At 45.2% G+C, this 121,896-nt stretch overlaps 1 protein-coding gene across 1 annotated transcript; it reads right to left on the bottom strand.

Moving 5' to 3' along the window:
* Positions 1 to 1,081: 1,081 nt before the first annotated feature.
* On the bottom strand, positions 1,082 to 60,504 carry LOC115472136 (trypsin inhibitor-like). Its single transcript, XM_030206260.1, has 4 exons — positions 60,425 to 60,504; positions 29,752 to 29,782; positions 29,050 to 29,221; positions 1,082 to 1,447 (listed from the first exon to the last, which is right to left on the bottom strand). The coding sequence occupies exons 1-3, from the start codon at positions 60,488 to 60,490 to the stop codon at positions 29,052 to 29,054; spliced, it is 267 nt and encodes an 88-aa protein (XP_030062120.1). The 5' UTR covers positions 60,491 to 60,504; the 3' UTR covers positions 1,082 to 1,447; positions 29,050 to 29,051.
* Positions 60,505 to 121,896: the final 61,392 nt, after the last annotated feature.

Here is a 121,896-nt window from a genome sequence, read left to right as displayed (position 1 = left end):
TTAGTTCTTCTACTGCCATGCATTTTGAGGAATGCATAGAAAGATAATCTATTGGTTCAGTTTCATTGGCAAGCTTTGTCATGAGACGCTCATACAAGACATATTGTCCTGCAGGTTCTTTCTTGCTAATAGCAGCTTCGATTGCGTGTTCAACTAATCCTCTAGCACATGGAATAATGCAACATCCTACAAGTACAAAAATGGCAATTACAGCATGTTTTCACACAGGGAGTTTTCAGGCAGTGAATCACATGGAAATCACCTTTACTGAGTTCTCCAAATATATGTAAAATCACATAATTATAGGAATACCATACCACAGCTACACATAGGTGTTTTCTGGGTCTGAGTCTTTAATGCCAAAGCCAATTTGTGGATATAAAAGACTCAAAGCTACTCATGAGAAAGCAATTGGATTACTTGCCAATTCAGATGCAATAGATTGGTTTCTCATGGGAGAGAGCAGCTTGGCTGGTTCAAAGGTACCAGCGGTGGGTGGCTGTCTCTCTCTCTTGAAGCAGGCTCCTGACCAGGAGAGAAACTTTTGAGGAAATGGACATATCCTAGACAATTTAAGGTATTTACTTTGATAATTTACAGAGTACTGCTAATTTCTCTTAATCCTTGCCTGGGTGATTGTTTTGTTTGACAAACACTGTGACTGTACCTCATAGGAGGGTGGGATAGGATCCAGCTCTGTGTAGCAGCTTCTAGCCTTGCTGTTGCGGATTAGCATGGCTAAGGCATTTTAGAAGGGAAATGTGAATCTGTTGATATTTTTATTATGAACCACCTTGATGTTTGTACAGAGTGGTATATCAAGTTTAATAAACTATAAACATTAAAGGTTTTGATAATTTGTGGTGCTTTCATACAGAGAGGAAAGAGAAAGTTTTTAGTTTGAACTATGAGAGGGGTAATCCTAGAAAAGACTGGCTCAACGATTTAAAAAAAAAAAAAAAAGAGGATCCAAAAAGAGCCAAGCATCAAGAAGGGTTCAAAAAAACACTTTAATATCTTAATTCAGCATAAACCCAACGTGGCCATGTTTCAATTGTCTTCAACATGGGTGCAACTGAAATATAAAAGGAGAATACATCCAAATAGTAATAATAATTATTATAACAAAGTTGTAAAAACAATCAGGTTGATACTCAGTGATTTAAAAAGAGAGAAACAGCTCCTGGCTGGTTAAATTTCCTGCTCAAGCTGTGAGGGAGTTAGTGATGTAGTGGTAGGCATTTCTGGAAACACTCCCTCACTGAGGTTACAGTTCAGCCTCCTTACAGCAGGTGGCACTAGTCTGCTGAGACAGAGGCTGTCAGAAGGGCAGGTCTCAGGCCAGGAGGGCATTAAATGCCCTGAGTCAGAGTCAGTGAGAGAGTGGGAGGCCCCAAGTGCAGAGGATCCAAGGGTGGCAAGCAGGGCTGTAGTACCTGGGAAGAAACTGGGGAAGAAAAAAAGGTCTTAGCAGGGAGTGCTACCCTGTAAGTGACAGAGCAGAAGAGGATTGAGATAAGACAGGTTTGTTTTACAATCTGGTAGACAGTGTGACATGGGAAGTCAGTGAAAGTAGAACGGTGGGGATTCCAGGAAGCAACAAGGTAGTTGGATTGCCTAGTGGAGGGGTGACCAAGCATGTGCCTTGAGCCTACAGGAGCAGGCCACTGGAGAGAGAACTTGTGACTATAAGAAGTGACTTTGTATGTTTATTTACCTCTGACCTGCGGAGAGAGCTGGTTACACATTTCTCGGCATGTAAATAAATATTTTCCTTTCACCTTTAACCTCTGACTGGCTGTATATATTGAGGGTACCTTGACTCTCTGTCAGGTCACATTATCATAGGGCTAACTGGTTATTTTCGGCAGTACTTATCCAGTTAAGGTTACTGAAAATGTCTAGTTAGTGCCTATTTCAAAACCGTGTGTTTGGGGGGCGGAGCCAGCACTTGGCAAGTGTTGATACTCAGCACTTAACTGGCCAAAGTAACTGCATAAATAGGAGCACATATCAATCAGTCCTATCTTTATGCGGTGCCCCATAGATGTGACTTGTGCTAAAATAGCATGTTAGTGGTGAAATAACATCTTAATGGTAGCCTACATTGATAAATGCTCTTGAATATATTAAAAAAAAAAAGTCAGAAAACATGCCCTAAAAGGGAACCACATATTCCATATCATCATGCTGATCAATCCATAGACTGGTGGGTTGTGTCCATCTACCAGCAGGTGGAGATAGAGAGCAATCCTTTTGAGGCGTGTTTGTGTGTCTGTGTGAGAGAGTGTGTATATGTGTGTGGGTGCGTGTGTGTGTGAGATACAGACAGTGTAAGTGTGTGTGTGTGTGTGTGTGTGTGTGTGTGTGTGAAAGTGAGTGTGAAAGGGTAGGGTCAAAATGAAGAGCCAGCATTATAACTGTACATAGCACAGCACAAACATTTGAGGCAGTTCTTGCCTTATCTCCCCTGCCGCCCCCTCCATACCCAATGATTCGTTCCTTGTCTTCCATTCCCTCTGTGTGCCGTGTGTATGTGTGTGTGAGAGAGAGAGAGAGAGAGAGGTGCTAGCAGTCCCTGTGATAGTGGCAGGTCAGTTGCTCCTTATAGCCAGTTAAGAGTAAGAGTGTGTGTGTATGTGCTGATTTTTTTCCTTCCCTCATATGCCCTCCGTATCCGTTGTTTGTGTGGAGAGCAGAGATCTATATGGTCCTTTTAGCGTTGCTGTTGATGTCGCGTAGCAACTGTTGCTGCTGGTTTTCATTGTTCTGCGATTTGTCTTATGTCACGTTCCGTCGCTTAGTAACGGGTTCGCGATGCGATTGGTTGAGTGTCATTTGTCCGCCCTCGACGTCATGACGTTTTACGTGGCGGGCGGGGCCAACACTCATGGGTGATCCTGGTTTCACCACCATGCATTTAGAACGTTGGGACTTGTGGAGGCTTCAGAATGTTGGAGGTGCGTTTTATTTAGAGAGATAACTAAAAGGTTGCAAATTAATCCAATTTGATAATTTTTAATTGAAGTATATTTTCATATTCAAAAAATGAAATAGTTTAAAAATTATATCACCATGTACAGTGGGGGAAATAAGTATTTGATCCCTTGCTGATTTTGTAAGTTTGCCCACTGACAAAGACATGAGCAGCCCATAATTGAAGGGTAGGTTATTGGTAACAGTGAGAGATAGCACATCACAAATTAAATCCGGAAAATCACATTGTGGAAAGTATATGAATTTATTTGCATTCTGCAGAGGGAAATAAGTATTTGATCCCTCTGGCAAACAAGACCTAATACTTGGTGGCAAAACTCTTGTTGGCAAGCACAGCGGTCAGACGTCTTCTGTAGTTGATGATGAGGTTTGCACACATGTCAGGAGGAATTTTGGTCCACTCCTCTTTGCAGATCATCTCTAAATCATTAAGAGTTCTGGGCTGTCGCTTGGCAACTCGCAGCTTCAGCTCCCTCCATAAGTTTTCAATGGGATTAAGGTCTGGTGACTGGCTAGGCCACTCCATGACCCTAATGTGCTTCTTCCTGAGCCACTCCTTTGTTGCCTTGGCTGTATGTTTTGGGTCATTGTCGTGCTGGAAGACCCAGCCACGACCCATTTTTAAGGCCCTGGCGGAGGGAAGGAGGTTGTCACTCAGAATTGTACGGTACATGGCCCCATCCATTCTCCCATTGATGCGGTGAAGTAGTCCTGTGCCCTTAGCAGAGAAACACCCCCAAAACATAACATTTCCACCTCCATGCTTGACAGTGGGGACGGTGTTCTTTGGGTCATAGGCAGCATTTCTCTTCCTCCAAACACGGCGAGTTGAGTTCATGCCAAAGAGCTCAATTTTTGTCTCATCTGACCACTGCACCTTCTCCCAATCACTCTCGGCATCATCCAGGTGTTCACTGGCAAACTTCAGACGGGCCGTCACATGTGCCTTCCGGAGCAGGGGGACCTTGCGGGCACTGCAGGATTGCAATCCGTTATGTCGTAATGTGTTACCAATGGTTTTCGTGGTGACAGTGGTCCCAGCTGCCTTGAGATCATTGACAAGTTCCCCCCTTGTAGTTGTAGGCTGATTTCTAACCTTCCTCATGATCAAGGATACCCCACGAGGTGAGATTTTGCGTGGAGCCCCAGATCTTTGTCGATTGACAGTCATTTTGTACTTCTTCCATTTTCTTACTATGGCACCAACAGTTGTCTCCTTCTCGCCCAGCGTCTTACTGATGGTTTTGTAGCCCATTCCAGCCTTGTGCAGGTGTATGATCTTGTCCCTGACATCCTTAGACAGCTCCTTGCTCTTGGCCATTTTGTAGAGGTTAGAGTCTGACTGATTCACTGAGTCTGTGGACAGGTGTCTTTCATACAGGTGACCATTGCCGACAGCTGTCTGTCATGCAGGTAACGAGTTGATTTGGAGCATCTACCTGGTCTGTAGGGGCCAGATCTCTTACTGGTTGGTGGGGGATCAAATACTTATTTCCCTCTGCAGAATGCAAATAAATTCATATACTTTCCACAATGTGATTTTCCGGATTTAATTTGTGATGTGCTATCTCTCACTGTTACCAATAACCTACCCTTCAATTATGGGCTGCTCATGTCTTTGTCAGTGGGCAAACTTACAAAATCAGCAAGGGATCAAATACTTATTTCCCCCACTGTATATATAACTGGATGGCAATATTTCTTCACTTACTTTCCAAAACATTTAGGAGGCCTTTTACTAAAGGGTGGTAGGGTTATTGCGTGGGTAGTCTGTGCTAAAACAGCACTACCACAGGGCATGCTGCGGCATCCCATTCTATTGCTGTCATCAGCGGGCGCTAATTTTTATTTTCTAGCGCAGGGGGAGGAAAGTAGGCGTGTCCTGTGGTAATCAGGCAGGTCAGGCTACTACTACTACTACTACTTATCATTTCTTTAGTGCTACTAGAAGTACGCAACACTGTACACTTGAACATGAAGAGACAGTCCCTGCTCGACAGAGCTTACAATCTAATTAGGACACACAAACAGGACAAATAAGAGATAAGGGAATATTAAAGTGAGGATGATAAAATAAGGGTTCTGAACAAGTGAATAAGGTTTAGGAGGTAAAAGCAGCATCAAAAAGGTGGGCTTTTAGCTTAGATTTGAAGACGGCCAGAGATGGAACTTGAAGTACCGGCTCAGGAAGTCTATTCCAGGCATATGGTGCAGCAAGATAAAAGGAATGGAGTCTGGAGTTAGCAGTGGAGGAGAAGGGTTCAGATAAGAGAGATTTACCCAGTGAACAGAGTTCCTGGGGAGGAATGTAGGGAGAGATGAGAGTGGAGAGGTACTGAGGAGCTGCAGAGTGAACACACTCATAGGTCAATAAGAGGAGTTTGAACTGTATGCGGAAACTGATAGGAAGCCAGTGAAGTGACTTGAGGAGAGGGCTAATATGAGCATAATGACACTGACGGAATATTAGTCGTGCAGCAGAATTTTGAACAGATTGAAGAGGAGAGAGATGGCTAAGTGGGAGACCTGTGAGAAGCAAGTTGCAATAGTCTAAGCAAGAGGTGATAGGAGTGTGGATGAGGGTTCTGGTAGTGTGCTTAGAAAGGAAAGGGTGAATTTTGGTGATATTATAGAGAAAGAAACGACAGGTTTTAGCAGTCTGCTGAATATGTGCAGAGAAGGAGAGGGAGGAGTCTAAGATGACCCCAAGGTTACGAGCTGATGAGACAGGAAGGATGAGAGTGTTATCCACAGAAATAGAGAATGGGAGAGGAGGAGAGGTTGGTTTAGGGGGAAAGATTAGAAGCTCAGTCTTGGTCATGTTTAGTTTCAGATGGCGCTGAGACATCCAGGCAGCAATGTCAGACAGGCAGGCTGATACTTTGGCCTGGATTTCGGCTGAGATTTCTGGTGTGGAGAGGTAGATCTGGGAGATGATACTGAAAACCATGGGATGAGATCAGAGTACCAAGGGAAGTATAGATGGAGAAAAGAAGAAGTCCCAGGACAGATCCCTGAGGTACACCAACTGACAGTGGGATAGAAGTAGAGGAGGATCCACTAGAGTATACACTAAAGGTAAGCTGGGAGAGATAAGAAGAAAACCAGGAAAGAACAGAGCCCTGAAATCCAAGTGAGGGGCAGCGTATCAAGGAGTAGGCTGTGATCAACAGTGTCAAAAGCAGCAAATAGATCGAGAAGGATGAGGATAGAATAGAGACTTTTGGATCTGGCCAGGAACAGATCATTGGAGACTTTAGCAAGCACTGTTTCAGTTGAATGAAGGGGGCAAAAGCCAGATTGAAGTGGATCAAGAATACTTTGAGATGAAAGAAAGTCAAGGCAACGGTGGTGAACAGCACGTTCAAGTATCTTGGATAGGAAAGGGAGGAGGGAGATGGGGCAATAGTTGGAAGGACAGGTAGGGTCCAATGACGGTTTTTTAAGGAGTGGTGTGACTACGGCATGTTTGAAGGCATCAGGAACAGTCGCAGTGGAAAGTGAAAGATTGAGGATATGACAGATAAAAGGGATGACAGTAAGAGAGATAGCGTTAAGTAGATGGGTGGGAATAGGATCAGAGGAACAGGTAGTTAGTTTTGAGGAGGAAAGAAGATATGTAGTTTCCTCTTCAGTGATTTCAGAAAAGGAAGAAAAGGAGGCAGGGGTTGGAGGGTTGAGAGAATGGACTAAGGGAAGGAGAGGTGGAGGTGACCTGGTTGAGAATTCAAGTTTAATCTTGTGAAGAGAGTTCAGTGTGGCAAAGAGACGTTGAGGGTTTGAGCCAAGAGAATTTTTCAACTGGATGTAATAGTCCTGTTTGGCAAGTAAAAAAGCAGACTGGAAGGAGGTCAGCAAGAATTTGAAATGTATGAAGTCAGCATGGGCACGGGATTTCAGCCAAAGGTGTTCAGCAGAGCGGGCACAGGAACTTAACTAGTGGATTCTAGAGATCAGCCAAGGCTGGGGTTTTGTATGTTTTACAGAACGGAGAATGAGAGGAGCGAGAGTATCCAGAGCAGAGGAGAGAATAGTATTATAGGAAGAGACAGCCTCGTTGACAGACTTGGATAGCATAGTGGTAGAGAAGAGATTTGAAACACTGGAGGACAGAGTAGAAGGGTCAATAGCCTGAAGATTCCTAAATGTATTGGTTAAGATTGGACGGGACTGGGGAGGAGGGTAAGTATGAAAGTTAGAGATGATGGTCAGAGAGGGGAAGAGTTGAGGCATAGAAACTGGAGAGTGAGCAGTTTGAGAAGAGGATAAGATCAAGACAGTGGCCATTCTGGTGAGTGGGAGCAGTGGAGCACAGTTGAAGATTGAAAGAGGATGTTAAAGCAAGAAACTGAGAAGCATAATTAGCATGAATGTTAAAATCCCCAAGAATGAAGGAAGGAGATGAAGGTTCAAGAAAGAAGGAAAGCCAGGCATCAAAGTCAGTGAGAAAGGAAGAAAGGGCCATTGCCATACGCTTCTGATTACCACAGGATTAGCGAAAGTCCTTTCCACCAACTAAATAGGTGGTGGTAAGTGCTCCGGCGGGAATGGCTGCTCACCAATTGTGAAATTAGCGCATGGCCATTACTAGGGTTACCATATGGCTCCAGAAAAAGGAGGACGGATTGAGCCAGCCAGGTTTTACTTCCATTGCTTTCAATGGAAGTAATTGAGCCAGCCGGGTTTTACTTCCATTGCTTTCAATGGAAAGCAATGGAAGTAAAACCCGGCTGGCTCAATCCGTCCTCCTTTTTCTGGAGCCATATGGTAACCCTAGCCATTACGGACACAAATTATGATTCCGACATTTTGCTGCCATGCTAGAAAGTGACGGGAGCGCAAGCATGTGACAAACCCACAGGCTAATCGCAGCGCCATCCACTTTCTAACACAGCTTGGTAAAAGGATCCTTTAATCTATTTACAAGGCACTCATTTCCTTGTCATCAAGCAGATGCAGCCATTACAGATGGGTTGTGTCCATCAACCAGCAGAGGGAGATAGAGAGCACACTTTTTTCAGTGCCTCATACCAGCTTGCTCCACTGCCTCTCTTCAGTATTCTCTATCTCCCCTAGCAGAGTGGCTGCAGCTTCTTCGAGCTCCATCTAAAATCTGCCTGGAGGTTGCTCCTGTGCTTTTGCCAGTTGTTAGCAGGGGTGTTGGAGGCTATAGCAGCTTCACTTTAAAAGCACAAAGGTTCGCCCTTTCCCTGCCTTACCCATACCTCTGTGGATGTGGACACATTGCTTAGCTTTCCCTGTCCTTCCCCAACAACAGTGGATGCAGGCACATAGGTTCGCCCTTTTTTTCCTGCCTTTCCCACTCACCTGAGCCTCCGGAGTTCTATTTACCTCTGCTTTTCTCACAGCATTAAAAAAAAAAAAAAAAAGCTTAGACGCTGGAACAGAGGTTTTTCCTTCCCTTTTTCTGTGGGACCGGAGCTGTGATACTCGGTCCAGTGAGGTAAGAGTGTTTTCTGACTCCTCCGGGGTGGGCCCACGATCGGGGCGATTTTGGCGCGAACCGCCATTTTGAATTTTACCATCGTTTTTGGCGATGGCTGCAGAGACAGTAAAGCGCTGTTCCAAGTGTAGTCAAGCTCAGTTCAGCAGCGGGGCTCTGTAAATCGTGCTGTACAGACTTTAGAGCCGGCCCGAGCATGGCGAGCGACGATTCTTCGCGCTCTGAGCTGGCAGCAGGCGCCATTTTGAATTTACCACATGGCGCGACCTCCGCTGAGACGGAGAGTCCTGAGCCCGGGGGGAGGCCTTGGAGTGAGGCTATTAGCCCCGGCAGAGATCCGGGTGCCCAGGGTGAGCTTTTCTCCCCTGATTTTGTCTTATTAATGCATAAAGCATACATGCTTAAAAGAGCTCTCCCACAAAGCCCGGCATGGGCCTCTTCTAATGCCTTCCCGGTGGATTCTAGCCTTGGTATGCCCTCTGAGGCGTTATTCCCTGATAATTGGGAGAATATGAAGCGCAGAAGGGCTCATTCCCCTTCAGAGAGTGCTGCACCTTCATTCCCCCCCCCCCCCCCCCCCCCCCCCGTGGTCGGGCTGCGAGGATTCGGAGGACTCTGGCAGGCCTTCCTGGTCTGAGGAGCCAGAGTCTGGTGCAGAAGTGACTCAGGATCTGGACGATCCCTCCGCGTTGAGGATTTTCCACCGTGATGAGCTGCCAGCGCTTATTTCTGATGCCCTGCAGGCTCTCTCTATTGAGGACTCTGCCAGTGGCACAGCCTCCTCTGTGAATCCTAGGATGGCTAGTACCAAAAAGCCTGCTCGAGCCTTTCCTTTGCATGACTCCATCCAAGAGCTTATTTCGGCTCAATAGGCTGACCCCGAGGGACCTTTGAAAGTTTCGGGCACCACCTCTTTAACATTGCTTTTGACTCGTAACCACTCGCCTCCACCTACCCTCCTCTCTTCCTTCCCGTTCACATTAATTGATTTGATTTGCTTACTTTATTTATTTTTTGTCTATTAGATTGTAAGCTCTTTGAGCAGGGACTGTCTTTCTTCTATGTTTGTGCAGCGCTGCGTACGCCTTGTAGCGCTATAGAAATGCTAAATAGTAGTAGTAGTAGTAGTTTCCAGGGCTATGGGGCAATTATACCCTCTGAGTGAGGAGCATATGGCTCGCTTTGCTATGTCTAAAGTGGATGCCCTAGTCACAGCTGTGACAAAGAGAACTACCCTCCTTGTTGAAGGAGGTGTTGCCCTGAAGGATATTCAAGACCGTAGACTGGAATCAGCACTTAAACGGTCATTTGAAATTGCAGGTCTCACTATTCGGGCGTCTGCATGCAGTTGTTATGCTGCTAGAGCCTGCCTGGCTTGGTTGCAACAGGCAGTGGAACAGCCCTGTGATGGAGCGGAGCCCTTTTCAGATGTGGCTCCGCGGATGGTGTCGGCCTTGTCCTTTCTTGCTGACACCCTTTATGATATTGTCAGAACTTCGGCTAAACACATGGCAGTAGCAGTGGCGGCTCGCCGTCTTCTTTGGCTACGGCATTGGGCGGCGGACATGGCCTCTAAGCAAAGGTTGGTGAAGTTGCCCTTTCAAGGCCTTCTCCTGTTTCGTGAAGAGTTGGAGAAAATTGTGAAGGGCCTGGGTGAGGCTAAACCCCAGCACTTGCCCGAAGATAGGCCTCGGCCTTCCTCTAAGGGTGCGGCGGTCCATTCCTCTTACAGACCTCGCTTCCGTGAAGCTCGAAGGTACCGACCGGGGCGTTCTGCTGGGTTCACTTCTCGTGCCCGTTTTCAGTAGAGGAACTCCTTTCGCTCGGACAAACGTTCCACAGCCACTGGCTCAAGGCCTGGAGTTCAGGGGCGACCCTCTCAATGATGGTGCACCGGCCCTCTCCTCGAGTCCTGTCATCGGAGGACGTCTTTCCCTCTTTGCCAAGGAGTGGGCCAACATTTCCTCAGATCAGTGGGTCTTGGACCTGATCAGAGACGGTTACAGAATAGAATTTGATGCCCCTGTAAGAGACGTGTTTGTGGAGTCCCGATGCGGTTCTGCCACCAAACGGGCGGCGGTAGAGGAGACTTTACAAGGTCTGATTCAGATAGGGGCCGTGTCCCCGGTACCTCCCGCTGAACACAGCTGCGGCCGCTACTCCATCTACTTTGTGGTGCCGCGAAAAGGAGGGTCTTTTCGCCCTATTCTGGACTTAAAAGAATTAAACAAGTCCCTGAGAGTGCGGCATTTTCACATGGTAACCCTGCGCTCCGTCATTGCAGCGGTACAGCCAGGAGAGTTTCTCACGTCTCTGGACCTGAAAGAAGCTTACTTGCACATTCCAATTTGGCCCCCGCACCAGAGGTTTCTGAGGTTTGCGGTGATGAGAAAGCATTTCCAGTTCCGGGCCCTGCCTTTTGGCCTCGCCACAGCTCCCCGCACCTTTTTGAAGGTTATGGTGGTAGTAGCTGCTTTTCTAAGGCGAGAGGGTATTCAGGTTCACCCGTACCTGGACGACTGGCTCATTCGAGCAGACTCTGCTGCAGAGAGTCAGCATGTAACAGCCAGAGTGGTCTCAGTACTTCAATCCCTGGGCTGGGTCGTCAATTTGGCCAAAAGTCACATGACCCCCTCGCAGTCTCTAGAATATTTGGGGGCCAGGTTCGACACAGCCTCGGGGTATGTGTACCTACCCGAGCAAAGGCGGTGCAAGCTTCAGAATCAGGCCCGTCTGCTCCTGAGGATGCCCCGCCCGCGAGCTTGGGACATTGTCCAGCTGCTTGGATCGATGACGGCCACCATGGAACTGGTGCCCTGGGCGAGAGCGCACCTGAGACCTCTACAGTACGCTCTACTCCAAAGATGGTCTCCAGTATCTCAGGATTACCAATGCAGACTCTCTTGGCTTCCTGCGGCCCGACTCAGCATGGAGTGGTGGCTCTCAGACAGCATGCTGCGGCGAGGAATGCCGCTGGCGCTCCCCGATTGGTGCCTAGTGGTGACAGATGCCAGTCTGAAAGGCTGGGGCGCACATTGCAAGGGGAAGCATGCCCAGGGTCTATGGACACCCGAGGAGTCGGAGTGGTCCATCAACCGCCTAGAGTTGAAAGCGGTGTTTCAGGCGCTTCTGGCCTTTCAAGTGACCCTGGAAGGATTGGCTGTCAGAGTGATGTCGGACAACACAACAGCAGTGGCCTACATAAATCGACAAGGCGGCACTCAGTGCAGAGCTCTAGCTGCGCAGGCCGAACAAATTTTGCCACTGGGCCGAGCTGCATCTACAGTTTCTGTCGGCAGCTCACATTGCAGGTCAGAGCAACGTGCAAGCCGATTATCTAAGCAGGCATCAGATCGATCCAGCAGAGTGGGAACTTGCAGACGAAGTGTTCCTGTAGATATGTGCCAAGTGGGGCAAGCCCGTGATGGATCTAATGGCAACAAGCACCAATGCCAAAGTCCCGTGCTTCTTCAGCAGACGGAGAGATCCTCGCGCGGCGGGGTTGGATGCCTTGGCTCAACCCTGGCCTCCGGGCCTACTGTATGTGTTCCCTCTGTGGCCCTTGATAGGGCGAGTGCTTCTGCGGATTCGGCTGCATCCAGGAGAAGTGGTTCTCGTCACCCTGGATTGGCCCAGGAGGCCTTGGTATGCGGACCTCCGACAGATGCTCGTAGAGGATCCCCTTCGGTTACCTCTGGTTCCCAAACTGTTGTCACAGGGTCCGGTGACCATGGAGGATGCTGGCCGATTTGGTCTTATGGCCTGGCGATTGAGAGGGCGCAATTGAGAGGCAGAGGCTATTCCAATAAAGTAATTACCACTCTTCTGCAAGCCCGCAAGCGTTCCACTTCCATGGCTTATGCCAGGATTTGGCGCCAGTTTGAAGTCTGGTGTGCTTCCAGAGAGATCACACCCCTGCGGGCTCCTGTCTCACCGATTCTGGACTTTTTGCAGGATGGTGTACAAAAAGGCTTGGCCTATAATTCCCTGCGGGTGCAAGTGGCAGCGTTGGCCTCCCTGCGTGGCAAGGTTGAAGACGTGTCTTTAGCTGCTCATCCGGATGTGGCACGGTTTCTTAGAGGGGTGCTTCGGCTCCGTCCTCCCGTGCGTGCACCTTGTCCAGCTTGGAACCTGGGGCTAGTGCTGAAGGCCCTTCAGGGTGCTCCCTTTGAACCGCTTCGGCGTGCTTCAGAGAAAGATTTGACACTGAAGGCCGTCTTGTTAGTGGCCATTACTTCGGCGAGATGGGTGTCAGAGCTCCAGGCGCTGTCCTGTAGAGACCCTTCTTGCCTAAGGTGGTTTCAGCGTTTCACCTAAACCAACCTATTTTCTTGCCCTCCTTTGTCGAGGAGGAGTTTCCAGAATCTTTTGGGCAATTGAACCTGTTGGACATGCGCAGGACTCTGCTGCAGTATCTGCGAGTTACTAACTCTTTCAGGACCTCTGATCATCTGTTTGTTTTGCTATCAGGTCCTCGCAGAGGGTCTCCAGCGTCTAAAGCCACTATTGCCCGCTGGCTTAAAGAATCTATCTTTTCAGCTTATTTGCTTGCCGGCCGGCCTCCGCCTGATGCCTTTAAGGCGCATTCCACTAGAGGAATTTCCTCTTCTTGGGCTGAAACTGGAGCACTCTCTCTTCAAGAGATTTGTAGTGCAGCAACATGGGCTTCTAAGCTCTCTTTTGCCTGACATTACAGGCTGGATGTGGCTGCCAGGAGGGACGCACATTTTGGAGCGCAAGTGCTGGCGCATGGTGTGGCTTGTTCCCGCCCTATCTAGGGATTGCTTTGATACATCCCATCTGTAATGGCTGCATCTGCTTGATGACAAGGAAGGGAAAATTAGGTCCTTACCGTGATAATTTTCTTTCCTTTAGTCATAGCAGATGCAGCCATGATCCCTCCCTGTCTGAATGCTATCTGCTGTAAATTTATTTCAGGTTCTGTTCATATTTCCGGGAGATTCCGTCCTTGGGAGAAAGTCTGAAAACAGTCTTCAGGATTCTTGTTCAATTAAAGGAGGATGACTTAATTCCCTCCAGTTTCATGTTTTGGAGGATGAGTTTATTCCCTCTGGGAGGATGAGTTTATTCCCTCCAGTTATGTCTCAGTGGAGGATGAGTTTATGCCCTCCAGGAGGATGTTTCATTCCTTCCATTCTGAGTTAATGCCCTTTGTTGTAGGGCCATCGTTCGCTTTGAGGAAAGCTCATGCTATTCCCATTGCGGTTTGCCATACTGCTTTGGAAGCTTCAAATACTGAAGAGAGGCAGTGGAGCAAGCTGGTATGAGGCACTGAAAAAGTATCTCCCTCTGCTGGTTGATGGACACAACCCATCTGTAATGGCTGCATCTGCTATGACTAAAGGAAAGAAAATTATCTCGGTAAGAACCTAATTTTCCCACATATATATATATATATATATATATATATATATATATATATATATATATATATATATACACCTCTGTGTATAAGAAAGGGGCTGAAATGTAAACCTCTTAATAACTTTATCACACACACATTGTTAATAATGAGGGTTAATTTTCATCATCACTCCTTTCTTTTTTTGTAATAGAGGAGTGTGGTAGCCGTGTTAGTCCACTCTTAAGGTTATCAATAGAAATCAAACAAAATAAAACATGGAAAAGAAAATAAGATGATACCTTTTTTATTGGACATAACTTAATACATTTCTTGATTAGCTTTCGAAGGTTGCCCTTCTTCCTCAGATTGGAAATAAGCAAATGTGTTAGCTGACAGTGTATATAAGTGAAAACATTCAAGCATTACTATGACAGTCTGACAGGGTGGGAGGAGGGGGGTGGGTAGGAAGTATGCATGGGGACATCAAAGCATATCATTGATATTCTAACAGGGTGGGTGTGGATAGGTGAGGGGAGGGTGATCAACAGAGACATACAGCTTTATGGTTTATAATGGGCTAGGAACCCCAGATCCTTGTTAAGTCCTTTCTGTTGGGTGTTAAAATATTCAATCATTCTGACTTCAAAGGTCTTACGTTCTTGTATGGTTTTAAAGTTACCTTTGAGGATTCTCACTGTGAAATCACTGGTACAGTGTCCTGGTCCTGTAAAATGTTGACCAACAGGCGTGGGAACCCTGCTGGCACCAGTATTGTTCATATGATGTCTATGTAAATTGAATCTTGTCTTAAGCATCTGGCCTGTTTCTCCAATATAGCATCCTTCGTTACATTTTTTACACTGAATGATATATACCACATTGGAAGATGAGCAAGTGAAAGATCCCTTTATGTTGAATATCTTTCCTTTGTGGATGACTTTGGGGTCCTGTGAAATATTTTGGCATAGTTTGCAACTGGATAAATTACAGGGAAGTGTGCCCTTCTGTTCCTTTTCAGTCTGTGAAGGAAGTTTACTTCTGATTAGCTTGTGTTTTTAATTGGGTGGCTGTTGGAAGGCCAGTACTGGTGGGGATGGGAATATCTCTTTCAGTAATTCATCCTCCTGGAGTATAGGTTGTAGATCTCTTATGATTTTCCTCAGTTTTTCCAGCTCTGGATTGTATGTCACTACAAGCGGGATTCTGTCTGTGGATTTTTTCTTTTTGTACTGTAGCAGATTCTCCCTGGGTGTTTTGAGGGAGGAGGCAATATTCTTGGAGATTATTTTGGGGTTGTAGCCCTTCTGTTTGAAGGATTCAGTCAGGGTTTTAAGGTGTCTGTCTCTGTCCCCTGGGTCAGAGCAGATACGGTGGTATCTTGTGGCTTGGCTGTAAATGATGGATCTTTTTGTATGTGAAGGATGGAAGCTGGAGTTGTGGAGGTAGCTACATCTGTCTGTGGGTTTCTTGTATATAGATGTTTGTATACAGCCATCACTGATTGAGACCGTGGTGTCCAAAAAATTGACTTTTTCTGGGGAGTAGTGTTTATTTTCTCAGAATCTGCCTTTGCTAATCAAGCAGGATGGTATGTATTGAATGCAGAATAAAATTGTTTCAGAGTTTCTTCACCCTCCGTCCAAATCATAAAAATGTCATCGATGTACCGGTAGTATTTTAGAGGTTTGGTCTGGTGTGTATTCAGAAATGTCTCTTCCAGCTCAGCCATAAAAAGGTTGGCATATTGGGGTGCTGTCCTGGTGCTCATCGCAGTGCCCATTATTTGCAGATAGATATCATTGTTAAAGTGGAAGTAGTTGTGAGTTAAAATGAATTTGATTAATTTTGTAATAGTTTCTGGTGAGTATTGATGGTCCAGTGTGGATTTTTTTAGGAGTCTTCCACATGCAGCTATGCCATCCGCATGTGGAATGTTGCTGTATAGTGATTCTACATCCATCGTGACCAGAAGGGTGTTAGGTGGTAGTTTCTTGATATTTTTCAATTTATTCAGAAAGTCTGTGGTGTCTTGTATGAAGCTGTTAGTTTTGTGTACGAGAGGTTTCAGAATTCCCTCTATGAATCCAGATATTTCTTCCGTGAGTGTGCCAATACCTGATATGATTGGTCTGCCAGGGTTTCCCAGTTTGTGGATCTTGGGTAGCATGTAAAATGTGCCCACGGAAGGTTGATTTGGTATGAGTTTCTTCAGGCGAGGTTGCGCTTGTGTAGGAAATGTTTTGATAAGGTCTTTCAGCTGTTTTGTGTAATCCTGTGTGGGGTCCTCAGTTAGTTTCCTGTAGTATTTATTGTCTGAGAGCTGTCTGTGCCCCTCTTCAATGTATTTTTGTATGTCCATAATTACCACTGCGCCTCCTTTGTCTGCGGGTTTGATGATAATGCGTTCGTTAGTTTGTAGGGTTCTTATGGCCGCTCTTTCTGGTGGGGTAAGATTGTACAGAATTCTTTTTTGTTTGTTGGAGAGTTGTGATTTAACCCTATGTCTGAAACTTTCTATGTAATTATCCAGTTTGTAGTTTTGTCCCTCCTGTAGGGTGAAATAAGTGTTCTTCTGTTTAAGACTGTATTTCGGATCATTTGATGTCTCTCTATTGTGGAAATGTGCTTTAAGACGCATTTTTCTGAAGAATTCTTCTAGGTCTGAATATAGCTGGATTTCATCTAGGTTATTCGATGGGCAGAATGAGAGCCCTTTGGAAAGCATAGAGATCTCATGTTGTGATAATTGATGGTTCGAGAGGTTTATTATCCCCATTTGGTTTGCATCTGTAAAGGTGTGATCAGTATTCCCTGGTTTGTTTGGGCTCTGATTTTCACATGCCTCAGATGTGTATCCAAGTGTCTCCAAAGTGTCTGGAGCTGTTGGTTCTGCAGAGCTGTAGCTATTCAAGGATAAGCAGCTTCTCTCTCTTTGATTTTGAAGAAGAGAATATAGTTTTATTTCCTTTTTGCGGATATCAATGTATTGTTTTTCTCCTTGGATGTTATGTAGGTCCTCTTTAAGTTGGTTCACAAGGTGTGGATGTAATTCCTCCATGTTCCTCATGGTTACATCCCTTTGGGTTTGTATTATTTCTGAATACACACCAGACCAAACCTCTAAAATACTACCGGTACATCGATGACATTTTTATGATTTGGACGGAGGGTGAAGAAACTCTGAAACAATTTTATTCTGCATTCAATACATACCATCCTACAATCAGATTCAAAATTGACTACTCCCCAGAAAAAGTCAATTTTTTGGACACCACGGTCTCAATCAGTGATGGCTGTATACAAACATCTATATACCAGTGGCGTAGCCAGACTGCCAATTTTGGGTGGGCCTGAACCCAAAGTGGGTGGGCACAAAATTTTCTCTCTACCCCCCCCCCCCCCAGCAAAATGTAGTCACACTCAGATGCATTTGTCACACAGGGTAAAGTGCTGCTTTTCAGTGCATCAGATTTCAGACAATTTATTTAATAGCCTTAACACCCTTTTCAGTGAGCTTTCAGAGGCCAAAACCTCCTGCCTCAGGTCAGTATAATGCTGTTACGGTATCCTCTCCTGACCTAAGGAAGGAAGTATTGGTCTCTGAAACTTTATTAACACCATATTACTTTATCCTAAATTAAAAATAAAATTATTTTCTTTACCTTTGTTGTATGGCCATTTACTTTTTCTCATTGTGTTGCTCCCAGTCTCTAGATTCTGCTTTCCTTCGTTTTCGCTTGACTCTTCTGCCAGGGTTTCCTGGCCATTTGTCATTTTTCTCTCCTTTTTCTTTGCTTTCTTCAATATTTTTCTGCCTCTCTCTGTGTCCAGATTTAATTCATTCTTACTATCCATTCTTTAATTTCCTTCATCTACTTATGGCTTTTCATCTTTTTCTCACCCTTGTTCTCCCCATGCCCCTTCCTCTTATTCTCCAATCTTTCACTACTCCCCCTTTCCATGCAGCAGCTCTCCTCTTTCTCTCCCCATCCTTCCAATAGTCTCCCCTCTTTCTTTCTGCATCCTTCCATCCAGTGTCACCTCTTTCTCCCTACCCTTCCATCCGCGTCTTCCCTCTTTCTCTCCCCATCCTTCCACCCATCTACCCTCTCTCCTGATCCTTCCATCTAATGTCTCTCTCCCTCCTTCTAACCAGTGTCTATCTCTCTACCCTTTTCTGTTCAGTGTCCCTTCTCTCTCCACATCCTTCCACTCTCCCCTTTTTCTCTGCATCCTTTCATCCATCTCCCCTTTCTCTGCCATCCTCCCATCTGTTTTCCCTCTTTCTCTCCACATCCTTCCATTTTCCCTCTTTCTCTGCCATCCTCCCATCTGTTTTCCCTCTTTCTCTCCCCATCCTTCCATTTTCCCTCTTTCTCTGCCATCCTCCCATCTGTTTTCCCTCTTTCTCTCCCCATCCTCCGTTTTCCCTCTTTCTCTCCCCATCCTTCCATTTTCCCTCTTTCTCTGCCATCCTCCCATCTGTTTTCCCTCTTTCTCTCCCCATCCTTTCCATTTTTCCTCTTTCTCCCCATCCCTCTCCCATTCAGGCCCACCAGCCCCAGCTCCCATTGCCGGCCACTGCTGCTTTTCCTGATGAGCAGCAGGGCCGGCGCTACAAAAAGAAGAAGCGCTCAGCTGACTGAGATGAGCGCCAACGCGTTGCTAACCCGACGAGAAAAAATGTTTAAAAAAAACCGCGGCACTGCAGGCAGCCTCGAAGCATTGGCTGCTGGCTCTGCAGGCTCCTTCCGTCTCTTACGTCACTGCCCCTGCTTCGCTACAGGGGCAGTGATGTAAGAGACGGGAGGAGCCTGCACAGAGCCAGCAGCCAATGCTTCGAGGCTGCCTGCGGTGCCGCATTTTTAAAAAAAAATTTTTTCTTGTCCTTAGTGACGCGTTGGCGCTCAGCTCAGTCAGCTGAGTGCTTCTTCTTTTTGTAGCTCCGGGCGCCGGCCCTGCTGCTCATCAGGAAAAGCAGCAGTGGCCGGCAATGGGAGCTGGTGCTGGCGCTGGGCGGGCCTGGGCTGGAATTGGGTGGGCCTGGGCCCACCCAGGCCCACCCGTAGCTACGCCCCTGCTATATACAAGAAACTCACAGACAGATGTAGCTACCTCCACAACTCCAGCTTCCATCCTTCACATACAAAAAGATCCATCATTTACAGCCAAGCCACAAGATACCACCGTATCTGCTCTGACCCAGGGGACAGAGACAGACACCTTAAAACCCTGACTGAATCCTTCAAACAGAAGGGCTACAACCCCAAAATAATCTCCAAGAATATTGCCTCCTCCCTCAAAACACCCAGGGAGAATCTGCTACAGTACAAAAAGAAAAAATCCACAGACAGAATCCCGCTTGTAGTGACATACAATCCAGAGCTGGAAAAACTGAGGAAAATCATAAGAGATCTACAACCTATACTCCAGGAGGATGAATTACTGAAAGAGATATTCCCATCCCCACCAGTACTGGCCTCCCGACAGCCACCCAATTAAAAACACAAGCTAATCAGAAGTAAACTTCCTTCACAGACTGAAAAGGAACAGAAGGGCACACTTCCCTGTAATTTATCCAGTTGCAAACTATGCCAAAATATTTCACAGGACCCCAAAGTCATCCACAAAGGAAAGATATTCAACATAAAGGGATCTTTCACTTGCTCATCTTCCAATGTGGTATATCATTCAGTGTAAAAAATGTAACGAAGGATGCTATATTGGAGAAACAGGCCAGATGCTTAAGACAAGATTCAATTTACATAGACATCATATGAACAATACTGGTGCCAGCAGGGTTCCCACGCCTGTTGGTCAACATTTTACAGGACCAGGACACTGTACCAGTGATTTCACAGTGAGAATCCTCAAAGGCAACTTTAAAACCATACAAGAACATAAGACCTTTGAAGTCAGAATGATTGAATATTTTAACACCCAACAGAAAGGACTTAACAAGGATCTGGGGTTCCTAGCCCATTATAAACCATAAAACTGTATGTCTCTGTTGATCACCCTCCCCTCACCTATCCACACCCACCCTGTTAGAATATCAATGATATGCTTTGATGTCCCCATGCATACTTCCTACCCACCCCCCTCCTCCCACCCTGTCAGACTGTCATAGTAATGCTTGAATGTTTTCACTTATATACACTGTCAGCTAACACATTTGCTTATTTCCGATCTGAGGAAGAAGGGCAACCTTCGAAAGCTAATCAAGAAATGTATTAAGTTATGCCCAATAAAAAAGGTATCATCTTATTTTCTTTTCCATGTTTTATTTTGTTTGATTTCTATTGATAACCTTTTTTTGTAATGCAACCAAAAAAACTTTCACCAAATATGTTTGAGTCCCTTTCATGTTGTATATAATAAACAAGCCCAAACAGAAGAAAAACTCCACTGAGGGAAAGCACCGAGCATCAAACAGTAGAGAGAAAAAAGAAGAACCTCTTGCAGATGGTGTCTAGGAGGAATCTTTATTAAACAACAATCTTCAATAAACAAAGGGGACGCGATGCCATGTGTTTCTGCCCTAACGGCCTGCCTTAGGGGTCTAAAAAATTATATAACATAAAAACATAATGAATAAAAATAATAGTATAGAAGCCTAAAAAATAAAATCATAATCAATAAAAGTAATGATAGCGTATCAATAAAATATTAGTACAGAGATATAAAACATAAAAGCATAATCAATAAAAATAATGATAGCGTAGCAATGAAATTAAAAATGTATAAAGAATACATACCTAGGAATTTAACATGTCAAACATATTCCCAGATAAGTAGTGAAACCAAATCTCCTATTAGTAATCTAAATATTATGCACAAAAGATAAATGAATGAAAGAAATGAACTTTGAATCTTAAACAAATAAATAACAAATTAATAGAAGTATAAAATTGTATCAATATGTATGTGTGTATATATATATATATATATTTCTCCGAGGACAAGCAGGCTGCTTGTTCTCACTGATGGGTGACGTCCACGGCAGCCCCTCCAATCGGAAACTTCACTAGCAAAGGCCTTTGCTAGTCCACACGCGCCCATGCGCACTGCGCATGCGCGGCCGTCTTCCCGCCCGAACCGGCTCGTGTTCGTCAGTCTTCTTTTGTCCGCGCTCGGTACGGTCGTGTTTGCGCCGTTCGTGCCCCTTAAGTTGACCCTCGCGCGTCTTTTTGACTTTTCGCTTTTGAAAAAAAAAAAAAGGATTTCGGAAAAGGGCCTTTCGGTCTTTTCCCTTTCCCGTATTTCTAGTTTTTTGGCCCCCGTTAAATTTTCTTTCATTTTCGGGGTAGGCCCTTTTGAGGCCTTGGGTCGAGTTTTTTCTCCCCCTCTTTTTGATGCCTTACCGCAATTATGAGTTTTGATTTCGCTGGCGTGATTTTTCCGCCCATGTCATCGAAGTCTCCCAGCGGCTTCAAGAAGTGCACCCAGTGCGACCGGGTAATCTCGCTCACTGACAGGCACGCGTCGTGTCTTCAGTGTCTGGGGGCTGGGCACCGCCCGCAGGCCTGTAGTCTTTGTGCCCTTTTACAGAAAAGGACTCAGGTAGCGAGATTAGCCCAGTGGAACGTTTTGTTCTCGGGCTCTTCGTCGGCATTGGCACCAGGAGTATGAAGTGCGTCGACGTCGACAGCGTCAAGACCTCCGCCCTCGGCCACGACTGTATCGATTGCATCGAGGCATCGACCCTCTGCATCGTCGGGGCCGAGACATCGGAAGGCTGCGTCGGTGGTACCGGGACCTCCACTAGTGCTGATGTCGTCGGACGGTGGTGCTTCGACTGGAGTGCAGGTGAGGGCTGTCCATTCCCCTGCTGGTGGCGGTGAGCCTTCGGGTGGGTCTCCCCCTACCCTGAGGGCTCCTGTGGTACAGCCCCCCCCGAGACCGACCTTCTTCGGCCTCGGCCCCGAGGAAGCGACGGCTGGATTCTACGTCCTCCTCGTCGGTACCGGGAAGCTCCGGTGACATGCTTCGTTTGAAAAAGTCAAAGAAGCATCGACACCGGTCTCCTTCCCGCGTCGGTACCAAGAGCTCTGGGTCGCCGAGGGAGTCGGCACCCAGTAGGCATCGGCACCAGGAGGACCGCTCACCCTCTGTTCAAGAGGTGTCGATGCACTCCACCTTGGACAGCCCGGAACAGCCTCCACGCCCGGAACAGATTCTGACTTCGACACCTGCATCGGCTTCCATGTCTTTCTCCACAGCCGCTCTGCACGAGAGTCTCCGGGCCATTCTTCCAGAGATCCTGGGAGAGCTGTTGCGCCCTTCCCCTCCGGTACCAGGGGTGCTTGCGCCACCGGTACCGTCGAGTGAGGCGCCGGCTGGCCCCTTGCCCGGGGTGAGGTCTCCGACATCGGTGCCGCTTGCGGTACCGACTGCGGCCGCCTCCCAGGAAGGCTCCCCGACGACGTCGGCGGAGGGAGCTTCGCCGGTGCGGGTGAGGGAGTCTACCTCTCGACGCTCACACCTTGGCCGTGGTTCCACGGAGTCGAGCCGGGCACGGCTTCAGACACAGGTTCGTGAACTTGTGTCTGATACCGATGGTGAAGCCTCGTGGGAGGACGAGGAGCTGATGGCCTTCCTTCTGATCCCACTCCCTCCCCTGAAAGGCAGCTTTCTCGTCCCGAGAGTCTGTCTTTTGCGGCCTTTGTCCGGGAGATGTCTACGGCCATCCCCTTCCCGGTGGTTGTGGAGGACGAGCCCAGGGCTGAAATGTTTGAGCTCCTGGACTATCCTTCTCCACCTAAGGAAGCGTCCACAGTACCCATGCATCATGTCCTAAAAAAGACATTGCTGGCGAACTGGACCAAGCCTTTAAGTAATCCCCACATTCCCAAGAAGATCGAGACCCAGTACCGGATCCATGGGGACCCAGAGCTGATGCGCACTCAGTTGCCTCACAACTCTGGAGTTGTGGATTTGGCCCTAAAGAAGGCTAAGAGTTCTAGGGAGCATGCTTCGGCGCCCCCGGGCAAAGACTCTAGAACCTTAGACTCCTTTGGGAGGAAGGCATACCATTCCTCTATGCTCGTGGCCAAAATTCAGTCTTACCAGCTCTACAGGAGCATACACATGCGGAACAATGTGCGGCAGTTGGCGGGCTTGGTGGACAAGCTCCCTCCTGAGCAAGCCAAGCCATTTCAGGTGGTGGTCAGGCAGCTGAAGGCGTGCAGAAAATTCCTGGCCAGAGGGGTGTATGACACCTTTGATGTTGCGTCCAGGGCCGCTGCTCAAGATGTGGTGATGCGCAGACTCTCATGGCTGCGTGCCTCCGACCTGCAGAATAGGATCCAGCAGCAGATTGCAGACTCGCCTTGTCGTGCGGACAATATTTTTGGAGAGAAGGTCGAACAGGTGGTAGAGCAGCTCCACCAGCGGGATACCGCTTTCGACAAGTTCTCCCGCCGGCAGCCTTCAGCTTCTACCTCCACAGGTAGACGTTTTATGGGGGAAGGAAGACTGTTCCCTACTCTTCTGGTAAGCATAGGTACAATCCTCCTTCTCGACAGCCTGCGGCCCAGGCTAAGCCCCAGCGCGCTCGCTCTCGTCAGCAGCGTGCGCCTCAGCAAGGCCCCTCGGCTCCCCAGCAAAAGCAAGGGGCGAGCTTTTGACTGGCTCCAGCAGAGCATAGCCGACATCAACGTGTCGGAGGGAGGTTGAAAGTTTTTCACCAAAGGTGGTCTCTCATAACCTCCGATCAGTGGGTTCTTCAAATAGTCCAGCAAGGATACACCCTCAATTTGGCCTTCAAACCTCCAAATTGCCCACCGGGAGCTCAGTCCTACAGCTTCCAGCACAAGCAGGTACTTGCAGAGGAACTCTCCGCCCTTCTCAGCACCAATGCAGTCGAGCCCGTGCCATCCGGGCAAGAAGGGCTGGGATTCTATTCCAGGTACTCCCTTGTGGTAAAGAAAACAGGGGGGATGCGTCCCATCCTTGACCTAAGGGCCCTGAACAAATATCTGGTCAAGGAAAAGTTCAGGATGCTTTCCCTGGGCACCCTTCTTCCCATGATTCAGGAAAACGACTGGCTATGCTCTCTGGACTTGAAGGACGCCTACACGCACATCCCGGTACTGCCAGCTCACAGACAGTATCTGCGATTTCAGCTGGGCGCACGTCACTTCCAGTACTGTGTGCTACCCTTTGGGCTTGCCTCTGCGCCCAGAGTGTTCACGAAGTGCTTGGCTGTAGTAGCAGCGGCGCTTCGCAGGCTGGGAGTGCACGTGTTCCCTTACCTCGACGACTGGCTGGTGAAGAACACATCCGAGGCAGGAGCTCTACAGTCCATGCAGATGACTATTCGCCTCCTGGAGCTACTGGGGGTTTGTGATAAATTATCCAGTCCCATCTTCTCCCAGTACAGAGACTCGAATTCATAGGAGCTCTGCTGGATTCTCGGACGGCTCGTGCCTATCTCCCAGAGACGAGAGCCAACAACTTGTTGTCCCTTGTCTCGCAGGTGCGAGCGTCCCGGCAGATCACAGCTCGGCAGATGTTGAGATTGCTGGGCCACATGGCCTCCACAGTTCATGTGACTCCCATGGCCCGCCTTCACATGCGATCTGCTCAATGGACCCTAGCTTCCCAGTGGTTTCAGGCTGCTGGGGATCTAGAAGACATGATCCACCTGTCCACGAGTTTTCTCAAATCCCTGTATTGGTGGACGGTTTGGTCCAATTTGACTCTGGGACGTCCTTTCCAAATTCCTCAGCCACAAAAAGTGCTGACTAAGGATGCGTCTCTCCTGGGGTGGGGAGCTCATGTCGATGGGCTGCACACCCAGGGAAGCTGGTCCCTCCAGGAACGCGATCTGCAGATCAATCTCCTGGAGTTACGAGCGGTCTGGAACGCTCTGAAGGCTTTCAGAGATCGGCTGTCCCACCAAATTATCCAAATTCAGACAGACAACCAGGTTGCCATGTATTACATCAACAAGCAGGGGGGCACCGGATCTCACCCCCTGTGTCAGGAAGCCGTCAGCATGTGGCTCTGGGCTCACCGTCACAGCATGGTGCTCCAAGCCACATACCTGGCAGGTGTAAACAACAGTCTGGCCGACAGACTGAGCAGGATTATGCAACCTCACGAGTGGTCGCTCAACTCCCGAGTAGTGCGGCAGATCTTCCAGGTGTGGGGCACCCCCTTGGTAGATCTCTTTGCATCTCGAGCCAACCACAAAGTCCCTCAGTTCTGTTCCAGGCTTCAGGCCCACGGCAGACTGGCATCGGATGCCTTCCTCCTGGACTGGGGGGAAAGTCTGCTGTATGCTTATCCTCCCATACCTCTGGTGGGGAAGACTTTGTTGAAACTCAAGCAAGACCGAGGCACCATGATTCTGATCGCTCCTTTTTGGCCGCGTCAGATCTGGTTCCCTCTTCTTCTGGAGTTATCCTCCGAAGAACCGTGGAGATTGGAGTGTTTTCCGACCCTCATCACACAGGACGAAGGGGCGCTTCTGCATCCCAACCTCCAGTCTCTGGCTCTCACGGCCTGGATGTTGAGAGCGTAGACTTTGCCTCTTTGGGTCTGTCAGAGGGTGTCTCCCGTATCTTGCTTGCTTCCAGGAAAGATTCCACTAAGAGGAGTTACTTCTTTCTATGGAGGAGGTTTGCCGTCTGGTGTGACAGCAAGGCCCTAGATCCTCGCTCTTGTCCTACACAGACCCTGCTTGAATACCTTCTGCACTTGTCTGAGTCTGGTCTCAAGACCAACTCTGTAAGGGTTCACCTTAGTGCAATCAGTGCATACCATTACCGTGTGGAAGGTAAGCCGATCTCAAGACAGCCTTTAGTTGTTCGCTTCATGAGAGGTTTGCTTTTGTCAAAGCCCCCCGTCAAACCTCCTACAGTGTCATGGGATCTCAATGTCGTTCTCACCCAGCTGATGAAACCTCCTTTTGAGCCACTGAACTCCTGCCATCTGAAGTACTTCCATTTTCTTGGTGGCAGTTACTTCAGCTCGTAGAGTCAGTGAGCTTCAGGCCCTGGTAGCCCAGGCCCCTTACACCAAATTTCATCATAACAGAGTAGTCCTCCGCACGCACCCTAAGTTCTTGCCAAAGGTTGTGTCGGAGTTCCATCTGAACCAGTCAATTGTCTTGCCACCATTCTTTCCCCATCCTCATTCCTGCCCTGCTGAACGTCAGCTGCACACATTGGCCTGCAAAAGAGCATTGGCCTTCTATCTGGAGCGGACACAGCCCAACAGACAGTCCGCCCAATTGTTTGTTTCTTTTGATCCCAACAGGAGGGGAGTGGCTGTGGGGAAACGCACCATATCCAATTGGCTAGCAGATTGCATTTCCTTCACTTACGCCCAGGCTGGGCTGGCTCTTGAGGGTCATGTCACGGCTCATAATGTTAGAGCCATGGCAGCGTCGGTAGCCCACTTGAAGTCAGCCACTATTGAAGAGATTTGCAAAGCTGCGACGTGGTCATCTGTCCACACATTCACATCTCATTACTGCCTGCAGCAGGATACCCGACGCGACAGTCAGTTCGGGCAGTCAGTGCTTCAGAATCTGTTCGGGGTTTAGAATCCAACTCCACCCCCCTAGGCCTATGTTTTATTCTGTTCCAGGCTACACTCTCAGTTAGTTGGATAAATTGTTAGGTCAATCTCAGTTATGTCCTCGCCGTTGCGAGGCCCAATTGACCATGTTTGTTGTTTTGAGTGAGCCTGGGGGCTAGGGATACCCCATCAGTGAGAACAAGCAGCCTGCTTGTCCTCGGAGAAAGCGAATGCTACATACCTGTAGAAGGTATTCTCCGAGGATAGCAGGCTGATTGTTCTCACAAACCCGCCCGCCTCCCCTTTGGAGTTGTGTCTTCCCTTGTCTTTGTCTTGCTACATATGGGACTGACGAACACGAGCCGGTTCGGGCGGGAAGACGGCCGCGCATGTGCGGTGCGCATGGGCGCGCGAGGACTAGCAAAGGCCTTTGCTAGTGAAGTTTCCGATTGGAGGGGCTGCCGTGGACGTCACCCATCAGTGAGAACAATCAGCCTGCTGTCCTCGGAGAATACCTTCTACAGGTATGTAGCATTCGCTATATATATATACACAGAGACATCAAGATATGTGTCGAAAAATATAAATATATAAATACACAAAAGCTATGTATGTATAAAAATTATATAACTTAACAAAGAGGTAAAAATAAGAGATGTGGAGGGGCATAATCGAACGGCGCCGGCCATCTCCATAGCCGGCTCCGCAAGTGGGCGGAGCCAACCATATTTTCGAAATATGGTTGGGGCCGCCCAAATGTCAGAGATGGCCGGGTTTGAGATGGCCGGCATCGGTTTTTGCCCATAATGGAAACCGAAGACGGCGATCTCAAATCCGGCCAAATCCAAGGTATTTGGTCGTGGGAGGGGCCAGGATTCGTAGTGCACTGGTCCCCTTCACATGCCAGGACACCAACCGGGCACCCTAGGGGGCACTGCTAAAAAGTAAAAATAAAAATAGCTCCCAGGGGCATAGCTCCCTTACCTTACCCAACCCCCCCCCCAAAACCCACTACCCACAACTATACACCACTACCTTAGCCCTAAGGGGTGAAGGGGGCACCTACATGTGGTATAGTGGGTTTCGGGTGGATTTTGAGGGGCTCCCATTTTCCACCACAAGTGTAACAGATGGGGTGGGCCTGGGTCCGCCTCCCTGAAGTGCACTGTACCCACCACAACTGCTCCAGGGACCTGTATACTGCTGCGATGGAGTATGACATTTGAGGCTGGCATAGAGGCTGGCAAAAAAAGTTTTTCAAGTTGTATTTTTGAGGGTGGGAGGGGGTTAGTGACCACTGGGAGAGTCAGGGGATGTGATCCCAGATTCCCTCCGGTGGTCATCTGGTCAGTTGGGGCACTTTTTTGAGACTTGGACCTGAAAAAAAGGGTCCAAATAAAGTGGACCAAATTCTCGTCAAGGAGGAGTGGCCTAGTGGTTAGCGTGGTGGACTTTGGTCCTGGGGAACTGGGTTCGATTCCCACTGCAGGCACAGGCAGCTCCTTGTGACTCTGGGCAAGTCACTTAACCCTCCATTGCCCCAGGTACAAATAAGTGCCTGTATATAATATGTAAGCCGCATTGAACCTGCTATGAGTGGGAAAGCGCGGGGTACAAATGTAAGAAAAATAAAAATTATTGGGCGAATCCGGCCATCTCAACGCACGCCCCGTCCCGCCTTCGCTACTGTTCCGACAGGCCCCCTTGAACAGAAAGCAGTTGGAGCCGGCCAAAATTGGCTTTCGATTATACCGATTTGGCCGATTTCAGGAGATCGCTAGCCATAAATACGTAAAAATATAATACAAAAATCAATTAAAATTGCCATTAAATACATAGAAAACCATAAGCATAGATACTGTATATTCTGCAAATATCACTTAAAACATAAAAAACATGGTCTGAGAATATAGATATATGATGCAAACATTAATTCAAGTTACCATAAAAAAATGTGCATGAGATTTGGTTTCACAACTTATCTGAGAATATGTTTGACATGTTAGATTCCTAGATATGTATTTTTTATACATTTTTAATTTCATTGATACTTTATCATTACTTTTATTGATTATGATTTTATTATTAGACCTCTGCACTTTTATTTTTATTCATTGTGTTTTTATGTTATATAATGTTTTAAACCCCTGAAGCAGGCCGTTAGGGCCAAAACATGCGTGTCGGGTCCCCTTTGTTTATTGCAGATTGTTGTTCCTCTTTCTTCTCTACTGTATATAATAAACAGCAATTCAGACTTAACATCCAGTTCAGTGTCTCATAGTGGTATATGACTTCTCTTCAATCTATTATGAATAAGGTCTATTAGTCAGTTGGCATGAGAATCTGAATATTATTATTATTTTTTTTTTGATATGGTAACTTCCGTGGAGAAATGTACTAGTTCTTATCTGCACTTGTTGTTTAGGAGCAATAGAATTTTTTTTGTGGATACAGAGCATGTTTACATTTAACTCCTAAGAACTTATACACTGTGTCAGACCAAAGGTCCTTGAGGGTCATGTATGCAGTATGTCAGGTTTTTGAATATCGTCCATCAGGTGTGTCCTGACTGAAAAAAGATTGAGAACCATTGATCTGGGTTAATTTGTGTAACAGACTCAGCCTACTGTCCCTGAAGCAATTTGCTACCTTTAAACTCAGAGCAAAAGCTTTTTAAAAAGATGACACCTACCATTACGATATTTTGCACAACCCATTACACTCCTCTTCAGTGAGGAAATTGTTTGCATTGCCTCTGCAGCCTCCATAGTTGAAGGGAACACAATGGCCTTGCTCTGAGTCATAGGCCCAGCGTATATACAAAGCCTTACATCCTCCTGGTTCAATGGGCAGGGTGCAAGCTGCTAAAGAAAAAAAAAGATATAAGGTGTGGAGGCTCAGCATAAAAAAAAAACAGGTTTGTACCCATAACTTCAAGAAGCAAAGATATCATTCTGAAGAGGGATTTCTAGCAGTGGGGTGCTCTTGTCATCTCCATATGATGGAAATTTTAATCTGGTGCTAAATAAAAATCTGCGATGAGATGAGAGTTTAAAAAACACCAACTTCAGAATGAAGAGATTTAGGGGTGTAGTTAGCAACGTGGGCTATTGTTAAGACGTTATTTTACTACCAACTCATGCTGTTTGATCACATTCCCATTTTATGCAATGAGACCTACTTACTAATAACTAGGTTTAACAGTAAAATAACACATCTTAAACATAGCCTATATTGTTAACTTAATTAACTAAACCATAAATAATAAAACTAAATAATGAATAAACTAAACCATAGCAAAAATCTGATCGTTCTACCTTTAGATGTGAGCCAAGTTTCACTGTCCCCACCTAAAGCTCTCCTCACCTTTTTGAACAGTTACTACTGTGCATACCTCTGTTGTCTTCTGGAGGCAGAAGTTCATCCTGCAGACATAAATAAATAAATTTTAAGTTTACAGGAGGTATCAGTGAACAATATATAGGATTCCAAATGCCTGTCATTTGGCCTGCTTAGTGATGGGTTTAGTTTCCTGCACTTGGAGGGATTTTCATGCTTACAAGCAGTGAACCTGTGCTCATAGACACAGGAGCCTTGACATCCAAAAAAAGAGGGGCAGCGCAGGACTGACAGTGATTTTTAACTACTAAATCTTTGGCTCCAGCCACCCAAGCCCCTCCTTGCAAGCAGCAGTTTAGTCCACCATAGTGACTCTTTAATGGCTCATCCTCCTCTCTACCCCTCCCCTACCACACATGCACATACCACATAAATGTCTGGGGAAAGTGCCAGAGATTTTTTTCCAGAGGGAATGGACACAGATGTTGTCAGCAAAGCCACATGGGTAAGAAGCACAGAAGCAAGAACCAGAAACAATGTTATATGGAGCAGATCCTTTGCAGGTGATACAGAGCTGGGCCATGATCCCTGTGTGCTTGGGCAGAGTGTGAGCTGTCACGGTTTGGGGGTAGAGGTTGGCAGTACTCCCAAAACAAAGTAGTTGGTGTTAGCTCACATGAGGGACAATACAGTGCAGGTAGAAGTCAAGTCATAGAGAGATGATGCAGGAGACAGAGGCAAAGCAGAGATAAGGAAAGGGTCCAGATGAACTGGAGGAGTCCCACAGCATCAGTGGTTGGAGAAGCGAATGAAAAAGAGTGCAGAGACAATGTAAGAATAGATATATGTTTGAGGTTAGAATAAAAAAGAAGAGATTTAAATAGCAATGCCCTTGTCTCATATATGTGTAGGGCAAAAAGAACTGTTTTGGGATCTTGCTAGGTACTTGTGACCTAGATTGGCCACTGTTGGAAACAGGATACTGTCCCAGTATGGCAACTAATGTACTTATGTAACATAAGAACAGCCATACTGGGCCAGACCAGTCCATCTAACCCATTATCCTGCAGAACAGTAGCCAATCCAGGTCACAAACACCTGGCAGAGACCCAACTAGCATCAATATTCCATGCTACCGATCCCAGGGCAAGCAGTGGCATCTCCCATATCCATCTCAATAACAGACTATGGACTTTTTTTCCAGGAACTTGTCTAAACCCTTTTTAAACCCAGATACGCCAACCACTGGTACTATATCCTCTGGCAGCAAGTTCCAGAGCATAACTATTTTTGGGTGAAAAGACATTTCCTCCTATTTGTTTTAAAAATATTTCTTTGTAATTTAATTGTGTGTCCCCTGGTCTTTGTACTATTTAAAAGAGTGAAGAATTGATTCACTTTTATCCATTCTACACCACTCAGGATTTTATAGACTTCAATCATATCCCCCCCCCCCCCCCCCCCCCCCAGTTATCTGTTTTCCAAACTGAAGAGCCCTAACCTCTTTAGCCTTTCCTCTTATGGGAGGAGTTCCATCCCCTTTATCATGTTGGTCGCTCTTTTTTGAACCATTTCTAAATCTGCTATATCTTTTTTGAGATACGGCGACCAGAACTGAACAAAATACTCAAGGTGAGGTTGTATAATGGAGTGATACAGAGGCATTATAATACTCTTGGTCTTATTTTGCATCTCTTTCCTAATAATTCCTAGCATCCTGTTTGCTTTTTTGGCCACTGCAGACAATTTCAGCGTATTGTCTACAGTGAGACCTAAATCTTTTTCTTGACTGCTGACTCCTAAGGTGGACCTCAGTATCAGGTAACTATCATTTGGATTATTCTTTCCAATGTGCATCACTTTGCATTTGTCCACATTAAATTTCATCTGCCATTTGGATGCCCTGTCTTCCAGTTTCCTAAGGTTTTCCTGCAATTATTCACAATCTGCATGTGTTTTGGCAACTTTAGTTTTGTCTTAAGTGCAAATTTAATCACCTCACTCGTTTTTCTGATTTTCAGATCATTTATAAATATGTTAAATACACCTGTCCCACTACAGATTGCAGCACTCCACTATTCACCCTCCTCCATTGAGAAAAATGGCCATTTAAACCTATCCATAGTGCCTCAACATACATATCTGTCCTCCAAAAGGCAAAACGCATTAACTCCTCATTACGTGAGACTGAATTAGTGTGTTTTGCCTTTGGAGGGCAGATATTCTTCCTCCATGCAGTATTAAATCCAAACATATATTTTGCAATCACAGAAACCCTTGGCCTCTCCCCCAGTAACTGGTGTACAGAAGAGCTAAGAAATTTCCCCATAAAATATGCTGTACCAAAATATTTGTTTCTAATACAGTCTCGAAAACAGCAACAAACTCAGTCAGTACCAGGCATATTGTAAAGTAAAAAAAAACTGTACAAAAATTCACTCAGGACCTAGAGCAAATCTGCCATTTTGCTATAACTTCCAAAACTCATATAACAAGTCCCATACCTAGGGAGAGGCAGCACAGCAAACATGCAGTGGACTCTAGAACATTAGCACAGCTATTGGGAAAACTCCATGATAACAGAATATATGGCCTCCGCTACTCACACAGAACACATAGAGACCCTAACCAAATATAAACTCAGTGATCATAAACTAACAGAAATACGTAGATAAAAATTCAGTTGAAACCCCAAGAAACCAGACTCTTGTATGCAGTACAACACCAAAAAAAAACCCAAATATTCTACTTGGTACTGTAAAAATAAATATAAAGACATAAGATGTCAGGGCCAGTGCTCGGGGGGAGGGGGGGGGAGGGGGGGAAGGGGGTAGTTGCAACTACCTCCCTCCCTGTGTGTAGAATCCTCTCCAACTCCTTTCTTCATGTCTAGCATTCCTTCTCTATATCCTTTTTCTTCCCTCCCCCCAATCTAGCATCTCCTCTTTATTTCTCTACCCTCCTTTGTCCTTATACCCCACTACCTTGGTGCCCTTACATGATCTAGGTCATATTTCCTGTCTGTCCAGCCAACCATTCTCCAACCCTCTCCCCTCCCTCTCTTTAGCTCTCTTATCTTCCTGTTCACTGCAGCAGCTCCTTTCATCTGCAACCATGCTGGTCCTTCATTAGTGCTTGCCTCCGGATCACCCAAAGATATGTGGAGAGATGTCATCCATTCCTCAGACTGCAGTGAAGGACCAGTCGCATGCCTGCTAACAGCTTTGCAGCATCACAACTCATGCCCCTTAGGACACAAACTTCTTGTTTCTGTGTGTCAGAAATAGGAAGTTTGTGTCCTAAAGGGCGGGAGTCAGGATGCTGCAGAGCTGTTAGCAGGCATGCTGCTGGTCCCGTGCTGCAGTCTGAAGAATGGATGACATCTCCCCAGCCCAGCTATAGATCTTCGGAAACTGCAGATTCGTCATCTACTCACACGTGCAGCTGGGAGGGTCCATGCAGCTGCCTTCAAAGGATGACTTTGCTGCTGGAACAAGGGGCTGGCTCGCGTACCAACTCTTGGAGGGAAACTGGTCTGATATAAATACCCAGCCCAGTTTCAAATCATTTGTCTTTGGTTTTTGCCTCCCTGATGATTGTACCAATACTGTAAAGAGAAGATGGTATCTGGCTAACACAGCCACTATTATGTTTGGAGACAGAAGAAGTGAGAGCAGTTAACATATGCTATAAAGGCGCTAAGAAGTGGGAGCAGTTAACAGAGGCTATAAAGCTCCTGTACATACTAAAGGTGATAGGTGGAACAGGAAACCAACCTACCACCACATCCTAACAATAGCACCTAAGTAGATTTCCAAGTTGCTCTGTGTGCTTTATGTTTTTATTTTTTGATTGGGTACTCTTGCTTTGTGTTTTTCTTTAGAACTTTGAGGATGGGAAGCTGGTATCTTTCTCCCTTCTGAAGAAAGATATGGACTGCCATGATCACAGACTCTTCAAATGGTTACCACTATGCCATAGTTTGTGTAGGGCACCCGAGAATCTAGCAGTGAGGGATGACTGCTTGGATTCACAATGCCACTACTTTAATGCAATAATGCTTCTTTTATAACTTCAGTGGTAGGCAGGCAGAGTCCTGTCTATCCAGTGAACATTCTGACCTTTTCCAGAAGGGGCAGGGCCAGATTAAGGCCAACTGGTGTTCTAAGTATAGCCCAACAATGTTGCCCCTTGGCCCAATTGCCTAACTGACAAGACATTAAGACTCATTAAGTGCTGAGAAACAAAATTATTGTATGAAACAAAAAATCAAATCTATATAAAGTAGACGCATGTGTTTGTTTGTTTGTCCGTATCCAAACTCCTCCAGCCCCTGAAGAGCTACGGCCACCAAACCTGGAATGCAGACTCTACATGCCATTGCCAAGGTTGCTGTGTAGATTGAAGCAATTAGATTCAAAGCAGAAGTGTAGCCAGGTTGACGGTGCAGGGGGAGCGAGAGTGGACTTCCACTGGTGCCGATGCACATTTTCAGTGCTACACAACGAAAGAAAATAGGTGCTGGCGCCAGCAGAACTTCATTTGGGGGAGCGGCCGCTCCCCTGGTGCCCCACCTAGCTACACCACTGGTTCAATGGGGCACTCATGGGAGGGGAAGCAATACCTCTATCCATTAAATGAATAGGCTGCAGGTCAAAAAGCTCTTTCTTGCTGTTGATAAGTGACAAACTGCTTGGGACAAGGCGAGAGCTGGGAGACTGATGGGGAGAAACATGGACAGCAGCTGTGCCATTGTCCCTCTCTCATTCTCTAATACCCTCTTCCTTAACAATTTCAGTACAAGGGTGTTTCAGAGACTGGTGGGAACAGGGTAGGGAGAAAGTATTGGGGTCAGACTGGGAAGTGTGTGTGTGCATAAATTCACTATCCTGCCAGAGGAACGCTCCTTTGAAAGGGCGGGAAACAATGTCAGTATGCCCTTGAAAAGAAGGCTGTGTTTTGACAGGAAAATGGCAAAAGCCAAACGCCAAACAGCAGGCACTTGCTAGATTGAAAGAAACAACTAATCAAGAAAATCAACTTTAAAAAAATTGATCGAAATACAAAAAGTGCTAGATAGGGATCCAGACTCCATTTTTTCTGATTTCAGGGAGTATTAAACAATGTCAATGTCACCATTTCTCCCACACCCCAGTCACACTCAACCATTCTCACACCCTCTCCCACTCACACTCACCCATTCTCACACACCCCTCAGCAAAACTACCCCAATCACATGCCCAAGAATAGCATACCCCCACACATACTCACCCTTCAGTGCCACACCCCCACTGACACTCACCCGTTCTCACACACCCCATAGTAGCACACCTCCACGCACATTCACCCCTCAGCAGTACACCCCCAATCACACACCATAGAATAGCACACCCCCACTCACACTCATCCATTCTCACACAGCCCTCCGCAAAACATTAACACTTACCATTCTCAAACACCCCTCAGCAAAACACACTCATGTAGGGTTACCATATGGCTCCAGAAAAAGGAGGACAGATTAAGCCAGTCTGGGTTTTACTTCCATTGCTTTCCTTTTACTGGAGCATTATGGTAACCCTACACTCACGCATTCTCACACAACTTTCAGCAGAAAACCCCCATTCAAACCCTCTTCATCATTACACCCCCATTCATATTCATTCTCACACTCACCCCTCAGCAGTACACTCCCACTCACCCATTCTCACCTCCCCTTAGCAGCACACATTCACACTCATTTTCATACCCCTCTCAGTAGTACACCCCCACTCACAAATTCTCACCCCCTTCAGTACCACACCCCAATTCACACTCACCCATTTTCACACTTCCCTTCAACAGTACAACTCCTCAGTAGCACACCTCACCTTCACTCACACTCACCCATTCTAATATACCCATTCACACTCACTCTCAGCAGTACACCCCCACTCAGCCATTTTCACACACCCCTCAGCATTGCCTCATTGCCTAGCCAAATTATTAGAACAATGTAGTCTCGTTTGGAATGAATGCACCATGACTGATAAGTATGCTCTAGAAGCAGTCAAGAGAAGCCTACAAGACTTGAGAACTAATGAGAATTTGATGGGAGGAATTGTTACAGTCCTTTCTGGTGACTTTCGACAAACATTGCCTGTCATTCAAAAAGGTATGATGTACGATGAACTCAAGCTTGTCTCAAGTCCTCCACTCTTTGGACTTCTGTGCAGCACTTAAAACTGACCAAAAATATGCGAACAAAAACTTTAGGGAACGAATCTATTGAACTATTTTCAAAAAAGCTTCTGGAGTTAGGAGAAGGAAAGATAAAATGTGATGCTGATGGACAAAAAAAAACTTTAACTCCAGATTTATGCAATATCGTAGAAGAAATGAATAGTTTAAAGGAAACAAATATTCCCAAACATTGCAAATCATTATCAAAACCACGAATGGTTATGCGAACGAGCAATTCTAGCTCCAAAAAACTTAAATGTAACTGAAATGAACAACAAAATCCAATAAATGCTACCAGGTAAAACTAAAGAGTATTTGTCCATTGACACAATGCAAGATACTAATGACATTGTAAATTGTCTGGTTGAATTTCTAAATTCACTGCATCCACCAGGAATACCACCACATCAACTACACTTAAAAACTGTTTCACCAATCATACTGCTACGAAAACTAAATGTTCCAAAGCTGTGTAATGGGACACATTTAGCTCTTAAAACTCTAATGCCATGTGTTATTGAAACTACAATCTTGACAGGGTGTGTCAATGGACAGCACGTTTTTATACCTAAAATTCCTGTTATTCCATCTGACTATCAGATACTGTTCAAAAGACTGCAGTGTCCAGTTCAGCTGGTCTTTGCAATGTCGATAAATAAGGCTCAGGTCAAACTTTAAAAGTCACAGGTGTCAACTTACATGGCCAATTATATGTTGCCTGTTCACAAATTGGTTCAAATAAGTCTTAATATATACGCTCCAAATTGAAAAACAAAAAATGTCTATCAAAATGAGCTTGAATAAGAACTTATTGCAAATTATATTAAACATATTTAATATTTATCTACTCATATGTGTTCTATTTCTGTGTACAAATAAAAATATATGTATATACATATATCTATACCTACTCCTTATGCTTCATTTCTTGCATTAAAGACATCAAACAAAATATAACAACCATCATAAATGAGTTAAAAATACATACTTATACAGTGTTATTACACACAAGTAAACCTTGCTTTTCTCAATTACAAAGTACTAACCTATCAATGAGCAATGCCAGTGGGAACAGCTAGTATATTTATAATGATTAGAAGACAGAAATTCATGTTAGATAATGGCTGTGGCAGACGGCAGTGAAAGAGTTAAGGGCATGATAGCTAGGGGGAAAACTCTGCAGGGTCCCCTTCCCTTGGTGCCCTAAGAAATTTTGCTTAATTTATTTATTTATTGCATTTGTATCCCACCTATTTGCAGGCCCAAAGTGGCTTACATAGTATTGTTAACATAGTTATTCCAGTATATCATGTATAGTTAGTATTGTGTAGAGATTAATTAAGGGAAGAAAGAAGAAGGAAGGAATTTATTAGGGTATTTACAGAAGGTGGGCTTTCATAACTGAATGGGTTGGTGAAGTGGATTAGTGGGGCTGTAGGTTCTCATTGTAAGCCTTGTTGAAGAAATATGTCTTCAGAGATTTGCGAAAGGTAGTTATTTTGTCAATTGTTTTCAGATCTGTGGGTAATGCATTCCTTAACTGCTTGCTCATGTAAGAGAAGGTGGTGGCGTGCATCAGCTTGTATTTTAGTCCTTTACAGCTGGGGAAGTGTAATGGTTAATCCAGGACTGAGAAGGGGACAGAAGTTGAGAGAAACTAGGAAAATGTAGGAGTGTCTGTTATAATCAGTGGGAGGTTTTGATGTCAGCAGGACCCCTCCCCCCTCACCTGACTATATAGTGGTAACTCAGTATTGAAACCCTTGTCTTAGGCTTTCCGCATCCTCCCAGGCCATTGATCCTGGTTACTAAAGAAGAACCTTACTGGCAAAGCATTAGCAATATAGGTCCCCGAAGTAAGAGCCTAGATGCTGTATCACCCACACTAGTATATTAAAAACCATAAGAAGCGAGACTGAAGTACAAAGGATATAGAACCACTTAAGTTGCTACTCTGCTAGAGGGTTTAGGTCCCTTTTACATCCCTTCTATTTGCATTCACGAGAAAGAGAGACTGGACAATATTTGTGTGTTCCAGCAAGGTACCTTGCCCATATCTCCTTGGTTCAGGAACATCATAAAGCTGAAGCATAATATCATTTGTGAGGACGGAGATGGGAATGGGATTTGATATACCGAATTTTTGTGGTTACAATCAAAGCGGTTTACATATATTATATACAGGTCATTGTCATGACTCTTGGAGCTTGGTAATTAGAAGCCCCAATATCATGGAGCATAACCCTGGCACAGCAATCACCTGAAGTCTCTATTATTTTATGAAGTCTCTTTTATTGAATAAATCACAGATAATTTACTCACAGATAGATGTTCAGGATACAGAGACTTCTTAATCTGGAGGCTGTGGGAGGTGGAGATCTGAAGAGAGGTAGTTGTATTGCAGGGGGAGGGGAAGGTAGTTGAACAGGTAGAAATAGTCCAAAGCTGGGTGACTGGAATGTGCTATATCTCGTTTGGAAGAAGATATTCACAGGGTAAAAACCAGGTTCTTTACAGGGAGTTCTCAGCAGGACAGAGCTGTTTGGAGCCAGATGGTGTTAGCTCCATGTCCCTGGCTATAATGGAGGAAGAAGCCCCACGTGGCTGAAAGGACAAAGAAGTGGTGGGGCTTCACACAGCGAGGAGCAGATAGAGACCAATGGGGACAGAGCCTGCCATCGGATAGCAAGGGGTAGTCCTAGAGATAAGAGGGAAAGGTCATACCTGACTGACCTCTGAGGACAGATAGTAAGACTGAACAGGAAGATAAAAGAGCCAAGCTTGGCAGAGAGAGAGAGAGAGAAGGTCTAAGCAGCCTCACAACCAGTGATAGCAGTTCTTACACAGCCAAACAACTGTAGTTGCACTGTCTGTGAACTACATTGCCCACAGTGCATTGCTCATGTATTTTCCCAGTGGGAAACTGCAGCAATGATAGTCCTTGGGACTGAGAATAACAGTAAAGGCATTACACACATTTTAGGATCACATTATAAACTAGTGCGAGGCTGTCGGAGGACAGAACAGTCATGTCTGCAGGATTCCTGAGAATGCCAGCCCAGCTGAGAATCTTCTGAACTGTAAGAGGAATCCTAAAAGTGACCGAGTTATCCTCTCTGCCCCTAGCAGCAAGAGAAAACAGATACAGAGAATTGGGTTTAATCCATGCTCCTCTCTACACTGGAACTTGAGAAAGAAAGAGATTGAAGCCCCTATTTATTTATTTGTTACATTTGTAACCCACATTTTCCCACCTATTTGCAGGCTCAATGTGGCTTACATAGTACCGTAATGGCATTCGCCAAGTCCGGTAAAGAAACAAATACAAGGTGATATTGTGGTCGAATAAAGGTACCTGTGTTTCAGGTATAGTGGGGATCGAGGAGAGGAAAGGTTATATAGTATCCATTACAAGCTTTGGTTTTGCTGTGTTGCCCAGTGTAAGTATTTATGTTGGGTCGGTGGGGTATGCCTTTTTGAACAGGTTGGTTTTTAGTGATTTCCGGAAGTTAAGGTGGTCGTAGATTTCACAGCTTTTGGCAATGCATTCCATAGTTTTGTGCTTATATAGGAGAAGCTGGATGCATAGGTTGCTTTGTATTTAAGTCCTTTGCAGTTTAGGTATGTTCGAGATGATCTGGTTATGTTTCTGATTGGTAGGTCTATGAGGTCTGTCATGTATCCTGGGACTTGGCCGTGGATAATTTTGTGGACTAGAGTGCAGATTTTGAAGGTAATATGTTCTTTGATTGGAAGCCAGTGAAGTTTTTCTCGGAGGGGTTTGGCACTTTCGAATCGCGATTTACCAAATATCAGCCTGGCTGCTGTGTTTTGAGTGGTCTGGAGTTTCTTAGTGAGTTGTTCTTTGCATCCCGTTGTAGATTCCGTTGCAGTAGTCTGCATGGCTTAGTACCATTGATTGTATTAGGTTACGAAATATTTCCCTCGGGAAGAAAGGTTTTACGCGTTTAAGTGTCCACATTGCGTGGAACATTTTCTTTGTTGTGGAGTTCACTTGGCTCTCGAGTGTGAGGTTGCGGTCAATTATAACGCCGAGTATTTTCAGGCTGTCTGAGATAGGGAGGGTGTGTTCTGGGGTGATTAAGGTTGTGGGTTTGTACGTATTGTGTTGAGATGAGAGGATGAGGCAGTGTGTTTTTTCAGTGTTCAATTTCAATTGAAAGGAGTTTGCCCGTGAGTCCATGGTGTTCAAGCCGAGTTTGATTTCGTTGTTGATTTCTGTTAGATCGTGTCTGAAGGGAATGTATATTGTGACGTCGTCTGCGTAGATGAACGGGTTGAGGCCTTGCTTTGATAAGGACATGGCCAGTGGGATCATCATTATGTTGAAAAGTGTAGGTGATAGTGGTGATTCTTGAGGTACTCCACAATCTGCTTTCCAGGGTGGTGATAAACTTACACTACCCAAATTGCAAAGGACTGAAATACAAAACAACTTACGCAGCCGGCTTCTCCTACATAAGTGCATAACTATGGAATGGGCTCCCAAAAGCTGTGAAAACAATCCACGACCACTTGAGCTTCAGGAAATCACTAAAAGCCTACCTCTTCAAAAAGGCCTCTTCACCTACCAACACAGCATGACTATGATCGAACAGGACATCACGCAATCTTCATCCATTCCGACCCTCCACTTATACCTCATACGATCACTATACAACTTTGTATTTGTTATCCACCGACTGGGCAAATGCCTTCGACAGTACTATGTAAGCCACATTGAGCCTGCAAATAGGTGGGGAAATGTGGGGTACAAATGCAACAAATAAATAAATAAATATAAGTTTGATTTCACTTGGTATGTTGTGGTGGTTAGAAAACCCTTGATCCAGCTAAGTATTGTTACCACCAATTCCGAAGTAGTCTAAAAGTCTTAGCAGTATATTGTGGTTTACCATGTTGAATGCGCTCGACATATCAAATTGAAGGAGAAGTATGTTTTTACCTTTAGCTATTTCCTGCTTGAATTTGGCCATGAGCGTAACTAGCACTGTTTCGGTACTGTGGAGAGGGCGGAATCCCGATTGTGATTCTTGTAATATTGAGAACTTGTCCATGTAAAGGGAGTGAAGTACCTTAGGGCCCAATATTCAGCCAGCGGCAGGCAGCACTTTTGCTTTCTGCCGTCAGTACTAAACCTAAACATTGAACATGGGGCCTTTTCCGGTGGCAGGCATTGAATATATGGGGGGTTTTTAACTACCAAAAAGACTGCTAAACTTATCTGGTTAGGCTCTATGTGACCACTAAACCTATCCAGGTAGGTGTTATTTGACTGCTAAACTTAATCAGTTATCTCCCACTGAATATTTGTAGTTAGGCACCGATATGTCATTTAACCGGTCAACAGCCCTGTCTGGCCGGTTAACTAGATTTGAATAGCAAGGGGGTTGGAGCTTTTGTAAGGATGAGGAGTAGCCTAGTGGTTATTGCAGTGGGCTGAGAACCAAACTTGGTTCAGTTCCCACTGCAGCTCTTTGTGACTCTGGACAAGTCATTTATCCCTCCATTGCCCCAGGTACAATATCCACTAGGGACAGATGAAAGTACCTGCATTTAATAAATATAAACAGCTTTGGTTGTAACACAGAAAGGCAGTATTATCAAATCCAATTACCCTTACCTCTTACTTGTTTGCTCCTGTTGCCTCTGCCACATTGGATGCCCTGATTACATTAAGTCATTCACATTATCTGAAGTCTGTTGAGTAATAGATTGAGTAGCTTATCTGAAAAGTCTAAGAATTGCTTATTCGGCCTTCTGGTTAGCACTAGTCAAAAACCTAGGCAACACTTAAACTCAAAGTTAAATTTTCTTAAAGTGTGTGAGCACTCTGGAGGGCTGGTGCGAGGGAAAGGGGATAGTGGGTCTTTCAGCCGGCATCATCCCCGTTCATTCAGCCCAGCTAGGAGAACAGGGCGCCCTCTAGGGATCAAACTGCCAGGGAAAGCTGTAATGCAGGAGAAAAACTACACTTCCCAGAAGCCAGTGCAGGGTCAGCTGAACTCCCAGGAGGGGGAGGGTGGAGTGACTGATTGGGAGATGAGGTCTGATCCTGGAGATGGGGAACAGCTGGTGGAGCTTGGGGAGGAGGAGATGGAGTGGAATAAAGAGGAGGTAGAAGGAGAAGGTAAGGAGGAGTGCATGGAGGTTGGAAGGTTTGCGCAAACTTCCTCAGGAAAGGTAAAGGCTTTGGTGGCGGGAGTGTGGCCCAAGCTATGCATACTTGGAGAGGATAAAATAATCCAGTGGGGAAGCCACTGGTGGAAGAAGCTAACCCATAAACTATCTAAGGGTAGAAGATAGTGCTGATGAGGGGAGGCTACAATTGGGACCAAGACAAAGGTTTATATTCTGAGTTACAATTGGGAGCAAGACAAAGGTTTATATTCTGAGTTAAGATTGGACTGTGTTAATAAGCTGAATGTGGAAAAACTGAACTGACTCTTGCATTCTTGAGGAAGTAACTGCTTGAAGATTAAAGCTGTATTAAAAGATGCTGAGAGAATAAAGACCTGTGGTTTTCAAGAACTATAAGACTGCTGGAGTTTGTGTGTCCCAGTTGTGAGCTGATCCTGGGCGCAGGTCAGCTGGGCAGCAGTTAAACTAGGCCAGAAGCAGTGCAGCAAGGCGGTGGTTGCAGCTCGTACCGGGGAAAAGCTAGCCAAGCTAAGCAGGGTCGACCCCGGCTCTCACCTGGAAGAGTGACCTGGTTACAAGTGGTATATATTCCATTTGGAGAGCTCAATGATACTCTGTAATTGAAAGATCTTTGTACCTGGAGAGGAAGTGACGTCACGCTACTGAATGGAGCAGTGAGAACGAAGCTCCCGCTGATCAGCACTAAAAAAAGCATTTAAATAGCGATCCTTACCCCTCCAATCGGCTGAAAAGCATAGCGACTGACTGGTGAATAAGAACGAAATCAAATGATGTCGCAAGCGAAGGCAAAACTGCCGGACCTAGCAGCGTTCTCATATCAGCAACAGAAAGGGAGAACGGAACAAAATGGCGCTCGCAGCACGAGGGAAGAACATGAAAACACAGAGCGAGCACGCGAAGAGCCTTCAAATGAAAGAATGGAGGTAGAACCAGAAATATGGGTGAAGCTCTGCTCATGGTTTCAAGAGATTAAAACGGACCTCAAAGAAGTGCGAAGGGACTTTGCCCAACTGAGCGCGGAGCTGCGAGGGGAAATAACTGAGCTAGGAAATCGAGTCCTGGAGGTAGAGAATGAGCAAGAGGAGCAGGGAGAAGCGATAAAAGCTATGGAGCAACAATTGGAAGAGAGGAAAAATGAAGCTAGATACCTCATAGACAAAGTGGAGGACCTAGAGAATAGAAGCAGACGCTCCAATATAAGAATTCGGGGGGTACCTGAGGTACCTGAATTTAACAATTGTGAAGAGGTGGTGAGATCCATTGCAGCGCAATTATTATCTAATGAATCTGAATGCTATGATAAAACAACCATAAGCATTGAACGTGCCCATAGGGCATTGGGTGTACGAAGACAAAACCAGCCGAAAGATATAGTGGCATGCTTTACAAAATTCACAGTGAAAGAAGCAGTGATGAAGAAGGCAAGAGGGGCGGCCCCTATAACTTGGGAGAGCTACCCGATTGAATTATACCAGGACATATCAGCATTAACCCTTAAACAAAGGGGAGAACTCCGTCCGTTGACTGCACAGCTGAGAGACGAAGGAATATCATATAAATGGCAGTACCCATTTGCCCTAACCTTTTTTCAAGAGGGAAAGCAAAGGAGAGTGGCGTCAATTGAGGAAGCGCAGGAGTATCTGAAACGAAGGGAGACGGCAGAGGATCCTCCACAAGATGGGCAAGGAGCGGTAGTCTGCCCTCCAAAACCTAAATGGCAAAGGGTATCACAAGGCCGAGGGCGCCTCCGACGACAACTATCGGGCAAGCAAGTGCATTCACGAACGGGAAAATGAGATGGACAACAGAATGACTGGATGATCGATCACTGGAACAGGTTGGCAAAGAACTATATCAATAGGAGGGGAAGGAGAAGTCACTAGAGCGAGCTGTGAGACGGGAGATGACGTCACTCCTCTCAGCTAGAGGCATGGGCCCAAAGGAGAATGGGTCATGCCCTTTGTGTGAAAGGGGGGGAAGGGGGGGGAGGGAAGGGGGGGGGGTCTAGAGGGGAGTATCTGGTGGTTGCTGACTAGGCTAGCTTATAGGGGAAAGAAATGTATAACATGTTTCAATGTGTGACATGGAATGTTAAGGGCCTCAATTCGCCCATTAAGCGTAAGCGCATATATACAGAACTGTTAAAAATGAAAGGTGATATAATTATGCTGCAAGAAACGCATGTAAAAAAATGTCATGAGAAAATGTTAGCCTAGAAAAGATATCCAGTAATGTACCACGCTGCGAACAGGCAACATCATAAAAAGGGAGGAGTGTTGGTGGCCTTCTCAGATAAACTGCCATGGCGCATTATTAAAACAGTAGAAGATAAGGGAGGCAGATATCTTATGGTGATAGCCTCACTGTATAATACTCAATATACATTTATGACAGTGTATGCACCCAATGAAGGGCAAGGTAAATTTATAGAAGAACTTGAAACAGTGATACAAGAAAACATGCAAGGCCAATTATTATTGGGTGGGGATTTCAATCTGACCCTGAACCCGATGATGGATAATTCAAAAGGGGAGGCGGGATATGCTAGAAAAGATAGAGAAAAGATCTCCAGTTTTATGCATAGATGGGGTCTAATAGACTTATGGAGGGTGTCACACATGCAGGAAAAAGACTATACATACTATTCAGCACCGCATAATTCATACTCAAGGATTGATCTCTGGCTTGGGGATGGGCTGGTGACCAGAGCTATAAAAAAAATATCAATAGGCATTCGTATATGGTCTGACCATGCTCCAGTCCAGCTGACTATTGGGAGTGGACATTCAGAGAGAGGTAGAAAGTACTGGAGGCTGGATGAAGCTCTATTACATGACCCAGAGACTGTGGGAAAGGTGGAACAATACATAAAAGATTACATTGAGTTTAATGACGTGGCAGAAGTCCGCCCAGAGAGCCTTTGGGAGGGGTTAAAGGTGGTATTGAGAGGGCAGCTGATCTCCCTCAGGGCCCACTTAACTAAACAAAAAGCAGCCAAAGAGAGAGAACTTAGAAAGGGGATAGCCCAGCTAGAGCAGCAACATAAGGCGAAACCTGAAGATATAAATCTCCAGAATGAACTTCATAAATATAAAATGCAGCTTAATGAGCTGCAGTTGGCAGAAATGGCGAGTCAATTGCAACAAGTCCAACAGGAGCAATATGAGCTGGGGGATAAAGCAAGTAGATTGCTAGCAAACAAGCTGAAAAAGCAGATGACACGAAACCATATTCATAGTATTAAAACACAACAAGGCCAGGCAGTCACAGAAACAGGGGATATACAAGAGACATTCCATAATTTTTACACAAGCCTCTATAAATCAGAAGTGGACGCTACAGCTGGGGAGATAACTACATATCTACAGGGGGTAGAGCTACCACAATTGACACAGGGAGAAAGAGAGCGCTTATCGGAGCCAATAGGAATAGAAGAGATAAAGGAAGCAATTAAAAATTTACCACATGCCAAGGCTCCAGGGCCTGATGGGTATCCCGCAAGATTTTATAAGCTATATGCATCCCTGTTGGCCCCACTTTTGTGGAGACTGTTTCTGGCGTATGATCAGACACAAGAGTTGCCCTATACATGGCGGCTGGCGGCAGTCACTCTTCTGCTTAAGCCGGGGAAGGACCCACAAGAATGTGGGTCATATAGACCTATCTCCCTACTAAATGTAGATTATAAAATATTTACAAAAATACTAGCCAGCAGACTACAGGTGATGATGCCCAGACTGGTACATGAGGATCAAGTGGGATTTATTGCAGGGCGTCAGGCATATGACAATACTAGGTGCTTACAACATCTCATTCAGCAGGTCGGGGATGAACAGGTACCGGTAGTTGTTCTCTCGGTGGACGCGGAAAAGGCGTTCGACCGAGTAGAATGGCCTTCTCTCTTTGCGACACTTGAGAAGATTGGAGTGGGGGGGAGGTTTCTAAAATGGCTGCAGATCTTATATCAGGCTCCCCTGGCGATTTTGAAAGTAAATGGGTCTTATTCTGAGCCAATACATCTTAAGAGAGGTACTAGACAAGGATGTGCAGTGTCACCATTGCTGTTCGCACTAACAATGGAGCCATTAGCATGCACTATCAGAAGGGAGGAAGGAGTTAAGGGGATAATGCGTGGGAAAAGGGAACATAAACTAATGTTATTTGCAGACGACATCCTGTTGACGCTGACAAGCCCAGATACTTCCATAAAGCAGGCTATAGAGATAATGAAACAATATGGGGCACAATCGGGCTTTAAGGTAAATATTAATAAAACAGAGATTCTAAATCTCACAGTACCGAAGCAGGAGGTAGTACGGCTTAAAGCTGAGCTCCCCTTTATATGGGCCAATAAGTCTATACGGTATCTCGGAATACAGGTAACTCCTAAGTTGGAGGAATTGTATGAGGCCAATTATCCTCAGAAAGTGAAAGAACTATTTGGTGAACTGGATAGATGGGAAGGTTTAAATATATCCTGGACGGGGCGCATTAATGCGATAAAAATGATTATTCTACCAAAGATCCTATATCTTTTTATGGCATTACCCATCCCTATCCCACAAAGCTTTTTCAAGCACTTAAACAGAAAACTGTTTGCTTTTATATGGCGGAAGAGACCACCGAGGGTGAAACGCAATATTATGTACCAACCAAAAGAGAGAGGAGGGATGGGAGTGCCTAATTTCCTATTATACTATCAGGCTGCCCAATTAAGAATTTTAGCCGATTGGCACCCGGCGGTTACCAAGAAATGGCTGCACTGGGAAAGAGCATGGATGGGAATGAGAGAAATAGGAGACATTCTATGGTCAACGGAAAAGGAGCTTGGGAGTTTTGGTAGAAGGGTACCCATAGGAATTAGGCACATTCTAACCACATGGCATCAAATTAGGAGGAAATGGTTTCCGGAAAGAAAATACTTTCACAAGACAGGAATAGGTAGGGCTCCTGGGTTTCCGCTTGGAGGGTCAGAAATTAGTTATAAACATTGGGCACGTGCAGGGCTCTACACTTTAGGTCAATTATGGGATGAGGACAAAGTGGTAGACTTTCCAATATTGCAGGAGGAATACGGGCTGCAAGCCAGAGATCAAGTCTATTACTGTTGTATCCGTAATTATATCCTTAGCAAGGCACGAGAGGAGTTGGAACTGGGAAAAACATCTTTAGAAAATGCATTAGAGAAGGGCGGGGGCAGAGGGAGCATATCGCGTCTATATCTAGCTTTGTTAAGTCATACTGACCCCCAAACAATATATGTGAATAGATGGGAAACAGCATTGCAAACTACAATAACTAAAGACTGCTGGAAGAGAGGATATAGGTATCTCTTTAAACCATCTTTGGCTCAGAGTGCAATCGAGAATGGATATAAGATATATTACTGGTGGTATTATACGCCAGAAAGATTGCATCGTATATATCCAGAGGTATCGGCAGACTGTTGGCGAAATTGTGGAGAGAAGGGAACATTTATGCACATCTGGTGGGAATGTCCCAGAATAATGGAATACTGGAAGACAGTTATCTCAACAATTTCTAAAGTGATTCAGCAACCCTTCCCATGCAAGCCCGAAAATTGTTTGCTCCATATCAAACCGGGCTCAACGACGGGGGTACAGCATAAGCTGGCGACACAATATCTGGTCGCGGCAAAAATTGCTATAGCAAGAAATTGGAAAAAACAACAGTCGCCGGATATGCAAAAAGTACTGCAGAGAGTGGACTTTCTGTATCAAATGGCCAAACTGACAGCTATCAGAAGAGGAAGAATGGGACCCTTTGGCAAATTATGGCAGTCCTATGAACAATTTAAAGAACAGCAAGAAGCACCACCATGATACGGGAGGGGGGGAGGGTGGAGGGGGAGGGTGGGACGGGAAGGTATAGGGATAGTTTCAGATGTTAGACAAGTAAATCAAGCATGATATGTAATGTTGTTTTATTATCTGTTTTTTTTTTGTAATATAAGATAAATCTATACCAATAAAAAAAAAAAAAAAGAATTTGGAAAAAAAAGAAAGATCTTTGTACCAAAAACAAAAGGTAGGGCAGGCTTATTTTCGAAACAGAAGGGCGCCCATCTTCCGACACAAATCGGGAGATGGGCGACCTTCTCTTAGGGTTGCCCAAATCGGCATAATCGAAAGCCGATTTGGGGCGTCCTCAACTGCTTCCCGTCGCGTGGATGACCAAAGTTCACGGGGGCGTGTCAGCACATTAGCGAATGCGGGACTGGGGCGTGATTAAGAGATGGTCGTCCTTGGCCGATAATGGAAACAAGAAGGGTGTCCCTGACAAGTACTTGGCCGACTTTACTTGGTCCATTTTTTCTTGCGACCAAGCCGTGAAAAGGTGCCCGAACTGACCAGATGACCACCGGAGGGAATCGGGGATGACCTCCCCTTACTCCCCCAGTGGTCACCAACCCCCTCCCACCCTAAACATTTTTTTTGCCAGCCTCTATGCCAGCCTCAGATGTCATACCCAGCTCCATGACAGCAGTATGCAGGTCCCTGGAGCAGTTTTAGTGGGTGCAGTGCACTTCAGGCAGGTGGACCCAGGCCCATCCCCCCTACCTATTACACTTGTGGTGGTAAATGTGAGCCCTCCAAAACCCACCCGAAACCCACTGTACCCACATGTAGGTGCCCCCTTCACCCCTTAGGGCTATGGTAGTGGTGTACAGTTAGGGTAGTGGGTTTTGGGGGGCTCAGCACACAAGGTAAGGGAGCTATGTACCTGAGAGCAATTTCTGAAGTCCACTGCAGTGCCCCCTAGGGTGCCCGGTTGGTGTCCTGGCATGTCAGGGGGACCAGTGCACTATGAATTCTGGCTCCTCCCATGACCAAAGGGCTGGATTTGGTCGTTTTTGAGATGTTTGTCCTCAGTTTCCATTATGGCTGAAAACCGTGGACGACCATCTCTAAGGTCGACCATCTCAACATTTAGGTCAACCATCTCTAAGGGCGTCCCCGACCGTATTATCGAAACGAAAGATGGACACCCATCTTGTTTTGATAATACAGGTTTCCCCGCCCTTTCGCGGGGCCATCCTACGAGGACGCCCTCATGAAAACTTGGACGCCCTGCTCGATTATGCCCCTCCACGCTTTCTTCTGCTACAAGGAATTGAGGGATGAACACTACTCTCCTACTATAGGTTTAGAGAAAATATGGGAACAAAAATTGAGAATAGTTGAAGGTACCATTGAATAGTGGGTGTTTTGGATAGGAGCATTTTTTTAAAATTAGGATTTCTTTACCGCCTTTGTGAAGGAATTCACTTAAGGCGATGTACAGTAAGAATAAATCAAACATGAGCAATAGGCAATTTCAGAAGTAAAAATATTGAAATAACAATACAAAGTATGGCATAGTATACTACTTATAATGTCAAAATAATATGTAATAGAACATTTTAATTGACAGTAAAGGGCATAAGCAAAGATGAAACATATAGATAGGTAAGACAGTAAGAAGAGTTAGCGAATAAGGCAACTAATTTAAAGAAAGTTGCACATGAGGTCAGAAACATGGTTAACATATAGATAGGTGAGAGAGTTAGAGAAGTTAGAAAATAAGGTGACTAATTTAGAGAAAGGTGCACATGAGGTCAAAGAGATGATTAAATATTATATCAGCTAGGGTAGGAGTGGATAACCATGTCCTGCTGCAGTATGTGCAACCCGTGTCACTCCTTATGTGTATGAGTAAAACTAACAAGTTAGTTACTTCTTCTATTAAAGGCCTGGTTGAAGAGCCAAGCTTTCACCTGCTTCTTGAAGTAGAGATAGTCTTGTGTTAAGTGGAGCCTTTCAGGCAGTGCATTCCAGAGTGTGGGAGCTACTCTGGAATATCACATCATGTAATGTCTTTTGGAGAGGGTGTGGTTAGTGATAGTCCTTGAGAGGACCTTGGTGTCCTTGGCAGTGTGTAGAAGGTCATCCTGTTCTTCAAGTACTCAGGGTCATTTTCTTTAAGGGCCTTGAAGATCAGACATAGAGTTTTTAATTTAGCCATGTATTCTACTGGTAGCCAATGAAGTTTTCCTCCCTCTCCACCGCGGCATCCCAGCATCTGCACTCCAGTCTCTGAACCCCTTCCCTCCCCGGTGTTGGTACAGGTGTCCTCGGCACCTGCAGCGATTCATTCTTGCTTCTTGCGCCAGCCCCGCAGGCTTCCATTTGCCACGTTCCACCAGTCAGGAAACAGGCAATGACATCAACGAGGGTGGGACATGGCAGATGGAAGCCTGCGGGGCCGGCGCAGGCAGTGAGAATGAATCGCTGCAGGCGCCGAGGATGCCTGTACTGTCATTGGGGAAGGACAGAGACAGAAGTGCAGATGCTGTGATGCTGCAGAGGAGAGGGAGATGTGGGGTAGGTGAAAAAAAATCTCTCATGTTCTTAAAAAATATCTCCGGGAAGATATTTGTGGTGTATGGTGGGGGGACGGGCAAGTGCGCATGGAAGGGCTCATCCAAGTTACCTCTGGGCCCATCCAAAATACAGAGTCTGGTTACTTCTCTGGTGATGTGGTCATGTCGCTTGCAACCTTCTTCGAGTCTTGCTGCAGCATTCTGAATCAATAGAAGCTGGTGCAGGCCCTTTGTAGTCAGACCATTGTATAGTGCATTGCAGTAATCCAGTCTTGATGTTATCATGGCACTCACAACTGGGATAATATTTACCTTCTCGATATGAGGAGAGAGGCAGCGTTGCTGTCGCAAATAGTAGAAGCAGCTGTTGAAGGTTGGGGAATTTGGGGAATCAGAGTAAGTGTTGACTCTAATTGTGTTCTAAAGTTCATGACTTGTGATTTGAGGGGGAGTTCATACGTCCCAAAAGAGATTGTGATGTTAGGTATGTATCCACTTGTTTTAGGGACCCAGAGAAGCTTGGTTTTACTTGGGATCAGGCAAAGTTTGTTGTGTTTAGCCCATTCTTGAATAGATGTTAGACAAGTAATCAGTTTATTCAAGGCTATAGGTAAGTCAGGTTCAGTGGATATGAGTATCTGCAGATCAATCATGTAGATATAGAACTGAGTGTCCATTGACCGAATCAGCTCAGCTAGTGGCTAGTTGATATTGAACAGAATAGGTGACACTATCGATCCTTGTGGTACCCCACAGGTCAGTGCCCATGGTGGTGATGAGTTGCTGCCAAACATTATGGATTGTTGCCTGTCTGATAGATAGGATCTGAACCAAGCAAGTACTGTTCTATTGAGACCTGTTTCTGTCAGTTGTGTTAGCATGATATCATGATCCACAGTGTCAAAAGCTGCTGAGAAATCTAGCAGAACACCGAAGCGAATCCTCTGTCTCAGTTTCTGTGAAGATCATCTAGTAGGGATACGAGAACTGTTTCTCTTCCATAACTGGGTCTGAATCCAGATTGACATGGATCTAGCCAGTTTCTCTCTTCTAGCTAGTCATTAAGTTGAACACAGACTGTTTGTTCTATAAGTTTCCCTTGAAATGGGATTTTGGATACTGGCTGGTAACTTTCAAGTTTGTCCTGGTCAAGGTTGTTTTTCTTTAGCAAAGGTGAACCACTGCCCTTTTTAATACTTTTGGTAGTTGCTTATTAGAAAAAGAGGAGTTCACAATTTTTGTGGCGCCTTCTATGAGGCCCATACTTGCCTGCTGCACTATCTTTGATGGGCAGGGGTCGAGGAAGCAAGTAGTTGATCGAAGGTCTCTTAGGATTTTGTCAACTCCTGGTTAACTGAATGGAGACTGGGAGGGATTGCCTGTAAATCCTGGCAAAGACTTTTAATTTTGTTGGCAAGGTATGCAGCAAAATCATTGCAGTTCAGTTTAGACTGGGCAGTTTGGTTCTGTTGTGGGGGTTGCAGAAGGCCGTTTACTATACTGAACAATTACTTGATTGAATTAGCACCCAGTGGAATGCAGTGAGAGAAATATTGTTTTTTTTTGGTTGCTGTTAAGGCTTGGTGGTACTTTGTCATATGCTTCCTACAGTTTGGCCTGTCTTCATCCAGGTAGGATTTACGCCATCTCCTTTCCAGTTTCCATCCTTCGCGTTTAAGGATCTGAATTTCTGGATAAAACCAAAGTGAGTGTTTGTGAGTGGGGCATAAGACCATTTTTAGAGGTGGCATTTTTTCTAAGGTCTTGGCTAAGTGTGTATTCCAAATGTCAACCTGTTCTGACACTGTAGTTGTCTTTTCATCCACATGTGGATAATCCAAGGCCTCTAGGAAATTCTCAACGGTCAGCTTTTTTTTTTGTCTCTGATCACTTAGGGAAAATGTAATTAGAAAATGGTCTGACCATGATGGTTATTTCAATACTGTTATCCCACAATTCTGGAACTTCAACCCCTTTGTAGAATACCAGGTATAGTATGTGACCCTTTTCGTGGGTTGGCGAATTGATCACCTGTGTAAATCCTAGTGCTGTCATTGTGTCCAGAAAGGCAGCTGGGGTGGTATTTGGGTGTTGCGTTCTCGAGGGCCTTGGCATTCTGTCAGGTCCTCGAGGCAGGACTGGAGTTCGTGAGCCCTTGGGCCACTGCCGAGGAGCGGCAGTGGCAGGCAAGACCACCTCGGGACTGGAAACACAGAAGAGCAGTACTGGAACTCTGGACTGGAGTAGTACAAGGCAGGCAACTAGAACAGACGAAACAGGAACAGCTTCACCTGCACTTAGCCACTGTTCCTCCGGAGTTGAGCTCCGAAGTGCAGGTGGCCGGCAGGACTTGCAGGATTAGGCAGGAACTGAAGATCCAGAGGACCCACCCTGGGTCTAGGAAACACGAGGGAGACTAGACTAGGAACTAAACACAGACAGTGTGCTGCTGCACAGCCACTAGCCAGACCCAGAAGACAGACCAAGGAACACAAGGCGTACAGAAGCTAGCAGGAGCAAGGACTAGGGCAGCAACACACTAGGCAGAACGGGGATCCGGGAATACCCACAGGGTAAACCCTCTAGCTAGGTGGAGACAGGATACAGGAATAATCACCCAGGAAAACACACTAGCCAGACAGATACAGGAATCAGGATATACACTCAGGATATACAAGCAGGGTAGGCACACAGGCTAGGCAAGGCAGGACTTAGGGTAAAGAGAGCAAACCAGGAAGAACAGGCCAGGGGTCTTGGGCTGGCAGCAGAGCAAACAGAGTAACCAGGAATAACAGGCCAAGGGTCTTTGGGGCAGACAGGAGAACAGACAGGGTAAGCCAGGGACAGAGGCTTCACCCCAACACAGGGTAAGCCTGGAGCAGAGGCTTCACCCCAAACACAGGGTAAGCCAGGAACAGAGGCTTCACCCCAAACACAGGGTAAGCTAGGAAGGACCCGCAGTCCACAGACAGTGGCAGGGAAGACCCCCCAAGGAAGGACAACAGAGACACAGACACAGAAAGAAACTGGGCTGGAACCCAGAGAGAGGCTAAGCAGTAGTGCAGCAGACACTTACTAACCTGACCTACGAGCATAACACTTATGCAAAGGCCCTGACTGCAAGCACAGCACTTCCTTATGAAGGCACTCACTGATGAGTCACCAGCAGCAGGACAGAAGCAGGAAGTACACTGACCCCAAAGAGAGGCTTGACACACATAGGAAGTGAGCCCACAGGAAAGACAAGCAGGAGCCATCTTGGAAGCTGGCACAGAGCCGGTGGCAGCCATCTTAGATGCTGGCTCCCTAGAGAGACATATCCCACACAGGTGAGGTCTAGTGAAGCAATCAGGTTCATGCTGGAAGCAGCCAGCACACCAGGACAGAGACAAGACTAACACAAACACAGACAGAAGCCAGCAGAGCTGCTGACCCCCAGAAAGAAGGTAAAGCTGAGGGTGGTCACGGCCACAGACGTGACATTGGGGTTTTGATGTGTAGATGGAAATCTCCCATGATCACCAGCCTAGGGTAATTCAGAGTCATTTGAGTAATCAGGTCTAGGATTTCTTGCACAGATAATGTGTTGCTAAGAGGTGCTCACTGTACCATGAGCAGCCAGATTGGTTTTTCCTCCTCAAGTTGGATTAAAAGAGATTCTGATTCTTGTAACTGGGAAATGGAGATTCTGCACAGTTTGATTGTATTCCGAATTAAGTCTGCTACCCCTCCACCCCATCTTCCTGGTCTTGGTTGATGTTGAATATTGAAACCTGTTGGGCATAGTGAACTATGCCAGTAGTAAACCCCCACTTTCATCTAGCCAGGTTTCACTTACTCCTAGGATGTCAAGATGCTGTTCATGTATTACATCATGGATCACTGAGGATTGCTTTGCAGCTGATCTGGCATTCACCAGTCCTATACTTCCCAAGGGTGGTCTGGGGGTGCTGGAGGTAGCTTTGGTGTATTATTTAATATAAGTTGCAGAGCCTGATGTGAACCCACCCAGCCACCTGATGGATATGGATTTTGTTGACAGTGAGCCTCTCTTAGTCACTCATTTGTAGTTCACAGGTCACCTTGGATCTACAGGAGGCTATGGAGAGCAGGTTTATCCAGTTCCATTGTATATTGGCATTGTGCTTGAGAGAGAGGCACATTTTCATATATGCCATTTGACTGTCCAAACTTTCCTCTTCTTTGGGGGAAGGTTTGGGAGATTATTACCCATATACCTGGGCCAATATTTAGCTGATGGTGATCAGCGTTTTTTCAAATGCTGACCATGACTGGCTAAACTAGCCTTAGATGTTCAGTGCCAGACCATGTGCGGGCGCCAGCACTGACTATCCAAGGCTAACTGGAAACCCATTGACCACACGAACTTATGTGGGTCCCAGCCAATATTCATCCAGGGCCCTTACAAGACAGTTATGCAAATCCCAGCTGAATATTGCCCAGGACCAGTGAAATATTTAAATGTTTAACTGGCCCCTCTAATCCCGCTCCATCACCTGCAACAGCAATACCCCCCCCCTCTCCCATCACAATAGGCCCCTCCCAGACCTACTAAGCATCCCTGGTGGGCCAGTGGGGGCACTGGGCACAGGTGCGAACCCCACATGAGAGGTTGCAGCAGCCCAGCTGCTGTGGTGAGGAGCAAATGGGGTTCACTCCTGCCCTAAATGCACCCACTGGACTACCAAGGATGTAGGAAAGGCCTAGGAGGGGCCTATGGTGATGGTGGTGGTGGTGTGGGGAGAAGACATACTGCTGTTGTGGATGGTGGAGAGGGATCAGAAGAGAGATTCTTTCAGAGGGTGGGGAATCAGAGAGGGTAGGATATCTTTATAAAAATTATGTGGGTGCTGGCACCCACATAGCTAAGCGGCCAAATTTAGGACACCTTTTGAACTGTCCTAAATTCACCCTCTTAGCTTTGTGGGTGCCGGCATTGAATAATGCCAACACCTGCATAACTGCTGACTCATCCCCAGTACTGCTCCCTGTGCTGCCCCTGACCTGCTCACTTTTTCATGGCCAGACAGACCCAATATTCAGTGGCACTGCCCGGCGATTTAGGTTGTGTGACTGTCGAAACTGGTAACGGATTCCTTGTGCAGCTACCAGTAACTATGAGCTTTCTATAAGGAGGATGAGATTCTTTTCTGTTTCTTCCTCATCGTTACTTTTTTGTTCCTGTTTTTGTGTTAACTGTAACAAAAGACACTGAATTTAGATATCCCAAGTCAGGATTATGGGCTTTAAAAATCCAAATAATTAATTATTATTAATAGGACTTACTTGAGGCAGATGAGCTGAGTTGGGAAAAAAGCCACTGTTACAGTTTACACAAAACTTCCCTCAAGGTCAAGAATGGAAAAATCATTTAGAAGACATGTTTGCATAGAGTATCCTGGGGGGGGGGGGGGGGGGGGGGGGGGGGGGGGGGTGAGGGCGGAGGATGATTTTGTTTTCTGTTAGGGAATGTGGTAAGAGGGAGGAATTGGCAAAACTGTTCATGTTTTAGCTTAACTTGTGTCACGTTTTCAAAGCTGGAAACTGGGTTTGTGAGCCCTTGGACCACTAGCAGTGGCAGGCAAAACCACCCCACACTAGAGACAGGGCAGATCTCTGACAGTAGAATAAACCAGGGTTCAAGCTGGGTCAAGGCAGGCAGCGGACAGTAGCATAAACCAGGATACATGCAGGATTCAGGGCAGGCAGTAACATAAACCAGGGAACAAACAGAGTTCGGGCAGACAGCAGAATCAGGCAAGAAACCAGGACAAGAAACCAAACAAGGCAGGAGTGCAACAAGCACCAACATACCAGGGCCTTAGATGCAATGCAAAGGCAAAGCAGCAAGGTTTCAGAATGGCTAATAAGCCCAGCAGCACCTGGAGCTCAGCTGCAACCATCACCAGGAAACTACGGGTACTGTGTAGGTTCAATCCAAGCAAGCAAGTCTGGCAGCCCGGAAGATCCGGACCGGACTGGGCTGAAATCTGGAACGGGTGATGATCCACAGCAGCCACCGGTTCTGGCCACCAGAGGGCGAGGTGAGCACAGACGTAACAACTTGCAAAATGTGATATCTTTATTTAGTCACTGTTCTTTTTGATAATACTTTTGAATGACAATAATGATATTTGATCTTAAAAGACATATTTGATTTTCTCGCCCATATACTTCGTCTGATGGAGGACTTTGGGACAATTTCGGGCTTTAAATTAAATTTGTCGAAATCCCTGGCCCTGCCGTTGCCATTGAATACTCAACTTCAATGGAGGGGGCAATTTCCTTTGCAATGGGCCTCTCGCTACTTCAAATATCTAGGGGTCACTATTCCAGATGACTTGAATAAGTTGTATGAGATGAATGTCCTCCCATTGTTGACACAAACTAAAATTTGGCTACAACTCGGGGTCGCCTACCCCCTCTCTCTGCTAAGACGGATCACTTTGATTAATATGATGTTGGTCCCACGTTGGTTATATGTGTTTCAGATGCTACCATTATTCCTGAAAAAGAAAGATGAATGCGTATTGAACAGAATGATTCAGGGCTTTTTGTGGAGGGGGCGGCATCCCAGAATACCACTCTGGATAGTAGAAAAACCTATATCGCATGGAGGTTTGGTACTTTTGAACATGCGGTATCTGACAATAGCATGTTCCATGAGACATATACGAGATTGGTTAACCAAAACGCACACGTTCTACGGATGTGGAGTCAGTTTTGTCTTCTACAACGCATATTAGCTGGTTGATACATACTATTCCAGGTAAAACAGATCCTGTACTATGACATAATCCCCTTTTTCTTTCAGCGAGAGCAGCTTGGTGATGGCTGTGCACGTGCCATAATTTTTCAGCAGCGGCTACACCCTATGAGGCTTTGTTCCAAAACCCAGATTTCCCAGCAGGGACGACCTCTCCAACGTTTCAACGCTAGAAGAGGCTGAGGATTCTTTACCTGTCTCTAGAATGTAGCAGACTTTTGAATCAATAGAATTATGTTCTTCCCAGAGTGTCTCACTTACTGTTTGGTTTAATATGCACAGAGCTTAGGAGGGGAAGAAAAGGGGGGTGGGGGATATATATCTTGAAAATGGTTTACTCTCATGTTTGGAATGTTGTTTTTGGTGACAATAAAAATTATTTCAACATAAAAGACATATTTGCTGAACAAAAGCAGGGGAGAGCAAGATGGCGGCTTCAAGGGAGCGTTGTGAAGTCACTTCGGTCCTACCTTCGTTCTCTTTGAACCTGGAAGTATTGGGGGGGGATTTCTTTATGCCTAAAAGGAGAGTCAGACATGTGGGCCCCGCTGTGCTAGTCATGCCAATGGTGGGACCCATGGACTGCTTCGCTGTACCAAGAACAATATCGGGACCTGTTTCTTTGCTGCTGGAGGGAGTGGGGAGAGGTGAGCCGCTCCTCCAGCTTGAAGCTTAAACAACTCTAAGTCCCGAATTACGGTCAGCGCCACCCATGCTGGCGGACGAGCAGAGATGTGAGCAGGAAACTCTGCGTTCCCAAGAGGCAGGTGGTAGAGCTTCCTGGAGCAGGGTCAGTCTCTTGCGATGCACCGCCGAGCACATCTGTACAGAGGGGTGCGGAACAGCATGGAGTAAGCGTCTTTGGTGAAAACAACGTGACAAAAGAGATACAACTCCCTGATGAATCAGTGACCAATTCTGTTTTACTGAGTAAGGCATTTTTGCCAAAAAAACCAGCAATAATAACACTATAAGGGAAGCCCTTTTGGGTTTAGAAACATCTTTTTCTCAAAAACCTTTAGCAGTAATCCAGCAAACTTAAATTTCATCAGAGAAAATACCTATATTAGAAAAAAATATTAACAATGGATAAAACGATTGAGACTAATGTTAAAGATGTTCAATCTCTTCAACAAATACAAGTAAATATGATCAAAGAGAATTTGCTGCTTCAGAATAAGACTAAGAACTTGGAAACTCAGCAGAGGTCTAATACATTACGTTTAATAAACTTTCCCAGACAGCCTTCAATTGCTCTTCTTATAACCTTTAAAAAATATCTGTCTGAAATAGTAAAGATTCCTGAACAAGCTTATCCTCCAGTTTCAAAAATGTATTACTTATTACCTTATATTAAGAAGACTACTGAACAACCTGTTGCTGAAGGGACTGAAGTATCTTTTGAGAATTTAAATCTTACACAGACACTTGAAGATGATAACTTAGGTTTAAAACCTGCAACATTGATAATGACATTTGTATTACAACCTAATAGAGACTGGATACTGAAACAATTTTTCCGCCATAGAGAAGAGCTTTTGTTTGAGCTGTAAGATTAGAATGTTTCCGGGTGTATCTAAAGTGACCCAAAAGAGGCGCCAATCTTTCCTTAAACTTCGCCCATGAGTTATACAACTGGGCAGTCTTTTCTAGCTGAATTTCCCCTGTAAATGTGTGTTGAAACTAAATTCAGTGAAATATGTTTTTTTATGATCTTATACATTTAAGTTCTTTCTTGGATTCTAAGACTGTTGTAACTCCCTTCGCACAGCCAAGAGTTGTAGTTACATCTACTCCATAATTTAAATTGAAAGAATCCTGATACCCTCCTTTCTAGCCTTTAGTCTTTCATTTGCAGAGTTTCTCTTCATTTTTCTGCAGGTATTGTGACTTGCTTCTCTCCCCCAATTGTGGACTAAAGATGAGAAATATAATATGTTGATTATGTTTTTTTCTTTTTGTGATTTGGAAATCTGAACTGGAAGTATTCATCTTTTCTGTATCAAGATTTATTCTTGGAATTTAAATTTGTAAATTGCTTAAAATAAAATAATTTTTAAAAAAAGACATATTTGCTAAATACTTTAAGAGAGAGAGCCCTGTGACACCCTGTAAACCCAACTCTCAACCTAATTTGTTTATGGTGCACCCTCTCCCATCAGATCTTCCTCTCGCCATGTAATCTCAGTCTCTCTATCAGTTCCGCTCCCCTTTTTTCACCCCTTCTCTTTAGCTGACTTAACACCCCACCCCCCCATCCTCTCACTCTGCTTTCCAGCCCCACCTCTTTCCTCTCTCACCCTCTCTCAGATCCTATTTCATCAGCTCTCTACCCTTCTCATATTCTCTTTACCTCTCCTCAGTCCTCTCTTTCTACTTTTTTTCTTCTCTCTCCCCCCTTCTTCCCCTCCCCCACTCTTCCTTTTCAGCAGCATGGCCTAGGAGAACCACACTAGCTTGGCTGCAGTTGCCACTGTGTGTGGGAAAAAAATAGGCCCTGTGTGAGGCACATGATCCTCCTCCCATCATCACACCACACTGTGGCTTTTTAATGAAGCAGAAGGACTACAGCAGAGGTAACAGAAAAGTAAAGCTTGCTCTGTGAAGTGCTCAAAACCCATAGTCATAGTCTGAGGACCCCTGCCGTAGTCTGTAGCTATTTCATACCCTTTCCTTGCCAAGTATGAGGGAAAGTTACCCCACAGCTACCTGCCTTTAGCTAGTACACTCAGCATCATCCTTTCCACATAGACTAAAAGTTCTATTTTCTTCGTTTTGCTCATGCCAATATTTTTCGTTTTTTTGGCATATTTTTCACTTAGGAGCCTTTTTACGACAGCTTAGCGTGCATTAATGGACATTAGTGTGTACTAAGTGCCACGTAATCCATAGGTATAAAATAGGATGCTAAGCTTTAGTAAAAGGGCCCCTCATTGTACAATGTTGTTTCAGTATTTCATTTTATTATGCATTAAAATGTCTTGTGTTTTTAGTTTCCAAACGTGCATTAAACCTGAAATGAATTTCAGTCAGTTTCGCTGTCATTTTCATTTTTAAATGAAATAATATGAGATAAACTTCACAATTCAAAGAAAAAAGAAAAAAAGGTTTTTATGCAAAGATTGAATAGTTGCCTGCCTAGGTCACTGTGATTACCTCTGCCTGGCTCTGAAGAACACAGAATAAGAGCAGCCCCACAGTCAGCACCATCATTGTTTTCATGGTCTCAGCTCTGTGCAGACAACTCGGAAGAATGTCTCAGTCCTTACAGAAAGTTTTGTATTTATCCTATTCACTGAAGGCCTAAAGGCAGTGAAGGAGGAACATGAACACCCATGCTGTCATGTGTGTTTGCAGTTGTACTTCAACAAACAAAACATTTTGTGGTCTGATAGTCACAGCATCCCTGTGACTGATGCTGAAATAAACAGAAACACGTATAGGTGGCTGAAGAGCTCTCCTACCTATTACCATTCACAGCCAGTTTGTGTTTTCTTGGCAGCAATTTTATCCCTTAGTTTCTCTTCACCTTGAATTGCTTAGGGCCCTTTTTGTAGTCCTTATGTTCCCTGTGCATATGAATTTCCATCTTTAATCCTGTTTCATCCAGATAAGCCTTAGGTGGGTTCAGGGGCGTAGCCAGATACCCAATTTTGGGTGGGCCTGGGCCCAAGATGGGTGGGCAGAAGAACCATGCCCCTTCCCACAGGTGATTTGGTCTGTCCTTCTCTCACCTGCATGCCATATGGTCTCTCAAACACCCCCCCCCCCCCTCCCCTGCATACCTTTTAAATAGCAGATTTTCACCGGCAGCGAGCAGCAACTAATACACACTGCTCATGTTGACCCCACAGCCTTCCCTCTGATGCAACTTCCTGTTTCCGCATAGGCAGGAATACATCAGAGGAAAAGCTGTGGTGCTGGTGTGAGCAGTATGCATCAGTCGCTGCTCAATGTAGGTGAAGATCTGCTATTTACAAGGTATACAGGAGGAACAGTTGTTGGGAGTTTTCGGATGGTGGGACTTTGGGATCCCTGCCAGCCACATCATAGATGTGCTGCTACTAGGTGGGCCTGAGCCTAAAGTGGGTGGGCCTGGGCCCACCCTTGGCTATGCCACTGGGTGGGTTACTATAATAAAATATATAAGGTTTATTGATGAGTCAAAATCAGGACCAGTATTCACCAGGGGACTGTTAGGAATATCAATCCACACTCTCTTCACACCACTGGCACACAATAAATCAGTTCAGGCCAAAATTGGAGTTCTGAACTGAAAGGGTTTACTAAAAATTAGACTGTATGCAAAGGGACAAAATCTGAACAATAAAAGATAAGCCAAGGCAGAACGCAAAAATTATCAACAATCACAGTACATAGCTGCTTGTTCAGGGCTCTCTACTCTTTAGATGCTCCTAATAAGGTCTTTTCCTTCTGTAACCCTTTCTGGACTGGCTTGTCCCCATGCGGGAGCTCCTCTGTGAGTTTCTTTCTCTCAGTAGATCCCAGGAAATGTCTTCTCGGCCCCTCCTATTTCTCAGAGCCAGATCTTCTGAATCATCTCCAGTTTCTTTTATGACATCCTTCTCTGCAGGAGTGGCAGTGGAATGGTTCTCCAGTCTAGTTTATACCTGGTAGCTAGTGCAGAAGCCTCAGAAACTGTTACTGCACTTCAATCCATTCTCCTCCTGCTACAATGACTGGGTTTGCAAAATATTTCCTTCCCCTTACTGTGTGGTGCAGTGGCTAAGGAAGCAGGAGCCACAGATAAAGAAGTTCAAAAAGGGCTAAGGATTTTATGCCAGCCAGTTTCCCTTCAAAAGGGATCTCCTCCCACCATTACTTGTTCAGCCCTCCGCTAGGTCTCACAGCTCCTGACTCCCTATATTCTTGCTCACAGTCATCATAGCACAATTGCCTATAGATTCCATGCTGTTATTTCTTCAGACCTGATACAGTCCTCTCCTGAATCTTTAGTGTATCTTCTCTAACTCTCTAGAATTTCCTGCCTAATTTCTTAAAATCAGTCATCCCACTCTCTATTTAAAACAGCCCTAAAAAAACATTCCTTTTCAAGGTTGCCTTTCCCTCCTGATTCGATAAAGATATCTGCTTCCCATAAAGCTAGGCTCCTTCCTTCCACTCTCCTTGAGGTTGGGTACCAATTACAAGTAGTCTATTTGCATTCTTCTATCTTTAATCTATATCTCCCTTTCTTCCTGCCTGTTCTTTCCTTTCATTTAATTGTAGCTCTTTCCCTTATATACCTTTCCTTAGTTTTAATTTGTTAATCTCTGCCCAGCATTATCCCCGCCTCCCAACCACCAACCCCGCCTCCCACCACCGGCTCTGGCACAGACCGTATAAGTCTGCCCAGCACTATCCCCACCTCCCAACCACCAGCCCTGCCTCCCACTACCGGCTAAGCTTCTGGGGATCCCTTCCTTCTGAGCAGGATTCCTTTATGTTTATCCCATGCATGTTTGAATTCCGTTACCGTTTTCCTCTCCACCACCTCCCGCGGGAGGGCATTCCAAGCATCCACCACTCTCTCCGTGAAAAAATACTTCCTGACATTTTTCTTGAGTCTGCCCCCCTTCAATCTCATTTCATGTCCTCTAGTTCTACCGCCTTCCCATCTCCGGAAAAAGTTCGTTTGCGGATTAATACCTTTCAAATATTTGAACGTCTGTATCATATCACCCCTGTTTCTCCTTTCCTCCAGGGTATACATGTTCAGGTCAACAAGTCTCTCCTCATATGTCTTGCAACGCAAATCTCATACTATTCCCCTAGCTTTTCTTTGCACCGCTTCCATTTTTTAAACATCCTTCAGAAGATACGGCCTCCAAAATTGAACACAATACTCCAGGCAGGGCCTCACCAACGTCTTATACAGGAGTATTAAAAACTCTTTTCTTCTGCTGGTCACACCTCTCTCTATACAGCCTAGCAATCTTCTAGCTATGGCTACTGCCTTGTCACACTGTTTCGTTGCCTTCAGGTCCTCAGATACTATCACCCCAAGATCCCTCTCCCTGTCCGTACCTATCAGACTCTCACCGCCTAACACATATGTCTCCCATGGATTTCTACTCCCTAAGTACATCACTTTGCATTGCTTCGCATTGAATTTTAATTGCCAAATGTTAGACCATTCTTCTAGCTTACGCAGATCTTTTTCATGCTTTCCACTCCCTCCGGGGTGTCCACTCTGTTGCAAATCTTGGTGTCATCCGCAAAAAGGAAAACTTTACCTTGTAAGCCTTCGGCAATGTCACTCACAAATATATTGAATAGAATCGGCCCCAGCACCGATCCCTGAGGCACTGTACTACTCACCTTCCCCTCTCCTCCGAGCGAGCTCCATTTACCACCACCCTCTGGCGTCTGCCCGTCAACCAGTTCCTAATCCAGTTCACCACTTCGGGTCCTATCTTCAGCCCGTCTAGTTTATTCAAGAGCCTCCTGTGGCTTTGCTGAAATCTAAGTAGATTACGTCCATAGCACGTCCTTGATTTAATTCTCCTATCACCCAGTCAAAGAATTCAATGAGATTCGTTTGGCACGATTTCCCTTTGGTAAAACCATGTTGTCTCGGATCTTGCAACTTATTTGCTTCCAGGAAATTCACTATCCTTTCCTTCAGCATGGCTTCCATTACTTTTCCAATAATTGAAGTGAGGCTTACCGGCCTGTAGTTTCCAGCTTCTTCCCTATCACCACTTTTATGAAGAGGGACCACTTCCGCCGTTCTCCAATCCCACGGAACCTCTCCCGTCTCCAAGAATTTATTAAACAAATCTTTAAGAGGACCTGCCAGAACCTCTCTGAGTTCCCTCACCGGTCCCACTGCTTTGTCCACCTTTAGATTTTGAAGTTGTTCATATACACTCTCTTCCGTGAACGGTGCTATATCCAACTCCATTCTCATATGTACTTTTGCCAGTCAATTGCGGTCCTGCTCCAGGATTTTCTTCTGTGAAAACAGAACAAAAGTATCTATTTAGCAAATGTGCTATTTCTTCATCATTATCAATATAGTGGTTCTCAGCATCTTTCAATCTCACAATTCCCTTTTTAGTCTTCCTCCTTTCACTAATATACCTGAAGACATTTTTGTCACCCGTCCTTACATTTCTAGTCATTTGTTCTTCCGCTTGCACTTTCGCCAGACGTATCTCTCTCTTGGCTTCTTTCAGTTTCATCTTGTATTCCTCCCCGTGTTCCTCTTCTTGAGTCTTTCTGTATTTCAGGAATGCCAACTCTTTAGCCTTTATTTTCTCAGCCACTTGTTTGGAGAACCATATCGGTTTCCTTTTTCTCTTGCTTTTATTTATTCTCTTTACATAAAGGTTTGTGGCCCTATTTATAGCTTCTTTCAACTTGGACCACTGTCCTTCCACTTCTCGTTCATCCTCCCATCCCATCAGCTCCTTCCTCAGGTATTCCCCCATTTTACTAAAGTCAGCATGCTTGAAATCCAGGACTTTGATTTTTGAGTGGCCGCCCTCCACTTCAGCCGTCACATCAAACCAAACCGTTTGATGGTCACTGCCGCCCAGGTGGGCACCCACTCGGACATTTGACACACTATCCCCATTTGTGAGCACCAGATCCAGCGTCGCTCCCTCCCTCGTGGGTTCCGTCACCATTTGTCTGAGCAGAGCACTTTGAAAAGCATCCATGATCTCTCTACTTTTTCCGATTCCGCAGACGGAACTTTCCAATCTACATCCGGCAGATTGAAATCTCCCAGCAACAGCACCTCTCTCTTCTTTCCCAACTTATGGATATCTGTGACCAGATCTTTATCTAGATCCTCCAATTGTGTCGGAGGTCTGTAGACAACACCCACGTGTATAGAGGTTTTATCATCTCTTTTTAAGGTGATCCATATTGCTTCTTCCTTTCCCCAGGTCCCTGACATTTCAGTTGCCTCAATGTCATTTCTCACATACAAAGCTACTCCTCCACCTTTTCGATCCTCTCTATCCTTCCTAAATAGATTATAGCCCGGTATGTTTGCAACAATGTCTAAGTCAGCCTCCAACATCAGGGCTTGAAGGTCATGAACTTTATTGCTTAGACTGCGAGCATTTGTGGTCATCGCTTTCCATCTACATTTTCTGGTATGTGTTTCAACATTTGTGATTTGGGGTTGTTTTTTGTCTTTGGGTACCTTCATATCTTTTTGTTTCACCTCCATTGCTTGTTCTTCCGCCTCAGTTCTATTTTGAGGAACATCACAGTGCTGTAATGGAGCAAAAGAATTCTGTAGGGGCAACACTTGTGAGGGTGGATGCCTCTGTGTCACATAACGAAGTCTGCCTGAGCCTACGGTGAACCATCTATTCTTAGATGGTTTTATCCTTTGAGGCAGTGGTGTGAATTTGGCTTGATTCTCTGCATTATGATGTTGTGCAGTCTTAGAAGTTGCTTTAAGTGCATCTAATTCCTGCTTTACTTTACTGAGCTCCTGTTTTAAACTAGTGAGCTGATGACAGATAGGACAAGCCTTAAGGTTCCAGATGATTGGCCTTGAAACTAAAGCACCACAATTATTACAGAGAACAAAAGTCATCCTGATTTGTTGGAATGGGTATGAACAGGTATGCTATGATGGGGTTTAACCGTGTGCAAGATTAATTTTACTGCTCAGCAAACTGAGACAGTTGTAATTAGGGTGGAGTTAATTTGTGATAAGTAGTGTATTCAGAAAAGCTATTTAGGAAGTGTCAGTCTTGGGGGGGGGGGGCTTAAACTTAACGTGTGGAATGTGTTTGCTGTAAAACCTATCTCTAGGACTGTGTTATGCCACTATCAGTGTTGCCAGGTGGGCGGTTTTACCGCCCAATTGGGCAGTTTTCCGCAACCCGCCGCAGGAAATTTTTGTCCGCGGCGGGTTGCGGTTTTTTGGGCTTCTTTTTTGTGTTTTGGGCGGTTTTTTTGGCGGTTTTTCGGCCGTGGGGGGCGGGGTTAGTGACGTTTTGGGCGGGGGTTAGTGACGTTCTTGGCGGGGCCGATGACGGGGGAGGCGGGGTCGATGACGGGGGAGGCGGGACCGATGACGGCGGGGTTGATGACGGCGGGGTCGGGGGTGATGACGCGGGGGTGGGGGTGTCAGGGGCGGGGTTTGAGTTTGGGCGGGTTTTGGGCTGGATTTAGGCTGCTTTGGGTGGGAAAAAAAATTTCCACCTGGCAACCTTGGCCACTATTCTACACAGCTGTTTGGGACAAGGGGAAGACAAGGTTAAGTCAAGAGGAAGACAAGGTTAAGAAATGCACCAGAAATGTGCAGAAACCAAAGCTGTAGGGTAGGGAAAGCCAGCACAATTCTTATCTGTTTGAGTTTCCTTCAGTCAGCAGACAAGCAAAGAGATCCAGGCTGCTCAGCTCTCTCCACAGAAACAGAAACAGAAACCCCCACACCTAAGTGTTTAAAATGTCTGCTGAAAACCAGGTGGTTGGGGGAGGGGAACAGCTCAGCACACTTTTAGTAAAAGAAAGAGATTTCTAATATTTCCTGGCAGTTTTGAAATCTGAAAATCTAGTTTTCAAATTCACAGATATCAATAAACCAGTTAGAAACACAACAATGAGATCACAATATTTGCAGAGCAGATTAAAACAGTTTTTTAAAAAATCTTTTAGGAAAGATATATTTGCAGTGACAAGGACAGACTGGTTTATTGATATCTGTGAATTTGAAAACTAGATTTTCAGATTTCAAAACTGCCAGGAAGTATTAGAAATCTTTCTTTTACTAAAAGTGTGCTGAGCTGTTCCCCTCCCCCAACCACCTGGTATTCAGCAGACATTTTAAACATTTAGGTGTGGGGGGGGATTTTGTTTCTGTGGAGAGAGCTGAGCAGCCTGGAGCTCTTTGCTTGTCTGCAGACTGAAGGAAACTCAAACAGATAAGAATTGTGCTGGCTTTCCCTACCCCAAGGTAGCCAATTGGGCGGTTTTCCCGCCCAATTGGGCAGTTTTCCACGACCCGCTGCGGGAAATTTTTGGCCGCTGCGGATCGCGGTTTTTTGGGCTGGTTTTTGTTTTTTTTCAGTGGTTTTTGTGCGGTTTTTCAGGCCGTTTTGGGCAGGGCTAGTGACGTTTTGGGCAGGGCTAGTGACATTTTGGGCGGGACTAGTGACGTTTTGGGCGGGGCCGGTGATGGAGGAGGCGGGGGCGATGATGGAGGAGGCGGGGCGATGACAGAAGAGGCGGGGTCGATGACGGCGGAGGCGGAGTTGATGACGGCGGGGGCGGGGTTGATTACGGCGGGGGCGGGGTTGATGACAGCAGGGGTGGGGTGTGAACTTTTTGGGCAGGTTTCGGGGCCGAGTACCTGGCAACACTGCCCTACCCTACAGCTGTGGTTTTGCACATCTCTCTCCCTTCTATCCTTGTCTGTCCTTGTCACTGCAAATATATCTTTCCTAACGTAAGTATACATAGGAAATCAAATACGTTAGCGTTTAACTTAAAAAAAAGGAGACTATGATAAAATGAGAAGAACGATGAAAGAAAGAGGAGCGTCTGCGAGGGTCAAAAATTTACATCAGGCGTGGATGCTGTTCAAAAACACCATCCTGGCAGCCCAGGCCAAATATATTCCGTGTGACGGAAGACCAAACGACAGCCGGCATAGTTAAAAAGTGAGGTGAAGGAAGCTATTAGAGCTAAAAGAAAATTCTTCAGAAAATGGAAGAAGAAACAGACTGAAAATAATAAGAAACAGCATAAGGAATGTCAAGTGAAATGCAAAGCACTGAAAAGGAAGGCTAAGAGGGACTTCGAAAAAAAGATTGCATTGGAGGCAAAAACACATAGTAAACATTTTTTTAAGGTATATTAAAAGCAGGAAGCTGGCAAAAGAATCGGTTCGGCCGCTAGATGACCAAGTAAAAGGGGCGATCGGGGAAGACAAAGCCGTAGCGATCTGATGGGCTTCACCTTAACCAGGGTGAGACAAGGCTGATGGCGTCAACTTTTACAAAGGAAATAGAGCACCTTTTAAACTAGAAACGGGGGGAAGGCTGACAGTCGCTCAAAAGCACATGATTCAGGAGAAGGTATCTTCTGAGGATATCACCCGGTAAGGGAAAAAAGGGTTACTTGTGAGTAAGGATGACAAAGAAATCATAGAGGATCAGATAGCCTTAAATAAAATTAATAATGACCAGACAGAGGACAGCATATTAATAAAGCCATGTATTAAACGTAATAAAAAAATGGAACAGCAAGCATACATTGAAATGTCTATACGCAAATGCCAGGAGCCTGAGGTATAAGATGGGAGTGAGGCAGCCTGGACAGAGAAATCATATTAATTTGCTAATTCTGTTTAACTTTGGTTCAGTCCTGAAAGTGGTAGAATGTCATCTGGTTTTAATTACTCAAATGTCAAGCTTTTGCTAGACTAGAGATTAGAAAGGTCAGTGAGAAATAAAACTTTCTTTGTCCCTTTTTGAGTGATGGATTGTTAAGGCTAGCAAGGCATACTGGACAGTCTCGAGGGGATCAGCAAGCAGGCAGTTTTAAAAGATTAGGCTGAATGCTGTTTAGAGAGAAGGAAATAGGTGATAATTTAGATTCTGTCTTATAAGGAATTCTGATTTCTGCTTATTTTAAAATATGTTTTATTCTGTTTAATTAATAAGTTCTATTCTCCATGTAAAATATCAATTCAGTGTCTATATCTTTGTCTTGACTTTTCAAGTGAGATTTCCTACAGTTTAAGAGGTCATCATCTGGTTTGAATTATCCACATTCCTAGCTAAAGGATGGAGTAGGGGTTTGGTACGAGGGCAACTATGTCGGCTACCTGGTTGTTGACTTTTCTCAGGTCCTGGACGGGTCTGTATTCTGATGTTCCTGGCTTCTTGACGGGCAACAATGGGGTATTCCACGCGGATCTAGTCGGTTTAAGGACCCCTTGTTGAAGGAGTTTCTGTAGGTGAATTTGCATACTATGCCGGGCCGCATAGGGGATATGGTATTGTCCTTGGGTGACAACTTGAGCGTTCGGTTTGAGCTCAATCCAGATAGGGATAGCGTTAACGGCCAGTCCTCCGGGGTTCACTTCTGCCCATACATCAGGCACTTCATCCATTATGGCTCGTCTCTGCTGGGCAAAAGAGGTATTCTGGTCGTAACGGCAGCTGCCAGGCCCTACAGTTGGGGAAGCGTGTAGTCTCCATTCTTCTCTTACCGGGCAGATGAGTGTCACTGGCCGATCTTCAAAGCGAGCTTCCACCTCACCCGTGGTCTTGAACTTCAAGGTGGCCTGGAGCTTACAGAGTAGGTCTCGACCAATTAAGGGGACTGGGCATCCAGGGATGTGTATGAACTGATGGGACACCATCGTCCCTCCGATCTGGACTTGGCGCTCTTTGAGGAGGGGGGCCGCAAGGGATTTCCCGGAGGCTCCCACAATTGGTATAGTTTCTTTCGTGGCTGGGGCTATGGCGGTGGTGATAACAGATCGCTGGGCCCCCATGTCTAGTAAGGCCTTCATAGATTCTGTCCCCACCCGAATTTCCACCAGAGGGTCAGTGGGGACTCTGCCCTCCCGGTTTCTTCATGCTGTGCTGTCTCGGGTGGCGTCCACAGCCATCTGCCATTCCCTCCGGTCATCCCGTCCTCTCTCTCTTCGGCCCCTTCCCCGGCCTCACCTGGGGGCCCCCGCACGGTCGCCTGTCTCCTCCTCTCTCTGCCGGTCCCATGATTCCTCTTCTCTCGGGCTGTCCCGTATCTCCTCTGGACAATCAGCCCACCAGTGTCCTTCTTGTCGGCAATTTGCACACTGGTTACGCCCTATGGGGGACCGCGTTCCTCTTGTTCTCCTGCCCCTCCCTCTTGGTCTAGATCTCATTCGTTCTTCCAGCACCGTGGCCAACACATCTGCCTTCTCCCGCATCCGCCTGGTCGATTCCTTCCGGGCCTCCACCTTCTCCTCCTGGTCGCGATATCCGAATACGCGATCAGCTATAGCTTTCAGTTGGCTGAGGCTCATCCCTTCGAACCCCTCCGTTCTCTGTAGCTTTCTTCGTATATCCGGTGCTGACTGGCTAACAAAACTCATAACCACGGTTGGGAGGTTCTTAGGGTCTTCGGGATTTATCGGGCTGTGCCTCCTGAATGCGTCCATAAGTCGTTCAAGGAAGTCCCCTGGACTCTCGTCCTTTTGTTGGACCACACTGTGGATTTTCCCCATGTTGGTAACCTTCTGCTTCCCCTTCTTTAAGGCGGCCAGGTACGCCTGCTGGTATCGGCGGATAAAGGTTTGGCCTTCAGCGGTTCGGTAGTCCCACGTAGGGGCAGCGATGGGCGCCTCCGTTTCTATTAGGTTCTGTAAGTTGGCATGGGCTGGATTAGCATCCCGGATGGCTTGCTCCATATTTTGTTGTAAAAGGCGGCGTTCTTCAGTGGTCAGGATGTGGGCGCTCAACTGCCTAAGGTCTGCCCAAGTCGGATTATAACTGCATATAATGCCTTCCACCAGCTCTACCAACTGCTCGGGTTTCTGGTCGTAGGACGGCCCATGGAATTTCCAGTTATACAAATCGGCACTTGAGAAGGGAACGTGGCTATAAACTGTTGATTCAATGGGCTGGCCCCCCCCTTCCGCCGGGTTAGGGGTATAGGTGGTAGACTGTCGAACTGGGAATAAGTGGGAGGTTCCCCCTTTTCGGCCGGCCGGGAGGGCCTGATGCGGACTCGACTGGGGGAACCGAGTAATGTTCTTCACAACCCGTTTACTCTTCCGTGTGGTTGCGGGGCCAGGTGACTCAGGTGAGGCTGGTTGGGACGTCTCCCCGGCATCTGACTCTGACCCGGAAGTCTCGGCGTCAGCGGGGCCTTCTGCTAGGCCCGTAAGGTCAGGGTATATAGGGGCATATGGCGGCGGCGCAATGTCGTCTTCGTATGCGTCCGCCGTAGCAAGTATCGGGGCTTTTGGAGGCTTCTTCTCGGGCGAACCCTGAACTTTCCCTGCGGTTTTCTTTGGGGGTTTCTTTCTAGAAAGTGTGTTGGTAGTACTGGGCGTGGTTCCTGCCTTGGCTATGGTAGCAGGGGGCGTGGTCTCAGTGGCTTCAGTGCTAGGGGCGGTAGGCCGTATGGGGGCGGTCCCTGCGGCCTTCGGGACGGCAGCGGTTGCCGAGCTTTGGAGAGCGAAGGCATGGGTCGGCAGGGTTCTAAGTTTAGTTTTCCGGCCTTTTCTCTGCTTTACCAACATGAGGGCGGCCTTTTCTACCTTCCGTTGGGCCCAAGCCGGCGGATCCCGGACTACATCCAACCACGCTTCTATGTATGGAATGTCCTCGGGACAGCCTGGGTTTCCCTCAATTATAACAATATTCATGACCGCCGCCACTTTTGCATACTCGAATGACCCTTCTGGGGGCCATCCAGCAATACCTAGCCCCGGCCACATAAATTGACATCTCTGTATCATCCCGGCTCTGCTACATTTATCTAGGTCGAACACTTCGCTAAAGTGTTCCGTCATTAAATCTAACGGTGAAGACCCACCCCCGCCCATCCTAACCTGAGTGCCAAAGGACAGGTGACGGACAAAGGGGGAAAGGGGCGGTGGAGGAGTAAGGGGTCTCGTTCCACCAGACACAGAAGGGTCAACACTCGGCCTGACCAGGACGCGGTCGCCCGGCCTGGAACTGCAAGCCCATTCACACACTTTCATACGCCACAAGAAACCCTCCCGTTCGCCGCTCGGTTTCGTCGTCGGAGCCTAGTGAGTTTCGGGACCTAGTCGGATACCAATAGTCCGTATTAGTCACTGGCTAAAAGAGGGTGATCACGCCTCTTCTTCGGTCCTTACTGGGCCGGTCACTACGTAGAGTATACTCGCCTGTCCGCCGGGGTCGCAGGCCGCGCCGTCGTACGCTTCTCTCTGAAATAGAAAAAGGTGCCTTGTCGGAACCACACAGCCCCCTCCACAGTCAGGCGGAGTTGATCGGCCCTCCTCCGGGAGATGGACGCTGAAATCAGCGGTGGCCACTCACCACCTTCGCGGGTGGGGGTCGATGACCCGGTCCGACCGCAGTGGGGGAGGGGAAGAATATAATCCGATTCCCCTTTCTACTTCCGTCCCATCTGGGTCGCCAATGAAACAGGTGGGAAATCAGAAGACGAAAGGCAAATATTTGGTTCCAAACAAGGCAACTTTATTGCTAGCAAGTGAACAGCACCGAGTCGTCTCGGGACACTGTGTGTCATAAATCATCTGACACTTACATTTATACTTCCCTACTGGGCCTGCGCATTAGGCCCCTCACACATCATAACTGGCATGCGCAGTAAACAATTGTAGTTCTTACAGTACAAAATTGTAGTCCCAATACGTACACACGTCATAACACTGAAATGATACTGGCAAGAAAAACGAAACTTAGCAGCTTATTCTTCACACACACAATGCTCCTTTCTAGCACAGGAGATAAGGTTCGTTCGGCTCAGGAATGCAGGGCGGGGTGTCAGCACCCACCAAGGTCGTCTATTCAGATGGCGTTGCTACATGCAAGCTGGTCTTGTATAGGCCTTGCTAACTATTGTTACAAGCTATATGTCTAATAGCCCTGCATTCTTGTCTGTACATTAGTAAACAGCAAACTTCGTTTGTTAGTAAACAGTAGAACTGGATAAGGCACAAATGTCCAGTGCAGCAATAAGGTGTGGCTAAACAGCCAAAAGCAGAGGTAGAGTCCATAAGTATAAGTCCATCAGTAGGAACAAAACATGAGGTTGTTCTGTTGGTCACTGTTAGTCAGTAGTGTTCAGGTAGTACCGGCGTTCCACTCCTTCAGTTCTGTGTGAAGCTAAAAGGTGAAAGAGGTCAGGAAAAGTCAACTCTTTTCCTTGATGGATTATAGCTAAGTGTAGGACTGGCCTCCTGAAAGTAATAACAAACCATGTCTGTGTGCCATTAAGCAAGATTAGCCCCTTAATGAACCCAGTTAGCATTATGTGAATAATAATAAAATGCAGGAGATAGGTGCCACGTTGTCTAGTTTGAGAGGCCCCAGGTCGTAGGTCAGTTTAGGAAATATCTGAAACCTATGTAACTGATATTTTGAGTAAATGTGTAGAGATAATTAGTTCAAGATAGGGTAATCAATCTAATTCCTTACCATCTGGTGAGAAAGGGGGGCTAGAGGGGTTTAGGACCATATATAAATGAGAACAGAAGCAGCTTACGTTAGACGAGAAGGAACCAAGACAGGAGACGCAGGACACAGAGACACAAGACACAGAGAGCTGAAGAGAAGGAGAGGGCTAGCGCTGATGTCCTACTTTGTTTGCTGGAAAATAAAGAAGACTTCTCTCTCATTCTGGTGTGTGGTGTTTGACTCCTGAAGTACCATAGATTCTGCTAACAATAGTGGTAATTCCTGCATCAGGAGAGCTGGAGTACATTGCACACAATGAAAAACTGGATATTATAGGCATCTCTGAGACCTGGTGGAAGGAAGATAACCAATGGGACACAGTCATACAGAGCTACAAATTATATCGTAGCGATAGGGTAGATAGGATTGGAGGAGGGGTAGCACTGTATGTAAATGAGAACCTAAGATAGGCTGCAAATATTGCAGGAGGCAAAACCCCCATTGGAATCCTTGTGGATTGAAATTCCACGTGAAAAGGGGAAACGGATGGTGATAGGAGTGTACTACCGTCCGCCCGGCCAAGACGAGCAGACGGACGCAGCAATGACAAGAGAAATCAGGGAAGCGAATAAAAAGGGCAATGTAATATTAATGGGTGACTTCAATTACCCACATATAGACTGGGTTAATGAAACATCGGTACATTCAAGGGAGGTAAAATTTCTTATCGAAATCAAGGACGGCTTCATGGAACAGCTGGTTCAGGAGCCGACAAGAGAAGGAAAAATACTACACTTAATCATTAGTGGAGCTCATGATCTGGTGCGGGGGGTAACGGTGCGAGGGCCACTTGATAGCAGTGATCATAATATGATCAGTTTTGATATTGGCTATGAAGTAAGTGAACTCAGGAAATCAAATACACTAGCGTTTAACTTTAGAAAAGGTGATTACAATAAAATGAGAAGAACGGTGAAAAAAAGACTGAAGGGAGCAGCTGAAAGGATAAAAAACTTGCATCAGGCGTGGATGCTGTTCAAAAACACCATCCTAGAAATACAGGACAAATATATTCCGCGTATTAGAAAAAGAGGAAAAAAGACCAAATGTCAGCCAGCGTGGCTAAACGGTAAGGTAAAGGAAGCTATTAGAGCCAAAAAACAATCCTTCAGAAGATGGAGAAGGGAACCGACTGAAGACAATAAAATAAAACATAAGGAATGTCAAGCCAAATGCAAAGCGGAGATAAGGAAGGCAAAAAAGGACTTAGAAAAAAAGTTAGCATTAGAAGCAAAAACACATAGCAAAAATTTTTTTAGGTATATTAAAAGCAGGAAGCCGGCTAAAGAATCGGTAGGGCCGCTGGACGACTGTGGTGTTAAAGGGGCAATCAGGGAAGACAAAGCCGTAGCGGAGAAATTCGGTCTTCACCGAGGAGGATTTGGGAGGGATACCGGTGCCGGAAAAGGTATTTTTAAGCGGACGAGTCAGAAAGACTAAATGATTTCTCTGTAAACTTGGAGGATGTAATGGGGCAGTTCTGCAAACTGAAAAGTAGTAAATCACCGGGACCGGATGGTATTCATCCCAGAGTATTAATAGAGCTAAAAAATGAACTTGTGGAGCTACTGTTAGTAATATGCAATTTATCACTAAAAACAGATGTGGTACCGGAAGATTGGAGGGTGGCCAATGTAAAGCCGATTTTTAAAAAGGGTTTCAGAGGGTGGGGCGTTACCAAGATGGCGGAAGTGTGAGTGTGTTCGGTGAAGCCGCTCCTTACTGCTCGAGGGTGAAACGATTCCTCTATTCTACGATGCCGCACACAAAGCGAAAAGGAGCTGTGAGGCTTCCAGTGCCGCCCGCAGCTTCTTCTTCTCCACTTCAGGGTAGTATGGAGCGTTTCCTGATGCGCCCGTCACAGAGTGGAGAGACGGGGTCGCCTGCTGCAGGGGCATCCAGTGGAGCGGAGCCCCTCATGGGCTTTGAAACATCTTTATCCCCGCCTCCCGATTCTAAGTGCCCTCTGTGTCCGGCCTTAGCGGTGGTGAGGGGAGCAGGCATCCGAGAACCCAATATGGGGAATAAGGAGCCAGCAGACGGAGGACCCTTGCCACAGAAAAGTAGCCAGGAGAGAGAGGTCCTTGTGCTTAAAGGACCCGAAACAACTTCGGAGGTCAATCTAGAGAGGATTTGGCTAAAGCTGAGCAAAATGAATTCAACTCTTCAAAATGCTTCAGAAAAGGTAAATACTTTATCTCTGAAAATTGAGGATATGGCAAAAAACTTAGAAACGGTTAAAGAAGACTTGACGACACAAGTAAAAGATTTTAAAAAAAGATATGGATCAATTGCAAGAATTTAAAGTGACGGTGATAAAGACAATTTGACAATGCATAGAAAAATTGAACAGATTGAGAATTTTAATAAAAGACTAAACCTTCGTGTACTGAATTTTCCCAAAATTCCTGGTAAGACGCCTATTGAATTGTTTAAAAAATATTTGCAAGAAAAATTGAAAATGCCTCAAGAACTTATTCCTCCCATAAATAAAATTTACTATCTTCCAAAAAGCTCAGATGGAAAAAAAGGAAAGAAAGAAGGTTTGGATGATATAGACTTTAACAATCTGTCAGAAATTCTAGAACAATCTATTGAAATAGTTCCGGAAAGAGCCACTTTAAATTTTCAAAGGTTCCTTTTTATGGAACAAAATTATGGATACTTCCAGACAGGGGCGTATCTGAGGTTCGGCGGTAGGGGGGGCAGGGGCTAGAGTGATGGGGCACATTATAACTGGAAGGATGCATTGCAGGTTTAATAGCACGAGGATGAAAAAGTTAAAGACCTTGGCTGGTCTGGCGGGGGTTGGGGTCCCCCGCCAGCTGAAGTAATATTTTTAAAAAACGGCAGGAGCGGACCTCGGGGGTAGGTGACCGCGGTAGGCGGGGAAAGGGTTGGCAGTAGGTGGGGGAGGGTTAACGGCGGTAGGAGGGTCCAGGGCGAAATCTGCGGGGGCCCAGGCCCCTGTGGCCCCACGCAGATACGCCCCTGCTTCCGGATGTTACTAAAGTAACTCAAGAACGTAGAAAATTATTTTTGGCATTGAAGCAGGATGTCCTTAAATTGGGTGGTTCATTTTTCTTAGCGTACCCTTGCAAATGCCTAGTCAGGTTTAGTGGGATAAAGTATGTATTTTATGACTTAGAACAGCTAAAATCCTTTCTACATAGTAACATAGTAGATGACGGCAGAAAAAGACCTGCACGGTCCATCTAGTCTGCCCACGATAAACTCATATGTGTATACCTTACCTTGGTTTGTACCTGTCTTTTTCAGGGCACAGACTGTATAAGTCTGTGCAGCAGTATTTCCCGCCTCCCAACCACCAGTCCCGCCTCCCATCACCGGCTCCGGCACAGACCCCGTATAAGTCTGCCCTCCCCATCCTAGCCTCTCAACCACCAACCCCTCTTCCCCCCGCCACCCAATTTCAGCTAAGCTTCTGTGGATCCATTCCTTCTGCACAGGATTCCTTTATGCCTGTCCCACGCATGCTTGAATTCCGTTACTGTTTTCATCACCACCTCCCGCGGGAGGGCATTCCAAGCGTTCACCACCCTCTCCGTGAAGAAATACTTCCTGACATCTTTCCTGAGTCTGCCCCCCTTCAATCTCATTTCATGTCCTCTCGTTCTACCGCCTTACCATCTCCGGAAAAGATTCGTTTGCGGATTAATACCTTTCAAATATTTGAACGTCTGTATCATATCACCCCTGTTCCTCCTTTCCTCCAGAGTATACATGTTCAGGTCAGCAAGTCTCTCTTCATACGTCTTGGAACGCAACTCCCATACCATCCTCGTAGCTTTTCTTTGTACCGCTTCCATTTTTTTAACATTCTTCGCAAGGTACGGCCTCCAAAACTGAACACAATACTCCAGGTGGGGCCTCACCAACGTCTTATACAGGGGCATTAAAACCTCCTTTTTTCTGCTGGTCACACCTCTCTCTATACAGCCTAGCAACCTTCTCGCTACGGCCACCGCCTTGTCGCACTGTTTCATCGCCTTTAGGTCCTCAGATACTATCACCCCAAGATCCCTCTCCCCGTCCGTGTCTATCAGGCTCTCCCCACCTAACACATACGCCTCCCTTGGATTTCTACTCCCTAAGTGCATCACTTTGCATTTCTTCGCATTGAATTTTAATTGCCAAACGTTAGACCATTTTTCCAGCTTCTTCAGATCTTTTTTCATGTTTTCCACTCCCTCCGGGGTGTCCACTCTGTTGCAAATCTTGGTGTCATCCGCAAAAAGTCAAACTTTACCTTGTAACCCTTCGGCAATGTCACTCACAAATATATTGAACAGAATGGGCCCCAGCACCGATCCCTGAGGCACTCCACTACTCACCTTTCCCTCCTCCGAGTGAACTCCATTCACTACCACCCTCTGGCGTCTGCCCGTCAACCAGTTCCTAATCCAGTTCACCACTTCGGGTCCTATCTTCAGCCCTTCTAGTTTATTCAAGAGCCTCCTGTGGGGAACCGTGTCAAAAGCCTTGCTGAAATCTAAGTAGATGACGTCCATAGCACGTCCTTGATTTAATTCTCCCGTCACCCAGTCAAAGAATTTAATGAGATTCGTTTGGCACGACTTCCCTTTGGTGAAACCATGTTGTCTCGGATCTTGCAACTTATTGGCTTCCAGGAAATTCACTATCCTTTCCTTCAGCATGGCTTCCATTACTTTTCCAATAACCGAAGTGAGGCTTACCGGCCTGTAGTTTCCAGCTTCTTCCCTATCCCCACTTTTGTGAAGAGGGACCACCTCCGCCATTCTCCAATCTCTCGGAACCTCTCCCGTCTCCAAGGATTTATTAAACAAATCTTTAAGAGGACCCGCCAGAACCTCTCTGAGTTCCCTTAGTATTCTGGGGTGGATCCCGTCCGGCCCCATGGCTTTGTCCACCTTTAGCTTTCCAAGTTGTTCATATACACTCTCTTCCGTGAACGGTGCTCTATCCACTTCGTTTTCAGGTGTACTTTTGCCAGTCCCTCTCGGTCCTTCCCCAGGATTTTCTTCAGTAAAAACAGAACAAAAGTATCTATTAAGCAAATTGGCTTTTTCTTCATCATTTTCTACATAGCGTTTTGCTGTATCTTTTAGTCTCACAATCCCCTTTTTAGTCTCTCCCCTTTCTCTAATATACCTGAAGAAGTTTTTGTCTCCCCTCCGTACATTTCTAGCCATTTGTTCTTCAGCTTGCGCCTTCGCCAGACGTACCTCTCTCTTGGCTTCTTTCAGTTTCATCCGGTATTCCTCCCCGTGTTCCTCTACTTGAGATTTTTTGTATTTCTGGAACGCTAACTCTTTAGCCTTTATTTTCTCAGCCACTTGCTTTGAAAACCATATTGGTTTCCTTTTTCTCTTGCTTTTATTTACCCTCCCTACATAAAGGTCTGTGGCCCTGTTTATTACTTCTTTTAGCCTGGACCACTGTCCTTCCACTTCTTGTATGTCCTCCCAGCCCATCAGCTCCTTCCTCAGGTATTCTTCCATTTTGTTAAAGTCAGCTCGCTTGAAATCCAGGACTTTGAGTTTAGAGTGGCCGCCATCCACATGAGCCGTTACATCAAAACAAACCGTTTGATGGTCACTGTTTCCCAGGTGCGCAGCCACTCGGACATTTGACACACTATCCCCATTCGTGAGCACCAGATCCAACGTGGCTCCTCCCTCGTGGGTTCGTTCACCATTTGTCTGAGCAGAGCACTTTGGAAAGCATCCACAATCTCTCTACTTCTTTCCGATTTTGCAGACGGAACCTTCCAATCTACATCCGGCAGATTAAAATCTCCCAACAGCAGCACCTCTCTTTTCTTCCCCAACTTTTGAATATCAGCGATCAGATCTTTATCTAGTTCTTCCAATTGTGTCGGGGGTCTATAGACAACACCCACATGGACCAAGGTTCTATCCTCTCTTTTTAAGGTGATCCATATTGCTTCTTCCTTTCCCCACTTCCCTGTCATTTCAGTTGCTGCGATATCATCTCTCACATACAGAGCTACTCCTCCACCTTTACGTCCCTCTCTATCCTTCCTAAAAAGATTATAGCCTGGTATGTTTACATCCCATTCATGGGAACCATGGAGCCATGTCTCTGTGACTGCAACTATGTCCAAGTCAGTCTCCAACATCAGGGCTTGAAGGTCATGAATTTTATTGCTTAGACTGTGAGCATTTGTGGTCATTGCTTTCCAACTACATTTCCTAGTATGTGTTTTGGGTTTAGTGATTTGTGAGTGTCTTTTGTCTTTGGGTACCTTCTCCTCTTTTTGTTCCCTCTTCCTTGCTTTTTCTTTTTTTTCTGCTTCAATTTTAGTTTCAGGAACATCACAGTGCTGTAGTGGAGCAAAAGAATTTTGTAGTGGCAACACTTGTGCGGGTGGATGCTTCTGTGTCACATGACGAATTCTGCCTGAGCTTACTGTGAGCCATCTGTTCCTTTGTGGTTTTATTCTCTGAGGCAGTGGTGAGAAGTTATGATTCTGCACAGTCCTATAAGTTGGTTTAATTGTATCTAATTCTTGCATTACTTTATAGAGCTCTTGTTTTAAAGTAGATAGCTGAAGACAGGACAAGCTTTAAGTTTCCAGATGATTTGCCTTGAAACTAAAGCAGCACAATTATTGCAGAGAATAAAAGTCATCCTGATTGGTTGAAATGGGTATGAACAGGTGTACTATGTTGGAGCATCAGCCTGCAAGACTGCCTGTGTATGACTGAGGAGTAAAGTTAATGAGGTTTGGTTTGTCTATAAATGTGTGGAAAACCCTGGGGTGGCTGGGTGGGATTATAAGTCCCAAAGTGTCAGCTAAGTGCTGCTATCAAGGGAATTCTCCAGTTTAATGGACCCAAATGGTAGTGTCTGATCAAGGACCTTACAGTTTATTAAACTTTTAAAACTACTCTAGATATTAATAACTTTCCTTTTGAATAAATCTAGATATTGCCAATAATTCTAGCAGTTTCAGCTATGTAAAAATGCCCCTCCCCTTTATCAGAGCTTGGCAGGAACAGAAAGAAAGCAAGAAAGACAGAAAGAGAGGTTTCCCAGTGCTAATTAAATTGATTAAGCAACAAGCCTTAAAAATTTAGGACAAAATATCAGGTAGTTTCTCACCTAAGCCAGTCAATTTGAGAAGTAAGGGATTTAGGGGTCAGAATAAACCTGTCCTTTTTGCAGGAGCTTGGTTCAGTAGTCCCAGCACCTAAGCCAGTCAATTTGAGAAGTAAGGGATTTAGGGGTCAGAATAAACCTGTCCTTTTTGCAGGAGCTTGGTTCAGTAGTCCCAGCACCTAAGCCAGTCAATTTCTGGATATGAAACAGCTTAATGTAGAATTGGATAAATGATATGTGACGAATTACACACATAAACCGCATTATGCATATTTGTGTTATTTACTTGTATATAACTCCACTAAATTGTAAAACCCCCCCCCTCCTCTAGTCGAGGTCTAAGAAAGCATGTATAACTGTTTCTTTATGCTTATTTCCTTAATATTTATATTATGCTGTTTTTCTGTAACAAGTGATATGCTTGTAAGAAATTGGGAAATCTTATAAATAAATTTAAAAAAAGGGTTCCAGAGAAGATCCGAGAAATTATAGACCGGTGAGTCTGACGTCGGTGCCGGGAAAAATGGTGGAGGCTATTATTAAGAATAAAATTACAGAGCACATACAAAAGCATAGGCTATTGAGACAAAGTCAGCACGGATTTAGTGAAGGGAAGTCTTGCCTCACAAATGTTCTGCATTTTTTCGAGGGGGTGAACAAACATGTGGACAAAGGGGATCCGGTGGATATTGTATATCTGGATTTTCAGATGGCATTTGACAAAGTACCTCATGAAAGACTCCAAAGGAAACTGGAGAGTCATGGGATCGGAGACAGTGTATTATTGTGGATTAAGAGCTTGTCAAGGGATAGGAAGCAGAGAGTAGGGTTGAATGGTCATTATTCTCGATGGAGAAGGGTAGTTAGTGGGGCCCCTCAGGGGTCTGTGCTGGGACTGCTGCTTTTTAACATATTTATTTATTTATTTATTTTATTTTCAATTTTATTATACAACTCATTAGAATATCACAAAAAAAAGGAAATTACAAAGCTCCATTATCTATCTATAAACACATATCAATTTCTATTCTTCTTTCGACCAAAAGTAAAGGTAATTGGATCCAAGATTTCAGCAAAAAAATTACAAGAAACAAGTAAAACAAAAGTTACTGCTACGAAAATATCTGCCCCCCTAAGCCTATCTTACAGTGTCATCTGATTATCCTACTATTACATTAACATCCTCTTTTGAAATTAAAAATACCTCTAGCTGTTTGGGATAAAAAAACTGAAACATTTTAGTTTGAAACTACTCTACAACTACAAGGAAATTTTAAGATATAATTTGCTCCAAGAGCTAAAGTTCTCTGGCGCAGTGCTAAAAAAGCACTGCATCTTTTTTGGGTTTCTCTCGCCAAGTCCAGGTATATTCTTATTTTCGATCCAAAAAAGGTAGTTTGCAAATGTCTAAATGAAAGTCTCAACACTGCGTCGCAATCCATTTCTAAAGCAAAAACAACCAGAATAGTTGATCTCTGGGTTATGACTTCCAGAGAAGATTCAAGAAATGAAGTCAAGTTCATACCTTCTCCTCTATTAGGCTGGGAAGTTGGATTATCCAAATTAACTTTATTAGGTAAGTACTGTGCCCGTACAATAGGGGGTAAGGAGTCACTCGACATACCCAGTATCTCAGTCAGGTATCCTTTTACCATATCAACAGAGGAAATTAGGGGGGATCTTGGGAAATTAGTAAACCTCAAATTAAACCTTCTCGATTTGTTTTCTAGATATTCCAAACGTCATAACAAGTAATTCCTATCTTTAATTGAGGTTTGACTAAGAATTTCCAGAGATTGTACTTTCTCTCCCACTTTTTCTAATTTAGAGACAATATTAGTGATTGTTTGTGCTTGCTGGAGGGCAACTTCCGAGAGTAACTTTATATCTGCTGAGTTTTTTTTATAGTTTATTGCTGTAAAGAGGAATGCATAGCAGCAGGTAGGTCCCAGAGTGCTTCTAGTGTTACCATGGCAGGTTTTTCAAATACACCCGTTTCAGCCGAGGTGGGGGGCATTAACAATATGTCTCAGTGTACTCACAGTCCGTTCTTCCACCGAGGCTGCCCTCAAGATCTCTGAAGATGCAGACAGGTTCCCTCCCTGTGTTTGCTCTTCCCTATTCGGAGACAATAACACAGGAGCTGCTTCACCTTCCAATCCTCTCAGCTGCCGGGGCACCATGCGCAAAACGGGGCTAAACGATACCCCGTCATCACTGCTGGCCAGCCCACTAACACCAGGCACGATAGCAGGGGAAGAAGTTTGATTTGGTCCGGACAGCAATCTGAAGTGCTCCAGCGTTGGCTGCTGTAGAAGGTGGGTTCCACTCGGCGTAGAGAGATTAGTCCGAGTTTTCACTCTCCTTTTCCCCATACTTTGGGAATCGGTGCCCTCCAGCAGTTTTTGCTCCGAGCAGATTGGCGCGTCTGGTGCAGTGACTCAGTAGGCAGCCATCTTGGATCCTCTTATAGCAATATCCGCTTTTTAACATATTTATAAATGACCTTGAGATGGGAGTAACCAGTGAGGTAATTAAATTCGCAGATGACACAAAGTTATCCAGGGTCGTCTCGTCGCAGGAGGAGTGTGAAAGATTACAAGAAGACCTCGTGAGACTGGGGGATTGGGCGTCCAAATGGCAGATGAAGTTCAACGTTGACAAGGGCAAAGTGATGCATGTGGGAAGGAGGAACCCAAATTACAGCTATGTTATGCAAGGTACCGCTTTAGGAGTTACGGACCAAGAAAAGGATCTGGGAGTCATTGTGGATAGGACGTTAAAATCTTCAGCTCAATGTGCTGCAGCGGCTAAGAAGGTGAACAGAATGTTGAGTGTTATTAGAAAAGGGATGGAAAACAAACATGAGGATGTTATAATGCTGTTATATCGCTCCATGGTGCGACCGAACCTGGAGTATTGTGTTCAGGTCTGGTCACCTCATCTCAAAAAAGATATAAAGGAATTGGAGAAGGTGCAGAAAAGGGCGACAAAAATGATAAAAGGGATGGGACGACTACTCGATGAGAAGAGGTTAAGACGGCTAGGACTCTTTAGCCTGGAGAAAAGGCGTCTGAGGGGTGATATGATAGAGGTCTACAAAATAATGAGTGGGGTAGAGTGGACAGATGTGAAGCGTTTGTTTACACTTTCTAACAATAATAGAACCAGGGGACACAAGATGAAATTAGAATGTGGTAGGTTTAAAACAAATCGGAGAAAGTTTTTCTTTACTCAGCGCTTAGTTAGACTCTGGAACTCATTGCCGGAGAAGGTAGTGACGGCAACTGGCCTTGCTGAGTTTAAAGAGGGTCTGGACAGATTCCTGAAGGAAAAGTCCATTGATCATTATTACATTTTGGGTTTTTGCCAGATTCTTGGGGCCTGGATTGGCCGTTGTCGGAGACAGAGTGCTGGGCTTGATGGACCTTTGGTCTTTTCCCAGCATGGTGGTGCTTATGTGCTTATGAGAGATTAAATGAATTCTTTGCTTTAGTCTTCACCGAGGAAGATTTGGGTGAGATACCAGTGCCAGAAATGGTATTCGAAGCTGATGAGTCGGAGAAACTGAATGAATTCTCTATAAACTTGGAGGATGTAATGGGGTAGTTCTACAAACTGAAGAGTAGCAAATCTCCTGGATCGGATGGTATTCATCCCAGAGTACTGATAGAACTGAAGAATGAATAGCGGAGCTATTGTTAGTAATATGTAATTTATCCTTAAAATCAAGCGTTGTACCAGAAGATTGGAGGGTGGCCAATGTAACACTGATTTTTAAAAAAGGTTCCAGAGGAGATCTGGGAAATTATACACCGGTGAGTCTGACGTCGGTGCCGGGCAAAATGGTAGAGACTATTTGAAAGAACAAAATTACAGAACATATTCAAAAGCATGCCTTAATGAGACAAAGTCAACATGGATTTAGTGAAGGGAAATCTTGCCTCACCAGGCGTTTGACAAAGTACCTCATGAAAGACTCCAGAGGAAATTGGAGAGTCATGGGATAGGAGATAGTGTTCTACTGTGGATTAAAAACTGGTTAAAAGATAGAAAACAGAGAGTAAGGTTAAATGGTCAGTATTCTCAATGGAGAAGGGTAGTTAGTGGGGTTCCCTAGAGGTCTATGCTCGGACCACTGCTTTTTAACATATTTATAAATGACCTAGAGATGGGAGTAACTAGCGAGGTAATTAAATTTGCTGATGACACAAAGTTATTCAAAGTCGTTAAATTGCGGAAGGATTGTGAAAAATTACAAGAGGACCTTACGAGACTGGGAGACTGGGCATCTAAATGGCAGATGATGTTTAATGTGAGCAAGTGCAAAGTGATGCATGTGGGAAAGAGGAACCCAAATTATAGCTAAGTCATGCAAGGTTCCACGTTAGGAGTCATGGACCAAGAAAGGGATCTAGGTGTCGTCGGTGATGATACGTTGAAACCTTCTGCTCTGTGTGCTGCTGCGGCTAAGAAAGCAAATAGATTGTTAGGTATTATTAGGAAAGGAATGGAAAACAAACATGAGGATGTTATAATGCCTCCATGGTGCGACCACATCTTGAATATTGTGTTCAATTCTGGTCGCCGCTTCTCAAAAAAGATATAGTGGAATTAGAAAAGGTGCAGAGAAGGGCGACGAAAATGATAAAGAGGATGGGACGACTTCCCTATGAGGAAAGGCTAAAGCGGCTAGGGCTCTTCAGCTTGGAGAAAAGGCGGCTGAGGGGAGATATGATAGAGGTCTATAAAATAATGAGTGGAGTTGAACGGTAAATATGAAGCGTCTGTTCACGCTTTCCAAAAATACTAGGACTAGGGGGCATGCGATGAAACTACAATGTAATAAATTTAAAACAAATTGGAGAAAATTTTTCTTCACTCAACGTGTAATTAAACTCTGGAATTCGTTGCCAGAGAATGTGGTAAAGGCAGTTAGCTTAGCAGAGTTTAAAAAAGGTTTGGATGGCTTCCTAAAGGAAAAGTCCATAGACCGTTATTAAATGGACTGGGGAAAATCCACTATTTCTGGGATAAGCAGTATAAAATGTTTTGTACATTTTTGGGATCTTGCCAGGTATTTGTGACCTAGATTGGCCACTGTTGGAAACAGGATGCTGGGCCGGATGGACCTTTGGTCTTTCCCAGTATGGCAATACTTATGTACTTAATCCACTACATTTCTTTGAAGGGGTGAGCAAACATGTGGATAAAGGTGAGCCGGTTGATATTGTGTATCTGGATTTTCAGAAGGCGTTTAACAAAGTACCTCATGAAAGATTCCAGAGGAAATTGGAGAGTCATGGGATAGGAGGTAGTGTTCTATTGTGGATTAAAAACTGGTTAAAAGATAGAAAACAGAGAGTAGGGTTAAATGGTCAGTATTCTCAATGGAAAAGGGTAGTTAGTGGGGTTCCCCAGGGGTCTGTGCTGGGACCGCTGCTTTATAACATATTTATAAATGACCTAGATATGGGAGTAACTAGTGAGGTAATTAAATTTGCTGATGACACAAAGTTATTCAAAGTTGTTAAATCGTAGGAGGATTGTGAAAAATTACAAGAGGACCTTATGAGAGTGGGAGACTGGTCATCTAAATGGCAGATGACGTTTAATGTAAGCAAGTGCAAAGTGATGTATGTGGGCAAGAGGAACCCGAATTATAGCTGCGCCATGCAAGGTTCCACGTTAGGAGTCACAGACCAAGAAAGGGATCTAGGTGTTGTCATTGACGATACGTTGAAACCTTCTGCTCTGTGTGCTGCTGCGGCTAAGAAAGCAAATAGAATGTGGCCTAGTGGTTAGTGTGGTGGACTTTGGTCCTGGGGAACTGGGTTCAATTCCCACTGCAGGCACGGGCAGCTCCTTGTGATTCTGGGCAAGTCACTTAACCTTCCATTGCCCCAGGTACAAATAAGTACCTGTATATAATATGTAAGCCGCATTAAACCTGCTATGAGTGGGAAAGCGCGGGGTACAAATGTAACAAAAAAACAAAAAAAAATTGCGTACAATTCTGGTCGCCGCATCTCAAAAAAGATATAGTGGAATTAGAAAAGGTGCTTAAAATGTTACCTTAAATGTTACTTGTATTGAAATATCTCTATATATAAAATGCACCTCCAACGTTCTGAAGCCTCCACAAGTCCCAACATTCTAAATGCATGGTGGTGAAACCCGGAATTCACCCATGAGTGTTGGCCCCGCCCCCTGCATCAAACATCATGACATCGAGGGTGGACCATTGACACTCAACCAATCACTTCGCGAACCCGTTACTAAGCGACGGAACATGACATAAGACACATCGCGAAACAATGAAAACCAGCAGCACGCAGTTGCTACACGACGTCAACAGCAACACTAAAAGGACCATATAGATCTCTGCTCTCCACACAAACAGCAGACACGGAGGGCATAGGAGGGAAGGAAAAAAAACAGCACATACACACACATTCTCACTCTTAACTGGCTATAATGAGCAACTGACCTGCCACTATCGTAGGGACTGCTGGCACCTCTCTCTCTCTCTCTCTCTCTCTCTCTCACACACACACACACGGGACACAGAGGGGATGGAAGACAAGGAACGAATCGTTGGGTATGGAGGGGGCGGCAGGGGAGATAAGGCAAGAACTGCCTCAAATGTTTGTGCTGTGCTATGTACAATTATAATGCTTTCACACAGACGCACACACACACACTTACACTGTCTCTGTCTCACACACACACGTACCCACACACATATGCACACTGTCTCACACAGACACACAAACACTCCTCAAATGGTTCAGCTGTCCTATGTAAAATTTCACTACTGTCTCTTCATTTCCACCCTACCTGTGCACACTCTCTTTCACACAGAGACACACACACACACACTTTCTCTGTGTCACACACACACACAGACACACATACATATACACACTCTCACTCTCTCTATAGCCTTGCTAGCGCCCGTTTCATTTGTTTACGAAACGGGCCTTTTTTTTTACTAGTATATATAATATATATATATATATATATATATATATATATATATATATATATATATTGATTCTATATTCTATTCTCCACCAATTACCTATAAGGTAATAAGATAAGGATATGTAAGAAAAAGGGGGAATTAAATATTATATTTGTGAAATTACATTAACCTGCACTGTAAGGTTTAAGAACACGTGCTCCGAACATAAAAGACCATATATTCAACTTTAAAAAGGTTTATTTACAATACAGGTAATGTAATAATATTACAAGCGAGAGGTAGTTTTTAAGAATGTTGCTTACAGGAGAAATTTGCGACAAGATAACAGATCTAAATCGTAAGTTAACTTACAAAGTCTGTTGTCCAAGGTAACAGGAGCCAGAGATCCTTACAGCAGCCCGTGGTCGGGGGTGGGGGGGGGGGGGGGAAGAAAAGAGCAGCAAAAGAGAAGAGAAACCAAGAGAGGAGCGTGCTCCAGTGGCGTAGCCAGACCTGACATTTTGGGTGGGCTCAGAGCTAATATGGGTGGGCACTATATATATAAGTGAGAGTAGCATTTCTTGAGATACTCCTAAATAATGCCTTAAAGTGCACTTGATGAAGGATTTCTAATAAACAGTCTGCCCAACAGCTGTCCAGCATCAATATAAACCACATACATACTCAAAGCCTATGTAGCAAACTTTAACACCACCAATTCTGAACACACAAATACTAATAACAGTACCTTTAAAAAGGCAGCAGTGAATATACACAACAGCATTACGCGTCTCACTGGAAAAGTCAGACTACTCAGACTGATATAGATCCCAACACAAACCACATGCCAGAAGAATCACTTTGGTCACATGCAGAACACAGACCAGCCCAGCATCAGCTCTGTCCTTCCCTACCCCTCCATTCCTCCCTGTAGCCCGACATCAGTCCTACCCTTCCCTTCCCTACTCACCTCATCCTTTCTTATAACATGGCATTAGCTCTACCCTTCCTTTCCTACCCCCCCCCCCCCCCATCCATCCATCCCCTTAGCCTGGCATCAGCCCTTCCTTTCTCTACACTATCCCCCATCTATCCCTATAACCTGGCATCAGCCCCACCCTAGCCCCCACCCCTCCCTGTAGCCTAGTGTCAGCCCTGTCCTACCCCCTACTCATCCCACCATTATGATGTTTAAAAAAAAGCATTTACAATTGTATTACCTGCAGTGCTGGGCTGGGTTGAGAAAGGCAGGGACAAATCAAACTCGGGTATACATGTAAAGTATCACATACCATGTAAAATGAGTTTATCTTGCTGGGCAGACTGGATAGACCCTACAGGTCTTTATCTGTCATCATTAACTATGTCACTTTATAACACCAGGCTTCCCAAAGGCAGATTACAGAAACAATTAAGATGAACAGTTAAGATCAAGAAATAGAATATTCTCACTGAAACTTTGCCATCTGTATTGTATAGAACAGCGTAGATAAATGAGCACAAAATACAAAGATTATCACTGCTATTTCTACCAGCTATAATAATTTTTAAGCTGTTTTTACTGATGTGCAATTTTTATTTTATATTTAAATCTAGATATTTATTTATTGCATTTGTATCCCACATTATCCCACCTCTTTGCAGGTTTCAAATATAAATATAGGAAGGTTTCAAATAAATTAAAAAGCTGTTAAATAAGTAAAAAAGAAAAAAAAATCCTACCTCCACTTTTTAAGGCACTGCCTAATGCCTATCCAACTGGAACTGTTTTAGACTTTTTACAGATGGACTACACATTAATTTTGAAAATTTTTTTGCTAAAGTCCGTATAATGGACTAGATTGGAACACCCCATCTTCTGTTTTCTTCAACCTCCTTGTCCTGTCCTGTGCTGTGTTGGGGACAGGTCAGGTGATAGCTCCTGCAAGTGCCACGGAGGTGGAACCCACGGAGGTGGAACCCAGCAGCCCACAAAGTCAGCGAGCCAGAGAGAGCACATACAACATGTACCGTGGGAACGATCCCTTACCTTACCTCTGTCACAGGAGTCAGCTTTGCACAACCAACCAAAGTCAAGCGCCGTTGCCGCCGAACAGCTGGGCTTCTGCAGCGAGTGCAGCCTGCAACACACATCGGACCGGACCGGACCGGACCGGAGCCCCCCCCCCCCCCCCCCGTGCTGCTGGTGCCTGCACTGCTTGAAGCCAAGAGAAGGAGCAGAACGTCAACGTTGTCGAGAGAGCTCATCTCAGCCGCAGCGGCCTTCTTTGGTAAGCTACTTTACTACACAAGGCCGCTGCAGCTGAGCTCTCTGGACGACGTTCTGCTTCTTCTCTTGGCTTCAAGCAGTGCTGGCAGCACAGTGAGGGGATGGGAGACAGGAGATTGGGAGTGCGCGGATAGCAGAAGGCTGAGTGGGATGACAAGCGGCAAGCAGGCGACGCCGCCAACCATCTGCAGAAAAGCAAGGCACGAATCCGATCCAGCCAGCGTTTGGAAGTGGCACGCACCACGTGCAAGCGGGAAGACAGCGGTGCATGCGCATAGGCGGCACCGCGTGTGCTGCAAGAACTAAACTGGCGATGAATGCGCATAGGCACCATTTTTTCCATCCCCCCTAGCTACGCCTACGCCACTGAATTCAGGGCAGAACTGAAAGGCTGTGCAGCACTCTCACTGCAGCCTAACCGGCACCTAGAAGAGCAGCACCGGATTGGAGGCACAGGACAAATTGGGTGGGCCTGAGGTGTGATTGGGTGGGCCTGGGCCCATCCAGGCCCACCCATAGCTACGCCCCTGGCGTGCTCCTGGCTTTTATAATGTTCCTATGGAAAACTTAGAGGCTACTGATTCCTGGGTATTATTGTTTGCAGGGAAGCATGGTCACATGGTCTGGACTTCTGCTGGCAAATGGCTTCCTGCTAGCAAATGGCTTCCTGCTGGCAAATAGCTTTCTATATGAATCTTTGTTTGTGATAGGTGGAGTTTCACAAACCCCCAGTCTCGGTATCTGCTATTTCATCTTTGAGCTTTTATTATGCTGATGCATGGATATTCACACCCAGCCAAGGTTTTGTTCAGTCTTCCAGGTGGGAGGAGAAGAGGAACTTGAAATCTCTTTGCAGCAGAACCTTTTATCTTTGTATCTGATCTAAAAAACTCTGGTATCATGCTACACAGAGAAGGGCGACGAAAATGATAAAGGGGATGGGACGACTTCCCTATGAGGAAAGGCTAAAGCGGCTAGGGCTCTTCAGCTTGGAAAAAAGGCGGCTGAGGGGAGATATGACACAGGTCTATAAAATAATGAGTGGAGTTGAACGGATAGATGTGAAGCGTCTGCTTATGCTTTCCAAAAATACTAGGACTAGGGGGGCATGCAATGAAGCTACAAAGTAGTAAATTTAAAACGAATCTGAGAAAAATTTTCTTCACTCAATGTGTAATTAAACTCTGGAATTTGTTGCTGGAGAATGTAAATATAGGGGTAGGATAGATAAATTTCCACCTACAGTCCAGGCCACCTTCTATTACTGGGACTGTATGTTCCAGGACCGACAACCGATGGTATCAGGCCTAGCCCCAATTGTGGATAACCCCTCATTTGAGCCAGGTATGGGTAGCAGTATTTTTTGTAGATGGGCAGCTTCAGGCCTGGATTTGCTGGGGCAATGTAAGCTCTTTGAGCATGGACTGTCTTTCTTCTATGTTTGTGCAGCGCTGCGTACGCCTTGTAGCACTATAGAAATGCTAAATAGTAGTAGTAGTAGTAGGTGATACGGTAGTGCCATTTGGGAATTTGATGGAGGACTATGGACTTGGGTCAGGTGACCATTTTGCCTACTCGCAGCTCCATCATTTTCTGAAAGGGCCGGTTTATGGTACCTGCCTAAGGCGTGACATACACCCGATGGAGGAGGTGTGTGTAGACACCAAGCGCACGCGGGGATTGATATCCTTTCTGTACGATTATCAAATGAGGCGCTCAAAACCATCTGTATTACATAGACAGCGATGGGAGCAAGAGCTACAATTTACGCTTCCGGAGGTTAGTTGGTTGACACTTGAGAAGCGGATTTGGAAGGTTTCATTGGCGGTGGCAATGCAAGAAAACGCTGTTAAGGTATTTTATAGATGGTATTTGACACCGGCTAGACTGCACCACATGAGCGCCCAAATATTCCAGAGATGTTGGCGAAATTGTGGCGAGGTAGGAACAGCGGGGCACATTTGGTGGACATGTTCTAAAGCGCAAGCTTACTGGAAGGGAATTCAGGCGCGCCTTCAAAGATGGATTGGTAGGTCTGTGCAGTGGCATCCCTCGATTTTCCTTTTGGGGGGACGACCAGAGGGTCTTACGTTAGATCAGTGGCTCTTTGTTCGTGCCTCTCTGAATGCTGTACGAGTGAACCTAGCACAAAGCTGGAAATCTTTATTGGTTCCTTCAACGGTAAGATGGATAACCAAGGTCAGATACATTTGTGAAATGGAGAGACTGACGGCTGAGAAGAGAAAAACACTGCCTAAATGGCAGAGGATTTGGGAACCCATTTTGACTAAGTGCTTAGAATAAAAGTTGTATTGGATGAAAGACTGGGAAGACGGGAGGGAGGGGGGAGGGAGGTCTAGAGATTGATAGCGGGGGGGATTAGGGTAAATTGGATGGGAATGTTAATATGTAAAACTAAAAATGTTTGAAGTATACTAAGTTTTTGATATGATATTGTTATACTGTTAGCTGAATTGTTTGGTACATTGTCTCCATCTGAGCTGGATTGATAGTGAGATTATATAATCCACTTGCACTATGCAGAGATGTTTAATGTCTGTGTTTGATTAACAATGCTGAATAAAGACTTCTGTAAATTTAAAAAAAAAAAAAAAAAGCTCAAAAGCAAGAGAAAAACCACTTAGCTGGTTGCAGCATCTTGAACAGGCATCCAAACCTGACTGACCCGTTTCACCGAGGGGCTTCTTCAGGGGATGAGGATGCCAACACCAAGCTGGCAATCACTGCTCTAGTGGATCTTTATAAGGTTCTACAATGCCAAACAAAAAATGAACAGTAAATAATAAATGATCAAACATTTACCCTGCCAAAAGGTGGTAAAAGAACTGAAAAACAAAACAGCCCAAATTATGCACATTCCATGAATAGGCCTGGCTCCTTGCTCGAATCGCAGCTGCTGCACAGCGTGCCTCACAAAATAGGTGGCTTAAATATGCAGCACGCCCATGCACACGTCATCAAAGGCCAATCCGTAGACTGGCTGCACCATGTTTTAAACAAAAACAGCTGTTATACTAACCAGCCAATCACAGGGCTGGACTCTTTAAAGGGGGCGATCGAGGAGTGCAGCGGTCTTCCAAATACCGAGCTGCGATGAACAAGAGCGAACAGAATGCATTAATGAAAAAAACCAGAAAGTAAAATAAAAACAAATAGTAAAAATGAAGGACGACAAGAAAACTGTGTCAAAAGAAATTAAAAAAAGGCAGCAGAAAAAGAGATGTCATAAAATATATTTTATATATGATCCCAAGCTAATGTCCAACCCCTATGTAGAGGGATTCCTACACACTCCACAAGTATGAAAAAATTTCAAAAAGAATGTCAAAAAATCTCAAAACGAATACAAAACGAATTCATTCAAAAAAATATGTGTAGCCAGTCTGCGGATTGGGAACATTGACAACATACTGCTACAAGAACAAAAATATATTTTTGAATTTGACACTGTTTTCCCTTCAGGTCTAAATGCAGAATTAGATTTATCTATGTTACTAAACATTAGGCCACGCCTCCACTGATTGACGTTGTTATACATTTAAGTTTATCCTTATTTTTCACTATGGTGACTTTTGATGAAAGATTTTATTCACAGAAAGAAATGTTCATTTTATAAAGAACAATATCAGAGCATTTGATAATATATCAATGATATGCTTTGATGTCCCCATGCATACCTCCGACCCACCCCCATCCTCCCACCCTGTCAGACTGTCATAGTAATGCTTAAAGGTTTTCACTTATATACACTGTCAGCTAGCACATTTGCTTATTTCCGATCTGACGAAGAAGGGCAACCTTCGAAAGCTAATCAAGAAATGTATTAACTTATGTCCAATAAAAAAGGTATCATCTTATTTTCTTTTCCATGTTTTATTTTGTTTGATTTCCATTGATAACCTTAAGAGTGGACTAACACGGCTACAACACTCCTCTGCTTAAGATGGAAGATACCGCATACAGCCGCATGAAAAAGCAAATGAACAAACTTTTGGAAAAAGAAACAAAAGTGAACAGTCATCTTTACTTTCTGACAATCTGCAAGAAGAATAATATTATTGAAATCTGCCCATCCTATATAATAAAACGCACCTCCAACATTCTGAAGCTGACTGCATGGCTGAGGCATTCCTGCTCTCTGAATCCATCTCCTGAATTGACATCACGTACTTCCGGGTTCGTCACAAGCAGAAGTGACCAACCACACGAGGTTTCTCGGCTTCAGAATGTTGGAGGCGCATTCTATTAAATAGGATTGGTCAGTTCCTTGAAGCACAGCCAGAGCTCAGCGTCCTGCACAGTAACGCTCAGACACCAGAGAGAGGGGGGGCCTGACACCAGAGAGAGGGGGGGCCTGACATCAGAGAGGGGGGGAGGTATTTCTGTCACACACACACATTCTCTCTCTCTCCCACAATGTCTTTCTCTCTCACACACTGTCTCTCACACACTCTATGTCTCACACTGTACCACATTTACTCACACAGTCACTCACACACTCTCTTGGTCTCATACACTCAGTCTCACAGAGTCTGTGTCTCACACACACTCTCTCTCGCGCACACACTGTATCTGTGTGAAACACACTCTCTCTCTCTCACACTGTCTCACATACGCACTTGCACACACTCTCATTCTCACACACACACTCGCACCCAGACTCACTCTCTCTCACACACACTCGCACATTCACTCTCTCACACACAGTCACTCTCACATACACTCTCTCAAACATACACACTCTGAGGAAAACCTTGCTAGCGCCCGTTTCATTTGTCAGAAACGGGCCTTTTTCACTAGTATTTTATATTTACTTATCACTTATATTTGTATTTTAAAATGAGTGTTTTAAATGTTTAAATGTTATTTATATGTTTATTATATATTTGTTTTATCCCAGACTCCTGAGGCAGGCATCTTGCCGAAACACAGTGTGCCATGTCGAGTCTTTCACTTTCAGAATAAAGACCACCCTTTTTGTGAACACCTTGACTGCATCGTTGTTTTTCATTGAGTGCGGACGTGTCCTGTTGCATACACTACTCTTTTGTCTTCTCTTCATGATCATAGTGTTTCTGTTCTCCCAATTTGGTGGTTTTCTTTGGGGGATCATAGTGTGCCAAGAAATGCAGGTTTCTTAGTACACTGTTCTCTGATCATTTTAACTTCAAAAAGGTAACACAGCATCATGGGCAGGCATCTAAGTAGGTGCTATTGGAAGGATGTGGTGGTGGGCTGGTTCCCTGTTCCAGCTATCACTTTTGGCAAGTACAGTAGCTTTACAGCCTCTGTTAACTGCTCCCACTTCTTCTCTTTCCAGATACAGTAGCTGTGTTAGCCAGAGACTGTGTTGGGAAAAGGGTGTGGCTATGGTGTCACTTCCTATGACATTACCAAAAGTGGGTGGGGTTTGGGACAGGGCTATATAGAAAGTGGCAGAGTTTGGGGTGGGACCATGCAAATAAGGTGGAGCGAGTGTGTGGCTATGCAAATAGGTTGGGGCTTGGGTGGGGTCAGGACATCGTATCTGTGACACTATCAAAGAAGGTGGTGAGTGGGTATGGCTTACGCAAGTCATCTGATCTACTCATGCATGCTTGTGGCGTTCTCCAAGTGCAGCATCAGCCCGGGTAGAGAGCGAAAACGCGGCTGCGGTGATATAAGGAAGGACTTGGAAGACTTGCTGCTCATTGCCAGTTAATCCTGGTAGATTAGTGAAGGGAGGACTCGGAGGACTTACTACTCAGTGCTAGCTAACCCTGGTGGATTAGTGAAGGAAAGACTCAGAGGTTTGCCTTGAGAATTTGTGCGCCTTGTAAATGTGCAGCGAGATGAAAAAGATTGAAATTCACTGATCTAAAGAGTAGAGAACCCTGAATAAGCAGATACGTGCTGTAAGTGATTGTTGATCATTTTTGCGTTTTTATATCTTATTGTTCAGATTTTATTCCTTTGCATAAAGATTTTTAGTAAACCCTTTTGGTTCACAATTCCAATTCTGGCTTGAACTGATTTATTGTGTGCAAGTTGAGTGAAGAGAATGTGGATTGATATTGCTGACAGTCGCTCGGTGTTAGGCTTTCAAGGCAGAAACTTGATTTGTGAGCCCTTGGACCACTGCCGAGGAGTGGCAGTGGCAGGCAAAACCACCCCACACCAGAGACAAGGCAGAACTCTGACAGGAACAGCTAGACTTCACCTGCACTTGATCGCCGTTCCCTAGGAGTTGAGCCCCTGGGTGCAGGCGGCCGGCAGGACTTACAGGACAGGGCAGGAACTGGATACCAACTAGCCTGAACAGGGACTGAGAGTCAGAGGGGAAAGGAATATACACGGGGAAGCAAGACAGAATACTGGGCTAGGACTCACAGACAGACAATACAACACTAGGCAGGAAGTGGACAGGCTTAAGGAAAAGAACTGAAAGCTGCCAGGCAGCCACTGAAAAGGGTACAAAGACAGGTAACAGCAAGGACTGAAAGCTGCCAAGCAGCCACTAGGGAAAAACACTTACAGACAAGAGGGCAAGAACAGAAAGCTGCCAAGGCAGCCACTAAGAAGGGAACTAGCAGAAAAAGCTAACAGCTAACCTACACACAGACTAACCAGGGACCAGACAAGGAAATACAAACAAGAAACAAGACTAGAAAACAAGCAACAAAGTACAAGCTAACTACACAAAGACTAGACTAGAACCAAGCAAGGATTTCAGACAAGAAACAGAATAACCAGAAGTGCAACAGAGCACACCAACATACCAGTGACCTTAGTTGATGCAAAGGCACACACAGAAGTTTCCAGGTGGTTAATAAAGCCCATCAGCAGCTGAGGTTCAGCTGCAGGAATCACAAGGCAGCTACGGGTGCTGTTCAGGCACAAACAAGAAAAGCAAGTCTGGCAGTCTGGCAGTCTGGAAGATCCGGACCGGACTGGTCTGAAGTGTGGAATGTGTGACAGTCCATTGCAGCCACCGGTTCAGGCCACCAGAGGGCGAGGTGAGCACAGACAAGGAAACAGTCACCATCGTGACACCCGGTGATTTTGACTCATCAATAAACCTTATATATTTTATTAAAGTAACACACCTATGCCTCATCTGGGTGAAATAGGGTTATGAATAGCAATACATCTTTTCATATGCACAGAGAACATATGGAGTACAAAAAGGGCCCTAAGCAATATAAGTTGAAGGGAAACTAAGGGACAAAATTGCTGCCAAAAAACATTCACTGGCTGTGGATGGTAATAACTAAGAGAGCTCTTCTGGTACCTATGCATATCTCTGTTTATTTCAATATTAGTCAAAGGGATGTTCTGACTATCAGACCACAAAATGTTCTGTTTGATGAAGTACAACTGCAAACACACATGACTGCATGGGTGTTCGTGTTCCTCCTTCACTGCCTTTAGGCCTACTGTGAATAGGATAAACACAAAACTTTCTGTAAGGACTAGCACATGCTAGCAAGCTGTCTTCACATAGCTGGGACCAAGAGATCAGTGCTGGTGCTGACTGTGGGGCTGCTCCAAATCTGTGCACTTCAGATCAAGGCAGAGGTAATCACAGTGACCTTGGCAGGAAACTCTATCTTTGCTTATAAACCTTTTTTTTTTTTTTTGGATTAGTGAAGTTTGGGATATGCTGTTCTTTAAAACAATATAAGAAATACAAATATTTCTTATATTGTTTCATTTAAAAATGAAAATTACAGATTGGAGTGCAGGGCTGGTTTGCGGGAGTGCTGGGAGCGCTTTACTCAGATCCGAGAGCTCGACTGATAGTGAATGGGGTAAGAACGGAAGAATTTTTGATAAGGAGAGGGACACGACAGGGATGCCCCCTGTCCCCATTACTTTTTCTGCTGGCGTTAGAACCTCTCCTATGTAATATACGACAAAACCCCGGGATCAAAGGCGTGGGGGCGGGAGAAGAGGTACTTAAGCTTCTAGCTTATGCAGATGATTTACTGCTGATGATAGATGACCCGCAGAATTCAGTACGGAACCTGTTGAAGGAAGTACAACACTATGGGGATCTGTCAGGATTCTGCCTAAATCTGACAAAATCTATGGCAATGGGGATGACAGGAGAAGCCCAGCAGGACTGGGTGGGGCCCTTCCCTTTCCGTTGGGCAGAGGAGAGATTGAAGTACTTGGGGATAGAGGTGCCGGTCAAATTATCCACACTTTATAAGATAAATATAAGACCCTGTTAGTGGAGACCAAACGCCGGTTGGGAATGTGGGGCGCTTGTCCGCTTTCCTTGTCGGGGCGCATAGCTCTCTTCAACATGCTTATAGTTCCTAAATGGTTATATAAATTTCAAGTGTTGCCACTGCACCTGAGAGGAAGGGAAGAAAGAGAGCTGAAAGCCATGTTAAGGAAGTTCTTATGGAACAATAGACGACCCCGGTTGCCACTAGAAGTCTTATACAAGCCTAAAACACATGGGGGAATGGGTTTACTGAATGTAAGATACCTTACCATTTCTTGCACTATGCGACATGTAAGGGACTGGTTGGTGGGTAGTCAACACTTTACGAACACACAGTTAGAGGCTTCCTTGACACCTGGATTACACTTGAGCTGTCTGCTGCACACCACCAAAAAGAAGGAAGGGGTGAAAGCCCCCATGAACTGGTTTGTGCGCTCAGCCAGAGCAATGTGGAGATGGCTGTGCAAAAGACATGATTTCTCCGCAGCAGCAACACCTTTTGTCTCCCTGAAGCTGAATCCAGACTTCCCGGTGGGGACAATGGATAAAGTTTTTGCGCGTTGGAGACAGCAAGGAATTCTCTATTTGTACCAGTTGATAGATGAGGAAGGGCAGCTTAAACCCATGGAAGAATTGAAGAGAGAATATGGCATCTTGGACACAGATTTTTTTGCGCACGCACAAGTAAAACATTACGCTCACACCTTGGGAGCGTTCAACTTAAGCGAGGATGTACAAGATGTACTCTCAACAGCATTAACGCTGGGATCACAAAACATAGTGCCCCTACGCTTCCATCATCGAAACCTTCAAGATACCACGCCAGATATAGACTATTGCAACCTAGCGACAAACTGGTCGCGGGATCTGGGGACTGCGCTAACGGTAGAAGACCTTCAGAGCTTCTTAAGGGCAATTCTAAGGCGATCCGTCTTTACACGACAATGGGAACAGCAGTATAAGTTTGCCCTGAGAACCTACATAGCGCCGATCAGAGCGCAGAAAGCAGGCTTTGGCACTGGTACATGTCTCAAATGCGGAGAGCCAAGGGCGACGCTGGGCCACATGTTTTGGGAGTGCCCAGACATCCAGAAATTTTGGATACAAATAATAACAGAGTCGGGGCAGTACTGGAAACGAAAACTGTTAGTGGGGCCCTTGCTCTTGTTTGATATATTCCAGGTGGGACAACCCATGCCATCGGGAATGGCGGGATTTCTACAAAGAGTAACACTGGTCGGGAAACAAGTGATTCTCCTCAAATGGCGAGAAGAACAGGCACCCACCAGAGAATTGTGGAGGACGAAGATGACTGAACTAATGCACCAGGAGCTCTGTGGGGCAGTTTCAGTGGTCAACCGGGTAAAAGGCCCCGATGTGTTTGCACAGATCTGGAGAAAATATTTGAAAACTCTACACCCTGCTAGTAGACGTCATATTCTCCAGAGGTTGGCAGACAAACGGGGGACGAAAGAAGCACCTGACGCAGAGTGACGGAGACGGGATGTTGCCAACCACATCCATATTTGAAGGAACTGGGAAGGGAGGGGGGGAGGGATTGCTCCCAGGGCAAATACATTTTAATATGAAAGGTAGAGAGCTATAAGATCCAGAGCTCTCTACGATCCAGTTTATCTGTTGAAACGTAAATGTATATATTGCACTGATACTCATTGGTTTCATTGATTGATATGTTACATAACAGTGGTACAATAAATGTTGTAAGAGATGGGAGGGGGGGTAGGGGGGTGGAGAAGGGGTAATGGGGATAAATGATGATGAGATAATTGGTTTCCTTTGTCATTTGTACCATGGCTTGTGGAACTGTCAAATTATGATGTGAATGGTGGTTACATGTTCTGTTATTTCATCAATAAAAATATTGAAATTAAAAAAAAAAAAAAATGAAAATTACAGAAAAACTGATTGAAATTTCACTTCAGGTTTAATGCACACCATTTGGAAACTACAAACAGTAGACATTGTAATGCATAATAAAATGAAATACTGAAACGAAATTATACAGTGAGGGGCCCTTTTATTAAAGCTTAGCATGCTGTTTTATACCTATGGACTACATGGCACTTAGCACACACTAATGTCCATTACTGCATGTTAAGCTTTAGTAAAAGGGCTCCTAAGTGAAAAAGCATGCCAAAAAAGTGAAAATATCAAAAATATTGACATGAGCAAAATGGAGAAAACAGAGAGAACTTTTATTCCACCTGGAAAGTCTGAGTTGAGTGTACTAGCTAGAGTCAAACAGCTGTGGGGTAACTTTCCCTAATATTTATTTATTGGGATTTATTAAGCACCTTTATGAAGAGATTCACCCAAGGTGGTGTACAATAGGTACAGTTTAACATCAAACTTACAATTTTGTAAACAGCGTAACAATAGTAAAATAAACAAGTAAAGATATAGACAATGAAAGAGGAAAACTTGAAAGCAGCAAATTGAAACCTAATAATTGGACTACCATGAACCAGGATCAAAAACATACATATTTCACATCACTGAAATTCAAATAACAGAGATATAATATGATATAAGCATAATAGTGATGGAATATCTAATAAGCACACAACTAGAACATTCAAATAACATTGCTATGATACTAATACTTGACTAGGAAAGAGTGTGAAAGAGCTACAGACTAGGCAGGAGTCCTCAAACTATGACTATGGGCTTTGAGCAGCTCAAAGAGCAAGCTTTACTTTCCTGTTACCTCTGTTGTTCTCCTTCTACTTCATTAGAGAGCCACAGCGTGGTGTGATGATGGGAGAATCGCCTGCCCCACAGCAGGGCTTATTTTTTCCTACACACAGTGACAACTGCATCATAGCTAGTGTGGTCCTAGCTAGGGTTACCATATTTTGTCCTCTGAAAAAGAGGACACATGTCACGGCCCCTGCCCCGCCCACACCACGCCCCTTTTGCATCCTCACCTCACCCTTTCTCACTCATACCCCGCCCCGTCACATATTCCCCTCCCCCCGGGTCACATATTCCCCTCCCCTCCCCTTACTATCTACTGCCCTGGTGGTCTAGTGACCTCTGGGGGGCAGGAAAGAGCCCCCTTTTTCCTGCCCGGAGCGCTGCCCTTGCCCTGCATCCTGTTGCTGTGTGACGGTCTTGGGATTCAAAATGGCCGCCGAGAGGAAGTCTCGCGAGGCCGCTTCAACTCTTGGTGGCCATTTTGAATCCCGAGACCGTCACACAGCAAAAGGATGCAGGGCAAGGGCAGCGCTCCAGGCAGGAAAGAAGGGGCTCTTTCCTGTCCCGAAGAGGTCACTAGACCACCAGGGCAGTAGATAGTAAGTAAGGGAAGGGGAGGCTAGGATAGGTCTGCCGCCCACCCACCCGTTTGTCCAGAAATCTGGACAAACAGGCGGACTGGCAAAACCCACCCGGACATGTCCTCAAAAAGAGGACATGTCCGGGTAAATCCGGACATATGGTAACCCTAGTCCTAGCAGGCCGTGCCAGCTGAAAAGTAAGATTCGGGAGAGGGGGAGAAGGGGTAGAGAGAGAAAAGAAATAGAAAGAGAGGACTTAGAGGAGGGGTAAAGAGAATATGAGAAGAGAAGAGAGCAGGTGAAATAGGATTTGAGAGTGGAAAGAAGAGGGGCTGAGAGCAGAGTGAGAGGACAGGAGGTAAAGAGAGCTAAAGAGAAGGGGTGAAAAGGGGGGTGCAGAACTGACTAGGATTATATGGGGTGTTTGTTCTGTCCTCTGACAGCCTTACACTAGTTTATAGTGTGGCCCTAAAATGTGTTTAATGCTTTTACTGTTATTCTCACTTCTAAGGATTTTTACTGCTGCAGTCCTCACTGCAAAGATATATGAGCATTGCATTGTGTGTAATGTAGTCTCCCTTGCCTGTCTGTATAAGGACTGTTACTATTGCTCTATTCTGCTGCAAATACCTCTTCTCTTTCTCAGCCAAGCTTGGCTCATTTGTCTACCTGCTATCATTTCCTGGTCATTCTTACTATCTCTGTCCTGAGAGGTCTGCCAGGTATGACCTTTCCCTCCAATTGAGGGCTACCCTCTGGGACCACCCCTGCTACCTGATAGCAGGCTCTGTCCCTATTGGTCCCTTTACCTCTTGCTCCCTGGGCCTGTGTGAGCCCCTTCATGGCTTTTCCTTCTCCATGAGGCATTCTTCATCTTGCTTCAGACAGCACTTGTCCTGCTAAATCCCTTGTAATTAACTCATTTTTTACCTCATAATATCTGTCTAAGAGATTGCACACTCCAGCCACCCAGCTCTGAGCTATCTCCAACCACTGATACAACTCTCAGAATTATGGAGTCTCTGTTGCCTTGGGGCAACACTTCTGAACATCTGATTGTGAGTAAACTATATTTATTCAATAAAGGAAATTTCAGAAAATAAAGAGGCTTCAGATGTATGCTGGTTTGCCTAGGTTATACTCCAGGATATTAAGGCTTTAGAGATATTAAGTCTTAGGAGGCCTGACACACAAGGCTCTCTCTCTCTTGCAGTATTTAGCAAATATGTCTTTTATAATCAAATATCTTTATTGTCATTCAACAGTATTGTCAAAAAGAAAAGTGACTACAGACATGATCTGTGAAAAGATGGCCGCCGACATGAGGGTCACAGAGCCGCTGCTCCAGCAACCCTGATTAGGATCTAGCCCTAAATAGAACCGCACAACAGCCTAATCCTGCACATGAAGGTAGCTGTTGAACAGGAGATAAACCCAGGGCATACCGCGGGATAAAGGAAAAAGTGGTTTTAGAGTGAGGCCCGATTGCAGCCTCAGCCCAACCCGTGGCTGAGACCTTGACCCAGGCCCACCTGGACAGGGAACCCACCGGTAGGCCGAAATCAGAGCCTCGAACCAGGGGGACTAGATCTCCACCGCCCCACAAACGGAAGAGCTGCGACCCTAGGAGCGCCCCTCATGACCCACGCCGCGAGAATATCAGGGGCGAGCTGCAGTCATAATCTGCGACTTCACGCAGCTACCCAGCGGTGAAACCATCCTGCTAAGCCGGGTCGTGAAGCAGCGACGAACTCAACCACGCGGTTGCGTAGCGAACAAAGAAGGACCGCACATCTGCACACCTGCTATCAAGAAGCGTGCGGAACAAGCCCACCTACAAATATAAAGCAGCAGCAGAAAGAACCGTATGGCTACAGGCGAGGAATTTGCCGAACCACCCGGACCGGCTACGAAGTAGGGCTGAATCGAGCAAACGACCAGATCCTCCGTCAACCTCCAACAACGCAGTTCACACCGCCGAGCGACTCAGCTGATGAGATTCCGCCGCCGTGAAACATCATCCCTGTCCCCACGACTGTTCACCACTGCCCACTCCCCAAATACCTACCGGAGGCCTTCGTGAGTCTGGCCAATCAATCACTAATAACACCGATCAGGATATCGGGACTGAGTTCTGCAACAGAGGAAGACCCACGGCGAGGGGAGGAAGCATTGCACAAGGCCTAACGTACGGCGACCTGACCACACAAGGAAGGAGCAGAAAAACGCCACTGCACACCGCCAATCATCCTCGGACACACTGAGCGCACCCAAACAGATCTGACTGTGGACAGGACAGAACCTTGCCGAAAAGTGCCTAACTTGACCCACTATCGAATGAACAGAAAAGCGAACAAACACGGACCTGACCTAGAGAGCAGACAGCGGAACGCATCTCCAGACCTTTTGCTTGCACAGGTTAACTCTTTGTTTGCTGTAACATTCTAGGAAAGAATTCTTGTGATAAATTGCAAGCATAGATGCTTTAATTGAATTGCTACTCTGTTTGCTGAAATATTGTAATAAGAAACTCTTAAGAATCTGGTCAGCATAATTATTTCAATTGCACTGCTACTCTTAAATGCATCTCAAGTTCTTTTAAATGCTTTGCTCTTAGCCGCCTGCTTCTAAACGCTTCTAAATTGCCTGCATTATAAACGATTTGCTTCACTTAAATGTTTAAATGCTCACTTAAATGTTCTAATTGCCTTGCTACTTTTAAACACATGCTAAAAGCCTTTAAATTGCTTTGCTTCTAAACGTCCTTAAATGCCTACCTCATAAATGTCTTACAAATGACTTGTTAGACATCCAATAATACCATAAGGAGGCACGATCTGTTACCTGCTATATACTTTAAATACATATTACTAATCTCAGAACAACAACCAACATGAACACCAACAAACTGATTATGATAATCTACTTCCTCTCCCTAACATACTACGCATGGACTATCCCTAACACAAACACCAATCTACCTACAACACACACACCCTACAGACAATTCATACATAACCCACCAGAACAAAAGAACAGCAATCAATTAAAAGGAAAAACAAATACATTTGGAAACAACCAACAGAAAGGGAAGAAAGGACACAACAAAACTAGACATCAGGAAAACAGGCAACTAATTAAAATTAAGACATCAACGCCCCTTACCGAACCTTACCATTCAATCCAAATCGGATACGTAAACGCCAGATCAGTAGTGACCAAAACAGAGACTATAACAGACTGGATCACTGCAGATAACCTTGACTTCCTCTTCATCACTGAAACCTGGGTCCACAACCTTCAAGATCCTATAATTTTAGAATTATGCCCACCAGGATACAAAATTACACACTGGACAAGAAATGGAAAAAGAGGAGGAGGAACAGCCATAATATACAAATCTGAGTTCAACATCACAAACACAGCTGAATCCATACTGCCACAACTTGAAATCGCTTCCATAAGAATCAGTCACCCAAAATTGTGGGAACACCTTAATGCAGTTATATTTTACAGACCACCAGGCAACTGGCGAGACTGCGATACGCACTTCATGGACTTTATCTCGAACACCTGTATCTCTTCCTCTAACCTCATCATAATAGGAGATATTAACCTACACCTGGAAGATCTCACCACAACAAGTACCCAAGACTGTAGAGAGTTCTTACAACTATGGGATCTACAATACGCAACCAACACATGAAAAAGGACACACATTAGACATCATAACACACAAATTTGACCATGACGCAAACATTATACTAACATACACTAAATTGTCACCTATTCTGTGGTCAGATCATTATAAAGCACATATTACCCTCCAATGGAGAACGAAAGACTTACCTAACAAATAAATACGAAAAACCTACACCACAAGAGGAAAAATAGATCCGGTTAAATTCTGGCAACAGATCTAAAACGACGAATGGACAATAAAGACAGACACAATTCAATTCCTCTCAAATTGGGATAATAGATGTAAATTAACACTAGACAACATTGCCCCAATCCAAACCAGAACCTTGCACAGAAAGAACTCAATACCATGGTTCAACGAAGAACTGAAAAAACTTAAAACACGTTAGGAAACTAGAACGTGCGTGGAACAAAAAGAAAGACGATCCCACACTTAACGATTGGAAGCAACTCCGAAGGAAATATAAATACACCATAAGACAAGCCAAAAGACAATACTACAAAACTGAAATTGGACCAAGTTACAAAGACACACACAAACTCTTCCAACTTGTGAATAAATTATTAGACACCACTCCAGTCACCAACAACAGCAAAGACACACCAGGAGCTGACGACTTGGTGAAGTACTTCAAGGAGAAAATCATACAACTACGACTTAAAATACCTGTCAGCCACATCGAATACACCACACTCCTAGACTGCCTGGACCCAGACCCTGGAATCTATCCAGCAGACAGGATCTGGACTGAATTCACAATACTACCGGAAGATCTTATCTCACAAACGCTTAAAAGATACGCCAAATCTCAATGCAAACTAGATATATGCCCAAACAACCTCATGAAATCAGCCCCTCAACAATTTATAATGGACCTAACAAACCACGTGAACTTTATGCTACAAAATGGACTCTTCCCAAGGGAAAAAGGTAACATTTAACTCACCCCTATACCCAAGGATGCAAAGAAAAATGCTAATGAACTAACGAACTATAGACCAGTAGCATCCATCCCCTTAATTACCAAAATAACAGAAGGTATAGTGCCTAAACAATTCACAGACTATCTAAACAAGTTCTCAATATTACACGATTCTCAGTCAGGATTTCGCTCTAATCACAGCACTGAAACCGTACTAGTCACGCTCATGACCAAACTCAAACAATTGATAGCAAACGGCAACAACATTCTACTGTTACAATTCGACATGTCAAGTGCATTTGACTTGGTTGACCATGGAATTTTACTACACATCCTCGAATACTTCGGAATCGGAGGCAACGTTCTCAACTGGTTCAAAGGGTTCCTCACTACATGCTCATATCAAGTGACATCAAATTCGACTACATCAGCTACATGGATACCTGAATGCGGAGTTCCACAGGGATCCCCCCCTCTCACCGACCATATTCAACCTAATGATGACACCCTTGGCTAAACTACTATCGAATCAGAACCTAAACCCATATATATATGCTGATGATGTAACGATCTTCATCCCATTCAAACAAGATCTAAGGGAAAGCTCCAATGAAATCAAGCAAAGCCTACATATTATGAATTCCTGGGCAGATGCATTTCAGCTGAAACTCAATGCAGAGAAAACCCAATGCCTGGTACTCACCTCGCAATACAACAAGAATAAATTTACCACCATCAACACACCTAAACTAAATCTACCAGTTTCAGACTCCCTAAAAATCCTTGGAGTCACCATTGATCGACACCTAACACTTGAGAACCATGCAAATAACATAACTAAAAAGATGTTTCATTCAATGTGGAAACTAAAAAGAGTTAGACCATTTTTTCCAAGAACTGATTTGATTTGCTTACTTTATTTTTTTTTTTTTGTCTATTAGATTGTAAGCTCTTTGAGCAGGGGCTGTCTTTCTTCTATGTTTGTGCAGCGCTGCGTACGCCTTGTAGCGCTATAGAAATGCTAAATAGTAGTAATAGTAAATAGTAGTCTTCCGGAATCTGGTACAATCATTGGTACTCAGCCATCTGGACTATTGTAACTCACTCTACGCTGGCTGTAAAGAGCAAATACTTAAACTCCAGACAGCCCAGAATACGGCAGCCAGACTAATATTCGGCACACCAAAATACGAAAGCGCGAAACCCCTGTGGGAAAAACTACACTGGCTCCCACTAAAGGAACGCATCACATTCAAACTTTGCACCCTAGTTCATAAAATCATCCATGGTAATGCCCCAGCCTACATGTCAGACCTGATAGAACTACCACCCAGGAACGCAAAAAGATCTTCTCGCACATTCCTTAATCTTCATCCTCCCAAGTGCAAGGGTCTGAAATACAAATCAATGCATGCATCTACCTTTTCCTATACGAGAACGCAGCTCTGGAACGCGCTGCCACGTAACCTGAAAACGGTCTATGAATTGACCAATTTCCACAAACTATTGAAAACCTATCTCTTCGACAAGATATATCACAAAGATCAACATGTGTAACTGTATAATCTTTAAAACTTCCAGAACTGTCTTATAATGTCTTTCTGCTTTAACACCATCATGTATTTCACCACCATGTAACACAAAACCCTCTGTAAACCAAATGTATACTCACTTCTATTTCCAGTATCCACGATGAATTGTAAGCCACATTGAGCCTGCAAAGAGGTGGGATAATGTGGGATACAAATGCAATAAAATAAAATAAATAAATAAATATCACATTTTGCAAGTTAAGCAAAAACAACAGTTTTGCAAACTTCCTCCTCCCTTACCACATCCCCCAACAGAAAACAACCTCCCCCATGATATTCTATGCAAATATGTCTTCTAAATGATTTTTCCATTCTTGACGTAGAGGCAGGGCCGGTTTTAGACGTGGGGCCCAGAGCAAAAATTAAGGAGGGGGCCCCTGATCCCCTCTTCTCCCCACTCTCCTCCGATCATCCCACCCACATGATCCCACTCCCTCTGCATGATCTCCAGCTTCACCTTCTCTTCTACACTACCAATGCTCTTTTGCACTTTCCCATCCTATCTTCATTCCAGCACCATATTCACCTCTTCAATCTCCACTAGGGATGCCAGCAAACCCCATTTTTTCAGGGCAGGCTAATCCAGTGATTCCTAAATCTGGTCCTGGAGGCACCCTAGCTGGTCAAGTTTTCAGGATATCCACAATGAATATTCATGAGAGATATTTGCATACACTGCCTCCACTTTATGCAAATCTCTCTCATGAATATTCATTGTTCAAATACTAAATCATTGATTTACACATAAAATTATATCTAAACACTTTTATTGATGTATTAAACAAACTCGTATATTAAAAACTAGTTGGGACTTCCGGTGGTGCCATGAGCTAAGCAGCTGCAACGTGCAGGAGCTCCGGGGTATCCCACCCGAATATATGATATAAGAGGCAAATAACAAGGAAATAACGGACCAGCCTGGATCGGATGATTACATGGACCGGTATTTGCGCAGCACACCCGCTGGAAGAGAAAAGACGCCTGTTAAAAACGCAAAAATAAAACCGGCAAGTGACAAATCCAAAATGGCTGACGGGCCAGCTGAAGCGCCAATGGCCTTCTCTGAGATGCAATTGGAACAACTAATGACGGCCATAACGAAGGCCTGGGCGCCTAAATGGGCAGAATTAGACCGTAATCTGGATGGCTTCCATACTATGTTGGATGGCCTACAGACCTGTGTAAGTGACGCGGAAGTGAGAATCTCCGCCATAGAAGATGATACACGTGGCTATGGCCCAGATTTAGCTGATATGTGAAATCAACTACAGGAGCAAAATGTAAAAATAGAAGACTTGGAAAATTGTGCCCGTCGAAATAATGTGCGAACAGTGGGTCTAGCAGAGACACTACCTGAACGCAATTTGGAAGATTGGCTGGAAAGATGGCTTAGTAAAGAGCTGGCCTTAACGGATTCACTAGGACCACTGGTTATCGAGCGGGATCACCGAGTCGGAAAAACGGAGATACAAAATAGGCCACGTGTAATAATGGCAAAAATATTAAACTGCAGACATAAATTGGAGATATTGCAAGGTTTCTGGATAAAAAAAGAAACGCTAAAGTACAATGGGAGGAATATCTTGATATTTCAAGACTTCTCTGCAGAAGTACAGGAGCAACGCAGAAAATTGCACCCTATATGCAAAACCCTAGTGGATAAGAAAATAAGTTTCAATATACAATACCCGGCACAGCTGAGAGTGCAAATACAAGTGGCACGTTTTTGACAAAGAAGCGGAGGCCAAGCAATACTTCATGGATAATAATATACTGGACGCTGCGTGAGTGCCGGCAGGGACAGACTAAAAAGACATGAAACCCCAGGCTGGTCTGTATGGTTTAAAAATATAAAATGTTGTTGATTTAATATACTTGTGAGACAGTAGAAGGTGAGAGTCCCAAGCACTTTACAGGGTCCTATTCCACCACCAAGATACTCGTTGGTGGATGGAAGGTACTAGAAGTAGAGGGGGGAAGGTAGAGGTAGGGATGGGGGGGCAGGAGGGAGGTAGAGATGGGAAAAAGACGCAAGGGAACAGAGAACTATGTCCGTGGGGGCAGGGAACCACGCATGATGTAACTCACTGGGAGATAAACATGATAAAGTGGATCTGGGGGGGGGGGAAGGATTTCAGAATCCGGCCCCTGCGGGGGACACAAAAATGTTTTGGATCAGAGATATGCCGGCACGAGTGATATCCTGGAATGTAGGGGGTATTAGCACCCCCATAAAAAGAGCCAAAATATTGCAAGCATTGAAACGCCACAAAGTAGATATTGCATGCCTCCAAGAAACGAGATTAGATGTTGCCGAACATGAGAAATTACAAAGAGCATGGGTGGAAGAATGTCATTTCGTAGCATCACAGGGACGTAAAGGGGGATTGGCAATATTAATACGAAAGGGACTTCCATGTAAGGCCCAAGTAGTGACGAGGGGGGGAAAAGGCAGATATATCATTCTACATATCTGGTTACAGGGTCTAGAATTTCTGCTGGTAAACTTAATTGGCCCACATGGGCATGAGCCCGTTTTTTTTGGTCAATTAGCTAGTGCTTGCCTGCAACATAGAACCGCGCTCTTAATGGTCGTGGGAGATCTCAATTTAGTTTCAGATCCACATGTGGACTCTACAAACCCAACTTCTCCTCATTATCAGGGGCCCAGACTGGCGGAGTTCTCCAACTTTAAGAAAATGTTAGACTTAGTAGATGCCTGGAGAGTTTTGCACCCTGATGACAAGGAATACACTCACAGGTCTCGGGCCCATGGTACCTTGGCATGACTAGACTATATATTAACGAACTGGACCCTGTTCTATATGGTTTACACAGCAGAAGTGGGACCAGAGGAGATATCTGACCATGTGCTGATTTGGGTGGACTTAGAGATCCCAGCTGACACCTTAAAGGGAGGGGGATGGAGGTTCCCAGCCTACTTACAGGGAGACGTGCATTTTCAAAAGTATATACGTAGTAAATGGGAAGAGTACATACATCATAATGCAGAACATGCACAGGCACAGCCAGAGCTGTTCTGGGATGCCTCTAAGACGGTGCTACGGGGAGAGATAATTGCATACTGTAGTCGGAAGAAAAAACGTAGGCTAGCCAGCATACTGCAGTTAGAACGAAAGCTACAGCGGGCTAGACGCACTTGTATGCGGAGACCTAGTATAGCAGGACTGGAAGAGATAAAGACGTTGCAGACAACGTTAAATACGTTGCTGCATGAGAGAGAGACTAAATCAACTCTGTACTACAAATTCAGATTACAGAGATTTGGTAACAAATCAGGGGCACTTTTGGCCAGAGTAATTAAAAATTGGAGAGGGACCCGGGTGGTTACGGCCTTGAAAACTAAACAAGAGAAACTAACTAACTCGCGAGCCCCGAAGACAGGAGATAATAGACAAATAAGGGATTACATAACGAAAACAGGATTAGCTAAGTTAACAGCAGAGGATGTAACAAAGTTAAATGCAACCTTGACAATGAAAGAGTTACAAAAAGTAATAAAATCACAAAAGCCTAGGACCGCACCAGGCCCAGATGGGTTCACGGGGGCGTATTATCGATCGTTGCCACCAGAGGCGTTGACCTCTTTGCTAGAGTACTTCGAGGCAGTGATCACTAATGAGCGGTTTCCGAAGTATGCAAACACAGCCTTGATAACATTGATTCCAAAACCAGGAAGAGAACTAGAAAAGGCAGACTCATACAGGCCAATAGCCCTACTTAATGTAGACATTAAATTGCTAGCGAAAATGTTGGCAGACCGCCTTGCAGAATTTTTGCCCAAACTCATAGGGAAAGAACAGGTGGGGTTTGTGCGAAATAGACAATCAACCTATGAAAGAGAGACACCTGCTCTGGTGGTTGGCCTGGATGCCAAAAAGGCCTTTGACCAAGTGCACTGGGATTATCTATTTACTACACTGGAGTATGTGGGGTTTGATGGGTGGTACCTAGAAGCCGTCAAGACCTTGTATAGAGAACCACAAGCCGGTGTCTTGGTCAACGGCCTGAAAGAACAAGAATTCGAAATCCAGAGAGGCACAAGACAGGGCTGCCCCCTCTCCCCACTACTATTTGTGATATCCCTAGAACCTTTAATACGTACCCTGGCAGGGGATAAGGGGGTGAAGGGAGTACGATTTGGAGACCATAGTGTCAAAGTGCTGGCATATGCGGATGATCTACTATTAATAATGCTCCACCCGCAGAGGTTAGTCCCAATACTTTTAGAACATATAAAATGGTTTGGGCAGTTCTCTGGTTTTAAATTAAATTTGAGCAAGTCATGTGCAATGGCGGTGGGGGAGGGAGACACAAAGGACTGGGAAAAATGGGTTCCATTTAAGTGGGCGCCCGACCAATTGTAATATCTGGGAGTTGAGATTCCAGCTGCCTTGGATACAATATATGATATTAATGTGCAAAGATTGATGCGAGAAACCAAGGTTAGCCTGAATGCATGGGTAAAACGTCCCATATCGTTACTAGGAAGAATAGCATTGTTTAATATGATGATTGTACCTAGGTGGCTGTACATAATGCAAATGCTGCCTATTAGTCTGACAAGACGAGATGAAAGAAAATTAAATGCTATGATACAAAGCTTTTTGTGGAAGGGGCGCAGGGCCCGATTGACCATAACCACGTTATGCATTCCAGTAGAATATGGTGGCCTTGGACTTTTAAATATAAAGTACCTAAATATTGCCAGTGGCATGAGAAATATTAATGACTGGTTTCGTAGCACGGAAGAATTCTCAGCCACTGCCATAGAAATGGCCACCATGAGAGGAGTACATTTCAGTGCATATTTACATACTACTGAGGTACCCACTCGTTATGTGTTACAAAAAACCAGAATTATGACATTTGCAAAAGCAGTGTGGAAATGGATTTGTCGCTTACATCAGTTTACATCAAAAGTGACACCTTATTTGTCTATCTGTGGTAACCCGGCCTTTGCACCGGGTAGTTTATATGGCATGTTTCTGAGATGGGAAAGATGCGGTATTAAATATCTGTTGCAGGTGGTAACAAGAGATGGACACATGAAACCGTTTGCTGAATTACAGGCTGAATTTGGGGTGCTGGAGAAGGACCAATTTTTCTATACACAGCTCAAACATTATGGGCACTCTCTGCCTTGGGAATCACTTGCAGAAGATGTACAGGAAGAACTATCGGATGCATTCTCAATTGAATCGCAGCAAAAGGTGCCACTCTCTTATCATCACCAACACATAAAAGACAATGCTAGCGAGCTGGACTATCAAGACTTGTCCAGGAAGTGGACAGCAGACCTCAATGTGGACATAACAGCAAAACAGATAAAGGCCCATTTCCTTTCGATCAGGACAACAACCACACAAACAACGCATTGGGAATTACAATATAAATTTGCACTTAGACTGCACATTCCTCCCAGGCGAGCATTCTACATTGGACTATCTCCATGGGGGGAATGCCCTAAATGCGGGGCAGAGGGCGCCAGTCTGGGCCATATGTATTGGACATGTAAAAAAATACAAAAGTTTTGGAAAAATATTATAAAACTAGTAAAAAAGGCCCGTTTCTGACACAAATGAAGTGGGCGCTAGCAAGGTTTTCCTCGGAATGTGTATGTTTGAGAGAGAGTGTATATGTGAGAGAGAGAAAGTGTGTGTGAGAGATGGAGTGTGTGTGTCAGAGAGAGACTGAGAGAGAGACAGAGACTGTGTGTGTGTGTGTGTGTGTGTGTGACAGAGAGATAGAGTGTGATAGAGAGTGTGTCATTGAGAGTATATGTGAGAGACAGAGAGTAAGTGTGTGCCCCCTCGCCCTGTATCCCGTTCCCCCCCTTTATTTTTATTTATTTTTATTTATTGCATTTGTATCCCACATTTTCCCACCTATTTGCGGGCTCAGTGTGGCTTACAATACATTGTGATTGATGGAAGTACAATTTGTTACAATACGATTATGGGTTACATTGTGAAGAGTTAAGGGAAGACAAAGTCAATTCAGAATATCATTTGGGGGATATAACAATGGAATGTAACAATGGGGGATGATAGGACAATAGAACAATAGCCAGAGAATGTTAGGGTGTAACAGTATTATCTGTGGGTAGAGTTTTAAGTGTGGTGAAAGTATGGGGAAGAGAGTTCAGAAGAAGTGTATTGGTGCATTTCTATTAGTGTGTATGGACTTCATGTGTTTTGATCCTTGCAGTAAATTTTGTCAAAGAGATGAGTCTTGAATAGTTTGCGGAAGTTGGTTAATTCGCAGATCGTTTTCAGGTTGCGTGGTAGTGTATTCCAGAGTTGCGTGCTCATATAAGAGAAGGTTGATGCATGCAGTACTTTGTATTTTATGCCTTTGCACTTAGGGAAGTGGAGATTGAGGAAAGTTCGGGATGATCTTTTAGCGTTTCTGGGTGGCAAGTCTATTAAGTCAGACATGTATGCAGGGGCTTCACCGTGAATGATTTTGTGAACTAATGTGCATACTTTAAAGGTGATACGTTCCTTGAGTGGGAGCCAGTGTAGTTTCTCACGTAAGAGTTTTGCACTTTCTTATTTTGGTTTTCCGAAGATGAGTCTGGCTGCTGTATTCTGGGCTGTTTGAAGTTTTCTCAATATTTGCTCTTTGCAGCCTGCGTATAGTGAGTTGCAGTAGTCCAGATGACTGAGTACGAGTGATTGCACTAGGTTGCGGAAGACAGATCTCGGAAAGAATGGTTTAATTCTTTTCAGTTTCCACATGGAGTAGAACATCTTTTTGGTTGTGTTGTTTGCATGAGTCTCAAGTGTTAGGTGGCGGTCAATAGTGACTCCAAGGATTTTTAAAGTTTCTGAGATTGGCAGATTTAGTTTAGGTGTGTTAATAGCGGTACATTTTTTCATGTTGTATTGGGAGGTAAGTATGAGGCATTGAGTTTTTTCTGCATTCAGTTTCAATCGGAATGCATCTGCCCAGATGTTCATGATGTGTAGACTTTGGTTGATTTCGTTGGAGATTTCATTAATGTCTTGTTTGAAAGGAATATATATTGTTACATCATTGGCATATATGTATGGGTTAAGGTTATGGTTTGATAGAAGTTTTGCCAAGGGGATCATCATTAGGTTGAAAATAGTTGGCGAGAGGGGGGATCCCTGTGGTACTCCACATTCAGGTGTCCATGCAGCAGATGTAGTTGAATTTGGTGTGACCTGATATGAGCGTAAGGTTAAGAACCCCTTGAACCAGTTTAGGACATTGCCTCCGATGCCAAAATATTCAAGTATGTGTAATAGGATTCCATGGTCAACCATATCAAAGGCACTTGACATGTCAAATTGTAAGAGAAGTATGTTGGTGCCGGTTGCAATCATTTGTTTAAATTTGGTCATTAGGGTAATTAATACTGTTTCTGTGCTGTGATTTGACCGGAATCCTGATTGGGCGTCATGCAGCACTGAGAACTTGTTGAGATAGTTTGTGAGTTGTTTGGTTACCATCCCTTCGGTTATTTTGGTTATTAGTGGTATTGAAGCTACTGGTCTATAGTTAGTTATTTCGCTTGTGTATTTCTTTGTGTCTTTGGGTATTGGGGTGAGTAAAATCTTTCCTTTCTCCTTTGGGAACAGTCCATTTTGTAGCATGAAGTTCACGTGGTTCGTTAGGTCTATTATGAATTGTTGAGGAGCTAATTTCATGAGGTTGTTTGGGCATATATCTAGTTTGCATTGGGATTTGGTGAATCTTTTAAGCGTTTTAGAGATGAGGTCCTCTGACAGTAATTCGAATTCGGTCCAGATCCTGTCTGCTGGATATATTCCATCTTCTGGGTCTAGACAATTTAGGAGTGTGGAGTATTCAATAGGGCTGGTGGGTATTTTAAGTCGTAATTGTATAATTTTCTCCTTGAAGTATTTCGCGAGGTCGTTGACCCCTAGTGTAACTTTGTTGTTGTTTGTAACTTGTGTGGTGTCTAGTAGTTTATTTACAAGGTTGAAGAGCTTGTGTGTGTCTTTATAGTTTGGTCCAATCATTGTTTTGTAGTGTAGTCTTTTAGTCTGTTTTATGGTATACTAGTAAAAAAGCCCCGTTTCTGATGCAAATGAAACGGGGGCTAGCAAGGTTTTCTTCTGTGTGCATGTGGGAGTGTGTGTATTCCTGCCCTCTGGCCTCTCTCCCCTCCCCCCTCTGAGTCCTTCACTGTTACAGAGGGAGAGATTTGATTTCCTGCTTTGCTGTTTTCCTTCACTGACTGTTTGTGTTACAGAGAGGGCGGGGCAGACACTCATGGGGAAACCGGATATCTCTCCCCCTTCACACTTCCGGCTGGAGGCTTCATAGAACGTTGGTGTTGCCTTTTATATAGAGAGATTTGTATTTCCTCCGATGTGATTTCCAGGCATTCAGTATGTGTTCATCTTTCTTTTTGTCCCATGCGCGTTCTAGTTTTCTGACTTGTGTTTTGAGTTCTTTCAGCTCTTCGGTGAACTATGAATTTGATTTTTTCCTATGTGATGTTCTGGTTTGGATTGGGGCGATTGTGTCTAATGTAGTCTTACATATGTCATCCCATTCTTGGAGGAATTGAATGGTGTCTGTGTTTATTGACCATTCGTTTTGGTAGACCTGTTGCCAGAATGTTGTGGGGTCTATTTTTCCTCTCGTTCATGTTTGTTGACTGCGTTTCTGTGTATTTTTCGCCAATGGAGGGAGACGTATGCTATGTGGTGGTCTGTCCATGGTGTGGGTGTCCATCTTGTATCTGTAAGTAGGAGAGTTGAGTCTGGGTCGAAATTGTGTGTAATGATGTCTAGTGTGTGTCCTTTTTCATGTGTTGGTTGAGTATTAGGTGCGTGTAAATCCCAGAGTTTTAAGAATTCTTTGCATTCTTGTGTGCCTGTTGAGGTGTCGTCTTCGAGGTGTAGGTTGATGTCTCCTATTATGAGGATGTTTGAGGCAGAGACACATGTGTTTGAGATGAAGTCCATGAGTTGCGTTTGGGAGTCTTTCCATTTTTCTGGTGGTCTGTAGAATAGGATTGCATTGAGGAGTCCTTTTAAGTTCGGATGAGTGGCAATTTCGAGTTGTGGTGAGGTGGATTCGCCAGTGGTTGTGATGGTGAACTCGGATTTGTAGATTATGGCTATTCCGCCACCTCTTTTTCCGTTTCTTGTCCAGTGGGTGATTTTGTATTCTGGTGGGCAAATCTCTATGATGGCAGGGTCTGTAGGACCGTGGAACCATGTTTCCGTTATGAATAGAAGGTCTAGATTCTCTGTTGTAATCCAGTCTAGTATGTCTACTGAGTTGCTTACTGCTGATCTAGCGTTGATGTATCCTATTCGGATTAGGCGGTATGGTTCTGTAGGGAGGTTAGATGTGTTTATTTTAATTAGTTGTCTGTTTCCTCGGTAGTTGAATTTGTCGTTGTTGTTTTTTCTTTCATCTTTCTGTTGGTGGTGTTTGTATGTGGAAATTTTTCTTTTTGGTTGGTTATTGTATTTTTGGTCTGGTGAGTTGTTAATAGGTTGTACATCGAGTTGGTGAATTGTGGTTGGGTTGTTGTTGATGTTGGGGGTGGTCCTTGCGTGGTAGATTATTGGAATGAGATAGATTATTATTAGTAGCTTGTTAGTGTTCATGTTGGATTTTAGTGGACGGTGTTCGTGGGAGTGTTGGGTGGTGTAGGTGATATCAGTAGTGCATCAACAGTCTTATCAATTGGTCCCTAATAGTAGTTGGATCAATAAAATATGGCAGTGCGTAATACTAGCCGTGCTTAACCTAAACTTAGCAAACATTTAGCATTTAAATAACAAGTGCAGCAATTGTAGTACAGGTAATTAAGCATTTTGAAGTAAGGCAGCTAGTAGCAAGGCTTAGAAGCAAGACAACATGAGAGGCTTTTAGTATGTGTTTGAAGGCAGTAGTGCAATTAGAACATTTATGCTAGCATTTAAATAATCAGTGTTGCAGTCAGTTGTACTACAAGGCATACTACAAGGCATTTAAGTTTTACTACAAGGCACTACAAGGCACTTAACGCATTTAGAGGCATTTACTACAAGGCACTTAAAGCATTTAAGTTATACTACAAGGTACTACAAGGCGCTTAACAAATTTAGAAGCATTTAGGGTTACAGTTACTGCATGGATTAAACCTTCCAGGACATCAGCATTTCACCTGGAAACAGCTTCGGCACTCCATCAGATCTGTTGAGCAAATTTGATGGATCTTCATTTTGCCTTTAGCAGGCTCTATAGTCTGTAAATCCAAGCGCTATATACCATGTAGTTTAAGCAGCTCGTTCCTTTGTTTCAAGCATCAATTGCCGAGAGTTGCTAAGTGTGTAGCAGCGGTCTGTTGCGTTCCCGCGTTGATATTCCCTCCCTCACCTGGATCTCGGCGGCACAATCTCTCCCGTGCAGGCAGTTGACCCCAGATGTGGTCTCCGGGGGTGGGGGGCACTCGGCTTTGTGCGCTCATGCGCTGGCACTGGATCTCAGCGGCACAATCTCTCCCGTGCGGGCAGGTCGACCCTGGAAGTTATCTCCGGGGAAGGGGGTATTCAGCGCTCCCAGTCAGCTGGGGGAACTCGTGGTCTGGTTCGTCCACGTCTCCACGGCGCCTCACCCCTCCTCCACTCGGGTCACATGGCCAGTGTCTCCTTTCTTCACTCGTTTTCCGGGCGTGGCCTCGTTAGCTTCTTCGGTGTGCTGAGCTCGATCCAGGGGAGCGCGACCTCGTGACCTCGTGGTGGTCCATGCCAAGGCCTTCAATCAGCGCCGTCGATTAATCCCGGCACGGCTGGCCTTCCGCCTGGTCTTGTCGGGCCACGGGTAGACAGTCGCGCTCAACCTTGGGATCGTTCAGCTCAGCCTCAGGTCGCTCAGTCAATCAGCCCCGGTTCAGCTGGGTTTCCGTCCGATCGTGGACGGGTCAAGGCCTCGAGACGGGCGGATCATTCACTCGTCTGTGTGTTCTATGGGTCGTCGCGGTCCAGCGTTCCACTGGTCAGCCCCAGTCAGTCCCGAATCGGGTGAGTCTGGTTGTCCTCCGGACCTCAGTCAGCAGGTCCCGGTCTCTGTTCCCAGAGGTGTCTGTCGCGCCTGGGATTCGCGGTCCTCCACTGGGCAGCACAGTGCTCGAGATAGTCGGCCAGGTTGTCCGGTGACCACGAGGTTTGGTCATCTCACCTGGTGATTGTTGTGTTTGTCATCTACCCGTTTGGCAACGACTTCTTTGTTGTTTTGCCGGTTCCGATTAAATCGGCATTCGTTTCTCGCTATTTGTGGCCAATTTTAGCTTCTTTAGTGCTAAATCTCGGCTGGGGTCCACGGAGCTCTTTGTTCCATGACCTCTTAGGTGGCGGCCATGTTCCCAAAAAAATGATCTCAGGACCCCCTTCCACCCCATCTCCCTGGTCTCAGGACCCCCCCCCCTCTCTGGTCTCAGGACCCCCTCCCCCCATCTCTCGTTCCTGGACCCCCTCCCCCCATCTCTCGTCCATGGACCCCCTCCCCCCTCTCATCCCTGGTCCCCCTTCCCCCCTCTCTCTCTGGTCCCATGCACCCACTGTCAGTCTCTGTGGCCTCGGACTGCAAGCAGGACGTATGCTGCAGCCCGTGCTCCCCTTCACTGTTGCGCTGAAGCTGCTGCTCTGTACGTGCAGCGCCTGAGCTGTAATATTTCCCAGTTGACTCCTAAGTGGCTGGATTTAGATCTCTGAATGGATCTTCGGGAGCTTTCCCAGGTCTGACTTAGCCCTGCTGGAAGCGTTTAGACATGCTGGAGTTTCCTAATGAAACCTCTTTGCAGGGGACAAATATGTAAGAAAGGCGTTTGCTTGCCTCATTCTTCTCCCCCGGGATGGCAGCAATCAAAGCCCTGCAGTAGAGGAACCTGTCAGCTGCTCCCGACTGCAAAGACTGGGAGAAACGGAAGTTTCACTCTTTTTTCCTGCTCCTATCTGAAGGGGGACGTGTGCTGCTGCAGCCCCTCCCCTTCATTAGTGTTGGATGTTAAAAAGAGTGAAGGGGAGCACGGACGGACGCTGCTTCAGGCTGCCTTTGCTTTTGTTTCAGTTGTTCCGCGAACAGGAAATGAGGGCAGGACTAGAGGAACAGCTGAAACAAAAGGCAAAGCAAAGGCAGCTTGAAGCAGCATCCATCCATGCTCCCCTTCACTCTTGCTGAACTCGAAGCTGCTCCCATCTCCTAACGTCAGGCAAGCAGGCTTGTACTGTGGGAGAGTGACGGATGTGTGATGGATTTTACGCGGGGGGGGGGGGGGGGGGGGGGTTGTCGCTTGCTTGTGTGTGTGTGTGTGTGTGTCTGGGGGGGGGGGGGGGGGGTTAATCCGTTACCGGCAGTGTTGATGCCCTTTTCCTTTCTTCGTTTGAAGAACTGTTTGCGCCTTTGCCGGTTTTTTTTTTACTGTGTTGAAGTTTGCTGGCGCTAGTTTGGTTTGATTGGGCACTGTCGCTGCTGACGCTCCCTGAAGTGGGAGAGTGACTGCTTGTTTTTTCTGCTTTGTCGCCGGGGGGGGGGGGGGGCACTGGCAGCAGATTCCTAGGCAAGGGGAGGAGTAGGGAAACATGCTTCGCGTGTTTCCCTACTCCTCCCCCTGCCTGGGTCGAGGTTTTGTGTTTTGCGTGACGGCCAGGGTTGCCAGGTGGAAAATTTTTTTCCAGCCCACTGGAGCCCAAAAAACAGCCCAAAAACCGCCCAAACACAAACCCCGCCCCTGACACCCCCACCCCCGCGTCATCACCCCCGCCCCCGCCGTCAACAACCCCGCCCCCGCCGTCACCGGCCCCGCCTCTCACGTCATCGGCCCCGCCTCCCCGTCATCGGCCCCGCCTCCCACGTCATCGGCCCCGCCTCCCACGTCATCGGCCCCGCCTCCCACGTCACTAACCCCGCCCAAAACGTCATTAACCCCACCCAAAAACGTCACTAACCCCGCCCCCCCCGCGGCCGAAAAAAACCGCCCGAAGCACAAAAACCAGCCCAAAAAACCGCAACCCGCCGCGGGCAAAAATTTCCCGCGGCGGGTCGCGGAAAACCGCCCAATTGGGCGGTAAAACCGCCCACCTGGCAACACTGGTGACGGCGTCCGTGCTTGCGACGTAATCCAAGGCTTCACCCAAGGCACAGGCAATCAGCAGCGCGATACGGTCGGTGAGTGTCATTGCTCCGCCCTCGAGGTCATCACGTTTGATGCGTGGGCGGGGCAGATACTCATGGACGAAAAGCGATCTAAGCCGCGGCCGCCTCACTTTTAGAACGTTGGGAAAGTGAGGCTTCATTAGAACGTTGGAGGTGCGTTTTATATAGAGAGATATGTTAATATACTTTGGAACCAAAAATGGAGATACAACCCAGCATTGCTGTTTGGAAGCCCAGACTTAGGACACAACAAAACAAGAGGATTTGCAGCATTTGTAAAACGTACCATAATAATAGCAAACAAGTTATATTGACGGAATGGTTGACCCCTAAAACCCCAATGATCCAGCAGTAGCGCATGAAAATGCTATGGTTACTATGTATGGAGCGAGTGGGTATTGGAGACATTGACTCAGAGAAGGGGAAGCAGTTTCAATCTCAGTGAACCCCTTTTTGGAATACACTAACCCCAGCAGCACGTAGTTATTTGTTAAATTTGTAAGAACTGAGTGAATAAAGACGGATGGACCATGGACATGGGGAGAGGGAGAGCAAGGGGTAGGTAAGGGAAGGTTGGGAGGGGTGGGAGGAGGGAAGGGGAATTACTGTTGCATTGCAAGCTAGGTGAAAGATGTAGTAGTTGGGGACGATAGTTGGGGAGAAAATTTTGAAAAATGATTGTTGGTACCTGTAGATAAACTGTACGAAATACACAATATGCAATGTTATGCCATGTATACCATCAATAAAAATGAGTTAAATATAAAAAGTAGTTGAACCACAAACCAACTGGTAAGGTGAACTGCACTTTTATTTCCTGTATAAACTATAAATTGATGAACTCTACTAATCCTGCTATCAGGATTAAACAGCAAGATGGCGGACGGACAGGAGCTCAGATGAGGAGCTCCTGATCTGATAGTGCTCCTGGGCTGATCTAGCCCTCGAGGAGAATGACCTAGACGTCTGACGACAGGATAAATGCAAGGGTGAGCCATAGTCGTGCTGCACAACTTCAGGCGGCCACTCCACCGTATATATCGGCTCTCAGACCGAATTCGGCGACCGCGCGACCACGTGGAGCAAACGGCCAAGCGAGACAGAGAAGACCAGAGGGTCATTGTCACCGATTTGCAACGCCCCTTCGGA

The sequence above is a fragment of the Microcaecilia unicolor genome, chromosome 6, assembly GCF_901765095.1.
Source record: "Microcaecilia unicolor chromosome 6, aMicUni1.1, whole genome shotgun sequence".
In the NCBI taxonomy this organism is placed as follows: domain Eukaryota; kingdom Metazoa; phylum Chordata; class Amphibia; order Gymnophiona; family Siphonopidae; genus Microcaecilia; species Microcaecilia unicolor.
This window is presented reverse-complemented; position numbering and strand designations above follow the sequence as displayed.

Bases quoted from the DNA above. Each gene is read 5' to 3' on its own strand.
- LOC115472136 (XM_030206260.1), bottom strand. From the start codon at position 60,490: ATGAAAACAATGATGGTGCTGACTGTGGGGCTGCTCTTATTCTGTGTT. The intron at 29,783-60,424 runs GTAATCACAGTG...TTATGTCTGCAG, and splicing joins TTCTTCAGAGCCAGGCAGAG to GATGAACTTCTGCCTCCAGA. The intron at 29,222-29,751 runs GTATGCACAGTA...TTTTTTCTTTAG, and splicing joins GCCTCCAGAAGACAACAGAG to CAGCTTGCACCCTGCCCATT.